At 42.8% G+C, this 121,896-nt stretch overlaps 1 protein-coding gene across 1 annotated transcript; it reads left to right on the forward strand.

Moving 5' to 3' along the window:
* The first annotated feature begins 33,257 nt into the window (after positions 1–33,257).
* Positions 33,258–105,290, forward strand: HIPK3 (homeodomain interacting protein kinase 3). Its single transcript, XM_069965791.1, has 16 exons — positions 33,258–33,595; positions 49,196–50,297; positions 83,267–83,390; positions 86,315–86,434; positions 87,736–87,822; positions 90,953–91,137; positions 92,878–93,031; positions 96,186–96,309; positions 96,786–96,907; positions 98,396–98,523; positions 99,549–99,710; positions 99,821–100,114; positions 100,260–100,400; positions 101,173–101,408; positions 101,978–102,105; positions 103,145–105,290. Exons 1-16 carry the CDS (start codon positions 33,520–33,522, stop codon positions 103,601–103,603), a joined length of 3,642 nt encoding a protein of 1,213 aa, XP_069821892.1. The 5' UTR covers positions 33,258–33,519; the 3' UTR covers positions 103,604–105,290.
* The last annotated feature ends 16,606 nt before the right edge of the window (positions 105,291–121,896 follow it).

Below are 121,896 nucleotides of genomic sequence, written 5' to 3' on the forward strand. Positions count from 1 at the left end.
TCAAGCCTTGTTTGACTGTTCCAGCTGGGCCTGGCAGTTGCTGCGGGGATTATGTTACGGTAAATCTTTAGATGACCATCCCAGGCAGACTGTGTCTTAAGAAACACTTAATCTAGTTTTCTAATCTCTTTCTATGTTTGCTTTACTTCGCCGGTGCACAAATAATTTGAAGTCCTGGGTGAAGGGAAAAAATAAAATCTATGTAAAATTGTCTATGCTGTGGTGTAAATTGTTCAGGGAGGAACAGTTTCTAAGCATTGATAGAGTTAGTACTTCAGATAGATGCATAGGTTATTGAAATATTCAGGAAGAAGTAGTTTCTTAACTAACAAGGTAATTCTTTCCTGTAATAAAGCAATGATAGTGAACTCTATTTATTGCGCTAGCAAGGATTAAAGGGTTTTCTCTGGCTTGGGTATCTTCCGCCATGCCACACTTCATAATGATTGTGAATCAGTGGGGTCCATACACAAAAACATTGTTTTATTAAAATCAGAGAAAATTTAAATTTTCAGGGACTTATTAAAGGAGTAATATATATTGTAGATGTATATATACACTTTAACATATTATAGTGATGCCAGACCACTGCTGGCAATCATACATGCTTCTTTAGGGCTGTATTAGACAGCACTAGATTATTTGTGCAGTCCTATGCTCTATTGTGTTGGCCGCACATCCTCTATTACAAAGGTATATATGCCACCTAAGGTCTATGATTTTAGGCATGTCAGTACATGATATGGAAGGGGTTAACTTACAGAGGATTGTCTACAGGGGGGAGGGGGTGGCTAATTACCAGGGAGATGACTAAATGGGGGGAGGGTAACCACCAAGGGAGATGACTTCATAGGTGGGGGAGGAGCTAACTACCAGAGGAGATACCAATATGGGGGAAGGAAGGCTAACTACCAGGGGAGATGCCCACAGGGGGACTAACTACCATGGGAGATGACAACATAGAGGGAGGAGGCCTAAATACCAGGGGGAATTGCCTACAGGGGCAATGCCTACACGAGGTACACTACATAATGGCAGACTTATTACTAGGGGGGGGGTACTTACAAGGGGAGGCTTGCGCACCAGGGACACTACCTATTACGGAAATAGCTACATGGGGGATACTATCTACTTGGGGGGTTACCTGCACAGGGAGGCCTAACTACTGTAGAGTTGCACAGAGGGGGCCTAACTACTATATAGTGGCACAGAAGAACCTTACTACTATATCAGGGGGCACAGAGGGGCCTAACTACTATATGGGGTGCACAGAGAGGCCTATCTACTATATGGGGGTGCACAGAAGGGACTAACCACTATATGAGGGCACAGATGGGACAATATAGATGTGGAGGATGATGATGGAGCAGTGTGAGGAAAATGTTTGGCAGATTTTACAAGGATGACTCATGGCTCAGAGAAGTCCTCATGATGGCCTGGCTGGATGGAGAAGAAAAGATCTGATACTGGTCATTGTACAGTGGATTTTATTAAGTAGCAGTGATAGCATTAGTCAGTTTGTGTTGTTATTAGTCAGTATGAGCTGATAATATTTGTCCCTGTTTGTATTATTTGTCCTAAAGTGTCACTTTCGTTTCATTTTTTTGCAAAAATCAATAGTCCAGGCGATTTTAAGAAACTTTGTTATTGGGTTTATTAGGCAAATATGCCATTATGAGCATTTAAAAAGACTTTCCTAGGTCCCCCCTCCTCTCCTTTTTGTCATTCACTGCTCATTATCAGGAAATCTCAACTGTTTTATATCAGTCAGATCCTGCCTGAGCTATGGAGGGGGGAGGGGGGAGATTAGTTGGCAGCAGAGAGCAGAGAACAAGGGATTACACAGCAGGGAGCCGCTGAAAGCCCCTATTTAGAGGTCAGAAAGGTCAGTGGTGACTTCAGAGGAGATAGCCCAGTGATGTAGCTGTAAATTGACGCTTTGTTGTCCTGTTTTGGTGCCTCATCAGAGAGAACAATGAAGACAAAGGGGAGAGCTTCAAACTGTTTTTTCATAATAAAAATGCATTTTTCAGCTAATAAACCCAATTACAAAGTTTCTTAAAAGCGCCTGTACTATTGATTTCTGCAAAAAAAAAATTAACGACAGTGACACTTTAACCCCTTAGCGACCCATGACGTATCTGATACGTCATGGTGCCGCGGGGGGTGTTCAGAGCGGGGTCCCGCCGGGACCCCGCTCTGAATGGCGCTGATCCCGGCTGACACGTGCAGCCGGGCAGTGCCTCTGTTAGCCGACGCGGGTCCCGTCGGCTAATTAAGCACTTCAATGCAGCTGTCAAACCTGACAGCTGCATTGAAGTGCTTTATGCACACTATCCCTGGTGTCTAGTGGGTCGGATCTCCCCCCCGCGATGCGATCGCGGGGGGGAGATCCGTTCTTCTGCCCGTGCTGGGCCTCAGCGTCGGAATGACGCTGATCCCGGCTCGGCAATAGATTGCTATGGCCTGCAGCAGGCCATAGCAATCTATGACCAATCTCATGGATCTTTGCTGTGTATATACACAGCATTGATCTCTATGAGAGATCAGTGCTATGTATATACAAGCCCCCCAGGGGGGCTTCTAGTCCATGTAAAAAAAAAAGTAAAAAAGTTTTTTATTAATAAAAAATCCCCTCCCCTAATAAAAGTCCAAATCACCCCCCTTTTCCCATTTTATAAATATAAATGAATAAATAAACAAATAAATAAACATATTTAGTATCGCCGCACACTAATTGCCCGAACTATTAATTAATCACATTCCTGATCTCGCACGGTAAACGGCGTCAGCGCAAAAAAATTCCAAAGTGCAAAATTGCGCATTTTTGGTCGCATCAAATCCAGAAAAAATGTAATAAAAAGTGATCAAAAAGTCGTATATGCGCAATCAAGGTACCGATAGAAAGAACACATCATGGCACAAAAAATGACACCTCACTCAGCCCCATAGACCAAAGGATAAAAGCGATATAAGCCTGGGAATAGAGCGATTTTAAGGAACGTGTATTTGTTAACAATGGTTTGATTTTTTTAAAAGCCATCAGATACAATAAAAGTTATACATGTTATATATCGTTGTAATCGTAACGACTTGAGGAACATGCATAACAAGTCAGTTTTACCATAGGGTGAACGGCGTAAATGCAAAACTCCCCGAAATCAAAACAAATTCGTTTTTGTTTTCAATTTGACAGCGCAAATGATTTTTTTCCGGTTTCGCAGCATATTTTATGGAAAAATAATGCCGGTCATTGCAAAGTACAATTGGTTTCGCAAAAAATAAGCGCTCATATAAGTCTCTCTTTTAAACATAAAATGGAAAAAGCAAAAGCGCAAAAACGAAAATTGGCTTTGACCTTAAGGGGTTAATATCTTAGACATGGTCAATAACAGTATGGTGGTAATGTTAGTGATCATAGTGTGGCGGTAATAGGTGCACCTTGTATACTGGTATTATTGGTAATATCAGTCTTAGTATACAGAATTTGGTCAGTAACAGTGTGACGGCGATATGTATGGTAATATTCTTTGCTCCTTATGTATTCACAAAAATGTAACTTAAAGCGTAACTGTCATATTTTTTTTTTTATTGCAGAAATCAGTAGTATAAGCGAGTTTAAGAAACTCTGTAATAGGTTTTATCAGCCAAAAAAGCCTCCTTTTGTACTCAAGCAATCTCCCAGCCTCCCCCCCCTGACTTCTTATCTGTGCATTATCAGGCAAACACGTCTTCATTACAGAGAAGCCAGTGAAGACGGGCTCTGCTCTCTCCATTGTAAGCCTATGAAGGGGGGAGGGGCTGTGGTAGATGAGGGAGCAGGAAGAGGGGACATGAAGGTCAGCTGTTTGTAGACTCTCTGGGCACCTAAAATGCTAAATTCAGGTGTCAGAAAGGTCAGTGCTTATCTATGAACTTACTGAGAGAAGATTGCAGGGTGTTGTGCTTTGCTATAAGGCTATAAGTAGAGCACATATAGATACATAGTAGGCGTAACATATAGTAAACAGCAGTATATACAATATGTACAATATATACAAGAGTTACAATAATATACGAATAGGCATAACATGTTGTATACAGGCCATATGTAGGACGCATAATGTTTGTATGTTGAGGCAACAGAAGAGACAGAGATCATGTGACCTTTTTCTCAGAAGGGGGAGGAAAGAGGAGCCGAGACAGAGTGGATCAGGAAGTGAGTATTTTCAGCAGCTTCAGAGTATGAATCAGGATGTGTTGCAGACAAAAGCATCAATTCTATTACAAACAAGCTTAGATTATGGATGGGGATAGAACAGGGTGAATTCTTTGTTAACTGGAGTTCCCTTTTAAGTGCACATGTGCATGGTCTTTGCATGCTGTATGCTGTGTGCTGCCGTATTCATTAAGAGTCTATGGCAGAAAAATGTCTGTGCCTCTGTATAAAATCAGAAGGCACTTGGAGATACCATATGAGCCTATAGACTTCTATTCATCATATAGTCATGTATATGACATGTCAGCTGCTGAACCTCTTAAAAGAAAATTATGCTAGAAATGTAAGACCACTTTGTGCAGGACCAGTGAAAGAGACAATCTTTAGGCTTAGTTAACCTATGACTCCCCAGCTGTTGTAGGACTTCATCTTCACCACTTCCTGCCAGCCTTGACAAACTACCCACACACTGTGACCCCCACAGCTGGACTCCTCACAAACATTTCTGTCTCTTCTAGAAGCAATCAACCTACATGTGGTTAATACTTTTACACCACAATTAGATAGGTCATGGTTTGACTTAGGGGGCAATCAGTATTGAGATCCCAGGGAAAAAGACATTGGGACCCTCTGATTTTAGGTTGGTCCCCTCTAAATTTTTTTTAGGTTATAGAGGTTGTCTTGGAAAAATAAAAAAAATTGCTGGACAGCAGGGGTAGAGTAAAAAAAATGCACCCTTATACACAGATAGCTTTCAATCACTAGTAGGACTGTTTACTTGATTATGTAGCCAAAAAATGAAAGAGATTTACATGAATACATGGCAATTTCTTCTTGAACTTTTCCCACTGAACTATATATCAATCTGATCAGCATCTCCTGCCCTATAACGTGATACCTACAGATTGGACTGCAGTTTCAATGTGACAAGCCCCCTTTAAATATAACTCCTAGTCATGTCTTGATGATGGAGATGTATTTTTATATCTTAGTTCTCATACCATGCACAGCAGCTTATGATGTTACTGACCTGTCACACTCACTCATAGTGCAGAAGACAACTAATGGGAGCCAAGGTGGTCCTGGGTATGGGTAGCAAGCTCCCTGCCCCTAACAAAGAGAGAGCGGGAATGAGCCAAGGATAAACTCTCTGATCTGTCTGCTGCTACTTAATGGAACAAAATGCATACTTAATTCCTTGACAGGATTATATTGTAAATCAATTATCTGCTTTAATTCATAACATTCAGTTTTTTGAATCATTTCAATATTAGGAATGATGGAGTCCCCTATAAACCCTTAGGCACCATAGACACCAGGATTATTACCCCGTTTGTCCTCTTTATGATCTGACACACATTTCGTCACAACTTTTGCTGGTAGGAAAGAGTGACATTCAGGGCAATGTGCCACGCCACATAGCCACACACAAAGCCACGCCTACCATAGCTACATCACCTATTACCATTATATAAGAAACAAATATTATCACCACATAGTGACTTATACTCCCATACTATTATTACATAACATCTACTATACAAAGACCAATATTCTCCCTCAGCATTGACCATAAAGCGGTAGATTAGGCTGCACACAGACAGACCTTATATGTGATTATATTGCAACTATTCAGTGACTCACAGGGACATTTCCTCTTGTCGTTCACTTACCTGTTTCTTCTCCATCTTGTCCAGTCATTTTGAAATCTTCTCCAGCCATGACTCATCTCTGCATAATCTACGAGACAAACATTTTATCATCCTCATCTCTATACAAACTCTTGATCTGCTTCACACAGTAACAGTGTTCCCTCTGTGCCCCTGAATAGTAGTCAGGCCACTTTTGTGCTCTCATGTGGTATTAGGCCCCCTGTGTGCTGTGTTCCCATATTAGTCCACTCTTCTATGTTCCCTTATAGAAATTAGGCCCCTCTGTGCTCACATAATTATTCTCTCTAACCGCACATAGTAGTAGCCCCCACCTGTGCCTCCACACAGTGTAGCAATCCCCATATAGTTTAGGCCATATTTGTTTAGCAGTCCCTATATTGTATAGGTACCCCTATGTGGCAGTCCCCATATAGCATAGGTCCCCCTGCGCAGCAGTCCCCATATAGTATAGGCCTCAGTCCTGTGCAGGAGCCCCTAAATAGTACAACCCCCCACGTAGAATATCCCTCCTGTGTAGCTTCCACATAGTATGACCCCCCCCCCCCCCGTGTAGCCCCCTATGTAGTAGCTTCCTTGTGAGGAAAAAAAAAGGAGACTTACCTCTTACATCGCTCCCCCGCAGTCTCTCCTCCTGGAGCTTGGTACCAGTAGCTGCTTACTCCAAGTACAGAGACTTCTGGTACAGGCTTCCTGCCTCAAAAGTTCACTATTCCAGCCCTGCAGCTCCAGCACTGTTCTCTCCTTCTTGGCTCCAGACATGACATTATATCTGGGCCAAGCATAAGAGCAGTGCGGGTGCCACAGGGCTGGTGGAACAGTGAACTGGGGGGGGGGGGGGGGGTGCTGCAGAGACACCAGGCCTGTCTGTCACTTTGAGCGCTCGTCAGCCGTGCTCACAGTGAAAGGACTCCTGTCACCACCTGGCAGTGGCAACTCCCGACACCAGGGTGGGGGTGTTAGACAGGCAGCGGGACACATGGGGCTTTCCCTGGACAACGGAACATAACCCCAAAATCAGGACTGTGTTGCTGGATCTGGGATGGTTGGGAGGTATGCATATGCAATAAGCAGAATTTAATGAGACATGGTTACTATGTATTTTATGTATTTTCTATGCCAAGAGCAAGTTTACAGGCAGGGATGTAGCTAGCTATAGAAGGAATTCATGTAGGCCCAGGTGCCTATAGTGGCCCAAAGACCCTTTGCCATATGAGAAGACACCAGTCTTATAAAAGGCTCATGGTAGGTAGGACCCTGTCACTGATTTTACATTGGGTACAATGAGTTCCTAGTAATGTTTACAAGCCAATTCAGGTCATATGTATTCTTCTTTCTACAAAATGAGCAATGTGAGTTTAGGATACATGCACAAGGGAATTATGGAATCGGGTCAACGTCCTGTCTATTGACAGGACTGAGAGATAAAAGGCTTCTGAACACAGATGCTGCTGTTGATAGATCTTAGCAGAAAAGTAGGTCACACCCAGCTTTTCCTCTTTTTTTCTCCAAGATTTATTTTCAAGGCTGCCTGTATATATGTGTACATTATTCATCAGTATATTTCCTACTTTACATCCTAAAGCCCCTATTACTCAGGGCGATTCAGAGGAGCAAGCCAGCGCGACCTGTCAGGTCTGCCCTCGCTTGCTCCTCCTTCCCTGCCCGTTGCCAGCGCAAATATATGCATCGACAGCGAGCAGGCAAGAGCCGGGGGGGGGGGGCACGGGGACTGTCTGGGTGATCACTAGATCGTCCAGGCAGCCCATAGAAGATACCGGTGGTCTGCTGTTGACGATCCCATTGCACAGAGCAACGGCAACATATTGCTGCTATCATTATTGTTGATTTTTCAACTGATTGTTGTCTTCTGTTACACCAGACGATTATGAGCCATAACGGCAGATATCGGCTGAATACGACTTATAATCACTTCGTGTAATAGGTGCCTTATAGTAAGTTGCCATAAACATAAGATTAACATCAGCTGAACCATCCATTCCACTGGGTTGGCCAACACATATTATGTATATGGTGTCCTTCTGACTTTTCCCTAATGGCAGGTGTTGGTGGGGGGGAGAGAGGTCAAGCATGTTGGATTTAGACATACCCCAACTCCTTTTTTCTTGGGGAGAGCAGACTGAAAGGAGCTAAGACTAGAGATGAGTGAACATGCTCGTCCGAGCTTGGTACTCGTTCGAGTACTAGGGTACTCAATGGTGCTCGTTACTCGGACGAGCATCTTGCGATACTCAAGCCAATGGCATCTTCCTTTTTCTTCAGGCAATCATCAGGCAGGAGAGTCTTTGGGAGCTTGTAGCATCACGTGGGAACCCTACATGTCGATAGATCAGATGACCTGGGCATATAAGAATCAGGTCATGCGATACTCGCTTCAGACGCAGGCTGGATGAGCATAGGGAGAGAGTATTAGGCAGGGAATTAGTGTTCGGTTAGGCAGGAATCCGACACAAAGAACCCAAAAATCCTTCTAAGGGCTTAAAATTTTCAAAACATATATATATTTTTTGCTACTCTTGGCTACTGGCTTGGACTTGTAGTGCAGCCGTCAGTAGTCAATTTGTCCTGTTGCTGGCATTCTCTTGGCTGGCTGGGATCTGTAGTTCAGCTATACCTATCCTCACTGTGCTGTGTCAGCCCCAGAGGCATCCATACATGCTGCCCCTGCTGTTTCCTGTCCATTTCTGTGTTGTTTCCATCATTTTCTGAGGTTTCAAGGTTTTCAGGCAACCTTCCTTGTGCAGGGCTTTGGTCCCCTGCAAAAATGCTCGAGTTTCCCATTGACTTCAACGGGGTTCGTTACTCAAAACGAGCACTTAAGCATCGAGTAATATTCGTCTCAAGTATCAAGCACCCGAGCATTTTAGTACTTACTCATCTCTAGCTAAAACCTAAGACCTCTCAATTCAGAATGCATGCTTGCTCAACAGAGCCAAATGTGCATGTGTGCGAGGGGATTAAAGGACAACTCCGTCCAAAACTATTTTTTAATATGTTATTACTTATGGAAAGTTAGGCAAATTTCTAATGTACATTAATTATGGGAAATGCACATATAGAGCTATTTCCCTTAATTTAGTAGATCAGGGAGACTTCAGATTCTCTAAAAAACCGTCACGTCATGAACCGGGGGTGTAATTACAATGGAGTGTCCAGCAGGGGCGCACTATATATAGAAGTCAATGAGTACCATTGACTTCTATATATAGTGCGCCCCTGCTGGACACTCCATTGGAATTACAATGGATGTGTATTGGAATGTACTATACAGTATGTTTTTGATTGAATACATTCATGGAATACTTTGGGGAGCAAGTGTTCTTGCTCCCCAAAGTAATCCATAAATGTGAACAGAGTGAGAGTTCAGCCGGCACCACTCAAACAGACAAGCTGCAGCTAAGCTCAATAACGGACCAGCTATCATACACTGAAGGCTGCGTAGGGTGCTAACCGTGGAAACAGATAGTTGCAATATAAACGTAGAAAGTTAAACGATAGTCCCGGATAGTACCCGCTGCAGCACCCCCCCCCGTCCTCCCTCCCTAGGCTATATACCGCATATGAGAAATTAAAGACTGCTACCAGTGGTGAGTGCTCCGTCTGTTTCTACGTTTATATAATCCCTAAATGTATTTAATCAGTACGTTTGGAGGGCACCGAGCAGGGAGGGAGAGAAGTGCATCTACCTCCCCCCTCCCTCCCTGCTCGGTGCTGCTGCTGCTGCCACATGTGCACAGTACTACTCCCACATTATCTGTTCATATTATGAACAGGTAATGCGGGAGTAGTACCTGTGCTATTCCGATAACGAACGCCGCCGCCGCACAGCTGCTTGTCCCAGCACTTTAGTATGCCCCCTCCGCCGCTCCCCCTCCTCCACCCAGCTAACAAGTTGTAACTATAGCGCTGCCGGGGACAGGACGGCATGCAGTGCGGACCGGGAAGCGGTATGTGCCAGCAGACAGAGGCGGCGGAGAGAGGCAGTAAGCAGCAGTGGATAGAAGCAGTAAGTGGCGGTGATGAGCGGCGGAGAGAGCATACTGAAGTGCTGTGACAAGCAGCTGTGCGGCGGCAGCGGCGTTCGTTATCGGAATAGCACAGGTACTACTCCCCCATTATCTGTTCATAATATGAACAGATAATGGGGGAGTAGTACTGTGCACATGTGGCAGCAGCAGCAGCACCGAGCAGGGAGGGAGGGGGGAGGTAGATGCACTTCTCTCCCTCCCTGCTCGGTGCCCTCCAAACATACTAATTAAATACATTTATGGATTACTTTGGGGAGCAAGGACACTTGCTCCCCAAAGTATTTCATGAATGTATTCAATCAAAAACATACTGTATAGTACATTCCCATACACATCCATTGTAATTCCAATGGAGTGTCCAGCAGGGACGCACTATATATAGAAGTCAATGGTACTCATTGACTTCTATATATAGTGCGCCCCTGCTGAACACTCCATTGTAATTACACCCCCGGTTCGTGACGTCACGTTTTTTTAGAGAATCTGAAGTCTCCCTGATCTACTAAATTAAGGGAAATAACTCTATATGTGCATTTCCCATAATTAATGTACATTAGAAATTTATCTAACTTTCCATAAGTAATAACATATTAAAAAATAGTTTGGGCCGGACTTCTCCTTTAAGAGAGATAGATGTTGACCAAACAAGTGTTTATCATACCAAAATGTATGGCCAGCTTTAGACCCAACCAAGTAGGCAACATCTGAAGGTATGGCTTTAGAATATTGCAGTATGCCTCTGACAACATCTGCCATGTTTTTGTCACTGGTTGTCAAGCTTTCATTGTGAGTGTGAGATCTAGCACATAAATCCACATAACATACAGTGGTTTGCAATAAATTAGAATATCAACAGAAATTATTTTTTTCAGTATTTCAATTCAAAAAGTGACCTCATATATTCTATAGAGTCATTACATACAGAGTGAACATACAGAGTGAACTTTTTCAAGTGTTTATTTCTGTTTAAATTGATAATTATGGATTACCGCCAGGAAAAAACCCAAAGTCAGTATTTCAGAAAATTAGAATTAACCTAAAATACCTGCAGTGGCTTCCTACGTGTTATAATTAGTCTGGTTCAGTATGCAACACAATCATGGGGAAGACTGCTGACTTGACAGATGTCCAGAAGGCAGTCATTCTTCTAAAGAAGCTGGCTGTTCTTAGAGTGCTGTATCAAAGCATATTAATGGAAAGTTGAGTGGAAGGAAAAAGTGTGGTAGAAAAAGGTGCACAAGCAACCGGGAGAACCGCAGTCTTAACAAGTCTTGTAACGATAATGCCATTCAAAAATTTGGGAGAGATTCACAAAGAGTGGACTGCTGCTGGAGTCAAAGCTTCAAAAGCCACCACATCCAGACGTCTGCAAGACATGGGCTACAAGTGTTGCATTCCATGTGTCAAGCCACTCCTGACCAATAAACAATGCCAGAAGTGTCTTATCTGGGCCAAGGAAAAGAAGAACTGGGCTGTTGATCAGTGGTCCAAGGTGCTGTTTTCAGATGAAAGTAAATTTTGCATTACATTTGGAAATCAAGGTCCCAGAGTCTGGAGGAAGATTGGAGAGGCACACAATCCAAGCTGCTTGAGGTCTAGTATGAAGTTTCCACAATCAGTGATGGTTTGGGGAGCCATGTCATCTGCTGGTGTAGGGTCACTGTTTTTCATCAACACCACGGGACATTTTAGAGCACTTCATGCTTCCCTGTGCTGAAAAGATTTTTGGAGATGGATTTTTCATCTTCCAGCAGGAAGTCCACACTGCCAAAAGTACCAATACCTGGTTTATTAACCACAGCATCACTGTGCTTGATTGGCCAGCAAATTCGCCAGACCTTTACCCCATAGAGAATTTATTTTCAAGAGGAAGATGAAAGACACTAGACCCAACAATGCAGACGAACTGAAGGCCGCTATCAAAGCAACCTGGGCTTCAATAACACCTCTGCAGTGCCATTAGCTGATCGCCTCCATGCCACGCCGCATTGATGCCGTCATTCATGCAAAAGGTGCCCCGACCAAGTATTGAGGGCATTTACTGTAAAGACTTATCATTTGGTCAACACTGTGCTAAAAACATTTGTTTCAGTTGGTTTTATATAATATTCAAATTTTCTGAAATACTGACTTTTTGTTTTTACTGTAATCCATAATCATTAACTTTAACAGAAAAAAAAGCTTGAAAAAGTTCACTCTGTTTGTAATGACTCTAGAATATATGGGGTCACTTTTTGAATTGAATTACTGGGAAAAAAAAATTTTGTTGTTGATATTCTAATTTATTGCAAACCACTGTAGGGCACAGGACCATTTATCAAAAATGGAAACTATAGTCTAGATGTAAAAACTGCAGTTCAATTTTATACGCAGCAAGTCAAGGATATAAACCTAAATCCCTACCCTTCTTCACAGTGAATTAACAAGCGCACAATCTGAGCATGAATGGATGTTGTAGGAACTAATTCGAGTAATAAGCCTGAAAGAGGATTAGACATATGTGCAAGCAAAGCAGCAGTCAATGACCGGTACAATGTCTGCGTCAGCTCATGCCTGATCATCTGGGGCACTGACTGCAATAAATATCACTCCTGATAAACCATATGTAATACATTCTGGTCCCAGCTTTTCCAGGAAAAATATTCAGATGGGAAAGTTAGGTGACAACAGCTTAGAGCTGTATTGGTTTTATTGCTTTTATGTATACAAATATACAGTGTGTATGTATATGTATATATATATATATATATATATATATATATATATTGTAAAAAGGTGAATGGTAAAATACTGGAGGGGGTGTACATCTCACCCAGGCTGCTTGCTGGGATGAGGTGGTAAACTCTGGGAAAGATGTGTAGTTCAGCAGAGATATTCTGCTGAACTGTTGTTTATTATTTCCGGGCCTGGATTTTACTGGAATGGCGGGTAGGTTTGGTAGTGGGACCTGCCATTCCCTCCCCACTCCAGTCCACACCTTGCGCACAGGTGTAAGCAGGTGCTAATCGCTCCAGCTCATAAAAAGCAGCTCAGAGGGCTGAATATGTGTCAGATACGGCTGCTGTTTATTTCTGTTTGGTTGAGTAAGGTGAGACCTCCGTTTAGTTAGAGCCCAGCTGGGCAGGTGTTTATTTTGTATCCTGTTTTGTTGCACAGTGCTGCTATGTTTATTTTTATGCCACAATAAAACCAAGTTGGACTTTTTATGTTAAATTGGCATAAGGACTGCATTATTCTCGCTACCCCTTACTAAAGATGTCCACAATATATATATATATATATATATATATATATAAATAGTGGTATTTTGGTTCTCAAACTGCTCTGAACTCATACATTTCAGTTTTCAAACAATATTTTCAAGGTAAGTTTTCTTCAGTTCTCTAACTCTCGCTCGGCTCTCAAACACTTTTTTTGCACCCAGGCTCAAAGTACAGTGATACCTAGGTGTTCGACTGCATCTGAATTTGAACTTTGCTTGGTAACCGAACGTCTTGTAAGCATGGATGGTGGGTTGTACGTGGTGAGTTTAGCACTGGTGAGGCTTCACATACAGTTCAGTACTGTATAAGACTGCTGGGGTGCATATACAGTACAGTAGTAGTATAGGCAGTGCACCACCATCTCCCATCCTGTACTGTATAAGACTGCTGCAGTGCATATACAGTACAGTAGTAGTACAGTCAGTGCACCACTATCTTCCATCCTTTACAGTGTCGGGGGTGCAGCATACAGTAAAGAATGAGTGAGTAGTTGATGCACTACTGTACTATGTACTGTACAATATAGTACTGTAGTGATGAAACTGGGCACTTTTCAATATAATAGATGATACTGTAGGTAATTATTGTTGGGTGCTGGAAGCAATTAAACACATTTAGATTATTTCCTATGGGAAGACACTGCTCTGTTCTCAGACTGCCTTCATGAACCAGTTTTTTTCATTTCTTCAACTACTTCATTGGTAAAAATGCTCATCTGAAGGAATATCATGTCTATTGTATTTTCTTGTGCCTGTATCAGTTGCCATTAGTTTTCCAATATAAAGAGGCAAATTGGCACAGGATCCAGAGAGTGTGGGTTGACTATGTAAGTTGCACGCATATATAGATATAATTCAGAACACTATGCCAATCTCAGTCCTATTACTATATCCATGGCAACCCGACACGGCCACCTCATAAAACGCTTTCCCAACTCAACAAGCTCCACCTGAGCTCTACTGTGTTTTATGGAATACTGGATATAGAAAGACATAAAACATCTCGATCTGTGATCTGAAGTATAGCTGAGGAGGAGTGGCGTGCAGCTACATCTAGCCCTGATGGACAATACATCTGGCTACATTTCTCTAGATAAAGTGTCAGGATTGTCAAACTAAGGACAAGTGCAGAACTCCCTGAAAAACATAAATGACAAAGGTAACAGTCATGTGTGTCAAACACAGCACGTGTAGCCATATCTGTCTCTGTATATGTCTACTTTATATATGCTCCGTATAGTTTATTCTATGTAATTCTAACTTAATGCAATACTGCACACAATCTGGCCATACACATATGATATCGGTCTAACACTTGTTCAAGCAACTGATATATCTACCAATTGCCCCCCAACACAAGCATATCCGGCTCAGTTGAGTATGCATGTATTCTGAATGAGGATGGGGCAATAAGCAGGTAATGGGGGTGAGCATATTAGGAGCATGATACAAGGCTTATACAGATGACCATACTACAGTAAAAATAAAAAGTACAGTGTCTCATAGGTTTACAGAGGCATAATAACTTAAACGACCGCTATGGCGAACGACCTGAAATCGTTTACCTAATTACACGGAACGATGACATTACATGCGAATGATCAACTATAAAAATAGGTCCAAATAATTGTTCCGTGTAATACCACCCTTAAACTATAGTATATCTATCTCTAGGAGATGCTTTGAGCTAAGAATATCCCTTTTTTCCATTTCAGATGACATGGATTTTGTACACATATAAGTAGTAGGGACACCTATGCTCAGGTCCGAAGAAGGATCAGACCCTGTAAGTATCCCATTCATATGAGTGAGGTTTACAGACTTCCATGTACTAGCTCCTCCCAAACAGCCTTGTTCAGATGATGGGAACTGATTTCCAATTGCAGATATTTTTAGAACAGATCTGCCACATGTGAATATGCTTTAATACAGCGACTGAAACCAGTTTATGGGGAGAAAAAACACTCAAAATGGTCACTGTAAAAAGTCTTCATAGAGGCTTGGACAGAATAAAGAAGAAAAAGATCAAAAGATGTCACCTGTAAGTCACTGGATGTAGCTGCACTCTATTCACAATGTTAGGATTAATATAGGACTCTGAAGGGTGGTTTATATTCAGTAGCAGAAATGGTGGTATTTTTCAGTCACTAAGCAGTGGTAATATGTGGCCAGGATGTGTCAGTTTTTTTTTCTCTTGCGTAATGTTAATATTGATGATAATATTTAGTCAGTATGGGTTTTTCATATGTGGTCATTGCGTGGTGATATTATTTGGCCTTATTATGCTGGTCTCCAGATAGTGGATTAGTAATAGTACAAAGGGAACATATATGGTAATATTTGTTCCTTGTATAGTGGTATTATTTACTTATAATTTTCAGCAGGGGTGGCGGGTGGTATATCCATTTCAGTTTTTACCTTGGACAGCAGACAAGCAAGGAAAACCTGAGACCAGCAAAAATATAGCATATACTAAGAGTGTTAGTGTAATGCTGTGTCCTCATGTGAGTAGAAAATAATAGGGTTAATGCAATGGCGCATTTATCACGGTTTTCCAGCAGATAAGTTAAAAAATGGCATTGAATCCAAGCAACAAATTTAGAAAGCCCCTGCATTACTTTCTCGGGCATAGACAACTGTGTCTTGTATAATGGGCAGGGCCTCAGACTAGACTCATTTATCTTGTGCACACTTGGCATGCCTTCTGTACACACACTGCACTAATGCACTAATCATTTACCCTTTTCTGACAGCTAACAGGTCTATATTGTTCTTATTTTAAAGAGCTGCTACGGTTACTTAGAATAATTGCGCACTGGATTTTTGTGTTTTGTTTTATGTTATTGTTGTTGACAATGGTGTTAATAATGTTGTATTCTAACTGCAAAAACAAAGTGCAACTAAATATAATATAATAAAATTATCTTGACATTCTCCAAGTGGCTCGCCGCCTCTGTATTGCTTTACTAATTATCACCTGCAGTATTTTGCCCACAATTTGGCATTAAGAAATGTTTACAGAATTAAAGAAGAATGCCGCCTACGACTGCTCTTAACAAGAAGAGATTGCACCTGCTCGGAGGACCAAATTGCATTATATAATCTTCAATCCTTTGCTTCTGTTTTTGGATAGTGCAGGTCAAAGCTTACCATGAGCTATCCAAATTGCACAGGAGGTCAGCTATTTATTTTTACTTAATCTCTTGACAGATCCAGGAATATCCAGCCAAGACAGCCCACATATCTCCTATCCTTGAGAACCTGTGAACTGATACGTCAGCTTTTCTTCTTTTTACAACTCTCCAAATCATTATGGAAAGAAATATACAATTTTTTATATGTATATTTATACTCTACACGAACAAAAAAGTATTGGCACACCTTTAAGTTACATCTACATGTGCTTTTAGGGTATCCCTTTCTAAATCCATAGGTATAAAATGGGTATTTCCTTTTTAGTTGTTATGCCCTATCCATGTATCCCCAGAATCGGAACAACATTAGCCCCGGAATGAATCATTTACACCAAGCATGCACAGCCAGTGCCCTATTCATTCTCTCTGGGGCACTGAACACTTACAAGTTTAGTGCCTAGCAATGTTTGCATGCCCCATAGAGAATGAACAGAACTCTGATCATGAATGCGCTGTGTATTCCATTAATACAAGGGACAATTTTGTCCTCATTCACCGTATCAGTTGGGAATAAAATATGGAGGTGATCCCCCCTTTGTAGTTGTAACAGCTTCACTTCAAGATTTTGGAGTGTGTCTGGAGCTAATTTTGCTTCTTAAGTGAATTTGTGAGGCCATACATTGCTCTATTTCTATTCTAGTTCATTATATGGATATTTAATAGGCTTGGAGACAGGCTTTGTGCTTTCAGTCAAGTTCTTTCACACCAAAGTCACCCAACCATGCCTTATTATGGAACTTGCTTTGTGCACTGCGTGCAGGTCATGCCTGTGTTGGGGGAACATATGGCAGATGACCTTGTCCGGGGCTGGTGGCACGCACGTCCCTAGGTTGTTTGGATGCAGAAGAATGAAGGCCTGTAGGCGAACTATGTCCTGCAACACCGAGAAAGGCAGGATAGAGGCACATAGGAACAATTCTAGGATTTTGACAGAATCTTAAAAGCAGAATCATACGGGGGAACAGTTGATCTTCACCACTAGGAAGGCATAGTTCTTGGGGTGCACTAGCTGATTACATTTGGGCCATTAAATTAAGGGAGGCCCATGGCTCTCCAAGCAGGTATGCATCAGCACACAATTTTGACAGGGCCAAAACATAGCGTGAACCCATCTACTTGTGGCCACTCTGGTTCAATCCATACAATCTATTCACTGAGGGGAATATAAAAACTTTAAAAACCAAAACTGTCTGGTTATGCCCATAGCAACCAATCAGAGCTTAGGTTTCATTTTTATTGGTGATTAATGCTTGTTAAAAAAGAGAATTTTCATGGGGAAATTAAGTGATTACTGGTGCGGCCATTCACTTCCATTATTCCTGTTAACATGGGGAGATGTGCTGAAAACTAAACAAAAATTCTGTATAGCTAAATGCTTAGCTGATTGCTGAGCCTTTTTACACAGGGCAATGATCAGAGCATTTGGTAATTGGGTGCAGTCTTATCTTAAAGACAGGGCCGCCGATAGGGCAGTACAAGTGGTACTGCCGTATGGGGCCCGGACCCTAAGAGACACGGTAGGGGGCCCGGCGGGCCCGCCGGCCGCCGCCCCCCGACCGCTACGCTAGGGGGGCCCGCACGGCCCCCCTTGCCAACTGTTTTTGAGCATCCCGAAAAGCTGCGGCCACGCTGCCTGCACAGCGCTGCTGCCTGCACAGCGCGGATTAGGTGAGTAGGATGTTTGTTTTTTTTAGGGGCACCTCTGGGGGCATTATTAGTGTATGGGGGCACCTCTGGGGGCATTATTAGTGTCTGGGGGCACCTCTGGGGGCATTATTAGTGTATGGGGGCACCTCTGGGGGCAGTATTAGTATATGGGGGCACCTCTGGGGGCATTATTGGTCTACGGGGGCACCTCTGGGGGCATTATTAGTGTATGGGGGCACCTCTGGGGGCATTATTGGTGTATGGGGGCACCTCTGGGGGCATTATTGGTCTACGGGGGCACCTCTGGGGGCATTATTAGTGTATTGGGGCACCTCTGGGGGCATTATTGGTGTATGGGGGCACCTCTGGGGGCATTATTGGTGTATGGGGGCACCTCTGGGGGCATTATTAGTATATGGGGGCACCTCTGGGGGCATTATTAGTGTATGGGGGCACCTCTGGGGGCATTATTGGTGTATGGGGGCACCTCTGGGGGCATTATTGGTGTATGGGGGCACCTCTGGGGGCATTATTAGTATATGGGGCCACCTCTGGGGGCATTATTGGTGTATGGGGGCACCTCTGGGGGCATTATTAGTATATGGGGGCACCTCTGGGGGCATTATTGGTATATGGGGGCACCTCTGGGGGCATTATTGGTGTATGGGGGCACCTCTGGGGGCATTATTGGTGTATGGGGGCACCTCTGGGGGCATTATTAGTATATGGGGGCACCTCTGGGGGCATTATTAGTATATGGGGGCACCTCTGGGGGCATTATTAGTGTATGGGCGCACCTCTGGGGGCATTATTAGTGTATGGGCGCACCTCTGGGGGCATTATTAGCTCATGGGGGAACCTCTGGGGGCATTATTAGTATATGGGGGGCACCTCTGGGGGCATTATTAGTTCATGGGGGCACCTCTGGGGGCATTATTAGTTCATGGGGGCACCTTTGGGGGCATTATTAGTATATGGGGGCACCTTTGGGGGCATTATTAGTATATGGGGGCACCTCTGGGGGCATTATTAGTATATGGGGGCACCTCTGGGGGCATTATTAGTATATGGGGGCACCTCTGGGGGCATTATTAGTATATGGGGCCACCTCTGGGGGCATTATTAGTATATGGGGGCACCTCTGGGGGCATTATTAGCTCATGGGGGAACCTCTGGGGGCATTATTAGTATATGGGGGCACCTCTGGGGGCATTATTAACTCATGGGGGCATCTCTGGGGGCATTATTAGTGCATGGGGGTACCTCTGGGGGCATTATTAGTTCATGGGGGCCACCTCTAGGGGCATTATTAGCTCATGGGGGCACAGCTGGGAATCCTACATACAGGGGGCACAGCAGGGGATCCTACATACAGGGGACATCCCACACAGTGCAGTTACTATGGGAGCCTACAGGGGGGAGAAAGGAAAGGAAGTTGCTAGAAATGTGCGGAGCCTAAATTGTTTGTCTCGCAGGTTCTAAGGGGATGAAACGTATCTGGAAGGAATCATCATGGAGGTCTGGGCCGGATGGAGAGGAAAAGGGAAAGTGACGCCTCAGATCAAAGAAGACGTCACCGGTGAGTCACTGTATGACACTTTTCTTATTTTGTAGAACATCATTTAGTAGGGGCGCCCCGAGGTGACAGCTACTACATTATCTGTACTCAGAGATATCACTGTGTTATCTGTTGTGTTACATAGGACTGCAGGTGACTACTACATTATCTGTACTCAGAGATATCACTGTGTTATCTGTGGTGTTACATAGGACTGCAGGTGACATCTACATTATCTGTACTCAGAGGGATATCACTGTGTTATCTGTGCTGTTACATAGGACTGCAGGTGACATCTACTACATGATCTATACTCAGAGGTATCACTGTGTTATCTGTGCTGTTACATAGGACTGCAGGTGAAATCTACTACATTATCTGTACTCAGATATACCACTGTGTTATGTGGTGTTACATAGGACTGCAGGTGATATCAGGTGATTTCTCCAGGTTGCAGAAGTTCAAACTTCATCGTGCCCTGGTGTGCTGGTGTCTGTATGTGTGTATACATGTGTGCTGGTGTCTGTATGTCTGTATACATGTGTGCTGGTGTCTGTATACATGTGTGCTGGTGTCTGTGTGTGAGATCAATTCTAGAGAACTGGCACATATACCCCATTTTCCCCAGTGGCTTAAAATGTAACCTCTGTTATACAGTTATAAAATTGTAGAAATTAAATGTGAACAAGGTGCAATTCAAATAGACACTTACTTGTATAGCTGCCTCTTGTGCTCTGTATGCAGTGCATTATATTCACCCTTGCAACGTACAATTTATAGCGTGTCTACAAGCCCAGCGGGGCTCATTATGATGGAGACTAAAACTTATACAAAGTGGGGTAGGGGTTCCCCTGTATTCAGAATGCTGCTGAGTGCTCGGCAATGCCCCATCTGGGATTATTGAATTTCGAGGGTCTATGCAGAGCAGGATAAAGACACCTCTGCTGCACAAACAGGATCTCCTAGAAAGCGTTCTCACCGCCATGTATTCGCTATCACTGGCTTGGGTGAGCTAAACTAGTCTGCCTGGGGGGGGGGGGGTGATTTGTATATGCTCACTAACATGGAACAGCCTCATTATATTAGCCTTATCAACATATTCTATGTTAGTGAGCATACCGGGGGGGGGGGGGGGATATTGGTGAACATATACAAATCAAACAGCCCCCCCCAGACCCTCGAAATTCAATAACCCCAAACGGGGCATTGCCTAGTACTTAACAGCATTCTGAATACAGGGGAACCCCTACCCCACTCTTGTATAAGTTTTAGTCTCCATCATAATGAGCCCCGCTGGGCTTGTAGACACGCTATAAATTGTACGTTGCAGGGGTGAATATAATGCACTGCATACAGAGCACAAGAGGCAGCTATACAAGTAAGTGTCTATTTGAATTGCACCTTGTTCACATTTAATTTCTACAATTTTATAACTGTATAACAGAGGTTACATTTTAAGCCACTGGGGAAAATGGGGAATATGAGCCAGTTCTCTAGAATTGATCTGAACCAAATTATACCTCCCAGCAAGGCGTGGGGCAAACACACACTTTTTTTTTTTTTTTTTATTAATGTGGGGGGCCCAGACACTTTGGTTGTATGGGGCCCCGAAATTCCTGATGGCGGCCCTGCTTAAAGATAATGTGTCATCAGAAAATTACCTATTGCTTAAATAATCTTTTTATGTTAAACATATTTTTTGAGAATTTTTGGTGACTTTTAAAAATTTTTTTCCCATTTTTCTGTCTATATTTTAAAATAATCCTGAAATTTTGTAGTTCGCATTCTTACCACTGGAACTAAAACTTGAGACATCCTTGAGACAGAGGAGTCTGTTGTAAAGTGATCTGTACAGCATTACAGCAACATGTGACACCAGTAGATAGAGTAGACAGTAGCAGCACCCCGTGGAAAGACCTTTTTAAATGTCACAGAGTGCGCTCAGTAATGTTTCACATTCATCTCAAGGGGACAGTCTATTGCCGTCTATATACATGAGTCTTGCTGTAAAGCATATTACTATATGATGTTAAGAACAGCCCAGTCAATATGGCAGCCCCCTTAACAATGTAAAAAAGTGAAGTCAGAAAATAGAAACAGATTAAAATAAAAGAACAAATTTTAGTATGTTACTCTAATCGGTAAAAGAAAATCTAGGTGACACATCCACTTTAAACATTTATGGCATATCCAAGGGACATTCTTTGAATAAGAAATAGGGAATAACAAGCTCAGGTCAGAATACCCCTTTAATGGGAGTTGTTTTAACAGCGTAGCATCACAAACTATACTCCCTAACTTATTGAGACCTGGACAACGCCTGAGCTTAAGGAATTCCTATTAAGCCGACATTGAAGTCATTTTTGTTGCATGACTAATTACCAAGAATTCCACATCATTGTTCTCTGATGGAAAGGAATTTTATTGTATTACAACTTAGGAATTTCAGTAACTATCCAGAGTTATGGAGTGTCCGAGATCCATAGAGATCTTGGCTTTTACATATCCACACTGCCGAGAAGTTTTAAATGTTTCTCATGACCTCATTGTCATCCAGCCACTGGAATGGGTAAGGATATGTGTGCAATTGGATATGTGACAAGAGTATTATAATTTATTTTGTACAAGACAGGAAGGAAGTTGAGCGTTTCACTTTACTTCCTGCTACACTATTTCATAGGCCGTGGGCAAGAAAATTGGGACCAGGGACAGAACAGAACATAAATACTAAAAATAAAGTGTATGTAGCAAAATAATTAGATGCTGTTTGTTTTATTGTGGTGGATTGTTAATGCAGCTCTGGGTTATAGTATATTCTGTATCTCCAGATTGGTACAGACAAGCTAATGCAAAGTATTTAGAAGATTCATGCAAATTGTATTTCTATATAAACTGTTGATTAAGGACAGAGACAGAACAAGTAACTATAATGGCCAATAGCAAAACCTGCAATAAGGTCTTTCACTCCACCATTACCATGTCCAGCAATATGTTCAGAACATGAAAAAAGCCACATGATTGTTAATGCACAAAGGCAAATTCATGTGTTGTCACAATATAAGAGTATTGTACATAGAAGTGTGTGGGGTAATGTGCTTAGTGATATCACAGCTCAGTTCATACACACAGTGATTTAAGAACATACAGGTAATACAAATAGTAAATGTCATAATAAATCATGCACACCAGAAATTTAAAATGTTGGGATAAACACAGTGATGTAATACAATACATGAATAATGCACATAGTGATGTAACAGCATAGTCATAGTACTGGGTATTATAGCACTGTAGTACAAACAAAGATACCACAGTAAAGTGATTTAAGTTATTCACCTCAGAGTGAAATTTATGTTAGCTAGGAACTTGGATATATATTAGCTATAATTTATATCTGTTTTCAAGTAGTAGTAAATTTGTTTCTCCTTCTTTCTTGTAGTATACCCTGTAGCCTGTTTTCTAGACCTGCCTTTGGATTGTGATTTTGTCTATATGTGACCTCTTGCTTTTTAACCCAGCCTTTCTCTGGTTTAACTGGTCTGAGCACCGCATACTAGCTCTCCCATGCCTTTCCTCAGTAGTTCTTGACATTCATGAGCACCAGCTCCCTCTGACTACCAGACACTGATATGGTATACTATGTATATAAACTGTATGGAAAGACAGCTGTCAATCAGCAGCCAGAGGGTGGAGGTAGTAGTGCAGCACAAAGCCTATTGTCCTGCAAATAAGGAGAACAGCTAAACAGAATGCTGTACATTGTTCTATTCAGTATTTCTGTCATTAGTTTATGCTGCCCTCATTTAAGGCCACATAAACATAGTGACATATTTCCTTTTACATGATTGTTTGTCGCATTTCCCTGATTGTCTGTGCACCTAGAGAGAGAGGGACAGTCGTCCAGTTGAGGACTGCTACTAGAGCAAATTGTCCAAGTAGGCAGGGACAGTGAGCTGGGTTCAGTTCCAGGCTTCGGCCTGGGATATAACTTTTTAACCAAGTACCCTGAGTATTTTTAAAATTGCTCCTTACAAAGACATCCTTCAAGTTTTTACTGCATCTTAAAGAAATAAGTGGATTGGGAGTAGCAACTTCACTAAAATCAGAGTCATTTTTCACTTAGTGCCAATTCTTATAAATGGCAGCTCTTAGTGTGGATGCCAAGGGACTAAATCGGAAGGCAAATGTGACCCTTCTAACTCTTTTATTTTTATTACCGTGCAAGTGATCGTTAAGTCTGAGACTTAAAGCTTTCTGCACTGCCATATCTAACATGTCATTGTAGGTAGACCCTCTGTATAAGATGTGTTTTCACAATGTTTTTGCATGGCACATTGAAATTGTAATACATTTAAACCATGCATAAGCGCTGTACACATAGAGAAAATAACAATAAAGGGGTACTCCAGTAGGGAGGGATTTTTCGCTATGGCTGGGGAGGGGGTGGATGAAGGCAACAACATCCACTTACCGTCCTGGTACCAGCAACGGGTCCCAAATTGTGCTGTTCCGGTCTGTGGTGCTTGGCCGCTTCCTGGTCTGGAGCGCAGCTTGAGACGTGATGTTTCCAGCCCACTCAGCCATTCAATGTCTGTAGCAGGGTCCCGTCTCTGTCGCTGAATGGCTAAGCGATCTGGAAACGTCACGTCTCAAGCCGCGTGACAGACCAGGAAGCGGCCAGGAGCTTCAGACCGCAGCAGCGATATGCAGGAACTGGCGCAGGAACCGGTGAGGTAAGTGGACGTTGTTGCCCTAACCCAACCCCTCCCTGGCCATAGCGAAAAAAGCCCTCCTGCCCTGAGTACCCCTTTAAATCAAGAAAACAGCATGTATAAAGTAAATCACAGACTGGTACATAGGAAGAGAAGACCCTGCCCACGAACAGTACTGAGGCTCTAAACATTTATTGAAGTCAATAAAAAAATTTAAGCTCACTGAAAGATCGGGGGTCCTTTCTCTGAGGCCCCCTCAATCTCGTGAACAAGGACCCAAACATTCAGGTGGTGGGCCTTGTATGTGTGCTGCTGCATCATTCTTCCTCTAGGGAGCCACAGAAAGCAGCCAAAAGCTGCACTGGATGTTCCATAGAGAATTAATGTAGAAGCGGCAAAAATGCATGACCCACCACTGTATCCAGCAGGGATTTTAGGGTCTCTATTCTTGAGATCCTTTAGGCAAGCATGGCTCTCTTTCAAGAGTAGGCATAATAACCAATCTATATATCTAGAAAGTGGTTCAATAATCAAGTCATTTTATGGATCTTTGGTAAGAAATACCAGGATGGTTTCTGTGGGAAAATTTTATAGAGGTTTTCTACCATTTCTTTGAACACAATCCCATTTTCAGCATTCTAAGCCAACAATGTTTGCAATTGTTTTTAGAGTTTACTGGTAGGACCATTGGGGACTGATTCAGACGATGATAGCCTCGTTCACTTGTCACTTGGCTTCTTCTACATAATGCTGCTTATTCATTAATACAATGCTGCTGCCATTTTGTGTTAAAGGGGTACTCCGTTTTTCCCTTTTAAATCAACTAGTGTCATAAACTGATATAGATTTGTAATTTAGTTCTATTTAGAAATCTCAATCCTTCCAGAACTTATCAGCTGCTGTATGCCTTGAAGGAAGTGGTGTTTTCTTTTCAGTCTGATACAGTGTTCACTACTGCCACTTCTGTTCTTGACAGGAACTGTCAAAAGTAGGAGAAGTTTTCAATCGGGATTTGTCACAGACAGAGGTGACAACAGAGGGCACTGTGTCAGACTGGAAAAAATACACCCCAATTCCTGCAGGACATACAGCAGCTAAAAAGTAGCGAAGACTTGAGATTTTTAAATAGAATTACATTACAAATCAGTAAACTTTCTGAGACCAGTTGATTTAAAACACATTTTTTTTCACCAGAGTACCCCTTTAATGAGGCCTTGCAGTAGGAAATGGCAGAGATGCTGAAGCTTTGGCTAGTTTTATGGAACTCAGTATAACATTGTGCGACATGGAGAGAAGGTAGCTACTGCACATCAGTTAGCGACTGCCAACCCTGCAAAGCGTGCACATGCAGGGAAGGGAGGCCATGGATGGCCCTGCAACCCCAATGTCACAGGACCAAACCCAGAGTTAGTGTAGGGACCCGTGTGAACCAGGAGACCTGCACGTGGTACACGGGGCAGTATGGTTTGATCAAATTATATACCAACATCCTGGCGTTGTTTTTTAAAATTAGCCGAGCGGCATTAGTATCAGTCATAGGTGTGATGTGCAGTAGCTCCCTTCTCTCCATGTCGCATTTAGTATAACATTGTGACCTGAGAGAAGGGGACAGGAGAGTTTGGTGGCACAGAGGAGTATATGGAATGACTGCACCGAATGCCGGAGATAGAGTCACAAAGAGAGTTAGAGACCAGGGCCGGCGTCAGCACAAGGCTTACCTGAGCAAGTGCCAGGGCCCACAGCATCTCTAGGGGCCCAGAGAGGGAGAGGGCCCAGTTTTCTGATGTTCAGCCTGCTCACTGTAGCGCAGTGTGAGAACTGAACATCAGAAGAAACAGGAGACGGAGCAGGACCTGCACAGAGAGAGAAAAGGGCCTGATCACATGACCTAAAGGTCCTCAACCTTACAGTGTGGAGAGCACCTAACAGAGAGGAAGAGGGAGAAGACTGAGCTGTAACTGGTGTGTTAGGGTTGGATTGTGTCAGTGTCAGTGAGTCAGTGTCTATGTCAATAATGTATGTTTGTACATGTTAGTGGTATCTCAAGTTATTGTGCATAGCGTGTAAATGAGGGGCCCGCTGGAGCCGGCCCTGTTAGAGACTCTAGGTAAAGCTGAATGGTAAGGGCCAAATAGAGTTTTTATGAGTTGGTAGGCTGATGTCTGAGTTAAAGGGGTTATCCAGCGCTACAAAAACATGGCCACTTTTCCCCCTACTGTTGTCTCCAGTTCAGGTGCGGTTTGCATTTAAGCTCCAATTACTTCAATGGAACTGAGTTTCAAAACCCCACCCAAACTGGAGACAACAGTAGGGGTAAAGTGGCCATGTTTTGGTGTTTTTGTAGCGCTAGATAACCCCTTTAAAGAGACTTGAAGAACCTGGGAAGTGCTGTGCAGCATGGCCTATGCAAAGCCATGGTGAGATAGACCTATAAATTGAGAGACTTTGAAAGGTAAACATGGACAGAAATAAGATACCCATATATCTTATATTAATCACAGCTGAAACTTCTGCCGATGGATTCAACCTAAGGTGTAAGGGAGCCTCTTGAGTGTCTACTGACAGGTAATGCCAGTGGAGAGAAGGGTTGGGTATTTTCTGATACACATCCCTACTGTTTAGGGAAGGTAAGTCAGCAGCTTTGGTTGGGGGAAGTTGGGAGAAATAACTGTCGGCTAATCAAATGTTAGGCTAACAGTTATTGAAAGTGTATGAAGTGCCAATTGGTTAGTCAGAGATAGGTTGCTGTAAGGCCTACTGAATAAGTGGACAGGTGTGGAGAAGTGGGACAGTAATTGTCCAAGTGTGCTTCTGGAAGACCACCTCAAACATAAGCAAATTATCCCTCCTCCTGAGTATAAAATGAACATGAACATGTGTTATGCTGTGCTATTATACTCCCTTTACAAAACTGACTTGGAATAGGACTGTATACCAGTGTTGCGCAAGGTAAACAGTACACATTTGCAACTGAGAGTAGGTGGGATCCATGCAGGGTAGTAGGATGCCAGTCGTAAACTTTGGTGAAAACTTGGGGCTATATCCAGGTTCCCAGTTGGTAGATCCAATCATAAAAAAATTGTGAGACTGTTGTTCTGTGTCATTTAAAGGGGTTTTCCAGGCTCAGGAAAAACAGGTCCGCTTTCTTTCAGAAACAGCACCCCTCTTGTGCTCAGTTTGGGTGAGGGTTTTGCAGCTCAGTTCCATTGAAGTGGAATATGTTGGGGTATATACAGTACCATCTATTGCACCTGTATTGTAAGCCCTCGCGGGCAGGGTCCTCTTTTCCCATGTACCAGTCTGTCTTTTGCCTAAATGCAATGTGTTCTGATCTTGTATTGTTCCTGCTTGTTAGGCCTATCTATTGTATAGTGCTCTGGAATTAAGGGCACTTTATAAATAAATAATGATGATAATAATAATAATAATTTTATTTGCAAAAAAAATACATTGTCTTCATAAAATATTCAGGGAAAATAACAAATCTATTTCAACAGGTAAGCATTACTAGGTTTGATAAGTCATGTAAAAGAAGTGTATATGGGGAATACTGATGTCTTTAAGTGTGCAGGGATCAGGCATGTCAAAGTGCCAAAGTTTGGGAGTGATTGTCACCAGTTACTTCTGAAGAAAGAAGCAAGATAGATAATGAAGATGACTTTATGTCTTAATTGTTTAATTGTCTTTGTGTACTGTTACCATGGCGCTGACATTTTTCATACATAGGATGAGGGTGCTGATGCCATGGTATTATTGGAAGCCTTAAGAAACCTTAGAATGAGTAACTGTGAAATTGATTACCATACCTTTTTCTATTATTTTGAGGGTGGCACAAACCACTTATATGAACATATAACTAAAAATACTGGTATTGAAATCACTAGCTCTAAAGCTATTGGTGATTCATTGTCATGTTATAACTTTCTGCTTGCAGAAAGTAGCGTACTTGGAAGAAGAACTTCAGAATCATGGTTTAAACCTGAGATGTGAATAAAATATAGCTCTATGAGATATCTGTGCACAGACCCTACTTCTTATGGCCACTTTTGAGTCTGAGTAAAAACTAATACATGTGCAGGAAAAGACCCGAAAATAGTCAGCTAGTGAGGAGTAAATTGGGTCAGTGCCCGTCTGTGCACTAATATGTTGGCAATCTATTCTAACAGGGCGCCGACTTATCCATGCACAGAATCGTGGTGGGAATACACCCACAGATGTTCATACTGCTCATACACCATCAATGTTCTGTAAATATTCTCTCCTGAAAGATTGTTTGTGGAATAAAGCTCTTTCTTCAACAATCTTTCATCTGATTATCATCGCTATGGCACTCCATTCTCCCAGTGGAATAAAAAACACTGAAAATATGCTGCGAGACTGGAGTGCCATAGAATTGAATTGCAATCTGATTCACTGTGAGAAACTCGCAGCATGAAATCCGCTGCAATACGGTACATGTGAATGTACCCTTGGCCATGTTTTGGCTAAACCCGCTGATTTTGGTGGGATCGGTCAGCCATCCAGCTTATATGGAGGCCTCTTAGCTCACAGCTGATGTCAGGGGAGAGAAGGGTTGATAAATCTCCCGGCCACCAATAAAAAAAAGGGCTTTGTAGACTAAAATATCTGAACCTTTGATGGAAAGTAAAAATGGTAAATAATGTGAGCAGAGTACTGCAGTCTTTATAAACCATTGAGAAGCTCGGTAAATATGTTTCTTTTATTGTTCCAGTGTTAGAACCCAAATTAGGATATTGTTAAATATGTCATGATGTCGTGAGCACACAGTGTAAACTATTTGTATGGTGGTGAGGAGGTTGCTGGAGTGAATAGCTTAAAATAGTTATTCAGTAGATTCTGTAGAGACAACTGGAAGCAAGGAGAGGTCTTCCTGATGGCCTGGGCCAGATGGGGAAGGAAAGGAAAAGTAAATGAGATGTCACTTGTAAGTCACTGGATATAACAATATGCAATCACTTGTATGGTCTAAAGAGCCTGTGTAGGACTAATATCTACCACTAGAGATGAGTGAATTTACAGTAGGAATAAAGCAAAGTCCTTCCTTCCTATTGGGATTCTGCTCACCAGGCTAAGGGCTTTGAAGTCTGCTCCATGCCGCTCCTTCCCGGGTGCTGGAAAAAAGCTGGATCCAGTCCTGGGAAACTAGGAGAAGTTTCCCAGGACTGGATCCAGCTTTTCCCAGAATCGAGCAGAGCAGACTTCAAAGCCTGCAGCCTGATGAGCAGAATGCAGATAGGAACAAAGTGTTTATCTTTGCTCCTACTGTAAACTCGCTCATCTCTATCTTCCACTATAGGAGTATATATGGGGCAGGGGAGGGATTGGTGTTAGTACTGTGGGTTTTTTATTCAGAAATAATATATTGGTATTATTTAGAAGTCATTATGTGATGGTCATGGTTTGTCAGTATTATTTAGTAACAGTACATTATTAAAGAGTACCTGTCAAAAGTTATTGAGCACAACGGGTCTTACTGCTGACCCCCACTGTGATCAGGTGATACAGCCAAGGAGAGAGTACGGCAGCTGTGCCATCCACTCCTCGGTCGTATCTCCGTTACAGCTAAGTCTCTCAATGAAAGTCTTTGAGACTACCTAGACCAGGGGTGTCAATCTTGTGACCCTACACCTGTTGCATCAACTCCAGTGAGGCTGGAGGCTTTAGCTTTATTTGCCCAGACATGGTGGAAATTGTAGTTTTGTAACAGCAGGAGGGCCACGAGTTTGACATCTGTGACCTAAACAGACAGAGCAGGTGGCTGAGGAGTGGATCGAGCTGCTGCCGTGTCCTCCCCCCTGCTAGATCTCCTGATCCCATCCGGTGTAAGCAGTGAGACCTGGTGAGATCAATAACATTTGACATGTCTGATGACATATCAAAACTTATGTTATGGGACAGGTACTCCTTAAGACGCTGTATGGTGGTAATATATTATTATAGTGTATTATTTGTCTCTTGGTAATATTGGCCTCAACATACTAGATTTGTTTACTATTATAATATTACTTATTCTTTTTTGTTGTTGTTGTTGTTGTTATTATATAACCTATCAGTGTTGCCAACTAAGAGGGGATAGGTTTAACATTTGCTGAGGGCAAATCCTGGTAATATCCTGTGTGTAAAATAAAATCCAGTCATGGGCCCCATAAAATGCACCATGCTAATAATCCTCTGTGTGCCTGTGTGTCCAATGAGAAGCAGTCACGTGCGCCTTTTGATACACCATGGTGATAATCCTCTGTTAGTCTCTGTAAACAATGGGAATCAGTCATTGGCACTGTATATTATACCAAGGTAATAATCCTCTGGTTCATTCTAGGACAATTTCACAGACATTTCTATACTTTTTAGTTCAAGGATGCAGCCACACATACAGGATCTGCTGCAGACTGATGCATTTAGTTACATTGATATCTGCAAATCTGCAGCAGACCCTGTATGTATGGATGCATCTTTAGGTCCCATTCACACATCAGTAACCCTGTCTGTGATTACGGACCCATAACTGTGGACAGTATTACAGGCAGTGGCGGTCTTTGGCACCAAGCACCCCAAGCGATCGCTTGGGGCCCCCAACATCCAGGGGGGCCCCCACGCTTCGCTCTTGTGCTCAAGACCGCTGGACAGGGCCGCTGCCCTGCTCGCTGCTGCCATCTGAACTGTAACTATGAGCACTCGTAATAAGCGCTCATAGTTACATGCAGCAGCAGGGCGGGAGACATTGGCCCCCTCCCTGTCAGTCACTCTTTTGGCCGCAGGAAGGGTTTTCCCTGCGGTCACAAGTGGCAGCTTTGTCCTTGTGGTGCCGGCGCTCCAGTGACATCACTGGAGCATCGGTGCCAGGACAAGGGGAGTGCGGCCTCTTGTGAACGCAGGGAAAACCCTTCCTGCGGCCACAAGAGTGAAGAGAAGAGGAGATGCCCAGACCCAGGTGAGTATAAGTGTTTGTTTTATTGTGTTATATACTATATGGGAGGGGGAGCACACAGGGGTCTGTTTAACTGGGGGAGCGCACGTTGGGGGTCTATATAAATGGGGGGAGCACACAGGGGGGCTATATAACAGGGGGAGCACACAGGGGGGCTATAGACTACTGGGGCTTCACAGTGGGGTCTATATACTACTGGGGGCAGCACACAGGGGGTCTATATACTTCTTGGGGCAGCAGAATGGGGTCTATATATAACTTAGAGAGCACACAGGAGGCCTATATCCAGGTGGGGGAGCACACAGGGGGGCTATATACTACTGGGGGAGCACACAGGGGTCTATATACTACTGGGGGAACATACAGGGGGTCTATATACTACTTGTGAGGCACACAGGTGGTCTATATATAACTGGCGGAGCACACAGGGGTCTGTATACTACTGGGGCAGCACACAAGGGGTCTATATAATACTGGTGGGGCACACAGGTGGTCTATATACTACTGGGGGAACCACACAGGGGGTTTATATACTACTGGAGGAGCACACAGGGGTCTATATCCAAGTGGGGGAGCACACAGGAGGTTTATATCCAAGTGGGGGAGCACACAGGGGGGCTAAATACCCCTGAGGGAGCACACAGGGAGCCTATATACTAGTGGGGGAGCACACAGGGGGTCTTTATACAACTGGGGCAGCACACAGGAGGTCTATATATTTCTGGGGGAGCACACGGGGGGCTATATATAACTGGGGGAACACACAGGGATCTATATACTACTGGGGGAATCAAACAAGGGGTATATACTACTGGGGGCAAGACACAAGGGGTATATACTATTGGGGGCAGCACACAAGGAGTATATATTACTGGCGGTAGCGCACAAGGGGTATATACTACTAGGGGCAACACACAGCGGTCTATTGTTTTGGAACGCGTGTCGAGGGGGGGGCCCAGACATAACTTCGCTTGGGGCCCCAGAAATGCCAAGACCGCCCCTGATTACAGGATTACTGTCTACATTTGCAGGGACCCACTGTCAAATAGGTGATAACACCTACAGATGTGTGTATGGGGCCTTATGAACTGCATGTGTGACATGATGTGTGATAAGGGCCATAATGCCATGTGATACATCTGAATATAACAATTTTTAGGATCCAAATTGCACCACATAATAGAATAATATGCATGTTTGTGTCTATTATACAGTAAGAAACCAGGCACTAGAGCAACAGGTAAAATTTATCAATGTAAATCTAATTCCTAGGGACATGTAAGGAGCAAAGAGGGACAGAGGGACTTGACTCAAACGTACGGACTGTATGCTTCTGTGTGTTTCTGTATACAATGAGAATCATAGGCACTATATAATACACCATGATAATAACCGTCTGTGTGCCTGTGTGTACAGTGACAACCAGTCATGGGCACTATAAATTACACCAAGGTAATAATCCTTTGTGTGCCTGTGTGTACAATGAGAACCAGTCATGGGCACTATATATTACACCAAGGTAATAATCCTCTGTGTGTCTCTGTATACAATGAGAACCAGTCATGGGCACTATATATGACACCAAGGTAATAATCCTCTGTGTGTCTCTGTATACAATGAGAACCAGTCATGGGCACTATATATGACACCAAGGTAATAATCCTCTGTGTGTCTCTGTATACAATAAGAACCAGTCATGGGCACTATATATGACACCAAGGTAATAATCCTCTGTGTGCCTGTGTGTACAGTGAGAACCGGTTATCTAATAGATTTGTAACCACGACTTGATGATACAGCTCGGTGTATGAATGTAAACAGCCATTATAGAAATAAAGATGACGTCATCTCCTGGAAACCCTTCACTCTGTGCGCTTTATTACTGCATTGGCTTCTACGTCCATTGAAAGGGTTACAACTAATGACGTCACCGATGTAAACAACCTTTCCTGGGTTGCCATGGAGACCTTCCTCGCTGCGGACGCCAGGTGGCGTGCCTCTTGTCGGATGCGCTCGGCGCTCGGCTGTTGCTGCCTGTTTCCCTCAGGCTGCCCAAGCGACATGTTAGGAGGGGAGCGGGCGGCGGCGGCGGCTGTGTGTGCGCGGCGGGACCGAGCGAGACGAGGAGCCCGCGCCGGCAGGACTAGTATGGGCTCTTATTGAAGGAGGAAGAAGCCACAACAACGGGCCCTCCCAGGCCGCCGCGGGGCTGCTGGAAAAGGACGGTGACGGAGCTCAGGGCCGGGACAAGATGGCAGCAGTGGCCGCAGCGAGCTGAGCATGCAGAGGGGCCCCGCTTACTGCCTGACATGTCCGGCACAGACCTGCACGCTGCACCTCCTCCTGCTCTATGAAGGTAAGGGGGCTGACCCCACCGTCACACCGTGATCGCTATGGGCCCCGGGGCTGACACCCCACTCCACCCGCTGTGGCTGCCCGGACTCTCCATGCAGAGACCTAACAAGTGCTATCATAGTCAGTCCAGGAACATAGCCCAGCCAGGATCGGGGTCCCCCCACAACCACCCCCTGCTCACACACTGCTGGCTGCCCGGGCATGATGGGAGTTGTAGTTCTGCCACAGCTTGGGGATCACTCCTTCGGGTGATCACAGTTTAATGACATTGTGGAATATGGCAGAGTTATAGCTTATGGTGGAACCCTTAAAAAAACAAACAAAAAAAAGTTAGTTTTTTTTTTAAGGGCTTGTTCACATATGTCCAGCTTCGTTGTGGTGTTTCTGATGGGGGGTTAGCTGCCGGCTGTGGCACTGTGGTGCCGAGCCCTGCTTGGGAGGTGCTGGCCGCAGCCCATACAACGTACTGCAGCCATTGCTCCCATATCTGCCATTGTAAGGCAGAACCGCATGGAAAGACGCCACACAACTTTTTCTGTATGGTTCAACGTCTTCCATTAAGATGAGTGGGAGATGGCGCTCGTAAAGTGAAACTGCTCGGTTTTTGACATGGAAATAGACACGGTGCTGGTGTCAGAAACCACATGGTCTATGTGCGTGTGGACATGTCCTCGGAAAGATCCCTGTCCTCTGTAGTAGGGAGGGCTGAAGATAAGTACGATTGTTGAGAGGAAAAGTTGTATTTTGCTTGGGGGTAATGATAACCCTTATAGGAAGGTATAAAAAACAGGTGGCAATGTACATGGGACACTTACCCTTTGCCATAGGGGCCAGCTATACGGTGTGTATTACAGCCGACCCAAACTGACAGCATTATAAATCCCTATCATGCTGTCAATGGGGCTGGGCTGGGACACTCAGGCGTAATGCACCCGTAATACAACCGGCCAGGGTTGGAGTGTGGATGGACAACTTACCCACTGTGTCAATGTGAGTTTCTTTGGAATGAATGGATAGTGAAGTGAATGGGGGAGGGGGTCAGAAGTCTAGAGATGACGGGTGGGGGCTACAGACATGAGAGTACTGGGGAAGGTGACTGGTAGCTATTTGGAAAGTACAAAAGTAAAAACTAACTTTGGACCAACTGGTTGTAGAAAAACATTAGTGAGCTTGGGGGTCTGCATGGGTCCGTAGGTGGGGGTCTGGCAAAAGGGGGTTGCTTTTAAGTGTTGTTTTAACATGGGACGTGGTGTGTCTTTCTGCGTGCATGTGTTCATGTAACAGCAGAACTGGAATTTGAGGGATGGTCTGAAAAACTGGAAAGAGAAATGGCCAGAAAAAGCAAGAGGTAGAGTATTCTGTGCTTGCATGTATGAAGGAAAAGTTTGCTGAAAGTTTGTGGATTCTTGGCCTCGGAGGTCCCCAGTCTATTGTTGTGGATGAGGTTGGCACAGGACAGGACGCCCTAAACTCCATAAAGTTTTTGCACCGAAAATGCCCTTGTGGCCTGGATGGGAATGAATGATGGCTTCAGAATACTGAATATCCTTGTCCAGCTGAACCCGTAGATTATAGGACTGCGTCACCATGTATGGGCTATGTAATACATAATAGTGCCAGTAGTAAGGGAGCGCCCTATTTGCATTTTGTGCTTCATCGGCCTGTTGCAGAGAGCAGAATGGATTCCTGCGGAAGTAGAAAAGCCTTCACGTCCTACTTCTCTCTCCAGGGATCGGTTCCTGTTTCTGGCTAGAAACACGCAAAAGATCCTGAATGCAGTTGAGGCCATGTTTATGCGTAGGTTAGCTGATGTGGAGGATAAGAGAACTCGCTGTAAGAATACAGTATATGCTCCTTGTTTGTAGATGGAATTTTTATGGCAGCTATAAGTGAAGTGTTCTGATTTCTTTTCTTTGTTTATTCCTACACCCTTTTTATAGGTCACTTTCTTCGGATTTGGTACATATCAAGTTATAGTACACTACACAGATAGGGTTTTGAAAACATCTTACACACTTAATAGGCAAATTGCTATTTTTTTTTTCTACAATTTGTATTGTGTATTTCTCCCCCATTCTGTATATAGCAGTAAAATGCCTAGTGTATCCTCTGCACACACCATATATAATGCTATTAGCGGAGGTATACATTGGGACAGATGTATATCAGTGCCATATGCCTATAAGAAATTAGTGACATCCATCATGCATAGATTCCCATGTTATTGAGGTTTCTTGGAAAACCGGAATGTTAACCCCATACACTAAAACAACAAACTCCTGTATACTCACCTCCCCCACCTTCCCACAGCTGCAGCTATGATATCTTCCAGTTGCTGCTTCCTCCTTTCTATGAAGTCTTGCTTCCCTACTCTGCACTGTGATTGGCTGAGCAGGGTGTGAGACATCATTGGTAGAATAACATAGGAGCCGCAATCGGAAGATCTGACAGATGTAGTGCGGAGAGGTAAGTGTGCGTGCGTGTTACATGGTTTAGCATACGTGGGGGCATGTGTTAAATTTTGAGGTATTGCTTGAAAACCTCTTTAAAGAATTGTATAGTACTCAGTATACATTTTCTTCAGTGGATCCAGAAGTCTGTGCTATTCCACCCATCAGATAAACTGGAACCCCAATGTAAACTTCCTGAGTGAAGGGCCACAATGCCACTCATTGGGCCTCATCAGGTCATGGGGATCTGACATCGAATCCTCCTGACACACAGAGAAAATTAATCATGTGAAATGATCCCAACATAAATCGCTAAAGTGCTCATTTAGTAAACGACACGCAAGGGTATTTTCTTATTAACGATCAGCGTTTAGACGAGAAGATAAATTACTGTGAAAAGTCGTTAATGCGATTGTAATTACAATCGTAAATAATTAACCTAATTGCATTCATATATATTGTGAATGATCGTAGTTGCGTTTGTATCTATATATTGTGACCGATGAGCGCTTACACTCAAAGGCCAGGTTCACACTCTGTAAGACACCAGCTATTCTGTGACCCAGCCGTGTCACAATCAGTGAAGATCATCCCAGCTGGTATTGTGCCCGCATCCCAATTCAGCATAGCACACAATGGAAAGTGAGGCCAGAGCCGCACTTTCCATTGTGTGAGCTGTCAGTTCTTTGCGGCCGCAAAAACATGGTGTAAAGTGAAACTTGCTCAGTTGCCCCTAGCAACCAATCAGATTCCACTTTTCATTCCTCACAGATTCTTAGGGAAATGAAAGGTGGAAACTGATTGGTTGCTAGGGGCAACTGAGCCAGTTTCACTTTACACCAGTTTGATAAACCTTCCCCCATGTGTGTACACTCCGGCCGTAATTCCATTGATTGCAGTGCAACATACGTTTTCTATTAATCACGGCCCCTGATGCAAATCTGCAGCAACGACCATGATTAATAGAAAACTTACTACTTTGTGAACATAGGCAAAGACTGAAAGACTCAAAGAATGATTAATATCGATTTTGAGGTCGGCATATGAATAAATTTCCGTTTGCCCTTCAATCGCTGCCGCAATTACACCAGAAGTTTGTCACTTAACTCTGAACGATTTAACAATTTTTTGCTTTATTATCGGCCTGTGTAAAAGGCTCTTAACACTGTAAAGAAACTACAGAACCAAGAGATGCTGTATAATGTGATCTATTCTCTGTTATCAGCCATGAGGGGCCGGTGGCAGGAGCTTCACATCACTACTTTATCATGATTCTTTCCAGTCCTGAGAAGTCTGAGGCGTCTGAGTGACATCTACCACTGGTGTAAATTGTTGAATTTGGGTTCATGGCTCCTTTTTATGTATCTGAATGAATTTGAGACGTGTCTAGGTGCGGCTGCTCCTCTCTGCACCCCTGAATTACAGATTACTGGGTTCATTGCTCTGGTTGTGATGATGGTGCGCTTTTGTTTCGTGCACATCACTGGAGCTGTGTCAACATGTTGTGGCCGGGTGCGTTCATGGTGGGTGGGGACAGAGAGGGCGTGAATGAGGTGTCAGCACAGGACTGCTGAGCCCATCACATTCCACAAACTTCCAGGGGCTCTATTCACACTCGCTAGCCCAGAGGATAGCAGACCTAGGCGCTGCCCCATATAGACATGCACTCATCAGTTTTTCTTATCCTACAGCCCTCCCCCATTACATCCTGTTCCTCTTCACTTTGTGTATCCCGTCTCTCATTGTGAGTCCTCGCTCTTCCTCCATCATCTAAACACATCCCACAATTTTCCGGTTGCATAGAAAAAAAGTTCTAAGAAATTTTTGGATGCACGGAAACGTTTTATTAGCCTTTTTCCTCCTTTCTTTGCATCTTGCGCACAGATTTTAATTTTCATACCTTTCATGTTAAAGTCTTCCGACCCACACTCCATAAATCCGCCTGACACTTCACGTAAACACATGGACGTATTACAAGCGTTTGTATTATACTTCATGAGATCAGAAGAGAGGATCTAACAGACGCCAAAGGTTTTCCAGCTTGTACGTTGGTCGATTCCTTTTGTGTTTTTTGTGCTCGGGGGGGTTAGTGGTGAGAACACCCTGTATACTCTGGGTTAGGACATCATCGCTTCATGTGTTTTTTTTTTTTTTTTTTTTTTTTGTTTGTTTTTACTTGTGTAATAGTAACTTTTTTGGACTTGGCAATGGATTTTGCGTTCAAGTGATGGCATATGTACCTTTGTGGGATAGGAACACCTTTACCTTTTGACCAGTAGTACTTTATAGAGGGTTTTTCTTCTTAGATTGAAGCCACTGGGAATGCCTGGTCATCAGATGTAGGGAAAAGATGACATTCACCTATGCATATCCTTCGTAATGTTAAGGTGAGACAAGCCATCAAGTCTTTAGGAGAATTTATACATGGTGAATGTGTAATAAATGTATGAATGCCACATGTATGCGTATATGTGGATAGGGCCTGCCTGTTGTGGAGGAAGGAGTGCAGACTGCGGACGGACAGCCGTGCATACGGTCCATAGCATTTGCAGTCAGCGACAGGTGATGGAGTGACGGCAGTAATCCAGGCCCGTCCTTGCTTAGTCTCCGCAGCCTCTCTGGAATGTGCAGCTACAAAGAGGAGGATATTGTGAAAGAAGGATGGGAGTGCCTGGAGTCCTCAATTACTGGCGTAATTACACATACAATGAGCATTGTTTGGGTTGGTGTCAGTTCAAATACATGCAGGGACGAAATGGGGAATGCGATGTTTGGTGTCTGCTGGAAAAATACACATTTTCTCAGAAGCTCTAATAAACTAGGGGACGATGATAGGAACGTCAGGAGCTCCCCACCCGACTCTGTATTTGCTTTGTATACATCACATTACATCCTTTAGACCTCATTCAGAAGGCTGCCCATTTTAGCATCCATTCTACAGCCACAAATCCCAGCCATCTAGTGACCCACATAACTGTATCATAAATCCCTACCATGCTTTTAGTTTGGTTCGTAAGACCGTAATACATATAGTGTCTCCATGTGGAAATATTTTCTAGAAGCAATCCATAGAGCACCTCTATGGCTGCCTTATTATGCCCTTTTGCATATGGTCATATTACAGAGCGACCTCCCAGTAGTCATAATATGGTATCTATAGACTTCTACAGGGCCATATTGCTCTTCTACATCTCTCCCATTGTAAACATATATTTTTTTTTTTACTACAGTGTAGCCCTGTAATATGAGTTTTATATATGGCGTCACACAGAGTGCTCACAGCTCTATAGTATGAGTATTTGTGGTTTTACGTATATTTGTCATTGGATTGTTGGTAGGCCACCATGCACATGATGGTAAAGGTCAGTCCCAGCAGGTTTGGTTGACTCATATCGAATATGTATGGCAAGTTTTAGGAATAAAGTGAAGAGTCTGGAATCTGTTTGCTGTAATGGCGGCAATATTGACTGCTGTGCAAATTTACAGTTCCTTATGTCAGCGATTAGAAACGTGTGGAAAACAACCACCAAGTTCTAACGGTCACTTGTCTCTGCTTTCCTGTCCTCACTGCAGCATTGTGCAAACATGTTTGCACAACCTATTCATTTAATAGAAGAACTAAGAAGCAGCGGAAAGTGTAATGCAGAGCGCATAACATAGCAGATGCGTCATAAATCACACATCCAGGTATTTGTCACAGCTCCAGCATTCTTTACAAGGGACCCGAGACTGTTCTAGAAACAAACATCTTCCACAGTGCGACGCAGGTAACTTTTCTTCAGAAACAGGAAAGCAAACCTTATTTAGAAACCTAAAAATAATTTCGTAATGTCATTTCAGCTTCCTTTTGAGATGACCAGATATGAAACAAATAAGTTGCAAAAAAAAAGTTTGTTTAGCTGCAGTGACTTAGAAAAAAGTCACTTCCAAAACTTCCATAGACAGTTGTGTGTTGTCCATAGGGTGTCTGAGCTGCAGTACCAGGCCCATACCACTGTGGCACCACTGCCAGGAAAAGCTGCTTGTTTCTACAGCTCTCATGCAGCCCCTTTAACATTGAGAGCTCCCCATTATAGAGGAGGGTGTACTGGAGTCACATGACCAGTGCAGCAACTTTGAATGAATAAGCCTCCTGGCCCCTATCCTGTGTAGTTTACAGGTTGGCAACCATCAATCAGGGTTTACTGCACTTCTTTTTCTGCTTAACAAAAGGCCACCTGCAAAGCCAGTATATTGCGTTGGGAGTGGTTATGACATGTTTACTCAGCTTTGTATGTTATAAAGACCTAAAATGGCTGCGGAAGAGGACGAGGGAATCAGTTGTATAAAGTGAAGGCCTGTAAACACCATTGCTGTGTGGCTCATCTTCTGTCTAAAGTCCCTATTACATGGGGCGATTGTCAGGTCAGCGCTCGCTTGCTCCTCGTTCTCTGCTCGCTGGCGGTGCTATTACACCCGTCGTCAGCAAGCAAGTAAGAGTAGGGGGGCGCGGGGAGCGGAGTTGAGGGCTGCCCGGTCAGTCCTTAGAAGTTAGCGGCGGTTGCACACAGGCAGGGCAGCAGATTGTTGCCAATCTGATTGTTTGTGTTTTAGCGCCGACATTGTGCATGATGTTGGCTGATCGCTGTTTTCTATTAGGCGGAGCGATTATCGTCTGTAACGGCCTATATTGGCTGATAATCACTTTGTGTAATAAGGCCTTAAGCCATATCGATCCAATCGATGATCTTATGTTAAAGGGGTTGTCCAGCATTCGAAAAACATGGCTGCTTTGTTTTCTTAATCCTGGATAACCTGTTTAATCACTCCTAAAATGTAACCCCACCTTTGTCTGGAGGTATAGCCTTCTATGACCCCTCCCCAGAAGATATACACTGTTTGAGAAATACTACTCTTTGTAGTCCACATATAAAGGCTGCCCACCCATACACCGTAGAGTATTATCCTCAGGTCTGACACACAGAAGCCTCCCCATTTGCCCTCTGATGGCAGATCTTTGTCAGCTATGTGACTGCAGCGATGAGGCCATATTGCAGCTCTGGATTTCTCTCATATTGTCCAGATGAATGAAATGTAAAAATATCCAAACCTTTTTGAATCTTACTCTGCCTTGTCTATAAAAGTAGTGAGGATTGTGAGAGTTGTAGTTCTGAGCCTGGGCTAGTGAGAATGTTTCAGGTTCCCTTCAGGCTTGGGATTGATTCACACACAGAGATCGGTGGTCCTTCATTTATTTTCTAGTTGCTAGGTTTGCACAGTTTGACGCAAGCTGGCTACACAGCATGGATAGACAATACTGCTCACATCCCCTCCCCTCACATTGCATAGTTTTCTCATCTAGTATCACCCAAGAGTCATTTACATAGGACTCCTGGAACATCTACTTCCTTATGTGTCAGTCAGATGAAGGAAATAAACATTATTATTTACTTCTATGTTAGTGATGATCTGTGATGTCATTTCCCTTTAGTCGGTGGAAAAACACACTGTTGTATCTTTCTGATCACTTGTTTCAGATGTTGGTGTTTTAAAGAACCTGTGTCGCTTTTACATTGAAAGCAATGACTGTTGACGTGAATAATATCTATTGTTTGGTGAGGGGGAGGGATATATTAGGCAGCGAGTTAACTGTTTAATTGTGTACCAATCTCAGTGACCCCGGCTAAAGGGATAAATTGTAGTGGATAGACGACTGGGGCAGAGCATCCCCAAAACGTCTGGTCTTGGGGGTGTTTCCTGTACGCGTTGGTTGGTCTAAGGAAGGACAGCTGGTACCAGTGACAGGATTATGGCATAGGGCATGTTCACACTGAGTAAAATAGGCGGAACTCTGCCTATTTTACTCAGTGTGAACATACCCTTTCGGTGTATTTCCTATACACTAGTGCAGATTCTACATGTGTAAGGGCATTATTAGACAGGGTGATTATTTCCTGATATCGCCCTGTGTAATAGTGCTAGCGATCAGCCCAGGTAGTTTTCACTGTATTACAGATCCCTTTTTTTTTTTTTTATTGCTGCTGAAAAAAAGAAAGACACTTGACTTGGATTGCTTAGTGTCACTGTCATTTCACAAAACTTTTGACATGTAATAGAGACATGTCAAAGATTTTGATTATTCTGGGTCTGAGTGTTCAGACTCCATACTGATCGGGATGTAGAACTGGGAGAAGACCGTGTTAAGTGCAATACTCTCCCGGCTCTGTGTCACATGATCAGTCGGTTTCTATTAAAAGTCCGACTGATCACATGACATAGAGCCGGGAGAGGTTCGCGCTTAGCACGGTCTTCTCCTAGCTCTATCTTCCAACTGGTACAGGTCTGAACACTTAGACTCGGACCGATCAAAACTTTTGACATGTCTCTATGACATGTCAAAAGTTTTGTGACACTTTAAAAGAGGCAATGGGAACTTTGTAGTTTTTCATCATTGTGTACATGTTACAGCACTTTGTGGCTAGGTAATATGTTGGCACAGAGCATTGGCTCACCAGTTGCTGTAAAACTACAAACCCCCCTTTAACATTCTTTGCAGTTGCTGACGAGCCACTAGTTTTAGAGCATGGTGAATTGAGTTAAACTATCCAATACATAGAAGTCATATTGTTTCTTACTTTTCATAATTTCATTATTAAGTCTTTATTATCTTCATGTTGCCTACTTTTGGGCCCCCCTCTAGGTATATATAACATGATAGATCACCACGTACGGCATCTGCACGGCTTATTCATGTGATGGCTTCCATACAAAGAACCTCTGTTGTCCTGCCCTTTGTGAGAACGAGGAGACATGGGAATGTGAAATCTTGACATTGAGATCTCTGGTTGTTCTATATAGATGTTGTATCTGTTTTATGAACTTGGAATAGGACGGTCGTACGTGATATGGTTGGGTGAATGCTTAGTTTATGAGCTCATGAACAAAACAAGTCGCCATGGGATGTCTCTATATGTAGGTCAACATAAATTCTGGAACTTGATAATGCGAGCTTGAGCACAGTCAATTGGTACTTAGAGAAGAATTGTGTCATTGTCCCATGATTACTAAGTCAGGCATGACCGTTTCCATAACAGGCGACTTCAGATTGTTCTCAGCACAAATTATAGTCTTAGCATAGGTATGCATGGCGGAGCAACAGGTCCAGGTAGGCTTTTACTATGAGAGCTGTTGGTGCCTAAGACATCTAGCAAACAGATGGGGGAAATCTTGGCTTGAATGAGAACCATTGCATATTCCGCCTCAAGAAGCTTAGAAATGGGACACCTCTCTATGGCACTCTCATCCCCATGGTGTAATAGGACATATCCATAGAGGATGTCCTGGTGAGGACTAGCACTTACAGTAGTGTTCCCCAACCTGTGGTCTCCTGGAGAGGCACATATGCTTGTCATGTAAAATACATGTGTTGCTAACACAGAACAAACTGCTATATGTGCAGTAGTACACATGCCCCCAGTAGTTACCCTTTAAGAATGTCATCACTTTTATTTACACCTCTATGACTTTCACCTTATTAGCATCTTGACTGTGCGGCAGCCCCCCTGTACAGCTATATTTAGTAGACACATGTAAATTCTCTATCTCCTATGTTGTACGTGCTATTATTGTTGAGCAGACTTGCGTGCATCTTACTGATAAGGTTTTGGCTGCAGTGACATTGATATTCCTATGGAGACTTAGAATGCTTGTTTGTGGTGGGTACATGTCTCTTTTTTTTTTTAAATACAGATTACAGTAACGTTCCAGCCCTCTGCCTAATGTTCAAGTTAAACCTGTACATTAGGAGAAATATTAATATTCCTGTACACCTTCAATATTTTAGAGCCAGTTATTTCTCCTGTTTGGCCCCCTACCTCCCCATTCACAGGAATGTTCAGCATGGCTGAGCAATCCTGTGTTCTTGTCAAAGGGGCATGTCCTTACACACGCTGTGTCACCAGTGATTGGTCAGTGTGAGAGTGTGCAGGGGCACACCCTCAACTGGTGACTCCCAGGTGTCAGTTTAGCAATACATTCCCTGCATAATAGACGGAAAGCAAAATGCAAGGTTGTAAGAAAAGATTTAGCAGGATTGTTATTTCCTGAGGAATATTTGGCAATATAGATATGTCAGGAGAGGGTGTGTGTACTGCTCAGACACTTGTAGCAATAAAAGTGATCGATAGTGAAACAGGCAGGTGAGATAGTGAATGTATACTTGCAGCAATATTACTGTAATAATAATATTTATACAGAGCCAACATGTTCTGCAGCACTTTACAATTGGGTGCTGTCAGTAGTTGCCATCACCAGCCAAAGTGAATATATTTGTCCCCCCCCCCCTTCTGTCCTGAGCATGCCCACAATATTCTGGTTAATGGGACTTGTTGCTCCCAGCTAAATTAGAGAGCTTGTGACATGGACATCAGGCTGAACATCTCTCTGGCGGTCAGCAGAGCTGTGCCCAGGTTGGCACATGAAATCCGTCTGCCTGTACTGTGTCTCATACAAATAATGAAAAATCACTCAGAAGTATTTCCTTTGACAAGGAAAACGAACTATACTAGATATGATATTAGACTTGGAGTGTACAGAAAGACACCCATCACTTTTATGTATTACATCGCATGTACAGCGCTGTAATAAGGCCATATGCTACGTATACATACTGTAGTATCAGTATGAGAAAACTCGTAGGAAGAGCGCGTCTAAGTATAATGTCCAAGCCGCTATGCGTTGCAGTGTTTTTATTGCACTGCTTTGGTTGTCATTGGCGTCATGTAGAAGTCTTCAGACTAGTGCTAATCTGTTATCATGAGAATGCGGTGAACTCACTGTTACGTCAATGAAAGGCTTTATTATTCCACAAGGCCACAAAGCCAGGCAAGTATGCCAGGGGCAGGCAAAGGCATAATACAATTTTATTCTAAAGCAAAACAGTGAGAATAAGAAAATAAACACAACACTCCCAGATGTAGTCTGTTCATAGGGCAGACCTTCTCCGGGTGATGAAAGGTGCCCTTTAATCACCAACAATTAGCTGGTACATCCCGGGGACCTGATGTACTTGCGCGCCATGTGCTCTTAGAAGTCACATGGTTTTGTGCCAACCACAGCCGAGGCTTCCAGGAAAGTCAGAGTTAATTTCACTCCTCATCAGTTCTATGAAGCAGGGTGGAAAATATTCTGCTAGCTAGAGGAAACTCTTGGTTATAGTATAACTTTTAGTGTGCTCGCACATTGTCCTGGCTTGCACAAATCCTGCTGCGCTTGCCATGAAGCTGCCTTTTACTACCAGCCCTGGCCGCAATCAGCCCGGTGTTGACTTTAGAGCTGATAAGCGTCCTGTTTACTTTCAACCGTTTAGCCTTTTGAATTGGGAAACCTTCTGGTAAAGGCTGTTAGTGTCTTGCCTTCCATAGCTGTGACCTTCTGTAGTTTGTAAAGTTGCTTGCTGTGGCTCATGGTACAGCTGCATGAAATTGGGTATTGTTTAGCTGGAAACAAATAAAAATAAACATAATACTTCACCTTGGTGGTTTTCTAGCATGCCATGACTGTCAGGACATGCATAAAGTGGCAGTTTTAGCGACCTGTTCCTTACCTAATTTGTTGCGCAGTTAAATGTTATCTATTTCTTCTTAAGCAATTAAATTTAAAGGGGTTGTCCGGTACTTTAAAGCGACTCTGTACCCACTGCCTGACCCCCCAAACCACTTGTACCTTCTGATAGCTGCTTTTAATCCAAGATCTGTCCTGGGGTCCGTTCGGCAGGGGATGCAGTTATTGTCATATAAAACAACTTTTAATCCGGCAGCGCTGTGTCTAACGGCCGGGGCTTACATTTGTATATGCATTAGGCTGGCACACCCTCTCTGCCCTTCCTCCCCACCCTCCTCATCATTAGGAATGCTCTAGGTAGATTGCTTCCTATTCCCCACCTGTGTGTATAATGAACATGGGCTGGATGGTTAATACACCTGTGCAAAGCTCAAACAGCAGTAAATGTTTCTAGATCATTCCTAATGATGAGGAGGGTGGGGAGGAAGGACGGAGAGGTGGTGCCAGCCTAATGCATATACAAATGTAAGCCCCGGCCGTTAGACACAGCGCTGCAGGATTAAAAGTTGTTTTTAGAACAATAACTGCATCCCCTGCCAAACGGACCCTAGGACAGATCTTGGATTAAAAGCAGCTATCCGAAGGTACAAGTGGTTTGGGGGGGAAAGATTGTGGGTACAGAGTCGCTTTAATTTAGAAGACCGGTCATTAGGTTAGGTAATCTTTACAAGATCATTTAGGGTCTGTCACTGAGCACCCCTATGATTCAGGGCCCCTGCTGTTTTCAGCATCTCAGTGTTTCAGTCTTGAAGATACTTAGGGTGGTATTATCGTTCGAAAAATCAGTAAATCGTTCGGATTTGAACGACAATCGCTTAGTGTAATAGCAGACAACGATTAAACGACCAAGAAAACGTTGTTCGTTTAATAGAATTTGGACCTATTTTTATCGTAAATCGTTTGCATGTAATAGGACGTCGTTGGCAGTAGCGGCGAACGCAGTGGCGATGACAGGACAAACGCAATAACGATCATTATTCCGTGTAATTGGGTGAACGATTTTAGGTCGTTCGCCATAGCGGTCATTTAAGATTGTTTATCGTTAATCGTCAAAAAATTGCTTCGTGTAATAGTACCCTTAGAAATGGAAGCACAAACTATGTTGAAACAATGCTTTACTTTTTGTCATACAGTAACTAAACTTTATTTATAGTCAGGAGTGTGTTACCTGAGACATTATGAAGCTGAATAAAGCTGATTGATGAAAGCTCATTAAAAATGTTTATTCTTTGCTATATACACATACTGTATAGTGCTCATGTCAGTCATTTTTCTGGAATTTACCATGACATACAGATGTTTTTTCTACTTTACATCTACACATTTTTCCCCTTTTTACTGATTCTTTGTATTGTTGCTAAACGCATTATCTGTACATACCAGTCTCTCTCTTGCTGAACTTGTCCCCACATTGTTATAGTAAATCGGCATTTAACCAAGGTTATTAAGGCAGAATGAGAGATGCTGGGACGTAATACATGTGGGGAAAAACCATGAGAGTAAATGGAAAACACATTGTTGCCCAATATGAGCTTGGCTGGTGTGTTATGTATCACGTAGCAACTGACATAATAACCTGTTGGGGAAATAAGGCTTTATGTAAGCATTTCATAGGAGCACAAACCCTGCAGGGAAAGACTATAGCAAATAACCACCATTTATGTAATTGGTATTGGTGCTATACATCAGAGGTAATGTAGGAGGGTGGATGTTTTTTTTTATGGACACACAGTGATCCTCTGCCTATAGTGGCAGGACATATCGTATACAACCCTGCAGAAAAGCTTTTTGGGAGTCAAGACTGTATATGATACAATCATGCAGTTGAAGGCTATAGCTCAGGCTAGGCTCACGGCCCATGATCCAGCTCAAGCCAGAGCAGATTGAAGTAGAAAAGCCGTATATACACTGTATAACACAAGTCTGCTTGGTGAAAGCCTCTAGCATTTGTTAGTTCTAAAGTCAGAATTCTTGGCCTAGCAGTGATGTAGGCTGGCCTACAGCTAGAGCTCTTCTTATAGCTGTGATATATCAGCTATGTGGCTACTATGTGCCTGCCTGTAAGGACAGGGAAGGGGTTAACTAATGACTTCTGTAGTACGTCTGCCATCGGAGGAGTTGCAACAACCGCCAGGTATTGTCTTGCCATGATGCATTACATAGCACCTATTGTATGCAGTGGGCCATCTGTAACCTCTACTCATAGGCCCTATTAGACAATAAAGATACCATAGGAGGGCCCCCTGCTCAGGTTCCCCCTTTATGAGATAGAACAGAGAGCATGTTGTTCTGGCAGACCTGAGCCCTCCATCCTTTGATTACATCTGAATGGCCGGCATGTAATGCTACATATGTGTGGCTGGCTGCTGTATGCCGTGGTGCCAGTAGCAGCGATCAGCGTATTGCTGTGACTGGCTTATGATGCATGTATAAGAGCGGACTCTTGTGAAATGTGCTTTGAAATCTACTAATGATACCTAACTGGGTATGAAATTCTTATTGCTGGCTCCTAAAGGATGCCTTATTGGCTCCTGGAGTGATGTAAGTGTCTCCTCCGCTCTGTATCTATGGTGTGCTTGACTTACCAAACAGCCATAGCCACTGAGGTTTTTTTATACCTATAAATGGCACTATAAATAAACTTGTCGCTTTACTGTTTGCTGCTAAATATAGAGCTTGTCTTCTTACTCACGTAGCTGATAGATCGCTGAGGTGGGAAGAAGAATAATTCAATTATTCTGTGTTGTTATATAAATATTGTTCTCTTCTGTGCGTGGAACTGAAGCGGTTAATGCTGTGAGGCATTAGTGCTGTTGTTTGGCTGACATTTGTCCATTATGCCCCCCCCTTTCCATTAGCATACAGGTTTGGCTGTAACAGGAAAAGTGTGTACCCACCATGGGCAGGTCTAGTTAATGGCTAATCTCCCTCCTACACATCCATTTTACATGTCACTTTACCTTTTCTTTTTCAGCCTGCTCCTGGAGTTAAAGATGTTTTCCAGTTTTTGTAATATTGGTGGCCTATCTTTAGGAAGGGCCCCCAATTTCAGATTGGTGAGGATCCTTACCCCTAGCACCCCCATGTAGCTGACTGAAAGGGCCATGATTCCTGGGTGAGCTCTGTGGTCTCTTTAGTACATGCATAGCTCCAGGCTTTTTGTAGTGGCTGTGCATGGTACTACATGTAGCTCAGGCTTGGCCTCTACAGAATGTGTGCATCTATACTTGGTAATGAAGAGGTTGCAGCACTTGCAACCCATTCAGTCAGTGGGGAGTTGGACCCTCCTTGATATTTATCCTTAGCATAGGCCATCAGTGTACACCCCTTTAAAACTACCTTAGTGATATGAAATGTATACTAATATCCATCTATTCTACCTGGGCACCACCGCTGATCAAAGTGATAGTTATCGCAGTATAATAGATACAGTCTACACCATAGTTTATTGCGTGTGATTTCTAAGTGTTTCTCGTATGTCTACTTGAATAACCCTGTATTTTAATGTCTGCTGACTTACTGATCCTCTCTATTTTGTTGTCTATTTTCAGGTATGGCCTCACAAGTTTTGGTGTACCCACCATATGTTTATCAAACTCAGTCAAGTGCCTTTTGTAGTGTGAAGAAACTGAAAATAGAACCAAGTAGTTGTGTGTACAGCAAGAGAAGCTATCCACGCACCGACCTGAATGCTAGACACCTTGGATTTGCACACCCACCCAACAAGAGTAGGGCTCCTTTCCAGACAAAGAATCCAATTGACAGACCTCGCCAGCCGACTGCCGCATCCCAAACCAGCGCAGTCGCTTTAAAAACCAACACAGGTGCCCCAGGGGACACAGCAGCGCAGGCGCAGCCAGATCCGAAAGAGGCACCTACAGTTGAGACACCGGATTGTGCATCAGATTTGCTGGAAACACATCAGCGATGTGGATTGAAGCGTAAGAGTGAAGAGCTGGAAAACCAAGGTGGCACCATGCAGATCGTTGATGAATTGTCTGTACTGCCTGCCATGCTGCCAGGCAATGCAGCGAACCCAGTAACTGTTGTCGCAACCACTGGTGCTTCTAAGCCAAGTGGGGGTAGTGTGGATGGTGACTATCAGTTGGTACAGCATGAAGTGTTGTGCTCGGTTAAAAATACTTATGAAGTACTGGATTTTTTGGGTCGGGGAACATTTGGACAGGTGGTAAAGTGCTGGAAAAGGGGCACAAATGAGGTTGTGGCAGTGAAAATCCTAAAAAACCATCCTTCATATGCACGTCAAGGGCAGATTGAGGTGGGCATCCTTGCCAGGCTGAGCAGCGAGAATGCAGATGAGTTCAACTTTGTGCGAGCGTATGAATGCTTTCAGCACCGGAACCACACCTGCTTGGTTTTTGAAATGTTGGAACAAAATTTATATGACTTTTTAAAGCAAAACAAATTTAGCCCATTACCCCTAAAAGTTATACGGGCCATCCTTCAGCAGGTGGCTACTGCACTGAAAAAGCTTAAAAGTCTTGGTTTAATTCACGCTGACCTCAAACCGGAGAACATCATGCTGGTGGATCCTGTACGGCAACCATACAGGGTGAAAGTAATAGACTTTGGCTCTGCTAGCCATATATCAAAGACTGTTTGCTCCACCTATTTGCAGTCGCGTTACTACAGGTAAAGCTTGTTGTTTTTTTTTTGTTTTTTTTTTGTAGTTCTGTGTGTGCTAAAACTCACTAGAAATACAGCATTTGCATTTTTCCTGATGGGTTGGGTGTGCGGTGTTTCTTTCCAGACTATGTTTATTTCACACCTCCCCCCAGGATTGGTTTATAATACGGCAGAGTAGGATCCTGACAGTTGTTAGTGTCTTTGCCGTGTCTGGCTCTTCATGTGTGTAGGTTTTTTTTTTTTAGGTTAATGGATTCGCTACGCTGCAGGACTTCGAAAGAAGCTTTCACACAAGCATATTTTGCATACATATTACTCCAGCTTTTTGCTGACTCTAATATGTAACTAATTTTTATCACTTTCATGTTGCTTGAACCATGAGTTGTCAGAGCGTTCCCTGGCAGCTTCTCCCTGCCCTGCTCGCCTTCATTGATGGACGGCTCACTGTTTGGGTATAAGAAGAGGTCTATCAGTCAAGGCTAGCGGAGCAGGAAAAAGCTTCCCAATGACTTGTAATTCAGGCAACATAAAAGTAATGACAGGTTGCGTTTAAAAATGCGGCATATGCTACTTTCATCTGTTTTATAGATAGAAAATCCCTGTTTTAGTCTATGGAGAGGGATTAAAATATGGATGCATCCAGATGTGCTTCGTCATATTTAATCCATATTGCATCAGTATGTTTATCTGTATTACATTCATTTTTCAAGGTGACGTTATCGGCTTTGCCTCAAAGAGACCCTATTAGTATTTACTGTACAGACGTATGGCTGCATTTCATCTATAACACAGCCATATTTGCTATCCATGTTATAAATATATACTAATTCACAAATGTAAGGATCTGTTTTAAACAGTGAATTGGAGTTGTATGTTTGAGTATAGACCTTGGTGGTCATATTGCAAGTCCAAGTCCAAATGGTCTGGCGGTCTGACCCTGCTAAATGGCTGTGGTACCATGTGACTCCCTAAAAGAGGCTTAGAGGAGCCAACAGGGTAAAAAAAGCACCACAGCAGTTTTGTAACAGCAATTGGCTATTCCACCACATATTCCACCTATATCTATGCCTTATAAGCCCCTTGAAGTAACAGTTGCACACATCAGCTGCACAGTGTTCAGCTAATACAACCATATGGTTGGAAGCACTTTTAGTGTTCTTGCGGCAGTCTTCTTAAAGTTATAATGGTAATGCTTCGCTGCTGTCATTTCCCGCTTCCTTTGACGCAGAAACCGCTTTTTCTTGTATATTATAACACAGAATTTGCTATCAGACGAGTATCTAGAATACTCTTCAGTCCTATTAACTTAGCTGCACCCAGTTAGTAACTTCATTCTTTTTTTTCACACAGAGAGGGTAGAAAATTGTATGCGTTGTGCAATATTGCTGGGTCAGCATTCTGCAATTTTCCTCTGTTATTTCCTGTTCGCTTTTACAGTCTTATATGCCATCTCTGTATTTTTCATCAGTATTAAGCCCACGTTTTATGGGCCATTTGTGTATGTTGCAGCAAATACAGAATAACTGGCCACTGTTCTGAATTTGATGACAATTGCTTTCCTGGTCCTCCTCTTCATTTTCATAACTTTATGGTGGGCCACCAGAGCTGTCACTCAGGGCTCACTTATATCTCATTTATATGGAATCTGATACAAGGCATTGCTATGTAAAATGGCATACAACTGTGTGTGCTCTATTGCAGAATCATACAACTGTAAAACTGGTCATGGTCTAACCAAACTTCAAATGTCTGTTCTGCCACCTGACTCTCCTTGGACAGAAGAAATAAATCAGATAGTTGGGTTTTAACAGGCCCAATTCTTTGGGGCTCAGGGTATGTGTATAGGGAAAAAAAGAGATTTTTGTCCTTGCATATATCCCCAGTCATGTTCTAGGACTTCTAGAACATGAAACACTCACTTAAAGAGGAAATCATCTTTTGGTGGTGTCAGGGAGCTACTTTTCTTCCTAGTTGTTTACAATGACTTTATTTCGATGATTAAATTCTGCCTTGAATCCCCAGTATTAAAACAGGTCAGAACATTGGGATTTTACAAGTAGGACTATGATGTAATTTTTCTATTTTGGCACTTTTCTTTATTTTTAGTGCACCACGTCTGTGGTGTAGACACGAGATATCCTCCTATGGCTCAAGTTAAGTCCATTTTAATACAGAGGTGTTCCCATGTTACTCATGTTACAAGTTGGAACATAAAGCACCCTGTGAAAATGGTAATTTTTTTTAAACTAGGTGAATCATCCCTGTAAGCGACTGCAAAACAAGTGTCAGATTTCCACATATAACCACTTCTGTAGCCCATTGCTGAAAATACGTTCTGCCTCTACATCATGACCTCACTTTGCCACTGTAGACTTAGTCACAGCCACTGAATGCTATGTGTCAGTAATACATGAGTCATTGCTGACAGCGACCTCCGTATTCTGAACGCATTTACTTAAGAGAGCAATTTTAAGGGAATTGTGTCACCAGGGGAAGCTTCCTTTTAGAAGTCCTTATCACCCCAGGATATTGTCCAGAGATGTTGGTATCCATTACTATTGGTTACCAGTAACTGTAGGAATTTAGCTCTGTTATATGGGAGTTTACCTAGTCCTTTTATTGCAGACTGAGATGTGGGGGAGGGCTTCAGCTGAAGGCCTGTGTTGAGGTTTAGGGCAAGTTCACACTATGGAATTGCCATGGAGATTCTGCTCGGAACACCCTCCTGCGGACTCTATGCCAATTCTTTGAGCAGAGAGCGGAAGCGCGAGAGACCTCCCTTTGAAAGACATTGCAGACGCACCTATTCCCGCCTGCTGACGGGGGTTCCAGGCGGAATCTCTGCGCCGGTTCCGTAGTGTGAACAGGCCCTTAAAGAGTACTTGTCATTAAAAAAAAAAAAAAAAAAAAAACTTTTAACTTGTCAGACATCTCAAAAGTTTTTATTAATCGGGGTCTCATGCAGCTTGGTTACTGTATATTTGAGGAAGCACATTTTATATAATATTGCATAATAGATTTTTTCACTTTTGAGCTGTAAAACTTTCTGAAGCTGATCTCCAGGCTTGGGTTTTGCTCAAGCATCACACGGACAAATGTTATTCTATCACTTTGAACCACAGATCACTGTAATGTAGCAGCTTTGCTTAAAATAGGCCCCTGAGCCTGGCCAAAGCATGTTGACTACTATAGATGGTGAGGCTGTCTGACTGCAGAGTTGAAAAAAGACAGAAGTACGTTGCTAAGTGGGTTCATTTGCTCAAGGTCAGCATGATCTAAAGTGAGCTGCTTCACTGCTCGGGGGGCCAATCTCCATGTGCCAGATACACTCCTAGAACCTGTGTATATTGTATAGGAATGAATCGATAACTATATGTCAGTGTCAGGCACAACACTACCCTCCTGCAAAAGAACAGCTTCAGTTTGACCCTGCTCCTTCTCCGCTTTCTAGAAGTTTCCCTAAATGTTTTCCTTGTATATTTGTAGACTCTTAAAGGAAACCTGCTACTGCTGCGAGTTCCCTTTTGAGCCCAGCGTCAGTACGATACTAGCTAGTATTATTTTAGTTTATTAAAAGATGAATACCTTGTTAGTTTCTGTTTTATCGGTTTTCCTTGGATTTAGTATGTCTTACCTTTTGTAGTCTTAAAGGGGTATTTCAGCCAACTAATACTTATTATGTATCCAAAAGATGGGGGATAAGTGCCTGATGGTGGTGGTTGTGGTGATGGGTGCATCAGACATTTATCCCCTATCTTATAGAATATACCTATAAGGGGATTATCCTAAGGTTTAAACACATCATCTTTCCACAGTATAGGATGACAAGTGTCTACTGGGACACCCACTGATCATGACCCTGGAGCTCCCTTGTGCCCTGAGTGAATGAAGCAGCAGCAGTCCTACTCCACCTTCGCTCCATTCACCCTCTATAGGAATTTTGAAGCTCACTTTTATGCTGCAGGGACGACTAACTACTGAGGGGGCTGACTACAGGGGAGATGGCTATATAGAGCATTCTATTAAGTGGGCTTAGTAACATTGGGACAGGGGGGGCACATATTGGGCATAACTGCTTATATGGGGGCACAGTTACCAGGAAGTAAACCATTTCTGATTGATTACTTCAGGGTGCTTTACACTTCACATTTTCCAGTTGTAGCGTCATACTTTTTCATACTTCATACTTTAATTATCTGACAACGTTTACTGTACTGTTTCCTTTGCCAGAACATCCGAACATGGCCGTTATAAAAAAACAACAACAACCCCCCCGGTCTGTGTTGCCTAATGTGTCTTGCAATGTGAGTTGCTTGTGTTGTAATAGATGAACTTGAAGCATTTCTGTATATTGGTGTCTGGAGGAATGTCCGGAATGTGTTGTTGCCTGTAAATGGTCTGTACCTAAGATTCTCGCAGCAGTCTCTGATCGGCCAATTAACCTTTTAGCTTCTGGAAACGTTCAAGAACTCTGCCAGCACATTGCTTATTGGAGACATGCCCGCTCGTATGCGTACCCGCATAGTTCACAGTGTAAGGGCGCTGTCAGGCATTCCTTTTTCATACAGGGAGTGGATTCAGAAAAGCAGAAGTAGAATGTTTCATATATACACTACTTTTACTTTTAGCTCCGTCTGTAGTGCAGGCAAAGAGATCAGATCGCTAAAAGAAACATACCAGTCACTGAGGTTTGAGAAGGATCCGGCATAGCTAGTATGGATCTGTTATGAATGGAAGCCATGACACCAGTGTGGACATAGGGGTGCCTCGATTTAGTCTGTCACCCTGCCGAAATCTAAAAGGGTGAGCTGGGATGGTTAGTGATCCAGTTACCTAGGCTACTGTGCAACACCAAAAAGCGTCCCCTGAGAGTGAGATTTGCATGAGAGGCCTCCAGCGTTGCGGTTCCCTAACCAACCAAACTACATGCCCCCCAGCTGTCTCATCTATTTTGATTTTAAGCTTCTAGAGATTCATAGCTGGAAGTGTCCTGTGTCTTCTGATGTATCTCATTTGTAAAGGTTTTTTTTTAAACCTCTTTTCTAGGGGTAGGTTATCTTTACTGGAACCTACTTTATTAGTGATACCTTTAGCATCTAACCATGTTGTGCTGAATTTACAGTTAAGGTCCTTTTCCATGGAACGGTTATCGGCCGTTACAGCCGATAATCGTCCTGTGGAATAGAAGGCAACGATCAGCCGACATCGTTCATGTCGGCTGATCGTTCATGTCGTTTGTCTTTCAATCATGTTGAAAAACAAGCGACTGCAGGGTATTTGGAAAGTTTGTACTTTCTGTACAGTACTGACATGTAAGTGTAAAGTAATGTTGGGTAAAAGTGACGTATACAGCCTGTTTAGCTTCTATATACATTTTAAATGGGTCTAGAAATGAAAGCTATGATTAGATCAGACACTATACTCAGCATCTCTGATTTTTGTAGGACTAGATTTGATACATCCATTTTGGCCCATGCATTTAGTAGCAGATACTGCAGTGCAAGGATATGTTCAGCCATGGTGACTGTCACCTAATGGTGCAGTATTAGGAGTAATAGAAACAACTTGTAAAAGAGGGACAAGTATGGAAAAGCTGGTCATGCCTAGTCCTATGCTGATAGATACGGAGCACATCCGAGTCAGTTGATTTTGTTCTCATGAATTATGTGTAAGTAGGCCGCCTGACACTTCCTTTTTCCTAGTGACCAGCTGGTAATGGTAAACCTCTCGATGTGATCTAATGTATCATTCTATTCTCCACGCGGCGCAGATTAAAAATGCATGATTCCGATGTGATGCATCCCTTGTGCTTCCCGCTGTCACCATTGAAAGTCAAGTCCTCCTCCGAGACCAAACTGGTTTGTTTTGATGTGTGGCCCAGTCACAATCCAGGCTTATTCCTCTCGAAAAAAAAAAAAAAGGTCACGTAACTCAATGTACCGTACCATCCAGCACTTTACAGAGCAGATTAAATGCTTTTGCAGCAGGGATTGCCTCAAGTTCATGGCCCTGTGCAGACTGGTGTTGTTGGCCATATTATTCCCTATACTTCAGCATTTTCATTTAGATATTGGCAGAGATTCTGGCTCCCATGATTCCATTAGCTGAACGAGCCTTTCAGGCATGCATGGCCGCCTGCCAAGGCATTGGTCAGTAAATAATTCAAATGGCAGCTGGGGTGTCTAGCTTCTATTACAGGGGCTGAGGCTGATAACATGGATTATTTTGACAAGGCTTTCATAGAAGCCCTGTAGTTTGGATAATATTCTGCAGAGCAGTGCACTGTATGCCCAGCGCCAGATTGACTTAACCCTAAAAACTATGTTTGGTTAGCGAGAAGACATTTGTTCTTTACATCTAGGAACCCGAGTAGAAGGAAAATTTAATTTTGGTAATAGACTATGGTTTATTTATTGGGATTCTTCAATTTCATTGACGATAAGCCAGCGACTTTTAGGTCATGTTTCAAAACAACGGTTGCCATATGCGTAGTTTTCAAGACCCTCCCTCAGACGTGATAGGTATTGTAGTTTTGGAGCAACAGGTGCTCCACAGGTGTTTTAAAAGGTTTGGTCCAATGTAACAGCCTATAGGCAACCGAGGAGCGGTGGTGAAGTTAAAGGGATCGCCCGGGCAGCCTCCCTGCACACCCTCCGGCCTGTGTTATAGTACCGGCATCGACCTGGGAACGAGGAGCTAGCAAGCACTGACCTGACAGGTTTGCGCTCGCTTGCGTCTTCCGATTGCCCCATGCAATAGGGACTTAAGATCCCTGACCACCTGTACTCAGTCTTACAATTACAATCAGTGGCTCCAGTCTCTCAACAGTCTTACAGGTTTGCTGCCTTTGGGTCACTTTTGATTCTCAACTTTGATTCAACTTAACTATCGGTCCATGATCACCCACTTGGACTACTGCTACAGCCTGCTCTGTGGCCTTCCATTAAACACTCTTGCGCTTCTTCAATTTATTACCTCTGCCAACCAACAAATCTTTAAATCCTCCCGGGAGCCCATAGGAGAAAGTGTCGGCCAGCAAACTATTGTTCCCGTTCAAAAACTTTTCAACATGTTGAAAGACAAAGATCTTTGCCTTTTTAACAGTAGCTATAACATCAAGCGATTTCAGCCGTAGTGGCCAACAATCGGCCCTTATCATACTTGAACCAAGGGAGCCCATAGGGCTTTTATTTGCAGCCACATATAGGTGGTGCCTGCTGCTCTGTTCCCCTTAATTTTTATGGTTCATGAATAAAATGGCAATACTACAATGAGAGGTGCCAGGCAAGGAGAGGGAGCAGGGGTATGTAAGAGTGTACATTTATACTGTATATTTTGTTCTGGGCCTGGATATTGTATTGAATGCTATTAGTGTTTTTCATTCAGTACAGATAGAAAACCAGTTCCATTGTAGTGTAGTGTTAGGTCTTGGGGTCAGAGCCCCTATTTTCATGGCTTTTAATTTCCTAAATGTGTGTATGTAACCAGGTTAGAATTGGATAAGAGCAGAACAGCCTGCAGTAAATGAGATTAGCAGCCCGCTCACAGGAGGACGTATTATTTTGTGACTCTCCTGATTGTCTGCGCTGACACTTGCCGCACTTCCCTCAGCACACATCTAATGGTATAATTCGGCACAGCCTTTTAAATGATAATACAAAGCCAAGGCCATTCCCATTATGATTCAGGTGGTGTCCTAGTGAAAATGCTCTGACCGATCAGTGACAAAAGATGGACTTTCTTGCAAGATAGTCATTTCCCAAAAAGTACCCTGCCAGCCTTAACAGCGTCTTAAAGGGGTTGTCCGGCGATAAAAAATTATTCACAGAATAACACACATTACAAAGTTATACAACTTTGTAATGTATGTTATGTCTGTGAATGGCCCCCTTCCCTGTGTTTCCCCCCACCCACGCTAGACCCGGAAGTGTGGTGCATTATACTCACCGCATCTCGTGTCGCCCACGGTCTCCGATCCTCAGCAGTGACGTCTTCTTCGGGAGGCCGGCGGATCTTCCCGAGTGCCGGCCGCCCTCTGCAGCGTCATCCGAAGCTCAGCCGCGATTGGCTGAGCATAACTGTGCTCAGCCAATCGCGGCTGAGCAGCTGATGACGCGGCCACGTCATCAGCCGCTCAGCCGCGATTGGCTGAGCACAGTTATGCTCAGCCAATCGCGGCTGAGCTTCGGATGACTCTGCAGAGGGCGGCCGGCACTCGGGAAGATCCGCCGGCCTCCCGAAGAAGACGTCACTGCTGAGGATCGGAGACCGTGGTCGGCACGTGACAGGTAATGTATAGCGCACCACACTTCCGGGTACACGGGTGGGGGTGGTGGGACACGGGGAAGGGGGCCATTCACAGACATAACATACATTACAAAGTTGTATAACTTTGTAATGTGTGTTATTCTGTGAATATTTTTTTATTGCCGGACAACCCCTTTAATGGTTGCAGACCCTGTCATTCTTTGTGAGTGTGTCTTCACATGGAGAATAAAATGGTTACCATCTGACTGATCATTCATTGTTACAACAGTGCCACTTTGCCAGTGTACTGTGTCTGGTATGGCAGCTTCTCTTCACTCTCATACAGCTGGTGTGTCTTGGGTCACAGCAGGAGCTGACACATGGCAAATGCATTATATAAGCAGATGTACAATGTGTACCGCTCATTGTGTCTGCAGTGTGTCAGCCAGCAAGAGGTTTTGTTAAATGTAACTTTTTTGTTATCTAACCTCTTGACTGTTGCAAGCCATTGAAGTCAGTGAAAATTGATACAGCTTGGCAGCGTTTGGTTGGGATAAAAGAACTTAGACGCTTGCGCCATCTGCAATCTTAAAGTTTGGAAACAGCAATTTATTGTCTTTTTTTTTTCTTAAGGGATAGATCAACGTGCAGTACATAAATGACATTGTAGTTTCTTTATGGTTATGCAGAATTAGGAAAAAACACAGCTACTTTTCTGCAAAGCAGTAATACCCTACCTAGGGTTGTGTAGGGGTATTACAATTCCGCTCCATTCACTTCAGTTAAACTGGATTGCAATCACATAGAGGACAAGAGTGCCACTGTTTCTGAAAGAAAGAAGTTATGTTTTTCTAATCCTGAATAACCCCTTTAAATAAGGCTTAAATGTTAATAGGTTCTGATCAGCTGTGACACTTACAAACTTTGTCTAGTTCTGTTTACAGAACTTTTACGCAGTTTACGCATCACTATGGTAACAGACAACAAACATCGCTGTGTAGTCTGATCCTGCAGTCACAGGCCCTTATATGTCTCCTGCTTCTTACTAATCTACATTAACAAGTACATTAGCATAGGAGCAGGAGACAAATAAAAGTTTGAGATTGCAGGACTGCATTTGTTTTCTGTCTAATACCATTGAGACATAAATTATATGGAATTTTCTCGTTAAGATACATTGCAACATAGTTTCATTTTTCTTTGGGACATTAGTTTTATTGTATTGGGACAATGGAAATTGGCTGTGAAAGTATTCTTATGATCAGAAGGAATTCACAGGGCAGTGAATAAGCCCTTTGTGTACATCCAGGCATAAAACTTTAGGCTAGCAACATATAGACAGTCCTAGCATATGATCAAAGAGTTGGGTGCCAGGGACTCGCCTGATTTACCCCTTCACATGAGTGATCAAGCTAAGGAGGACCCATTCATTATTTCTTCACACTCCATTGCATAATTTCTGCGTCATTGGCTGATCGCGGCTCTGAAGGGAGCCATTGACTAACCTCTTGTGATCACGTTTCCCTCCTCTGCGTGACATTAGAAAGTTATCAGATTTGGGTATAGACCAGTTGTCATTATCATTTTTCCTCACCCCCATAAGTCACTGGGGCTGGTCTGGGGGATTATGGGCATGTTGCCCCCCATAGAAGCCTGTGAGTGCCAGGTTTCCACATTTCTCTTGTAAACATGTTTCCCAGCACCTTCCATTAGGACCCAGTGTTTACTCCTACGTTCAATGAGCAGTTCTTGCGGTTTGCCAGACTGTAAGTGTATATTTTGGCTGCTTGTATTCAGATGTGCTGCTCTACCAGAAGTTTATACAACGTTTGCCAAATCTTGCTTTGACATTTGGTGCATATTATAGATGTGTTACTGTATGACTTGCTGGATCTACAGTCAGTTATTTATATTTTCGTGGACGTCCAAAAAGCGCTGCATCTGGCCACTTTGCTGGAGAGTGCAGAAACCAGAAAACATGGGGGTGCAGTCCTTAAATACATTGTGCGTATGAGAACTGAAGGAAGGGTCTCTATTTTGGACTAGTTGCTTTTTGAAATATTTAGCATATATATGAACAAAGTTTGGCTGTGAACTGGTATAGCCAATATAATGCAATATTGGGTTATCGTGATAGGAATTTATATTAACCCCATAGAAAGTCCATTGACTGTTGCCAATTGTCAACAACAGTCGTGATAACTACTGAACCTTCATTGTGCTGCAGGCTAAGGGAATCCCGGCCAGGATGACCTTCTCTGACACCGGCTGTTCTGTGACCCGGCTGGGTCACAGAACGGCCGGTGTCTTACGCCATGTGAATATGGCCTTAATCGGCTGCAGTCAGCCTGTGTAATATCACCCATAGTCCCTGTTATTGGCTGCATTTGTCACATGTTAATGCAGCACATAAGAAGGGGGCCAGTAAACTGACACTCCCCGGGGGACCAAGGAAACCTCACCACTGGGGTAGAAGACTGTGAAGGAAGACAGTTTTCCAAACCAGAGGATTTTGCCTCAGAAACATAGACAATCAGCAGATTGTAGAGTCAGAGCAAAAATCGACACCAAATCCTTGCACACAAGACATTGAGATATACTGTGGTCAGTTTTCCACATGGAATGTTTCTGCAACATGTAGATGAGATCCACTCTACTTGGTACTGCTGCAGATCTAAAGGAAAATGTGAACCTAGCCTTAGGGCCCTATTCCACCGGACGATTATCGTACGCATAATCATTAATGTTCTCAAACGACCGCTATTGTGAAAGACCTGAAAACGTTCACTCATTACCATGGAATGATAATCGTTACTTATCGTATTTGCGATTTCGTCGCTATTTGCTATTGCGTTCGTATCTACTGCGAACAACGCCTTATTCAATGCGAACGTTTTGCGAACGAGCAACGATAAAAATAGGTCCAGGTCTTATAAAGTGATCAACGATTAACCGCATTTCAACCGAACGATTATCGTTTAGATTCAAACGATTTAACGATAATCTGAACGATAATCTTCCGGTGGAATAGGGCCCTTACTGTTACATTTTTTTTTTGTGACATTTTCTCTTCTCTACATTCCAGCACGTTATCCCCCAGTATAGTGTGCCTCTGTAACTTGGGAACATAGTTGCTCACGAAGTCCTGGTTTTCCTCCCTGTGTGTAATCCAGCAATTCACTCCATTTGTTGTTGTCGGAGACTAAATGCTGTTGTGTAGCTGGGAAAGTCCACTGCCAGGAACATTTCCTGACTGATGCTGAGGAATTTTCCATGACACAAATTTCTTGTATTTTACATGGAGAGATCTCGCTTTTCACACTGCCTTCAGAATAGATACAGGTTACAGCAGGCTCCTGGTCACATGGGTTACTGGAGAGTAAGGGGTTTGGAGAATTATTAGGGAATTGCTATTTGATCTCTAGCCTTGGTTATGTAACACTTGATTCTTACAAAGTTTATCCAGTATGCATATCTTTTTTCTAATGTCTGAACTACGGACGCGCCTACCACACTCCTGAAAGCGCTCCTTGCTATTGGGGTTGGGGAGCTCTGATGCGGGTTATGTTTCTGAGCTGTAATGAGGATTACTGGGAAATAATCGGGAGGAGATAAAAGGATAAATCGTTTGTATGTTGTTGATCGTTGATTTAGATCTGAACATAAAATTATTGTTAATCGTTTGCTGTAATTAAACATTCGTTCGCTAAAGTTCCCTATTTGTTCACTAATAGTTCATTGTAATTGCACATTGTGCATTGTTTTGCTGGGATCAAAAGGAATAAACAATCATAGTAGTAACGATCGTAACTACTATCGGTCTGTGTAATATGGTGAACGATTTTAGGTTAACCATAAACAATCTCGTTTGCGATCGTTTGTTAGTCGTTAATCGTTAAAAATCGCTCTGTGTAATAGGACTCTTAGCCTAGGCACAAGAACCAAGGCCTATTGTTGTGCACAGTGCACCAATGCTAAACTAGTGTTGGACAAGTAATATAATTTCTTACTCCTTTTACTTCTCAAAGCGGAGGGACACTTAACCCCTTAACGACGCATGACGGGTATACCCGTCATTAGGCCGTTAAGGGTAAACAAAGAGGGCTCCCGGTGTGAGCCCTCTGTGCAGCCCGCGGTCCCTGTTTGCTATGTGCAGCCAGGGACCGAGGGTACTAGCTGCTGCGGCCGGCTAATTAACTATTTAAATGCAGCTGTCAAAGCTGACAGCTGCATTTGAATAGTATATGTGCCCCCTGTCCCTGGTGTCTAGTGGGGGATCTCCCCCCGATGCGATCGCAGAGGGGAGATCCGTTGTAATGAGCCGTCCGGGGCTCAGCGTTGGAATGAGCAATCTATTTAGATGGTTTGCAGTAGACCATTATATTAGAGCAATGATCTGGTGGATCATTGCTCTATTATATAATAATAATAATGTTTTTATTTGTATAGCGCACACAGATTCCACAACGCTTCACCTTCTGTATGTTTTTTTGAATGTTGGAGGAAACCAGAGTACCTGGAGGAAACCCACACAAACACGGAGAGAACATACAAACTCTGTGCAGATGTTGTTCTTTCTGGGATTTGAACCCAGGACTCCAGCGCTGCAAGCACTGAGCCACCGTTAAACGGCGTAAGGGAAAAAAAATCCCAAAGTGCAAAATTGCGCATTTTTGGTCACATCAAATCCAGAAAAATTGTAATAAAAAGCGATCAAAAAGTCGCATATGCGCAATCAAGGTACCGATAGAACACATCATGGCGCAAAAAATGACACCTCAAACAGCCCCATAGACCAAAGAATAAAAGTGCTATAAGCCTGGGAAGGGAGCGATTGTAAAGAGAACGGAAGATTTTTTTTTTTTTATTCCTTAATTCTATTTAAATTACTTTTTTATTAATATTTGTAAATAGAATTAATAAATTTTCTGTCCGCGTTTTTAATTTATTCATGTCTCTCTTCACTGTCACGCGCTGGCTCTTTTCAAAAGAGTCGGCGCATGACAGGAAGCTCCCGGCATGCAGAGCGGCAGGAAGAGCTCCCATGAGCCCTTGGCCGCCGCTCTGTAAATACACAGTGATCTCGCGCTATACAGCGCGAGATCGCTGTGTATATCTGTCCTAATTAAACCTATTAGTTTTCTCATGAAGATACAGACTGCATTTGCAGTCTGTATCTTATACTTTACCTAATCCTATGTAGCAGTGTAGTGAGCCGGGTGCCATCTTGATGACTGGAACGCACTGCTGGAACGCAAATGACATCATCAAGATGGCGCCCGGCATTACTGCACTGCTACAAAGGAGTAGGTATAGTATAAGATACAGACTGCAAAGGCAGTCTGTATCTTTATAAGTAGACCTTATGGAGATACAGATTGCCTTTACAGTCTGTATATTTTACTTTACCTACTCCTTTGTAGCGGTGCAGTAATGCCGGGCGCCATCTTGATGACGTCATTTGCGTTCCAGCAGTGCGTTCCAGTCATCAAGATGGCGCCCGGCTCACTACACTGCTACATAGGATTAGGTAAAGTATAAGATACAGACTGCACAGGCAGTCTGTATCTTTATAAGTAGACTTTATGGAGATACAGACTGCCTTTGCAGTCTGTATTTTATACTTTACCTAATCCTGTATAGCGGTGCAGTATTCTCGGGCACCTCCATCTTCATGACGTCAGTTGCGTTCCACTGCTGGAATGCACTGCTGGAACGCAAGTGACGTCATCAAGATGGCGGCGCCCAGAAATACTTACACCGCTATACAGGATTAGGTAAAGTATAAGATACAGACTGCAAAGGCAGTCTGTATCTTCAGGAATAGGGAGAGAGAAACTTTTATTATAGGGACAGTTAATTTTAGGTGATTGGTTCTCTTTAAGGAACATATATTTGTTACCAATGGTTTGAATTTTTTACAAGCCAGCATATTTTATGAAAAAATTCAGCCTGTCATTGCAAAGTACAATTAGTGACGCAAAAAATAAGGTCTCATGTGGGTCTGTAGGTGTAAAAATGCAAGTGCTATGGCCTTTTAAGCACAAGGAGGAAAAAACAAAAATGAAAATTAGCCTGGTCCTTAAGGGGTTAAATCCAAGTGACTCTTTCTATGATCAAAAAAAGAAATTCCCATGGGAAACTCACTGTGCTAGTAGCAAACTGTCCCTGGGTGTACATGGTCTAAATAGGAACATTCTGATATCTTGTGTGAGATCTTGGCCACATCTGTGTCCACAACCACTGAAACCTTACCCCCCCCTTAGAAGTATATGTATAGAGAGAATAGCCTGTTGCCTGCTGGGACATCCAGACTTATAATATGTTTCTTTTTATAACAAATACAACTTGATGAATTGCATATTCTTTTTACTTTTTAGTCTCTGCTAAGAATAGCTGGTTGTTCCCGGCAATAATCATTTTCTCCTATCGCTTACGGAAAGGATATTTCTGGAGAGGTCCCGCCACTGTTATGGAACTAATGCCAAATTGGCGTCTTTGGATTTACATGCATCCCATTTGTATAATCTTTATGTTTCAAAATATACAAGGATGCAACCTCCTTCTGTGAAGCTGGGGAAGTCACCGGATTGGATATAATCTGTCCTCGCCGCTCTTGTTGTGAAAATAATCCATTCTACCCAAATAGACGACATGTGCTGCTGGGGCGGCCAGTCTGAAAGCTTTATTTACATTGCTCTATTCTTTCCTGATGTCTCCTCCTTTGGCACCAAGAATAACCAAGGCTGCGGAGCAATGGCACCATCAGGAATGTTTAGCAAGTGTCGGGGTAGGACTGCTCCTCTTCTTTTTTTGTATTATGATGGAATGCATGTGGTTCCATGCTACCCCCAAAATATAATGGCTGGATTCCTCCATCCAGGCATTTGCTGTCATATGCCGCATACATATATATCCCTTCCTAAATTCCTCAGATAGTTACAAAGCCATAAAGTGAAATGCTCTGAATGCGGTTTATATTTGGAATCGTCTAACATTACATGTATAAAAAAGCTATTTCTTTTTTTCCTATTATACTGGTACATGTGTTTGGGGAAGATTGACATACTTATAAACATCAGCATTGGATAGATCTGTGTAATATGTTGGGACATCTTAAGGTCTGGGCTATAGGTAGACTTTTTAAAGGACTGTTGATTGATTATAATCACGTGGTGCAGTTTACATGATTTGTATACAGCTTAATGTGTTGCCTTTTAGACTGCAACTGGAGCTTGGTAGTTAAATTTAAGCTTAAAAGTGGTTGGCCTATTCTTAAAACCCTACTACACCATTGTTTATCAGTCATACTTGATAGCTCATATTAAAAAAAGACCATGATCAGCCGACTTGCACAATGACGGCCGATTGTGGTCTTTCAACACGTTGAAAAATCACATTCACAACAGCGACAGTCTGCTGCTCCTTGTTCTGCATAATAGGAGCAGTGGCAGCAGATCGCCACTGTCCTCAGTGGGCAGCCCCTCCCATTCCTCCTGCTCGCTGTCTGTGCATGTAATACCACAGACCGCGAGCAGAAAGTGAGGAAGCTTCCACCTCATTATCAGGCCGTGCAATACAGCTGTACTACACAGTCCGAGCATCAGTATAAACGAGGGCCTATCTGCTTGACTTTCATGCAGCAATGGCTGCACAGACATAGTTATAAAACATATACGTTACCTGTCCACCTTCCCAGGGGCTTCTGCCCACTCCATGGTAATTTTCTGGCTCTTGCCCACAGCTGCCGCGACAACTGCAGAGCCGGTCTCTGAAGTGACACTCTGTTCTTGTGGTGGCTGCGTGCAAAAGCATTGGGGAGCGTGGACATCGTTTGGGCATCGCTAATAAACATAGCCATGTGCAGTCGGCAGACAATGATTTTTTTTTTTTTGTCATGGCCGTGATTCTGCAGAATATTGTTGCATGTAATAGGGCCCTTAGGCCATGGCCTCTTTGAAGAGCTGATCAGTGGGGCGTGCTGAGGGTCTGACCCTAGCCTTTATAATATCTTAAGTGCGTCTAACACTAAACCTAGATATCACCTTTAAAATCTGTCAGTAGCGCCAGAATGTCTCCTTGTAGCCAGGATTAGAAAAGCGTGACTACTTCCAACAGCGCCAAATCTGTCCTGTGTGAATTGCCCCTTTCATCTTATTGCAGTTGAGCTGCACACATGGACAGCAGTAGTGGATTATAATAGGTTCTTTTTGGGCGGTAGCCCGGGGCCGCGAGCTCCTGGGGGTCCCATGGCCACCCAAACAGACTTATACTTTTAGTGGAGTATTGTCTCTGGATACAGTTTTAAAATGATTAGCAAAAAAGTTATGCATTTTTTCTATGACTTTGCACAGATCAGAGTAGCATGACATTATCTATCCTGTACTATGAACACCACGCTAGTGCTGCCATATGTACAGTAGGGTGGGGGGCCCAGGATTGGTAATCAGCCCGGGGCCTATGGTAGAGTTAATCCGCCCCTGATGAACAGGTAGGACACTGTTTTTGGAAGAAAGTAACCATGAGGTCCTAATCGAATATAACAGGATTTTTGAGTCTCCTGTTTAACACCCTAGCTTGTTAGGTAGGTTGGATTGTAGCTACAAAGAGTGTTCAGTCTGAAAGAACAGCATTATATGGCAGCTCATTGATTTCAATGTAGGCTTTGTCGTTGTTTCTTCTGTGAGTGATGCTTCATGGGAATCAGACCCTTTTTGCCAGGTTCTCCCACAGGTGACAGCCGATCACTTTCAAGGGACCTCTCCTCTCCAGGACCCTCTCCTGTCTGTTACACAGGAATCATAATGTATTTACCTACCCAGAATCCCCTTCAGGCTGCATTCCCACAGTTTGGGAACACAGTTGTGGTAAAATGGTGCCCTTTTTGCCAGTTTACCGAAATGCAAGGTACAAAATTGTGAATAGCCACCAGTGCTGTAACCCAGCCTTCCTCACGCCTGTTTGTCATCATCTTCCCACGTGAACCAATATAGGGCAGCTACTGAGATGGCAAGCTTGATGGGCAGCCTGCAGTTAAATCCTGGGATTACTCCGGATTCACAAGAGAAGATCAGTTGCAATCCTTAAAGAAGCTGAAATGGAATTGTTTATTTGATGTAATGTAGTAACTTCTGCCCTTGGATTGACACTATAGTCTTCTCTTTTTGAGCTTCTGAGTAAATTCCTTACATGTAAGAAAGGAGCAGATTGTCATAAATGTGTTTTACTAGTTCATCACTGCAGTCATTAAATAGATATCATATATGAAAGTTCCTTTAGTCTGTCATCGGATGATCCAGAAGACCTGACACGCCAGTGCATTCTTCCAGTGCAGGGGGATCTCACAAGACTGAAAGCAGAAAACTAAGTAGACAGAATGGATTAGGAAATCCCTCTATTAGATTAGAAAATAAAGTTACAGTTTTACAACTTTTAATGTTTTACCATTTTTATTTTGCGCTCTGTATAACTAAAGCTGCCTGTCATGTTGAAAACTGCTTGCTGACAAAGTGTATATGTGGACTAACTGCCCCTCAGTAGATGATGATGATGATAGTGGGAGATTGGGATCAGGCATTTTGAATTTTAACTGCCTGATCCTTAGTTCTTTGAGCGCTCAGATGCTGCCAGGGGAGTCAGGCAGTGTCTTACTTCCTTCTTTACATTCAGAACACATAAACTCTTAAGCCAAGCTGAGCATTCATGTGTATGGAGAAATTGCGTAAGATTGCCGTCGTATCGATATGCCCAGCTTTGGCACGCTGTTATTTAGGCAAGTGGTTGATGTCGCCAGTTATACAGAAATAATTTGTCCATTGTTTGCTGCTTTACTTTAGGCCATCTGAATGATAACGTTTAATATAGCACTAATATAACACATTTTGGATGTTCATTTGCACTTTATTATTCCATGGCTGGTCAAAGACTTAAGAGACATCTCTGGCATTTGCTTATTATCCCTAAAAAGAAGAGTTTTCAGTATGTCAAAATCCAAAATACCTCATTCTTCTTTCCCTTTTGCTGTCATGTGAAAGTTGGGACACCCCCATAAACACGAACCTTAAAAAAAAGTCCAGTGAAATTAAAAAGCGTGAGGGAGGTAGGCTGGTGCAGGGAAAAAATAAACTCGCCCCTCTTCGACTCCAGAGCGCCATTCCGGGTGTCATTTTTATCAGGAATCCGGGTACATCACAGATTCCAGCTGCAACATCACGAGCGATTGGCCAGTCAGCCAGTCAGTGACTGGGGCGGTGTCCCAACCCAGTCACTGATTGGGTGAGCGGGCAATGCACGTAACACTGCAGGTGACTGGTGGCTGTCAACACTGCCACCTCCTTATTTTTTCAATTTCACTTGACCTCTCCTTTAATGTAGATGCCCAGCTTTACAGTGGTGTGTGCATGCTGTAGCTCCTATGCCTCCAGCAGGCGATAAAGGGGCCCCCGGCAGCATGGTACAGCAATTGGGAGGGAAAAGGCTACTACAATTGGATAGAAGGGAGAGGTTGTTTCTTCATCTGGCAGTAAAATCCTCTCATATGTATATGTCATGCACACTGCAGATCTTGTAATTTTTATATAATTGAGTTTGGAGGAAGATGATGTCCTATCTGATTGAATGTTCCATTTTAGGAGGAAAAGTCTTGTGATATGAAGCCATGAGTTATAGACGGCTGGCTTCACACAATGTTCCTGAGCCCAGACCTTGGTGCACATCCACTTCATCCCTTGGTGGGTTTTTAGCATTGAAATTAGATTACGTTTATGTACTGGACTTTATATCTATGGTTCCTTGGTGTATTAGTCAGTATTTTTAAAGGGAAACTATCAATTTCTTGCTGCCTTAACCATGTGTCATTTAGTGGTCTTGTGGCTTCTGCCTGCCATGCTTGCCTTGACTAATAGCTTTCTCACTGCTGAGGTATATGAGGTATATGAAGAAAACTATCAGTCAAGGTTCGTAGGGCAGGAAGCCTTTAGATGCCTAGCAGTTTGGGCCGCATGCAAGAAATGATTGGTTCCTCACATTTTAAAGGGGTTATCCAGCGCTACAAAAACATTGCCACTTTCCCCCTACTGTTGTCTCCAGTTTCTGGGGGGGTTCGGTGGGGGAGAACCCCTTTAAGGTGCATTCAAGAAGGCAATTCTTCCTAAAATAACTTCTCACTAGGATATCACTAGTATCTATGAGAACAATAAAATCAAGTGCTGGTAATGGACTGTTCCTGTCAGACATGAATAACCTATCCATAGAATATGCCAAGAATATGAAGATAGCCAACAGCTGATCTACACTTTCCAGAATTCTGGTTACAGTGTATCACAGTGAGCAACACTGTTTATGAAATTCCTGCGCATGTGAAATAAATGTCTGTGGTGGGGAATACTCCTTTAAGTCCCTCATCACATTCTGATTCTTTTCCTGCACAGCAGTGCTCCTGGTAGGCCCCATTAACTTGAATATGGCACGCTACACAGCTGCTTGGCAGGAAGCAGTGGTTTCTGGAAAAAGTGGCACTGTTTCTAGAAGAAAGCTGCTATATTCACAGCCCGGACAGTTAGGCCCTAATTATATAAACAAAGAACTGCAACAAAACTGCAAATGTATGAACAAAGCCTCAAGCATAGTGCAGGGGCATCCGGCACTCTGAGACCACTAGCTCCTGCTATTGGTCAATAACTGCGCACACGCCTGCGTAATCCAGTGGTTGTGTGACATTGCCGAAATTGATCAGCAACATGATGCTGCAAATGTGGATTTGGCCACATGTGGAATCATCAATATATGATACACAGACCCTCCTCCAATTATAAAATGCACATGGTAGTCATGGCCAGTGGTGTCACATGAACAAGCACTCTCAGGGAGATCATCTTACACATTTTCATCAGATATTTTAAAGGCAAATCCAGGTCTGGATCACAACTAGAGAGGAAGTATGAAAGCCAGACATTACTAATGCTTGATCTCAGCAGGTCTTCATTGGCTGCAAGAACTGCGAAATGAAACGCTTTAGGCATTATACTGAGAGGGACTGATCGCAACAACTCCCTATTACCATCAACTTCTGTGATATTCGTCAGTCTATCAACCCAGTCAAGTTATTATAGATATGAAGCAAAAAATAGTATATACATTATATGACTAGATATAACAAGCTTCATTTTGCAAAGAATTCTGAGACAGCTACAGACGATGGCTCATATTCTCCGTCTGCAATATAGACGGAGACCAGCACCCTGTCTATTTAATGTTCACCATGCACGCTCCATAGCTGCAGTGGCTGTAACTAGTACTGCAGCAGTGTCATATTCATTGCAACAGCAGCGCCAGGCATGGAAACTACCAAAACAAAGTAGTTCACATTGCACTCAACATAGGACCATGGATGGTGACTTCACTATGCCAAGCATGGGCCACCAATATCAAATTCCCAGAAAAGGGGTTATCCAGAGCTACAAAAACATGGCCACTTTCCCTCTACTGTTGTCTACAGATTGGGTGGGTTTTTGAAACTCCGTTCCATTGAAGTAAATGGAGATGAATTGCAAACCACACCTGAACTGTAGACAACAGTAGTGGCCATGTTTTTGTAGCGCTGGATAACCCCTTAAGGGTAGCTTCACACGTACTGTATCGCTGCGTTTTTATCGTTGCGTTTTTTACATGCGCGTTTTGATTTTCACATGATTTTCATGTGAGAAAACTCGCTTGTAAAAATCGCACCAAAAACGCAGCGATAAAATCGCAGCGATACGGTACGTGTGAAGCTACCCTTAAAGTGTCACTGTCGTGAATTTTTTTTTTGCAGGAATCAATAGTCCAGGCGATTTTAAGAAACTTTGTAATTGGGTTTATTATCCGAAAAATGCATTTTTATCATGAAAAAGCAGTTTGAAGCTCTCCCCCCTGTCTTCATTGTTCTCCTATGGAGAGAGCTAAAGAAAAGACCAAAACAGGACAACAAAGAGTTAATCTACAAATCCCTCACGGGATATCTCCTGTGACAGTCACCAGTGACCTGTCTGAGCTCGGATTACAGCTGTCACCCAGCTCCATCCTCTGTTATCTGCTTTCTGCTGCCGGCTAACTCCCTCCTTCCTCCTCCCCCCTCCCCTCTCCCTAGAGCAGACAGGGTACGACTCCTGCAACAAGTCACAATTTTCAGATTTTTCAGAGTGGATGAAAAAGAGGAAGGAGGGGGGGACCTGGGAAAAGGCTTTTTACATGCAGATAATGGCAGATTTGGCTTATAAACCCAATTACAAAGTTTCTTCAAATCGCCTGGACTATTGATTTCTGCAAAAAAAAACAAAAACGACAGTGACTCTTTAAGCAATACTATCTATACTACATGCAGATCTCCTTTCCCATTATGCTGTATTCACATTTCATGTGTGCTACAGCCTTCATGAAGTTTACACCCATGTGGAAAGCTGTAAATGGCAAAAACAAACGCACTGCTCCAGCCACCGCCTACCCAGATCCTATTAAACTGTGATGACATGGGATCTGCGTCACATGGTAGACAAGGCATGTATGACACAGATGGATGGAGAGACCAGGCTGATGTTATCGGTATGCATGCCAGTAATGTTACATTCCAGACACAACTCAACTTTAGCTGCTAAACAAACCCAAGGATTTCAAAGCAAACTAAGTAATAAATGGATAATATATATTTACATTGACCTGGCCCTGAAAAGAAAGTCATTCAGTGAACAGTTACATAAAAGTATATTACAGCAATCGACGCCCAGCAGGAGAGCAGCAATTACAGGAAAAATGAACTTAAAATGACACAAAAATTCCAGAGATTCCAGCCTTGGGCTGTGTTCCCACATATGCAATGAGAACTGCAGGGAAAATGCAAAAAAAGAAAAAAAAGATAACTTAATTTTTTAAAACCACGAGCCCTAGTATGGGCTGTACAAGTGTATGTATGGTAGCGTCCGTGACTATTACCACCTCTTTAACTATCATCTTTACATTTTTTTTTAAATCCGCAAAAAATAAATTACAGAGGCATTATGGCCAATTTTTTTAGCAGATCGTAGACAACGATTGTGGACAATATACGACCCTGAAAAACTATTAACCATGTAATTGATGCCTTTCCTTAAGGTGGCAATAAACCTTCAATAACTGCAGGCCTATCATTCAATCAACAGTTATCTCTCCCGCCCCCCCCCCCCCCCATACACAGGAACATGTGGGGAGGGTTAGGCTGCAGCCAGACTGCTCTGGCGGCAGCTTATCTCTCAGAGAACAAAGATTTTCCATCACGCCCAAACCTTATCTCCACAAACATCAGGGACCTGTACAGGGACCTTTACTATCAACCATCTAACAAGATGGAAAATGCTGATCACATTGCAGAGCCCGGTCAGACAGTTCCAATTATATAAACAACAAAAAGAAGTTGTAATCTTTGGATAGCCCCTTAAATTATTCTCAGCGTAGGATTCCTCTGACACGGTTTACATTAGGGGCTGTAGGAAAAGTTTGTGTAAAGACTTTACATTTGGATTTACTGTTTAACATCATAGCTGACATACTCTTTACAAGGGCCAAAAATGCAAAAAAAAAAAGCTCCACTAAATCACCTTGAATAAGTAAGAGCATTTTTCCCGACATTTTCTAGCTCTTCTAAACAGAGACAAATTATTCTGATAAAGAGAGGTGTAATTTGTCATTTATTTTTGCTATACTATTGCTTGGACTTATCACATTCCCCATCATATCAGCCGAGAAAGAGCTGCTAATGTAGTTTTTGGAACAAACTAATGGCGAGCGCCCCAGACCAGACACGCAGATTGGAAGAGAAATGCTTTCATGGGCTTGTTCTAGAATTTGTGTGATAAACAATAGCCGGTGTTAATGGAATTTAGTTATCAATGGCCGGCCTAATCTAACATGTAAAGAGATGGAGAAGCACAGCCCTGCCTGCCCGACAGGCGCGGTGACAAACACTCAGATGGCTTATTGACACTGACAATCAGTCATTTTTTGATGACACATTCCCTTTAATTTAGGTATCAAGACTGTAAATTTAGGTATCATTGCTGTAATTTAAATTACTTGGCCCTGTAAGGCTGGGTTCACTGCATTTTTTGCAATCCGTTTTTTTATCCGTTTTTTTGCAAAAAAGGGATGAAAAAAACGGATGCATTTGTGTGCATCTGGTTTGATCCGTTTTTCCATTGACTTTTGTGTTCTTTAAAAAAAAAAAAAAAAAATGGATCCGTTTTGATCCACTTTTTTTTACAATGGAAGTCAATGGAAAAACGGATGCACACTAATGCATCCGTTTTTTTCATCAGTTTTTTTTTGCAAAAAAGGATGAAAAAAACTGTTTGCAAAAACGCAGTGTGAACCTAGCCTAATGGAGCCCTCTCATTCAATGAGTTGGATTGGGAACCCATTCATTGAGTGAAGCATGCTGTCATGTTTCACCCAGCTATACCACAAGACTATAAAGGGTCCCTGTACCGATACCCGACGATATACATGTCATGTAATGAACAGTAACACTTTAAGGCTATAGGGAAAAAAAACACCTCTGTCCAGTTCATCTTATTACCCTGAAATGATCATCCGTATGCTGCGTTTACACAGACAGATTTATCTGACAGATTTTTGAAGCCAAAACCAGGGACAGACTATAAAAAGAGAACAGGCCATGAAGGAAAGATTGAGATTTCTCCTCTTTTCAAATCCATTACTGGCTTTGGCTTCCAAAATTGGTCAGATAAATCTCTCTGTGTAAACGCACCATTAGGAAGACAAATACCTCCATGAGGTAGGACATGGGAAGAACTCCTTCATCCACACAATATACTGCTCAGTCTGTCAATAATTACTCAGGAGTTTGTCATAAATCAAAGGGCTAAACAATGGTCATGAAGGCAAACACACGAACATGTTTACAGATGTTCTTTCCCAGTAAGAAGCAATACGTTTGGCAGTCACAGCAGCGGCAGGAAAGTTTCTTCCAAGAGTTCACTCCTTACAATTATAAAACCTCAGGCCTGAGCACATTTTTCCTGTGTGGGGATACATGTTGTACAGTATACTAAGAGGCAGTAACACTGCTTACATACACTGACTTCAGAGACAGATAGGTGCAGCAGCAGCAGACCACACAGGGTGGGTTTGTGTTCTGTCACTGATAAGACACACAGGGCTAGATAAGAGCTTCAGACACAAAACAGGAGGAACCTGCACCAAAGAGTACAGCGATACACCCAGAGCTGCAAAATGGTGGGCACAGCCTTTATACTCAGTGCCAAAGGGGAGTCTGTCAGTAGTTTGGGGCCAACAAAACTGCTCTAAAGGTTGGGAAGTGTCCAGGAGGCGGGCTTGACTTATTAGGTGCATAAAGCTGTATTAATGATGGCCCTAGTGCCAAATTTGGACAAAGGACATAGTCATTAGGAGAAGCCAGGGAAGCTAATAATACAGAGAAGAGCCTGCTTCCTGGTCACCTGCTGTACTGCACATTACTGCAAACTGCACGACTGAGACGCCCAGTATTGCTGCACTTACCTCCCCAACCTCTAATGTGTATGCGCAGTTTTGGGGACACCTAAAACCATCTGGTACAGTTCTGCAACATCCCCAACATGCTTCTGACTGGTGGTCTCTAATTTGTGGCTTACAAGCTGGTGAAAAACTACAACTCCCAGCATGCTCTATCAGCCCTTAGCTTAGAGTTATACTTTTGCAATGATTATACAGCTACATATTAGTGATCACTGCTTTAGGCCATTTAGCCATTAGCACATTTTTGTTTGATAGCTTTTCGAAAGTATTGTTTCTCCTTGAGGAAGGCGCCAGCTGGCGAAAGTAGCCCTTATAAGCAAGGCATCCTGGGAAAAGCTATGCAAATAAGGAGGAAACCTGTCTCTCTAGAGCCACCCAGTAAATCTTGCTTCATACAGCTGATCCAGTTTGGGAGAAAGTTTACAGGACAGATGAACTAGACAGACCTTGCAGCAAAGTTTGCTCTCCTGATATTCCGCGTTTTTGCCACAGATATTCCCTGTAACATTTACATGGAACACAAACCAAACACAAGAAGCGGCTTCTGGTGGTTGCTGCGGAGGATGAGTACATAAAAGGCCTGTGATGGCCGGGGGGCTGCTTATAGAAGAAGACATGCTGGGAAAACGGTACTTGGAGGTTTGGCTGCATCACCATGAAAGGATCTAACCACGAAAAGCCAGCACAATTCTAAACCTGCGCTGTAATGTAGGGAGGAATTAGAACAGAATGTGAAGTAGCTTAAGCTAAATACAAGGTCGACCCAACATTAACCACTCGCTGGCCAGGCCACCGCATGTTTTTGCTGTGTACCTGACGTAAATATGTTTTTGTCCCACGTCAAGGCCTCTGCTCTGTATAAACAGGGGAGTGTTATTTTTCCACTCGGGGCCAGAACACCAGCGCAATAACTAATGTCAGCCAGTTAACCCATGGACGGCCCACTGATAGCTGTGTTTTTTCCTTAAGTGCCATCAGATCCATTCAAGAGATTATTATTATTATTGGCGAGGTAACGTCAGGTCTTAAGGTTGTGACATCATCGATCTGCCCTCTCTAAGGCTTCGTATAAGGGTTCAGGGTAGGTGAGTAAGTGGTTAATTTCCAGAGGAGCCTGGTTCTTCTGGACCAAACATGTTGCAGTCAGTGCAAGGGGGTTCAAGAACAGCAACTAGTTGGGTTGAATTGCTATTCAGTTGGAGGTATTGTGTTACAGTGAGCACCAGGTAGGGGCTGCTCCGCAGCTGTTCAGTCTGGCTTTAATCTCATTTCTTAAAGCTCCTCAGGACGTGTTCAGAAATAAAACGCATTCTTTGCTTTTAAAAGAACAATTACATATCTATACACAAAATGTATCCGAGCATGTACGGATCCCTTTATCAGAGGCTAGTCACTACCAAGCAAGCAGAAATTATATAATATGGACTGCGCCTATAAGAACAGATCTCTGTCTGAACAGGTTTATGCTCCATTTGCCCTATTTAGACTCTGTGACACACAATCCCTATTGTGTAAGTGAGGAGATTCTCTAAACAGTTAATACTACGGCTGGTGAACCTGCCAGACAGGCCCAGTAATCTGCCTTTCCACACAATGCAGTTTATCAATGGAGCCTATGGATTATTTAAAGGGACATGCTAAAGAATAAGACAGTATATTATTGTACTTAAGGCAGTGCCTTCATATTCCTTGATGGATATGATCGTCTAGTAAAGCCCCAGCTAGACAGAACTCCAATGGGTACAACTAGAGCAGGAGTGAGAAGTTCACCATAAGGGGTTCTTCTATGCCTTTAAGGTAAGAGCCACTGCAGCATATGGCCATTCACTATGGGTCTGGCTCCAGAGAAGCAGAAAGATGATTCTGCAGTAGGGTACAAACCCACACACCGTATACACAGCAGATACGCAACAAATACGCAGCAAATACACAGCAGATTTGTTGGTACAGATTTGATGCTGTGTTCAGTTATTTAGATATAATCTGCTGCGTTTTTGCTGCGTATTTGCTGCGTGTTTGCTGCGTATTTGCTGCGTATCGCAGCAGTAAATACGCTGCTTATACGGTGTGTGGGTTTATACCCGTAGAGAGATCTGGCTGGCTATGTAATTCTTTTGCAGAGGCCACTTATAGGTCATTCATACATGAGTTTTCCTGATGAGACCAGGTATTTAAAACTTTAAAAGGGTACGTTCACACTTACCGGATCCACAGCTGATTTTCTAAACACAGCATCAAATCTGCACCAACAAATCTGCTGCAGATCCTGTAGGTGTGAACGCACCTTTAATCAGAATTATTATTTACAAGAAAAACATCTGCAGTGAAGCCTGGTAATGCAAATCACATGGGAAAGCCCAGAAAGTCAAGTTAGCTAATTGCAGAGCCCATATTATCTGGCTCGTAGTGCGTAAACAAAGAAACACAACAAAACTGCGACTATGTGAACACAGCCTAAAGTAGCAAGTCCAGATATGCCTGCAGTCAAAAGGTGCATGCGATAAGAACAGCCTCAAAGGGAGGCAGTAATACAGCAGATTGTTGATCTTGTCATCACCTTTTAACTTCCCAAATCACTCATATCTCTGTGACCGTTATTCCCTAGTCCTGTTTCCACCAAGGCAGAAGGGAATTTGTCAGCTGCAGTTTACATTTGAAACTGCTAGCACTGTTAGGGCAAGAAGACACATTGAATCTATCATATATCTCACAGGACTTTCATAATGTAATAAAATGCTTTAACACTCTTATGCAAAGTGTCAGCTTTCCCAAGCTCCTGAAGAGCTGAGGGCTGGAATGCCTCCTGCTCCTTTCCCTGCCTGATTACGAGCCCGTTCACACTGAGCAAAAGTGGCAGAAGTGGAGCCAGTGCCATGTACCCATCCTGAAATTCCGCCTGTCTTGTTGTTTCAAGAGGATTTCTTGGGCGGAGAGCAGAGGCGTGTGAGAAATCCCATTGAATCAATGGGACAGGTGGAATTTCAAGCCGCGTATGCAGCGCTGGCTCCACTTGAAATTCTGCCTTTTTTTCTTATGGTGGTTTTACACAGAACAATGTATTGTTCGAATTTGCACGATAACGGTCAAATTTGAACGATAATCGTACGTGTAAACGCAGCGAACGATCAAGCGACGAGCGAGAAATCGTTCATTTTGATCTTTCAACAAGTTCTCAAATCGTCGTTAATCGTTCGTAAAAAATTCGCAAATCGTTCAGTGTAAACAGTCCCCTATGTGTGTGAGAGGCTTAAGTGATCGCAAAACGAATATTCCGTACGATGTATCGTTCCGTCTATACGCCGATCGTTATAAAAAAAAAAATCTTTCATTCAAAATCGTTAATCGTGCGATCGGGCGAATTATCGCTCCGTGTAAAACCACTATTAGTGTGGACGGTCCCTAATCAGCCTCCAGCGCTGAGCCCAGCTTCCATGTCTCGCTTCTTTACACAGTTTCTTTGCACAACACAGGAATGAAATTTGGAAGCTGACTGTCAATCAAGCAGAGTTAGGGATGGGAGGGGGAGTGAGGAGGTGTTACAGCCCTCAGCACTGCAGGAGCCTTGGAAAACCTCTTTGACACTTAGCAATGGAGAATAAAAGCACTTTTCTATGTTGTGGAAGCACAGACAGATTTATGGAAGGTACTATGTGTTTCCTTGCCCTAACATCTATCAACATTGTCAACAATTTGGAGCCTGAATTGCAGATAACAGACTGCATTCATGTGTTCAGTGTTCCGCATGAAACGTGGACGTGGAATGCCTGTACCGGAGTCCTCCCCATGCTCGGGCAGCATCTGTGATATGATCCTGGGTGCGGGGGAACTGTATGAATATGCGTCGTGCTGTAATGAGAGTGCCGCTGCTTCATATTCATATAGTCTCCCCACCCCAGCACCGTATCACAGATGCTGCCCTGGCAGGGAGAGGACTCTGTTACAGGCAATTTTTTTGTCTGTGTTCTGTGTGAAACACGGAACGTGTGAATGCAGCCATACATGTGCTGGACCATGTGTATGCGGCATCCTGACTATGTATTGTGTTTTGAGACCCTCCATGACTGCAAATAAGGGGAGAAAGAAGGATCAATTATGTTTTATCTCAATATGCCCTATCCTTTGCCCTAGTAATAGTTAAAAGGGTTTCCCAGCCTTAGAAAAACATGGCCATTTTTTTCTAATGCAACTCTGTTCCATCGAAGTGAATGGAGCTTAATTGCTAACTGCACCTGAACTGGAGACAAAAGTGGTGCTGTCTCTGGGAGAAAGTGGCCATGTTTTTCTAATGATGGATAATCCCATCAAACTTGCCACCGAGGTGGTCTGTCGGCACCCCTTACCTTTATTCATGTGTGTAGAGTGGAGTCAGAACAAATAGTCAATGAACATTCAGGTGACATCTAACACTTGCCATGTGGTCGACTCTCAATTCTATTTTGAAGTAGCCTAGGGGTCTGCAGGAAGGACCAGTTGCCAGTTCAGGGGGGCTAAAACTTGTGTGCAAGTGCAAATGACATGGTGGCAGACTGTCACCAACTTGTGGCACTTATCCTTATACGTTACCTTTTTCATGGAAATGACCAGTGACTTGCCAGGCCCTTGCAAGGTAGAACCATTACTAGAAGCCATATGCTGGGGAAAGTTTTCCCTTCTAACCCTTGTCTGTAGCCCTGACCTTGCTCCTGCACAGGACCCTCCCAGTGTTATCACATTTGCTGATAAACACTTTAACTCATTGCCTGACTTTTGTTTTTTTTAAATTCCTGAACAGATGTATTTTTAGCCGGCAGAGCAGAGACTCCCTTCATCCGACCCAGTTTAGAGGGGAAACATGTAAACAGTCTATTATTAAATCGTGATCTTCCCAGTAAGAATATGGAGCAGCTGCCTGGTAAACAGTGATCAGGTTCTGGGATCAGGGATGGCTGCTTGGCCATGTGCTGCGCTGCACGTAAACACTCAGCCTGGGACATGGCAGACATTTTTTTGCTTCTCCTCCCGTCTATGGCTTATGTATATTTATCAGGTCTGCCGGCAGCCTTGTAGCCTCTGGCTTATATAATCTTCTGCCTGTGTTTTTGTACAGGCTGGACATGGCTGACAAGAACTTGAATATTGCTACAGAGAGTCTCTCAGATGGGAGTTTTGTATGAAAGCCTCTTCAATAAAGGGTTTTGTTTTAACCCTCATATCTCCAGTAAAGCGTAGCTACAATTTTCATCCACATATTCTTCTAGAGGTGAAGTTAGGGGAATTTCAGAGCACAGGGAAGCTGTCCCGCTGCCTGTATGAAAGCTGTGAATCCCCTGTGCAGCACTCCATTGCTCTGGCCTGCCAGTGCCAGCCCTGGACTTTGCACATGTAGGATGACACACCACATCCCGAGAGTTAAATGTGTATATAGAGAAAACACAACCTTTATGCTTGGATAACATTGCAGAACACACAAACCGTGACCGCATGTAACATGTAACCCACACAGAAACGTGCAGTGTTTTGCAACAGCTTGTAATGAGAACAATGACCAAATCCATAGCACATGGTGAGAAATGTCTATAAAAGGACACAAAGTGAAATGCATTGTCCCTGCTTGGTTATCGGAGCATACCCCATCTTTTATTAGAATCTGGCTTACCGGATATCATGACTTAGGACAGTAGACAGGGCTAGCCAATCATTTCTAATGACAAAAAAGAAACGTTTGGGAGCCACTTTAAATTTAGTTTGTGGTAATCTTTACGCCTGGGTACAGTACATTGATAACAGTGCACATGATCAGTTAACGCCTCTATCAACAGGACCAGGTCTCTGCATTTTAGCAGTCAAAACTGTATTTTTTTATTTTTTTTTAGCCCAATTTGGGGATAAATTTAAAGCTGCAGTGTAGTTGCGTAATTTTTCTTCTGTCAAAAATATTGAAAAACATTTTTGTGGGTTAATTTTTCTTGAATTCTTTAATTATGCACCAAATAACCTGTTAATTATTTAGTTTGTTACATACATATGTGATGTTTTTTTTTTAAATTAACATTTTATTACGTTCTATAAAACTTTCTAGCAGGTTTCTAGGTCTCCAGCAATCTTTAATCAGGTCAGACTGTGGACAATTGTGGCAGACTGTGGACCCCTACTTTTACATGACAGATGTTAAAGCTGAGGGGTTTATGTCTGGAGCCAGTCTAATTTAGGGAACCCATTATAGAATGACGTCCTAATGGATTCTGAGTTAAAGGGTTTGTTTAGAATCAGGGCATCATGGATACTTTCATCCAGAAACAGCACCACACTTGTTCACTGGTTGTTTTTGGTATTGCATCTCATCACTATTGAAGCAAGCAGGGCTAAGCAACAATACCGCTTATATTCTCTGCACAGATGTGGCATTTCTTCTGGAAAACCATTACCGTAATGTTTTAATCTATTCCTGAACAGTCCCTTTTAGTGGAATGTGTCCACTTATACCTGTAGTATACATAATTCTTGCACCAGACAGAATATGATCTGTTTTCCCAGCTACAGTAGTGCAAGTCTCTAGTCTCCAGCTGCCTGTGTTCTGCCTCTTGCTTTCACATGCACGTGTGACCTGTAGGCTTGATCCCCATGCTATGGATTACACAGCGACCCTGTGCTACAGTAACGTCAGGTGGCCTGGCTGTTTTCTCAGCCCACAACTGTCACAATACAGCTGTCTACTATGTCACCATTGCTACACTTCAGCTGTCTCTTATGTGGCAGCCCCCCAGTGGACAGTCTACTCCCTGAGGGGATAGCTACCACACATTGTGTACAAAGCTGGGAGAAGAGAAGCTAGTAACAGGTTACTGATATCATTTGCACATGTTTATGTAAGTGTTTGTAGATCTAGAGCTATGTGAGGTTTACAGATGGACAACGCCTTCAAACAATAAATTATATGTTTCTTAGAGGAACACACTGTGTGGTGTAGGAATCAAGGAGGGGAATATAGATGAGACAGTCCCATGCCTCATACGCTAGGTTTACCCACAGTCACAGTGTATCATCTTTTGCTGGAGGGCGGATTTTGTTTGACAATGTAACATTATATGTTTTCTTTTCATTCTACAATAAACTTTACTTTTGTAAAAATAGAAACCCTTTTATAATCAAATAAGACCAGATGTCAACAGAACAAGGAAGGATTTATCAATGTGGTCCACTTCTGGCCCTGGGATGTAAGCCGATCTCAGGAGCAGATGACTTGCATGTTACCAGGTCCAATATCGTGACGAAGGAAGAAACATCTTTGTGTTTTATTAATGATCTGGTTACATTACACAAACAGGGCTGTGTGCTATGGTTACAGCATTAGTCACTCCACGCCCTGCTTTACCTGAAGCCGCTCGCTCCCTGCCCTCAGCCTCTTCTTCTTTACCATGTCGCCGCTTGTACACAGCGCCCTGGTTGGCTGCCTGCAAATTCCTGATACTCAAGTTGTGTGCGAGCGGCTTCCCAGAATTCCTATTGTAGAATGTAAATAATGACTTCCACTTGCAGCCTAGGAACGTGCGTGTTGTGTGCTAATTCAGTGCAGCTCTAATGGGGGCGGCAGGGGTTAAAACTGCAGCATTTTACATCCTTTTCAAGAGCTAGAAATTATATTTATTCCCTTTTTATAGCTTGTTTGTAGACTGTTGTAATGCCTGGATTGTAATGTTGAGACATCTTCATTTTTAGCAGTTTTCCTCCCCATTAAACCAAGCTAAATTAGGCCTGAGCTGTGAGAGGATATTTTTAGAAAGTAGACAGCTTTCTTTCATTTTGAGCATCGCACTGATAAAATACCTTGTTGCCACAAGGCCGCTTGTCTCTCTTGCCATATAGTAAAAAGTTATAGCATGTAGATGTCACAATTGTCCAATGTAGCTAGCTTTCAGGTACATGGCTGCCATGTCACTAGTTAGGAATTATTGGTCCAGTACAAATGGTGATGAAATAGTTCAAAATCCTTCCTATGTGATTAGGGAAATGTATGTAAAAACAATAATCAGAGCAGATACCCCAAATCCAGTATTATTCCTGGGAACCTGTGTGAATTGGTCGTCTTCTTGTATCCTCTTAGGAGATTTCCTGTAGTATGTTGTCATTCGAGTTGGTGGGGTTGCTCTCCCTTTACATATACTTTGAGGTGGTTAACATTTTTCTCTTCATTCTGTCTCTTTCAGAGCTCCTGAGATCATTTTGGGGTTACCGTTTTGTGAAGCCATAGACATGTGGTCACTGGGCTGCGTGATTGCCGAGCTTTTCCTAGGATGGCCGCTGTACCCAGGAGCGCTGGAGTATGACCAGGTAAGAGAAATGTATGCATTGCTGTGCCTTGTACTTGTCAAGCTCTGCAGGTGACCCATGACAGAAACTGCTCCCAAGTGCCATCTTTTTGTGCTTTGCCTTCCCGTTCGGGCAGCTTTGTTTGCTTTGACAATGCGCAGCTTCTTTGTGTCTTTGGTAAAGCATGTCAGGTGATTGCTTATGCATTAATCCCAGAATAATTAGGCAGCGGGGTTTATTTGTATACTTCTAGGTACATGACCTCAGCAGCCCTGTTTGTGCACTACTTTGCATGACCATGTAATAAACAACCTGCAAATAGGATTCTCAAGAGAAGACTTTGCTCCCCCGGAGAGCTGGCAATCTGTATGTGCTAAATAAAGCCATACGCAGCCATTGCTGGTGCATCAGTTACAGCACGTATAAAGTGGAGAGGACAGCTAGGATCGCCAAGGAACTAAACAACATCTAATTTTTTCTAACATATCTGTACACATTTCCTGTGCTTACAGGGTACCTGCGTGCATTGTATCAGCAGATAAAAACCCCAGCACTGCAAAACCACAATAAACATACACATCAGCGCAAAATAGGGATTTTCCACTTTAGTGTATATAAATGTCAAAGAGGGGGCCGCAGGATATAGACAACCCTCTATTATTAGTGTGAAGTTATTTCCGCCCTGGTGGTGCAGCTGTGTATGACATAGTCATTCGTTGGAATTGTAGCTGTGTAATGTAAGGAAAATGTGTGGTTATCTGCCACTTCCCATAGTAATAATAGGTGTACAGCAGGGTGGCTTGAAAGAAGGGGCTTTCCAGTTAGGACAACCCCATTAACTGTGATAAATCAGTCTAATATGGCTGCTTGCCTGGGAACAATACACTTGATCCAACTTTTTAGCTTATTCATCTCTTTGCCCATACATATTACATAAATGTTGGCAGGACTGGCTGGCCAACTGTCTAGTATCTATCAGAGTCTTGAAAATCTTGTGTTCTTTATGGTGAGGAGAGGGTTAAGCAACAGCCAGAAAGCTCTAGCGGTGGCTTATCGCTCCAGGAACAAAATGGTCAGGCTTTGAAACTCCATTGGGTTCGGCTGACATTAGTATACTGTGTATAGGGACCTTTAGACAAGGGCTACATGTGCTTGTGCCAAAGATGACCACGTGGCACTTCCTCATCACAGTGAATGAAAGTGAGTGTGGTCCTGTTGCAACTTAAAAGTTGCTTTGAACAAAAAATTTGCCGAGAAGTTCATCCAGTATGGATTTCAGGTCACCACAACATGTGGGTCTCAGTTCGGACAGCTGCAGTGACGTGGTGATCTTTGGCTGTGACACACATTGTGTAGCATTAGCATTAATTCTAAATAAAATGATATAGGCTAATTGCTGACAGGATTCCACATTAGATTAATATTTAAAGGGGTACTCTGGGGCGATATTTTTTTTTTCTTCATATCAACTGGTGTCAGAAAGTTCTACAGATTTGTAATTTACTTCTCTTTAAAAATCTCAAGTCTTCCAGTACTTCTCAGCTGCTGTATGTCCTGCAGATAGTGGTATATCCATTCCAGTCTGACATAGTGTCCAGAACAGTAGCAAATTCCCATAGAAAACCTTTCCTGTTCTGGACAGTTCCTAACATGGACAGAGGTGGCAGCAGAGAGCACTGTGTCAGACTGGAAAGGATACACCACTTCCTGCAGGACATAAAGCAGCTGATAAATATTGGAAGACTTGGGAATTTTAAATAGAACTATATTACAAATCTGTACAACTTCCTGACACCAGTTGATTTGAAAGAGTACTCTTTTAAGGAAACTGGAAAAGTGATAAATGTGTGTATGACATCACCTAGTAATTTCCAGTCCTTCTAGAAGTGATGGCAGGTATTGGCTCTTCCTGCGTATAGATACTGAATGTCTGGTCATAGTGAGGGATAGCTTTTGTGTTAGTCAGTAGTGGATTCTATAGAAGTCTATTGTTGGTATTGATATTAGTTACCATATTACTTGTTAAGCCAGATGCATTGTAATGTACTAAAACAAAAAAAAAGAAAATTTCCAAAGGAAAGGTAAAGGTCCTACTGATACAGTAATGGGAGATTAATGCGGTCCTCTCCAGTCCTGAGCCTCAGACTATAAAGATGTAACTGTCACCTAGAATAATGGCGCACTGTGTGAAAAGCAGAAGTTGCTAATACATTTCCCCATCACCTATAGCTCAGAAGTACGCCTGACATTCTCACTTCCTTTATCACTGAAGGCTGAAGCCTTACCAACACTGGATGTTTTGTAATAAGTAGAGATGAGCGAACCTGGAGCATGCTCGAGTCCATCCGAACCCGAACTTTCAGCATTTGATTAGCGGTGGCTGCTGAAGTTGGATAAAGCCCTAAGGCTATGTGGATAACATGGATAAAGTCATTGGCTGTATCCATGTTTTCCAGACAACCTTAGAGCTTTATCCAAGTTCAGCAGCCACTGCTAATCAAATGCCGAACGTTCGGGTTCGGATGGACTCTAACCCGAACCCGGTTCGCTTATCTCTAGTAATAAAGCAATATAATGGGCTGTATATTAAACATGGGAGCAGAGGTGCTGACAGCCTAGTGGTAGATGTCAGATAGACGACAGACTGTCCTAATACACTTTGTGTCTGCTGAAAGAGGTCACTGCCAGGGGGAGTTGTTCCTTTCATGGCTTCATAATGGGCATTTATGGCCATTCTGACCCTTCTATATTTCTTTACTACAACATTTTTTCATATCTTTTGAGAACTACACTAGCCTACTTAGCTATAGCAACACAGAAATATTGTGCAGCTTGATGAACAACAGATGAATATTACTGGGGTTTTATTAAAAGCATTGGGACATTGTAATACTCTGGTTTGTAAGGAGAGCCACATGTTACATGACCAATTGTCTTTTGTTTAGATCCGATACATTTCCCAAACTCAAGGGTTGCCGGGAGAACATCTGTTAAATGTGGGTACAAAAACGTCCAGATTCTTCTGCTGTGATTCTGAAACCCAGTACCCCAGTTGGAGGTTAAAAGTAAGTAACATATTCAAGACAGGACTTTGAATGGAGTTGCAGGTTGCAAGCTTGACTGTCATTGTCCGTGTGGTTGCCGAAAATAGCCTAGTACTATTGTTTCTTATTGTCAAGAGTTTCCAAAAAGGAAAGACATTTTAAAGTGTACCTGTTAATTAAAAAAAACCCAAAAACCTTTGAATGTCGTAGAGACAAGTCGAAAGTTTTGATCGGTCACTGTCTGTGTGTTTAGATCAGGTCACTCGACTGCTCACTAGAACAAGCTGGGAAAAAGCGAGTTTGTAGAACTACTTTCCCCGCTTTCTGTGTGCTTTCTAGTTTTTAAAGTGGCAGTGTCCATTCAAGCATAATAGGCCTTCTTTTCCATCTCTTAAAATGTAACTGTCATTTTAAATATATTTTTGCAGAAATCTGTAACATATGCAAATAAAACCGATGGAGAGGGGAGGGGCTAAGAGGGATAAGTGAGCAGGAAGAGGAGACAAGCAGCCCTGCAGTTTGGAGACTCTCCGGACACACAAAACGCTCTATTCACAGTGTTGTGCAGGGCTGCCTTTTCTCCTCTCCGTGCTCACTCGACCCCCTCCCCTCTTCATAGATCGTAATGGACACAGAAATCCTGACTGCAGATGAAAACTCTTTTGCTTAATAAAACCTATTACAGAGTTTCCTAAAATCGCCTGTGCTATTAATACTTAATTATTAATTTTTGAAAAGTGACATTTAAATGACGGTTATGCTTTAAGGTAAAAACTAGTGATCACCAGAATGTGCCGTTTATTTATAATCCGTTAAGGTTTGAGCTCTGGGTCCTCAGCATAAAGAGAAAGAAGGGGCCTATGGCAGATTCACTACTGCAGGTACGTTACATCCTTTCTTTGCACTGCAGTGTCCATCCACCTGTTGTGCAGGGATGTGTAGCTGGTCCCTTTCACTTGAATGGAGCCATGCTGCATTTTCCCTGCATGGTGGTTGGTTGGGCACTGCTATGAAGCCCCTGCACTAGTAAATCTGCATTGATTCCCCTTCTTTCTCTGGGGGGGCCTTCTTTACTGGTTGTGAACATCCCTTTTATTCCGCTAATGTATACATTATGATGAGGTAGAGAGTAGAGTGGCCTAGATATGTTAATATTGGCACATGCAGTGTGCATATTCCAAACACGCGATTAGCTTAAAAGCAAAGCATTGATGTAAGATTAAAGAGACCAGTCAATGTCCCGACTGTTTATCAGAGCGCCGACTGCATAGCGTGACATCTTGTGAACTGTGTTTAATGTTTCTATCCTTTCTCAATAACAGACCTTGGAGGAACATGAAGCTGAAACAGGAATGAAGTCTAAGGAAGCCAGGAAGTATATTTTCAACAGTTTGGATGATATAGTGCATGTAAGTAGCTGGAGAATAAATAACCGGATGCATGGCAGGTGTTCCCAGAATGAGTGGTAGGAGCAGGTCTGCATCTGAACACAGAGGCAAAGAGGAACTAATGTGTTGCATTAGCATTCTCTGAATCTTTGGGTATATTATTTCCCCCCACACATACATGAACCATGCCTACTTGGTGATAGGCTGCGTTTATTCAAAATGTATAAAATAAATTGGTTTGTACGTCTTGGTATTGGTTCCGTACTTTTAAACCTTTTATGAAAAAAACTAGGGTAACAACAGGTGATGATGAATTGTCCCAATATGTTCCTGGCATAGTCACGTAATAAATGAGGTCAGAATCTGTGTCACAAGGAGCCGTCAATTAGTGTCTAAAAGGCCACAGCTTTGTACATATTGTAATGTGACCTACATCGGTTTCTTACACCTAACCAATGATGGTGTGTTTGTACCCACATATTGCAACATGCCGCCTCGTATCTTGCTTTATTACAAGTAGCTGCAGTTGTGTCTTTGCATGTGTCATTTCTCATTCTTTATACCTATAGTGCCGGCATATTAAGCTGTGGTACATTTATTCACGTTGTTTCTGCAGCTTATGGTTGAATGTCTATGTCTGACACATGTCGTGTTTCATGGGAAATCTTCTACCTGCCAGTATGTTTTTGGCCTGAAGGAGGAAACCCACACAAACAATGTACCCGATGTTTCTATTTGTAAACTCTGTGTGACATTTTGTGCAAAGTGTCTTCAAGTGTGTATTAACCTTGTGGTGACTTTTTTGAATCGGCCTGGTTTTCTTTTCTGAGATGCACACAAAGTAGGCGGCCTTTCTCTATTACATTTTATAGCCACATACATATATAGTTTTTTTTTTTTCCCTGTTTCCATCACCGACCGTGTTCTTTGTATATAGAGAGACTAGCTTTGCGCTTGTGCACTGGAGAATAATTTACTATGTGTTTGTGTCTTTCTCCACATCAATCAGCTATAAATGTTACTGTAAATTATTGTGGCGCCAAACAGCCATGCTCTACTTTAACCCTTTGAGGACCAGGCCCAAAATGACCCAGTGGACCGCGCAAATTTTGATCTTAGTGTTTTCGTTTTTACCTCCTCCCCTTCTAAGAGCTCCAGCACTCTCAGTTTTCTATCTACAGGCCATGTAAGTGCTTGTTTTTACAGGAATAGTTGTACTGTCTAATGGCGTCATTCATTCTACCATAACATGTATGATGGAATTCCAAATATATTATTTATGAAGATATAAATAGGTGAAATCGTAAATAAGAATGCAATATGGTAACGTTTGGGGGGTTCCTGTGTCTACGTAATGCACTATATGGTAACAGCGACATGACACTATTATTCTATAGGTCAGCCCGAACACAACCATATGCAGGTTACACAGATTCTCTAATGTTATATATGTATTTTTTTTATGAAATCCTTTTTTTTGGTAATTAAATATTAATAAAATGGGCCTATTATGACGGTTATAACGGTTTTATTTTTTCACCTACGGGGCTGTATGGGGTGTCATTTTTTCCGCCATGATCTCTAGATTTTATTAATACCATATTTGTGAAGATCGGACGTTTTGATCACTTTTTATTGATTTTTTTTAATATATAATGTAACATAAAATCGGTAATCTGCGCACTTTTTCCCCTCTTTTCGTGTACGCCGTTTACCGATCACAATGACGCTTGTTATATTTTAATCGGACAATTACGCACGCTACGGTATATTATATGTTTATCTATTTATTTATTTTTATATGTTTTATATAATGGGAAAGGGGGGTGATTTAGACTTTTATTGGGGGAGGGGTTTTGGGGTAGTGTAATAGTGTTTTGAACTTTTTTTTTTTTTTTACACTTTTGAAGTCCCTTTGGGGGACTTTTACATACAGTACTTTGATTTATACACTGATCATTGCTATGCCATAGGCATAGCATTGATCAGTGTTATCGGCGATCTGCTCATTGAGCCTGCCTGTGCAGGCTCAGTGTAGCAGATCGCCGATCGGACCGCACGGAGGCAGGTGAGAGACCTCCGGCAGTCCGTTTCAACGATCGGGACCCCCGCAGTCACACTGCGGTTGTCCCGATTGGTAAGTGACAATTTAAGGGGTTAATGACACGCGGAAGCGCGATCGCTGCAGCGTGTCATTACCGGTGAGGTCCCGGCTGCTGTTTGCAGCCGGCCCCCACCTGCTATGAAGCGCGCTCCGCTCCGGAGCACGCTTCATAGCGGGAGAAACACCCAGGACGTAAGGTTACGTCATGGGTCGTCTGGGGACAGACTTCCATGACGTAACCCTACGTCCAGGGTCGTCTAGGGGTTAAGATGTTGCAGGGGGCATAACAAACGTGGATAACAGGCCGATTGGTGTCTGCTGCTATCCTCTTTTTGAAAGCTTCCACTGATGGGCCACGTGGACAGGAGATGAGACTGCTTGGTGTAGACAGCATAGATCTGTCTAGATCTATGCCAAGCTGTCATTTCTTGTCCAAATGGTACGTCAGGGGAGATTTGAAGAGATGGTGGCACACACTGGGCAGTCTGGAAACCAGTAGCATTGGCGGGATGGGTAAAGCCCATATTACACGGGCCGATAAGGAGGACCCGTGAGATCATCACTCGCTTGCTTGCCTTCCCCGCCCGGGTTAGGGTGGGGGAGCCGCGGGAGGGGCTTTCTGGACAATCTTTAGCATAGGGGAAAGCGGTCTGCTGCTGCCGCTTTTATGTCACGGAGCGGCGGTTGGCATGTTGAAAGACATGCCTACGGTACGTGTGAAGCTACCCTAAAGATGATTGCCAATAGATAATACTGCTGCGGTGAAGGGGACCTCTCTGTCTGAAGCAAGTTTTAAGTAGATGGTACATGTCAAAGTAATATTACCATTATTCCAAGACCCACAATTTCTCGGTAGAACATTGCCTCAAACTGCCTCCTCATACTGCATCTTGGTGCCCAGATAAATGATGCCCACATACATGTGACCATCCACATGTCAATGGTTTTAATGTTATGCCTGATCATTATGTATGACTATGCATATATATAGAACTGTAATATTAGCAAGATAGGGGTTGTCTGACATTGTCCGCTCTTTGGTAACAGGTGAACATGGTGATGGATCTGGATGGTAGTGACTTAGTGGCGGAGAAAGCAGATCGGAGGGAATTTGTCAGCCTGTTGAAGAAAATGTTGATGATCGATGCTGATGCGAGAATTAGTCCGGCTGATACCCTGAGCCACTCCTTTGTTACCATGAAGCACCTCCTGGAATTTCCCCACAGCAACCAGTAAGTCACTAACCAGCACATCCGGCAGAGTATCTTTAGATTTTTGAGCTGCAGCGTAAATCCCAAAGAGGCCGGTATTGTCATTTATTGCTACACTGGACCCCGTCCAACAAACCATTTACTACTATAGAGGACGCTGAAGCACCGCAGCTGGTGAACAGCATGCTTTGTATAGTGGTAATGAGATTTCTCTCTAAATGTCTAATCTGCTGTCTTATAGAATTAAAATAGCCCTCTCACAGTCATCACACACAATAGGGATTTGTCCCACAGTGTTCAGAGTGTGTCAGAGATTTAGAGGGCAATAGGCTCAGAGGTTTAGGTATTCATCACGATGGTGGATACCTTGAAATGCCCGATCTGTTGCTTCAGCTCTTATACATGTACTTTTACGTTAACTTGTACATTTATTATACATGTATATTAAAGTGGCTACTTAACTTTTTAAATTGATGTCCTATCTTTAGAATAAGCTGCCAATATTAGATCAGTGAGGGTCTGACTTCTGACACCCTGCTGGCGAACTCTTAAAGGGGCCACAGTGTTTCGGCTAGAGAGTTAAGGGCCTGTATACATTGCCGTTCACAGCAACGTTCATTCCTGATAATTGAACCAGTTAAGGCCAGGTATCAGCTGATGAACAGAAAACACTGGCTTGTCAGCTGCAAAAATCATGGCTAATCAGCTGCGCATTGCCTGGTGGGATGATAAAAGTGAAGAGCTGTATGATCCAGCAGTTGTTTGTGCAGCTCTGCCTGCTTGGTGACTGAGCAATACAAGGCTTCCTATACACAAGCGATCTGCTAGATCACTACTAGTTTGTGGCATGCAACTTAATGGGCTCATAGGTGACGGCCATATTGTATCAGGGTGGCACATGGTTACAGCTTTCTATCTATCTGTAGAAACTGCAGCTGAGTGACACATATTGAACTTTGTCACTCGAGTCCTATTGATATCGAGCCATAGAGCCCAGTTTAATAAATGGTGTCATTAATATTGAATTTAGATCCACACCACTGATCTTTTGAGCTTCATATTTTTGCTATCATGGGTGTAGTCATATGATACCACAGAAGAAGAGTGCATGAGAGTAGTAGCTGCAGACTAGAAACAGTCATTGCTGCTTTAGCCAAATCTCCTCTCTTTATTCCATTACAGATCATTCTCCTCTGCTGTGACATAAAGCCAGAATTTCCATAATATGCCAGTTGGAGCATGGACCCCCAGATAGGACATGGAAAATATGACTGCAATGAAATATTTACTAGATTGTTGGCACATTGTAGCATTCTTAAATAGGTCAAAGCTGAACTATAGATAAAACCGGCAAGACAGATGGCAGCATTGAGATTTATTTCTTTTACGGCTATTGAATGTGCTGGAATACTAAAATATTACCTAATTCAGAGCAGTGAACTCCCCACATACTGCTGCTGTTGTCCATGGATGGATAGAACTGCCAATGTCATGTGAATGCATCCAAAAATGGAGAAATCTGCCTACTATGACATAGTTATTGGGTGAAAGGGACATTGCGAAACCCTGTACATAGCAACCATCACCCAGGTAGATTAATTTGTGCAAAGCTTACACATTGCTCTATACAGACACTGAACAAGCAGGGGGTACAGGCAGAACAGAGTGAAAAGCTATATTATGAGGAGCTGGTTGGCGTTTATATATGTCCTATTTATTATGACAACAAAATTAACATTTCAACAATTTTTTTTTTTCCAGCGTAAAATCGTGTTTCCATATCATGGATGTTTGCAAGTCTCGTCCCAACCTGTGTGATGCAGCTAACCGCAATAAAACGTCAGTCATGAGACCAGTTGCCTCAGCCAGTGCAGCTAACCTTTCCTCTGGGTTCACCAAAATTGGCAGGAGTCAGGTAAGTTGTCATTGGCTGCTGCAGTATTGGCACCATTCTTTATCAGCTCTGTGTTCCATATTACATCTATGTGGGTGTATTCTACACAATTTGCTGGCAGTGTTACATTCAGACCTGACCAAGAAATGTATGCCAGAGCTTGTTTCCTTGTAAAGGGGAGGATGTGACAATGCCTTAGTCTAGAGTGGTATCCCACTGACAGATTTCCTTTAGTAAAGTGAAACCATAGCTTGTTTTTCCTTGTTGGGCTCCGATGTCATTAACCATCTTGTAAACAACAGGGTTTTTCTCATGATCCCCACTTTGTCGGATGCATGAGTAGTGCGCCATCTAGTGACTGAATAGCACTTTGCATGTTCCTTTTAATGTGGTACCCAAGCAGAACCTTAGTGACGTCAATGGAGCTAAGCTCCAACACTATACACCAGTGCTTCCCAACCTTTTCCACCTCGGGGCACACTTTGGAAAAAAAAATTTCCTCGGGGCACCCCTACTAAATAATGTTCTACAAAATAAGAAAACAGTCATACAGTGACTCACAGGTGACGTCTTCTTTGATCTGAGGCGTCACTTTCCCTTTTCCTCTCCGTCCGGCCCAGACCTCCATGATGATTTCTTCCAGCTACTTTTCACCTCTGCAGAACCTGCAAGACAAACAATTTAGGCTCCGCACATTTCTAGCAACTTCCTATCCTTTCCCCCTCCTGTAGGCTTCCAAAGTAACTGCGCTGTTTGGTGTTATGTGCAGTAAAGCAAGTAGGAATGTGGCATGCCCCCTGTATGTAGGATCCCCCGCTTTGCCCCCATGAACTAATAATGTCCCCAGAGGTTCCCCCATGAACTAATAATGCCCCCAGAGGTGCCCCCATGAACTAATAATGCCCCCAGAGGTGCCCCCATGAACTAATAATGCCCCCAGAGGTGCCCCCATGAACTAATAATGCCCCCAGAGGTGCCCCCATATGCTAATAATGCCCCAGGGGTGGCCTCCATATACTAATAATGGCCCCAGAGGTGCCCCCATGGACTAATAATGCCCCCAGAGGTGCCCCCATGGACTAATAATGCCCCCAGAGGTGCCCCCATATACTAATAATGCCCCCAGAGGTGCCCCCATGAGCTAATAATGCCCCCAGAGGTGCCCCCATATACTAATAATGCCCCCAGAGGTGCCCCCATATACTAATAATGCCCCCAGAGGTGCCCCCTCTGCACTAATAATGCCCCAAGAGGTGCCCCCATAAGCTAATAATGCCCCCAGAGGTGCCCCCATATACTAAAAATGCCGCCAGAGGTGCCCCCATGAACTAAAAATGCCCCCAGAGGTGCCCCCATGAACTAATAATGCCCCCAGACGTGCCCCCATGAACTAATAATGCCCCCAGACGTGCCCCCATGAACTAATAATGCCCCCAGATGTGCCCCCATGAACTAATAATGCCCCCATGAACTAATAATGCCCCCAGACGTGCCCCCATGAACTAATAATGCCCCCAGACGTGCCCCCATGAACTAATAATGCCCCCAGACGTGCCCCCATGAACTAATAATGCCCCCAGAGGTGTCCCCATGAACTAATAATGCCCCCAGAGGTGTCCCCATGAACTAATAATGCCCCCAGAGGTGTCCCCATGAACTAATAATGCCCCCAGAGGTGCCCCCATGAGCTAATAATGCCCCCAGAGGTGCCCCCATGAGCTAATAATGCCCCCAGAGGTGCCGCCATGAGCTAATAATGCCCCCAGAGGTGCCCCCATGAGCTAATAATGCCCCCAGAGGTGCCGCCATGAGCTAATAATGCCCCCAGAGGTGCCGCCATATACTAATGATGCCCCCAGAGGTGCCGCCATATACTAATGATGCCCCCAGAGGTGCCCCCCTGCACTAATAATGCCCCCAGAGGTGCCCCCCTGCACTAATAATGCCCCCAGAGGTGCCCCCCTGCACTAATAATGCCCCCAGAGGTGCCCCCATATACTAATAATGCCCCCAGAGGTGCCCCCATATACTAATAATGCCCCCAGAGGTGCCCCCATATACTAATAATGCCCCCACAGGTGCCCCCATATACTAATAATGCCCCCACAGGTGCCCCTTAAAAAAAAAAACATCATACTCACCTAATCCGCGCTGTGGCTGCAGGCAGCAGCTCTCCTCCTCCTCTTCTGGCTCCATCTTGCGAGCCGCGGGGTCGGGACGTCCGGCAGGCGTGATGACGTCTCATCATCACGCCTGCCGGAGAGGTCACGTCCCGGCCTCCCATAGGCTGCTGGCATGAAATGCCGGCGGCCTATGGGAGTGAATATAGGAGCAGGATGCCGACACTTCCTGCTCCTATATTCTGCTCACTTTAAAGTGATTCGTGCATCCCGAGAAGCTGTGCGGCCGCAGCTTCTCGGGATGCTTAAAGTGACATCGCACATTTCCCACCGGGATCCCGCGGCACCCCTGGCGGGTTCTCCCGGCACGCCAGTGTGCCGCGGCACCCCGGTTGGGAAGCGCTGCTATACACAACCCATGGACATGTGGGGTGCTGTTTCAGGAAGATAACAATCATGTTTTTCTAATCATGTACAAACCCTTTAAGGAGTTAAGGCCCTATTCCACGGAACGATTACCGGCCGTATTTGACCGATAATCATCCTGTGGAATAAAAGGCAACGATCAGCTGTCATCGTTCATGTCGGTTGATCGTTGCAGTCGTTTGTTTTTCAACATGTCGAAAAACAAGCGACTTATATAGCAGCGATCTGCTGCCCTTGCTCTGTGGAAAAGGAGCAGCGGCAGCAGACGCTGCTATATGCTATGGGCTGCCGGGACGATCTAGTGATCACCCGGGTAGCCTCCCCGCGGCCCATCCCCCCACCTTCGGACTCACCTGCTCATTGCCGATGCGTGGAATAGCTGTGGCAGTGAGCTCCTACAGTCGGCCCGTGGAATAGCTGTGGCAGTGAGCTCCTACAGTCGGCCCGTGGAATAGGGCCTTAAGTTGTATTCTTTGATTACAGGCCTTAAAGAGATTGTCCCGGGTTAGATAATCATTGCTGCCTTCCTGAGCTCTGACCTACAGCTGCGACCCTTGTACTTGTTTACTGCAGACGCTATGTTATGTGCTTTGTATTTTATTGAGTAAAATGTATTTTTTGTATTTTAGGCTTTAACAACTTCGGGACACTCGGTTATACATCATGGGATTCCAGTGCAGGCAGGAACTGCTCCGTTTGGTTGTAATGATGCTTTTCAGCAGACCCTCATACTTTGCCCCCCAACCCTACAAGGTACATTATCAGCCGTTAAGATGTTGTAGTGACACGTAAAGATATATAGTGGTACATCAGAAGTTTGATTTCCTGAGGGTCCAGGTCCTGAGACCCCATCTTGTAGCTAGAAGATAGGGCCAGAAGTGCTCGGATGAGAATGCAGCATACAGATATGTAAAGTCTCATTAACTTTCTACAAATCTCTAGGCCTCTGGCTCTGCCCTACCCTTAAAGCACTTCTGCAATTTTCTTATAGCAAATCATGGGGTTCTCAGCACCTGTACACCAAGCAGTCAGATAGTATGAATTCGTTGACGTGTCAGACATTTTGTAAAAATAATAGATGCTCTACATTGACATAGTTATAGTTTATTAAGTGTATCCTTTGCAAGTTGGTGATTTTTATTTTTATTTGTATTTCATATTTCTTGTACACTTGTTTTATAGTTTAACTGACTTGTGTAATATTGAATAAATGATATTCATTTCCGCAGGAATCCCACCAAGTCATGGCAAACCCACAAGTTATTCCGTGAGAGTAGATAATGCTTTACCCCTAGTTACACAGGCTCCGGCCATGCAGCCCCTACAGATACGACCAGGTGTCCTGTCCCAGGTGAGTTTTTAATTTAAAAAGCATTTTAGATGAGACATAGAGCGTTCAATGTGAGATACCTTATACATACAGCAGACTGGAGATGGCTTTCCTACACACAGATATCTCCTTTCCTAACTCTTAACACTTTCCAGTTCTGCAGATAATCATCTTATGCAACTCAAGACTGAAGGGATCTGTGCAAGGAGTCTGATAAAACCCCCTTGGCAACCTATTTCAGCCTGAGGGTTTTTAGCTTTATGAATTGTATACCTTGTTTTTAGAGGCTGGCTGGTACACCTTATACTAAAGTCGCCCCTGCTGTTCGGCCAATTCCCTAAGGCCTCTTTTACATGTCATTTTATTCAGTTGTGAACAGAATGATAACCAATTCATTTCTATGGCCCCATCCATACACCCGCAGGACACCTCTATGAGTGTGGAAATTAGGCCTAAGGAGAATGGCAGTTTCCTTGACAGATGATGTTGGTGGAGAGAAGGGTCAGGTGTGTTGGAGGGATTAGCCAGCACCAGAGCGGTCTGGCTGCAACTTACCCCTCCCCATAGGGAAACATGAACCTTTGGCTGTGCAGAACATTCACGTGTATATGAGCGTTGGGAGAGGTTCAGCTGACAGTCATTGAAAATGTTTGGTCAGCTTAAGACTTGACACCAACATAAGCTTTTCAGCTTTGGGAAGTAGCAGCCCAGGACCTGAACACTCAAAATATTGGAAAGCTAAAGAATTATAAGAAATAAATGTAAAAACTGAAATGGAGAGGGAAACTGCTTTGACCTAGTGCCAGTCCCTACAAAACCCATCTCTTCACCCTCCATTTTAACACTTATTGAACAATTGTTAACATGTAAATGTAGACGGGATAGCTAGTGAATAACACTAAGGGTACTATTACACAAAGTGAATATCGGCCGTACTTGGCCGACTACCCTCCTTTCCGATAATCGTTTAGTGTAATAAGTCATGTTTTGAAACCTGGACTAAAATCCCAACAATAATAGTGACAGTCTGCTGGCATCCAGGCAGCCCCTCCCGCAGCTCCCTGCAACACCAACTCCCCCCCCCCCCCCTTCCCCCCTGTTACCAACTCGCTGTCTGTGTGTGTTATAGCAGACAGGGAGTGGGGAGCTCCTAATATTAGACTGTGTAATAGGGCCCTAAGATAAGGTAGCAGAAATGTATTTGCTAAATAGAAACTTCTGGCATCTCTCTAGTAATCAGAAGGTACAACTAATAAAAATCATTTTAGCACAGGGAGTAAGTATGGTGTGGAAAACCTCAGAGGCACATTGGGTTAGTGGAAACTATAACAATAAGTTTACAGATCCTTAAGAATCCTATAGGTTACCAGTCCTATTTGTGTTGTACAATATATTTTGTTAAATGTGTTTTATTTTGTATTTTTATTTTGCCTGGGCTCTCTTACTTGACCAGTAATGTTGTCCTTTTTTATGCTGCTTATACTTAAAGTATGTGTGTTACCCTTTCAGCATACATGGTCGAATGGAACACAACCAATTTTGGTACCCACCTGGCAACAGGTGACAACTATGGCGCCAACTACAACAACCCTGGCCTCTGATACCATGGCTGGACCACAGAGACTGGGAGACTGGGGGTGAGTTAAAACATGTACATGACTTTAGCAGTATACTTACTATGAATTAAACTACTAGTTTGTTGCTGGTGTGGTGCTGCCGGTTGTAGATATGTAGATATTTTTTATCATGTCTTCAGTGGATTCATCTACCCTTTTTTTAGGGACTGGTAGTCGATGGCTGGCCTGGTTGTGGAGTGGTTGGCTAACTTAAAAGGAACATTTTACCTGTGTAACATGCCTAGCCCACCATAGGGACAAACTTGTTGTTTCCAGCGGTCTGTCCCTGATGCTGCAGTGTAGTGTAGTTTAAATACGTATTCCAGTTTTGAGTCTGCTGTCACTGGCTCTGCCCACTCTGGGATGATTGACAGGCTTTTTCCTCTGCACAGTGTAAAGAACTTAGTTGATTTCAGCATGCATGTGTATGGGGAGTTTAGGAGGAATCGCTATTGACCGATTAAGCTTTCTAAGGTATAGGTGCCCTTACAACAGCTTAATCAGGGTTTTCTTTTGTTTATTGTTGAGTATCTTCAAGGCACAGTATAGGTGTTATTACACCAAGTGGTTATCAGCCAATAATTGCTTGGTATAATAGCTACTGTTAAAAGGCAACTAACTAGACATGCACAATGTCGCTGATCCTTGTCTTTCAACGTGTTGAAAAAATTGTGAATGATAACAATGATCTGCTTGCTGTCACCTCATTTAATAGGAGCAGCGGCAACATCTCCTATGGGCTCCCCAGACGATCAAAAGATCAGGGAGCCCCTCTCGTGGCTCTCCGCAGTCCCTCCACTCCAACCCGTCCTCTGTTGGCACATGTAATAGTGCTGGCAGCTAGCAGGAACAAGGAGCAAGCGAGCACTGATCTGACAGGTCAGCGGTCGCTTGCTCCTCACCATCATCCCGTGTAAGAGGGCCTTAAGCTGGTGGGGATACTTCAGCAGCTGGAGATTTGAATGATACAGTATCTAGCTGCCTACTACAACATCTAAGTTACAATTTTCAAGTATAATTTTTCTCTATTCCTTTATCTGTTTCAGGAAAGTCATTCAGCATGGAAACCATTACAGCTCCATGATTCTGCAGCCTCTCCTAACCAACCAAATGGCGCTGTCAGCCCCTCAGCCTATCAGTTTAGGCATTGCACATGTGGTGTGGCCTCAGCCTGCTGCTAATAAAAGGAATAAAATTTGTCAAAACAGGTATAGTCTCCATCCATATGAGGACAGCATGTGATCTCTTGTGATCTGTGTACCTTCTAATAACCTGAGCTTTTATTATTTGCTAATAACCTCTTGGTTCTGCTTTCTAGGAGTAACACAATACAGGACGCCAGTGTCCACAGTAAAGCACTTACCTCTCCAAAGATATTAAACAGCGTGAAGACCACAGAGTCTGAAAGTTGTGCATTACCACAGGACAATCAGAACTTGGAGGAGCATGAGGAAGAATCTTGTAAGACATCTGAAGAGCTGGTCCCAGATGTGTCAAGTCAACAAAGGCAAGAGATTGTCATAGCTGATTCCCCAAGCCCCACGGCGAGTGTCATTACCATTAGCAGTGACACGGATGAAGATGATTCAGCACAGACTCACTCACTGAGAAAGTAAGTATTTGTTTTTCAACATTGCTGAAATAAAAGATGCTATGGATTACCATTTTGTTTGTAAAGAACGGGAATACGTTTGCTCATCCCTGTTAGTCTAAGTTTATAGTCTGGTGGATTAAATGCTGCTTGTTTATTCATCTAGATGTAAAGGCAGCCTGGACTGTGAGGCCTGTCAAAGTACTCTGAATATTGATCGCGTCTGTTCCTTGAGTAGTCCAGACAGCACTCTGAGCACCAGCTCTTCAGGGCAATCCAGCCCTTCCCCCTGCAAAAGACCCAACAGGTAATCTTTTAACTCTGTATCCAGTCACATATAAATTACACATTTATATGGTGTTCCCTTAATTGTCAGATAATTCAATTTTTTTTGTGCTGCCATTTAAAGGGGTGTTCTGTGGAATAAATGTAAATAAAAAAAATAAATAATAATATATATATAATTTTACATTTTCTATGTTATTTTTTTTAAATCCTTTTATTAAGAAAAAAACTACATTTTTACATTGACTGGCAGAAGAAAAGGGGCAAAAACTAACCCTCTGCTGCTACCAGTGGATGCATTGGGAACTGCAGGGCTACACAAGCCCTGGTCCTGATACAGTTACATATTTCTAACACTGCTGCATGCAGCGTTTGCTATACTGAGCCTTCCATAATTTCTATTACAACGCATTTAATGGGCACACAAATGAATAATAATAATAATAATAATAATATTTATTTGTATAGCGCCAACAGATTCCGCAGCGCTTATTTAAATATATAAATACATTACAGGTTATATATTAAATTATACAATGAATAAATTACAATAACAAATGAACAGCAATTATTTTTGTAGCTCAGCCGTGCAATGGATTGAGGCTTAACAAATGAGCACCAATTGGCAAGATTGGCACTCCTTGTCTGTCTCCCATCGGTCCTTGGTAAAAGTTCCCTTAGTCTTTATAACAAGACAGTCTCCATAAAACTGAAGGGGAGACAAGTGCGGCATTCTTGACACTTCCTCTTTGTGTCTTGGGTTATTAAACTAACTTATGTCCTCGCTTTTGCAGTATGTCTGATGATGAGCCCGAGAGTGGCTGTGACACTGTGGATGGATCTCCAAGCTCTGATTCATCTGGCCATGACAGCCCATTTGTCAAAAGCAGCTTTGTAACGGATACCAACCAGAATGCAGAAAAACGGGTATCGGAGAAAGCTGAAAGTAAACCAGCAGTGTGCACATTAGTAGTCCCACCTATCAGGATTGAAAACCGCAAGTTCAATTACCATCGGGCTAATAACAAAGGTGAATATCTTCATCATGACCTCATATCAATTTAGTTAAAGATCTAATGTTACTATTAAGTATTGGGTAGAGCTGTGCATGTGGAGTCTGTACTATGGCACACTGTCCTTGTGACCCCGTACTATGGAACCGCTGGTAGTTTGTGTGCAGTATGTTTCTTCTGTACAGCACTTTATTACAGCGGCATTTAGTGTGAAGTACACATTAGAACCATATAAAGTTCTGCAGAGACTTAGGGCCCTCTTAGACTTCCTGTATACAGCTGTGTACGGCCGTAAACAATCGCTGATTGGCAAAGGTTGGTGCTCACTTTTCAGTACTCAAAATAATTGGCCCGTGTAAAAGGTGAATCTCTGTATCTCAGCCCTTAGACTTGGTATCTCTTTTTAAAGTAAGAATGTGTCCTTTCAGACCATAATTCTATTATCAATGGCAATAAAGCCACTGTGTGCCCCCCAGCTTTAGTAGACACATATAAAGAAGCTTTCTCAGCAAAATAATTATGTAAGAATTTGCATAGGCAGAAAACTGTTAGGGATTTGCAGATCTCACTGGCTTGTGTTCTTTAGATGCAGCTTGCCATCCCTTAATAAAAGGACGTTCAGCCCCAGGAAGAAAAAACCATCCCACAGGCCTTGGGAATCGCCAGCAAAAACTTACATCAGCATTCCAACAACAGCCTCTGAGCTTCAGTCAGGTAAGGTGGTCATATCTTATTAGGTATGTATGTTTGTATGTATGTATTGCATTAAAATCTCTTGTCTTACATCTGCAGAATGTTCTCATTATAGCCCATGGGTTAAAATTCATATGTGCTTGTACTCTGTTGTTGTACTTTCTTTGTTGGAAAATCAATAAAAAAATAATTCATAAATGTAGTTGTCAGATGGGTCTGCAGTTCTGTCTCTGGACGCTGCAAAATAACATGTTAAGAAACTAAATTTAAAAAAAAAAAAAAAAAAAAAAAAAGTTTTATTTTTCAATCTCCTATTACTCCACAGGTTTTCTTGGAAAGTAATTGATTCTGTTCATTGGCTGTGTCCAGTTTTGCAAATCGTTATTATTAATGGCCCAAACATAGATTAACAGTAACTACATTGAATTCACTTTGTGCAGATAAAGTCAGTGGACGTGTCTGTGATACATTCAGTATTTGCAGAATTGCTCCATTTTCATTTTGGATTTATTTGGACAATAGAAAAATGATTGTAGGTAAAGTTCAAAGAGAAGTAGAGCACAGCACTCACCATAAAGCTTCAATTCTTTATTGCAGGTTTTAGATAAACCTCACAGGGGAGGGCATACAGCAGCTACTACCAATGCGACAGCCATTTTATGACATAGCACTTCTTCTGTCCTTGGGACATGCCTTAGCCATAAGGCCGGGAAAACATTTATAAGGAGGGGCAAGACTTCTCTAAATTCTTTGTGCGCTATTTTTTTTCTATCTAAAGCCAGATACATGCTGCAGCAGATTTAATTAAAAATCTAGGCCAATTTCTGGCATAAATTATAGTGAAGAAAAGACTGGATTCCTTCAGCTCCCATAAAATCAGTCAAATTTTATTTCAGAAATTCATTAAAAAAACTCTGTCCAATGTAAAATCGGCATAGTTGTAAATTTTTGTACAGGCCTTGATAAATCTCCCCCAAAGCCTTCATTGTTCTTGCTGTCTGTTACCTGTGTGAAATCCTGTGTGAATTACAAATAACAAAATTATAACCCCTTTTGACAGATGCAACATTTTGGAACGGGACATCAAGAATGGAATGGAAACTATGGGCACAGGAGACAGCAGGCATTTATCGCACCTACTGTTGCCAGTCATCCTTTCACCCTTCAGCATGGAAGCCCAAATCACAGTGCTGTGCATGCTCATCTTGGTGGGCAGCCTGCCATCCTTTCTTATCCACCCTCTGCTCCACTGACCACAGCGGCTCCCGTGGCCCACCTCCTTGCGTCACCGTGTACCTCAAGACCGATTTTACAACATCCGGCTTACAATCTGTCTCATCCCAGCGGTATCGTTCATCAGGTTGCGGTGGGCATCAATCCCAGGCTTTTACCTTCACCCACCATCCACCAAACTCAATACAAACCAATATTCCCATCCCACTCATACATCGCTGCCTCCCCAGCCTATACAGGATTTCCGATGAGCCCTACGAAACTCAACCAGTATCCATACATGTGAGAACTCGAGAAACCTGCAAAGGAAGCTCAAAGATTCACTTGGTTTAAAGCGGAAGGAAAATGAAAAAACAAAAAGAAAAAAAACAAACAAACATACATGGCTTTTGATAATGAAAATAATCAGAAATAATTTGGCCATGGCACAAGAAAACAAATATTTTTTGAATCATGTAGACTTGGGTGCAATTTAAAACAATCTTGAGCTTTAAAAAAAAAAAAAGAAAAAGATAAAAATTCACTTTTAATGTGTTTTGCACATTTGGTATAAATTGTCTCTGGTCCTGTTCTCTTCTATAGTAACTCTTAGACAGGTGACTTACAGGAGCTGAAGTTCACTTTCTCTCCTGCTATTTTTTTATACAATTGCCTTCTAACTAGTGCAAGACACGTCTTTGGGAAGCCATTCAGCGTACAGGTTTAGCGCAACAAATGCACATAATGTCAGTAGTACGGTGTAAGTCGTGTACGTTGTTTCCGTTCTTGTATGTCTTGGTGTTTCAGTGTTGGGTCACATGGCTACTGAGTTGATGTTCACACTGCATGTGTCTTTTGCATGGGCAGAAGAAAAAAAAAAGTTGCCTAGACCTTGCTATTCAATGTTGTTGTCCTAATAATCCGCTGCATTGTATACTGTTCCCACACATAGTGCCTTAAATATTGAGGTTGTTAATGTTATTACTTAATATATTAATGTCAATTTCAGCACTTAAACTTCAGATCTGCTGATATATAAATATCTATTTTTTCGAATAACTTGAGTATATGCTCAACCTAGGGGTTTGTTCATTTGTTTTGTTTGGTCGTGTGCTATGATTTTAGGTTTAGGTGTTTTTAGTTACCAACAGAACAGCATGTATTTTTTTTTCTTATTTTTTAATCTGTGTTGCTGTAGATTTTAGTGTCTCTTATTTTTTTTTATTTTTTTTCATTTTGGGATGAAATAGATATTTAGCAAGCATCACATAGCTTGAATCGCTTTTGAAGATTTTTATTTCTTTCCTTCGATTTAACGCTGGCTGCACGTTTTTTCGGTAATCACACAGTCGACGGAAACTGCAATATTGTCTACTAAGTGGGTTTTTCACTTTTTATCGTCACTGCGTTTGTCCAATTTGGCTGGATTTTCTTTTCTAGTATCTATTTACCGGTGTAGTAAGGCATGGTCGAGTTTTACGGGAAAATTTACATTTTTGACCTTTTTCGGTCTTGGCTGAGGCTGCAGCATTTTGCTGGGCAATGTCTTGCAGGCGCTTCCAGCACTGAAGAGGTTAACACTACAGCACGTGATGGCGTTGGACAAACCGCACAGTATTCGATCTATCATATCAAGAAATATTTACTCTAGAAGTTTGATAAGATGTGAGGTTTTAACTTTTTTTTTTTTCGTGTGTGCAATTTTAGCTTTCATTTTATGCATGTGTCCGTTTTAAAGCCTCATTTACATTATATTATATTTTATTTTTTCCGAGTGGTGACTGCTTATTTAATACATTCCGTCAGGGACATGAAATCATGTGCATATTTCAAGATTTTTTTTTTCTTTTTAAATTTTACCAGTTGTTGCATTGTCCATATCAAGTTAATTTATCCAGCACCAAAGACTTTGGAAATCATCCATTTCTTAAGATGAAATGTTAAGAAAAAGAATAAAAAAAAACAGAAAAAAAAGATATATATATGAAATGGTAGCTACATTTTTTGCCTAGACCTAAATTATACTGTAGTATAGTGGTGGGCTTTAAGAAAAATGGTATTAAGACTAATGTTTTTAGCTTTCAGCAAGTAATAATTCTATCATTTATCTTGAATGTATAATAGATAAGCTGCTATATATAACAGACGCCACTTTTGATAGCTGTGAACTTTAGCTTCATATCCCGTTTATACATAGTCGCCTTACTTCTGTTTTTGAGTCTAATTCTATATGAAAGTGTAGTGGGTTTTTCTGATTATTATTATTATTATTTTGTATTACGATTTACTTTCATGTTTGGCGTGTCCTTTGTAACTACTGTATTGTAAATTATGGAATCCTAATGGGATATGTTATTTTTTTGGGGTGTGTGTTTATGCATCAGTATTTTATCTCCATAAATTTTAAGCTCATTACTGCATATAAGTGGGTGTATTAATGTAAGTTAATTTTTTTTTTAATGTTTTCATATTGCTGTTGTGTATACTTTTAAAGAAGAAAAAAAAATGATGTACCTTGCAGGCTCGATTTAACTTTTTATAATAGATTTTTTTTTCTTGAAATCAGATCTATATAAAGATAAATAAGCCAGTGACTGGAATCATGATATGTTATGGGCTGGAGGTAGTTTGGATGTTTTATAGCATTTATGTTGTGTAACACATTAACACCACTATATACAGCACTTGCCCAACTGTCCATAAGCTAGCATTGCTCTCCATCGACTCTGTTAACCCTTGCAGGTGTAACCTGGGAAAAAGGGGGATGTACAGACCTCCTCTAGCACTGGGTGGTGTTGACACAAGCAGTGTTTTATTTAATGAATGTTTCAACAAAAAATGTGCCTATAAGAAAATTTTATAAAACAGAGAAAATTTCTTTAAAAAAACAAACAAAAAAAGCAGTGTTACTGAGAAAATTCTAAAAAGCGGGAATATCCAGTTTTACTTTTTGATACTGGATGAGTTGATTCCTTGCAAAAAAGAAAAAAAAAATCTCACTATGCATAATGTACTTCACTATCAGATTCTGTTATTTCGGTACAGTTATAACCTTGTATGTATTATGACCTTATTGATATGGCTTACAGATGTTGCAAATATTGCGCGTCACGTCTCCCGGCATATCCCATGTTTCCCATAAATGAACAGTGCTGGAGCAAGTTATCTTAGAACCTGCATTGTGTTATTCCTCTGTTATTCTTCCTGGAAATGTATCAATCAAACTAGGGCTACATAGTGATTTTGACCTCGCAACATTAAAATTGCAGTGTCGTGCTGCTAAGTCACAATTAATAGAGAATGTGGTCAGGTTGCATGTTCCTCTGCTATTCCTCCTGGAAATGTATAAATAAAACTGGGGATGGAGCCACGCCGCGCCTTGAAGCATGTGACAATAAAATTGCAATGCTGAATGATAAATCACAGCCAATAATAGCGAATAGGGTAGCACTACAGCCTGCAAGTTAATAATACCATTCCCCTTGTATTGAGCCCCTACTAAGTAAATGCAGGGACTATTACCACCAAGTGGTCAGATTAGTAATATGTTTCCAGGAGGATTTACAGAGGAACTACACAATGCAAAGTTCTAAAAAGAACCACTCCCTTGCTGTTTCATAGGGATTGTGACACTTGGAGAGACCTGTCAGATTCTCTTTATTGCGGTTTTTACTGTTGGTACATCAGAAGACATTGAATCCCAATACCCTGTGGGTTTCTACATAATTTTAAGGGCTCCTGAACTATTCGCCTTAGATGACATAAGGATGCAGATTCTTATGTATATATTTTCATGCCTCCACTGATCTGAGATGCTGCTGCTGCTTTTCAGCATTGTATCTGTGGCACAGCGTCTTTTAGTGGGAGAGTTCCCCCCATAGAGTCTTGGTGAGAGATGGGTGTTCTTTTGTACCTTAGATTCTTGGCTAGCAATATTTTTACTTTGCGTACATGTGGAGTTTATTTTTTATTGAAGGTCTCTTTGGTGAACACCTTCATATTGAGCAAGTAAATAGCTGAGTTGTTGGTCCTCCTGCTCTACAAGATCTGTTGCTACCACTGGGGGACAGCTTGGATGGGCTTACTTTTCTGGTCAGAAAGTAAAGCATGATATTTCTTTCTTTCTTTCTTTCTTTCTTTCTTTCTTTCTTTCTTTCTTTCTTTCTTTCTTTCTTTCTTTCTTTCTTTCTTTCTTTCTTTCTTTCTTTCTTTCTTTCTTTCTTTCTTTCTTTCTTTCTTTCTTTCTTTCTTTCTTTCTTTCTTTCTTTCTTTCTTTCTTTTCATCTTGGCTTAACATGGCACAAGATGGCTAACTTGATGGCTAAAAAAATGAGTTATGAATACTCTGTCGGGAATAGTTTATGCTAAATGTGATCACCCAGTGGTTGTGATGTGAATTGCAGCCAGTTGAAAGTTTTGCTAGCATGTCACAATAATACATTAAATTCATCTTGTGAAAAATTGTGAAAAATTTTGAGAAAGATGTGGGGGGCGCATCTATAGTATCTATTTCTATCAGCAGTAATCCGGAGTGAGAGTCACTCTTGCAGCTGCTGCTGCATATGTTGTCCATTGACCAGCGGTAAGTTTGGGTAGATATATCTTGCTGCTTTACAAGTCAGAGGGAAGACAAGACTAATGTAGTTATTGGCTGTCAGAAATTACAATATTTGCAATATCTGTATTATAAATTATGCTTAAAAATTGAGGGGTTGGGGGGGGGGGGGTTAGGTACCAGGTCAGCTTTTTTACATGCAACACAATGGACAGTGGACCCCTACTTGCCATAGTCTGTAGTAAGGATATGTCAGGTTGCACTGTTGTTGGGAGTCTGCTGTGTTGGTCATCTGGTCGTCGACTACCATGTTTGGTCACAACGTGTTTATCTTGAGTCCACTGAGTGGTTTCATGTAGGTTTTGAAGAAGTATCTCTTGCTTGTAGAAGGACATGGTTTGCAGTTCATCATTGTCTGGTTAGTTAGGATGAGGCTTTTGTGGCGCCGTAAAGTGACTAAATCACATGTTGGGAAGCCTGTCTCAAGCAAATAGGACCGCAGTATCTTGCCTTGCTTTATGAATATCTGATGGGTGAGGTTAGATGTGAGGTTTGTTGGTGCTAATTCTACTTTGCATTTAGGGATTCTGATAATGTAAGAATAGTTGTAAATTTGTTGTCGGATGAGATCAGACCTAACTGTATGTGGTAAAGAGGAGCAGCCACAAAAAAAATTAAAGGGACACTTAACCTTAACTTTATCCCCTATAGATGCTAAATTGAATAGCATCTGCTGTGCCTAGTGTCAACCATTTCTTACTGGAGAGGTAAGCTTAGAATGTTGGTCTCCATCTGTTGCATTCTAGGAGTTGTAGTTTTGCAGCAGCTGGAGTGTCACAGGTTGGAGACCCCTGGCTCTTAGACTCTTAAAATGCATTCAATATTATTATCCTCTTATCCTAAGCTTTGTGTGGTATATGTTTAGTGTCCCTTTAAGACTCTGTGCTGAGTGCTGTAGCCATGTGCTGTATTAACAAAAGTGAATGAACTGCTGTGCTTCTATTTATATAACATGCTTCAACCCTGAGTTACCTGGCAAAAATGTATATATGTATTATGTGTATAATTTGTATAGCTCTGATCGTGTACACAGCACTTTACATGTCTAATGCTAAGCAGTTACAGCTTCTGTTCATACGATTGTCATTAACTAAAGCTGAGCCAAGATGCAGCACATCCTCTGTACCTCTTTGCGGCTGCCTCCTCTTGCTCATACTGTAGGTGTGAAAAACTATAAGGTCCCAGTGATCGGGATGTCATGTTGTACCTGCTCTTTCAGCCTGTTAGTCTATGTTAATGAATGCACGGTGATAATGTCCTGCCAGAGACTTGTAGTGCAGCTGTAAGCTCAGTGGGAATGAACAGGTGGTGCCTCAGCAATGTTTATCGGTGCTGGAGCACATACTCGGCACAGCGCGTCAGGCCTGAGATTCTTAGTGTGTATTTATAGGGATCCAACATGCCTCCTTGTACAGCAAATTGTTCTACCTAAGTCCTCTTCAAGGTCCTTTGCTCTACACATGTTAAACATAAGGCATTACGTTCCTTGATGAGTCTTTTTTTTATTGCATTCTGTTTGGTGACCAGAGAACATGCACATGGGCTGTATCGCACAACAAGGCTCTTTGTAAAGTCTTTAGCTGTTGTGTAACTACAACTCCCTGCATGCCCTGACAGATGCAGGCTGCCATGTGATGATGGGAGCTGTAGTTTCACACCAGGCTGGAAACAACCACTGCTTTCAAATCATACACAGTCATGTATTTACTGCTGAGGATGGTATAGGCATCCAGTGAAAGAAGCCTGTTCTATCTTTGGCTTTATAGAGCCAACAAAGCAGTGGTTTCCGACCTGTTGTAAAACTACAATTCCCGTCAAACAATGGCATTCTGCATCTGCCATGGCATATTGAGAGTCATAGTTTCTCAACAGCTAGAGGGCCACAGGTTGGAGACCAGTGGTCTGTAGAGTGAAGTATACCTGTGCTGTGCGGTATCTCCCAACCACAATAGGGGGTATGCTTCATTTAGAATAATGCGTCCTAACACAAAATATCTTCGAATGGTCCCATGTGTTTTCTGGGTCAAAACAAAGTCCATCTATATTCTGCAGTGTTTCGGTACTGATCAGGATGTGGTCTTGAGCAGTGTAGCAGTGAGTAAAGTTGCTGTCCTGTGTTGCTTTACATGGATGGGTAATTGCTGGTTCAGGTTGTTTTTTTGCAATGTCATTATAACACTCCAAGTTTGCCAACCATGTAAAAAAGGTCAATTCACTGAGGTTCTTGTCCTATACTGGCATGGGTAACTAGGTGGTCCACTGGAGTTTTATCTTTGTTGGATCGTTTCTGTAATTTTTCATTGTTTTAACAGATTTGTGCTACCCCATTTTGGCAATCAAAAGGTTAATTAGGACAACATGGCTGTCTTAATCACTCAAACATGCTGGGCTTCTTGGGTTTAGAGCTGGGGCTGATCACTGGCACTTCTACATGGGCCAATTATTGGATAATTAAGTGTTTCTAGGAACACTCGTTGCTGATAATCGTCCTGTGTAAAAGTGCCTTTATTCTCTTACTAAATTAGTCTCCATCTTTTACAAAGCATAGTTATGCTCTGTTACCAGCAGCTGCCTTCTATAGTCATGTACATGGTTTTTTCTTGTACCTGAAATCATTGTCACATTAAGGGGTCATTCACACATTGCATGCATGAACGGTGTGCTACCGAACAGACTTCAGAACTCCTGACATCAACATTCATTATGATGCCGGGAGCTCTGAAACTGTTCAAATTTTCACACTACTTTACTGTCACAGCATGTACAGGAAATTTTCCATATTAATAATCTCTTTTTACTTTAATCACTTCATTGCCCTATTTTGGTCTAAACAGTGTTAGAACAGCTGCCCTTCCTAAACCTCGCATACATGTGCAAGATTGGCTTGATTGAGCGTGTATGTGTTCTTAGGGCCAGTTCACACAGAGTAAAATCGTTAGAATTCTGAATCCCGTCTACCGTCTGTGTAAATGGGAGGGCTTGCATGCCTCCGCGGCTCTCTGCTCAAAGAATTGACATGTCAATTCTTTGAGCAGAGAGCGGATGAAGCAGAGGCACAAGCCCTCCCATTGAAGCAGGCTGGATTTCGTGGTGGAATTATGACGTTTTTACTCTGTGTGAATTGGCCCATAAAGTGGATAGGGGAGAATACCTCTGCACTACATCTGGTGGTGGCCTTTCTCCCTTTATTAGAAGAAGATCTGGCTTGTTGAAATACAACTGCCCAATCCTTCTCTCTCCAACATCTGCTGACAGTGAAAAGCCCCGTACACATTTGATGGTTGACTGGACCATCTAAAATCTGACCCCACATCTATTAAAGCAAAGAGAGTCTCTCGCTCTGGAGGACCCAACATACACTCAGCCCTTTATCTTATTTAAGAATGTGATTGATGTCTGGATATCACACCTTTTTGGTTGCCATTATGGTGCATACAATCTCAGTCCCCCCTCCCCACCCCTTTTTAAATAAAACACTGCGTGGCCGCAGAGGTGCTTCTTCACAGCCAGTTTCCTATTTATTTTCTACAGGTTCATTGTATTTGGAGGATAACTCATTCAGGGTGTTACTATGTATGCTACTGTACTAACTGATTTGGTTTGGGTTTTGAACTAACGCCGTATTTACTGCTATACCTGTGATTTACTTTGGCTTGCAACAAGTAAAAGTTAACTCATTCTGCAAGTAGTAGGACTGTTTAGAAATCCAGCTTTGTTTTTTCATTTGATTACAGAAGTTTGACTTGTTACTGTTTAACAAATGGTAGTTTTGTGGCTTTAATTTTTTTATTATCATTATTTGTTTTAATTTCCTTTTTATTTTGTTTTTTGGCTTTTTGATTTTTATGCTACACTAGTTTGCCATGTAGCAGTTGCACTGTGCAATATTCTAATATGAGGACTGGGAAACATTTTTATGGATGTATGTCTTGTTACAGTTTGCGATAGTATTTCTCTCTAGTTCTCAGTGATTTTCAATGTGACCAAGGCTTCTGTACTTTGTCACAAAAAGCGGGTTTTCCAGGTAACTATTTTGGTGAGTGTCAAAAATATGAATTTATGGTGTATTATTGTCTAAATTCACTTTGAATTAAAATATATATTGCAGCAATTCCAAACGTTTTCTGTGTCACATTTTTTTCTACACCGTGCTTGGAAATACAATGTTATGGTCAAAGATTATTCATGTTGTGAATACATCTAGACAGAAGTCACTATACTATGAAGCAACATGTTCAAAAATTCCTACTGGAAGACTTCAGGTTCAATGGGTATAGTTGGTGACATGCCATCTCGTCATAGGAGCATGCAGCTTTAGGCCATGTTCACACATGGCACAAACAGCAGCCGTTGTGTGACATGGCCGTGTCACAGAACTGCCACTGTCCGAGATGTTTACCCGGCCGATACTGCAGTATTAGCAAGGTGAACATCACTTCATCTTAATTGGAATACGGGCATATTCAGGTGTGCCTGCACTCCAATTACCCATAAACCACAATGTAAACTACGTCTGGTAGCCGTACTTTACATTGTGTGCACAGTCTATTTTGTGTGGTCGCTGTTTACTGAATAGCGGCTTCACAAAATAGACGTGTCAGTTTTCTAGAATGCATTGAACCCCGGCCATAGTGTATACACTACAGCCATGGTTCCATAGGCTGTAATGTAAACGGCTGTTGTTTAAAGAAAAATACACTGTGTGAATGAGGCCTCAACGAAAAAACTGTTCATAATGGCCAGATGTGCTCATACACCTTCAATAATCATTTGCTGAAAACAGCTACCACTCCCAACCTTTTTATTATCTTACAGGCCTTGCTGAGAGAGCTTTCACACCATGATTTTGCCTACACGTTGGCATCCTGTCCAAATGGGATGCTGTGCACGGACAGAGACAGGCCCTATAGACTTTCACGACCCAAATGTATTCGGCTAGTAATTTCTCTAGCATATACATGTTTAGACTCAACTCCAGTAGCATAGCAGACGGTGCTGTAAGATTCCAGGAAATATTAAAAATCAGGTTGTCAGTCCTGTCTGGCTCTATAATCAGTCTCCTCCTAGCAAGCAGTGATGATACTGTCTACGCCAACTTATGATGCAGTGCTGAGACATCATGGGAGTAGGAGCATAGCACAGAGGAAGAAATGAGATCTAAAAATCATGTTGACGTCTAATCAGAAGTGTATAAAATATCCATGTCCAGAATAGAAAATCAGATTGTGGTGCAAACATAAAAAGTGGTGCCCAGCACAGTGTTTTAGTAGAAACATTAAACCTAAGAAAGACTGGAAAAATAAAGAAAAACTAAAATTTTATGTATATACCCAATACCATAACTGACTATACAAATAAATATCTACAGGTCCCATCTGTTAATTTCTTTCTGATCTATGCAGTTCTCACTGGATAAGGTGGCAGACAACTGTTTTTGCAGTGTTTGCAGGCAAAGCGGGGGGGGGGGGGGGGGGGGGGTTAGAGTGGCTGCAGTGGCCAGATGCTTTACAGATAGAGGGGGTGAATATGTTCTCCTGAAATGTGCATAAAATAATCATTTACCTGTTTATATTTGTCAGTTTTTACTGCTACAAGAAACCAGATAGATGGTAGGGTACATACATGCGCACCGTGGATTTCACACTGCAACTTTCTTGCAGTGCAATCTGTTGCAAATCTGAGTACCATTAAAGGGGGTATCCAGTGCTACAGAAACATGGCCACTTTTGCACCATTCTTCTCCCTAGATTGGGTGGAGTTTGAAACTCAGTTCCATTGAAGTAAATGGAGCTCAACTGCAAACCACAGCGGAACTGGAGACAAGAGTGGGGCAAAAGTGGCCATGTTTTTATAGCGCTGGATAACCCCTTTAAAGTCTATGGCACTCCATTCTAGTAGCACTGCAGCGGCTCCATTGAGTAACAGCCTGCTCAGCCAACCACTGGCTCAGGGGAGAGCCATATGGGATCCTCTTTTTGGGATAGTTTATTATTATTATTTTTTTTTAAATAAAACCCTTCATTCTACTATATAATGTGCGTCAAAGAAAAAAAAATTAGTGTAGAATTGTAGGAAAAGATTCTAACACTTTTGTTTTTGCTTAACCCCTAGACCAGCGTTTCCCAACCGGGGTGCCATGAAAACCTGCCAGGGGTGCCGCGGTGCCGCGGGATCCCGGTGGGAAATGCAACACTGTCCCTTTAATATCCCTAGAAGCTGCGGCCGCGCAGCTTCTAGGGATATGCCGATCAGTTTGATGTTCCGCCCGCTCACACAGTGAGCAGGCGAAATATTCAATCGAGCAGAATGTCAGGGCAGGACCTGTCAGCGTCCTGCTACGACATTCACTCCCATAGGCCGCGGCACTTCATGCCAGCAGCCTATGGGACGCCGGGACGTGACCTCTCCGGCAGGCGTGATGATGTGACGTCATCACGTCTGCCGGAGGTTCAGTCTCCGCGGCTCACAGGATGGAGCCTGAAGAGGAGGGACAGCTGCTGCCTGCAGCCACACAGCGCCGATTAGGTGAGTATGATGGGTTTTTTTTTAAAACTATTGGTGCATATTGGTATACTGCAGGGGGCATTATTATTATATGGGGGCATACTGCAGGGGGCATTATTATTATTATTATATGGGGGCATACTGCAGGGGGCATTATTAATATATGGAGGCATACTGCAGGGGGCATTATTAATATATGGGGGCATACTGCAGGGGGCATTATTATTATATGGGGCATACTGCAGAGGGCATTATTAATATATGGGGGCATACTGCAGGGGGCATTATTATATGGGGGCATACTGCAGGGGGCATTATTAATATATGGCGGCATACTGCAGGTGGCATTATTATTATATGGGGGCATACTGCAGGGGGCATTATATGGGGGCATACTGCAAGTGGCATTATTACTGTGAGGGCAAAGCAGGGGGCATTATTATATGGGGGCATACTGCAGGGGGCATTATTAATATATGGGGGCATACTGCAGGGGGCATTATTAATATATGGGGGCATACTGCAGGGGGCATTATTATTATATGGGGGCATACTGCAGGGGGCATTATTATTATATGGGGGCATACTGCAGGGGGCATTATTATTATATGGGGGCATACTGCAGGGGGCATTATTACTGTAGGAGGGCAAAGCAGGGGGCACTTGTACTCTGACCCTTATGGACATAGTACTTCTCATTGTACCCCTTTATATTGCAGTATATGAGCCACATAATTATCAGCACCATATACTGTGGCGCTATACAGTGCACATCACCACAGTATATGGTGCTGATAATTATGTGCTCATATGCGTGGGACTGTATGTATGAGTTTACATGGGACTGTATGTGTGTGTGTGTGTGTGTGTATATATATATATATATATATATATATATATATATATATATATATGGGAATACATGGGATTGTATATATGAGGGGGTTATCCTTTTTAATTTCACTTTTTTAAAATAAATAATTTATTGAAAGGACCTCTGCCAGGCATATTTCACTCTTGAGGTTTTAAAAAGCAGCTCCTGTGGTGATAAGAAGCTGATTTAAAACCCCCAAGAGTGAACTATATGTATAATATGTACTGTTTTAGTGTCATTTTGTGCCATTTTGGTTGGTGGTGTGCCCCGGGATTTTTTAAGTATAAAAAGTGTGCCGCGGCTCAAAAAAGGTTGAAAATCACTGCCCTAGACAACCTAGGACATATCAGTACGCCACAGCCGTCTGTCACCAGACAACCTTTGGCATACCAGTACGTCCAGACTGCACATACCATTTTGGAGCGAGCTCAGGAGCTTCATAGCAAGTGAGGGCTGTCTGCTATCAGCAGCCGGGCCCTTATTAACCCCTAGACGACCCTGGACGTAGGGTTACGTCATGGAAGTCTGTCCCCAGACGACCCATGACGTAACCTTACGTCACGGGTGTTATTCCCGCTATGAAGCGCGCTCCGGAGCGGAGCGCGCTTCATAGGAGGTGGGGGCCGGCTGCAGTGAGCAGCCGGGACCTCACCGGCAATGACACGCTGCAGCGATCGCGCTGCCGCGTGTCATTAACCCCTTAAACGCCGCGATCACGGCGCGACCGCGGCGTTTAAGTGTAAGTGACAGGGGGAGTCCCCTGTCACTTACCGATCGGGACCCCCGCAGTGTGATTGCGGGGGTCCCGATCGGTAAAACGGACTGCCGGAGGTCTCTCACCTGCCTCCGTGCGGTCCGATCGGCGCTCTGCTACTCTAAGCCTGCACAGGCAGGCTCAATGAGCAGAGCGCCGATAACACTGATCAATGCTGTGCCTATGGCATAGCATTCATCAGTGTAAAAATCAAACTAATCTATGTACAAGTCCCCCAAAGGGACTTCAAATGTGTAAAAAAAAAAAAGTTAAAAACACTAATACACTACCCCAAAACCCCTCCCCCAATAAAAGTTGAAATCACCCCCCTTTCCCATTATATAAATAAAACATATAAAAATAAATAAATAGATAAACATATAATATACCGTAGCGTGCGTAATTGTCCGATCTATTAAAATATAACAAGTGTCATTGTGACCGGTAAACGGCGTACACGAAAAGAGGGGAAAAAGTGCGCAGATTACCGATTTTATGTTACATTATATATATAAAAAAATTAATAAAAAGTGATCAAAACGTCCGATCTTCACAAATATGGTATTAATAAAAACTAGAGATCATGGCGGAAAAAATGACGCCCCATACAGCCCCGTAGGTGAAAAAATAAAACCGTTATAAGCGTCACAATAGTCCCATTTTATTTATAATTAATTGCCAAAAAAAAGGATTTCATTTAAAAAAAATATATAACATTAGAGAATCTGTGTAAACCTGCATATGGTTGTGTTCGGACTGACCTATAGAATAATAGTGTCATGTCGCTGTTACCATATAGTGCATAACGTAGACACAGGAACCCCCCAAACGTTACCATATTGCATTCTTTTTTGCGATTTCATCAATTTATATCTTCATAAATAATATATTTGGAATTCCATCATACATGTTATGGGAAAATGAATGACGCCATTACAAAGTACAACTATTCCTGTAACAAATAAGCCCTTACATGGCCTGTAGATAAAAAACTGAGAGTGCTGGAGCTCTTAGAAGGGGAGGAGGGAAAAACGGAAACACTAAGATCAAAATTTGCGCGGTCCACTGGGTCATTTTGGGCCTGGTCCTCAAAGGGTTAATAATGACAGGCTGCTGAGATCACGGCATTTAAGTGTAAGTGTCAGGAGCAGCTTCTGTCACTTTATTGATCAGGACTGCCACAGTGTGATTGTGGGGGTCCTGATTAATTTCCTGGACGACCGGAGTTCTCCTTACCTCACTGCGGTCCAGCCGGTCTTCTGCTTATTGAGTCTGCCACAGGCAGGCTCTATGTGTAGAACGCTGATAACAACACTGATCAATGCTATGCTATGGGATAGCAATGATCAGTGTGTGCAATCTAAATATTGCATGTAAACGTCCCCCAGGGAGACTTAAAAAGTATCAAAAATAAAAGGTTAAAATGTTTCTAAAAATACACCAAAGCCCCTCCCCAATAAAAATTAAAATCGCCCCTTATCGAATTATATTAAAAAAATTAAAAAATAATTGAATAAACATATTATATACCGCAGCGTGCATAATTGTCCAACCTATTAAAATATAACAGGAGTCTTCCTGTATGGCAGGAATGGAAAGAGGCAAAAAAACCCACTGCCAGGATGGCAGGTGTTTTGTTACATTATATAAAAAAAATTACAAAGTACACTTGTTACTAAAAAACAAGCCCTTACATGGCCCTGTAGACAGAAAAATTAAAGTGCTATAGCTCTTAGAAGGCGAGAAAGAAACAACAGAAATGCAAAAATGAAAACTGGCGGAGTAATTTATGCCATTTTGGGCTGGCTCATGAAAGGGTTAAAGGACTTTGTAATGTGTGTTGATTTGTTTTTTGCCCCCATTTTATCACGAGCAGAGGTCTGCCCTGGTCTTCCTCCTCTTTGTTAGGCCAGCCCCCTCTCTTCAGCGTCTTCTCATGGAACTTAATTGGAGAGAAAGGCACCCGTAGCCTTTTAATTGGCTGCAGTGCAACACATGGCTTCCAGCTTGCTTAGTGCCAATTACCTGAGCAAGCTGGAAGCCATGTCATGCAAGCCAGCCAATGCAAAAGGTGCCGCTGCACATACGCGTCAGTAGCCTTTTCTCTCCCATTCAATACAGAAGAACCAGAAAGTGAGGGACAACTGACGATGCCGACCAGAGGTGATGGGGACCACGGCTGGTGGCAAATTTGAAGAAATTTTAACTCTGGAGGGATGGTAAGCATGCAATATATGTTTTTTCAATTTTTATTTTTTTTGGGACTGTCGGAGTTGTCCTTTTACTGTATCCTCCAGGTCCATATGATGACAGTAGGTAAGGCTTTTTGATCACTTACTGTTTATTTTTTTTGGGGATGTAAGGTGACCATAAAACCCAGTAGTGGTATTGGGTAATTTTTCTTTCATTTACAATGTTTACTGTGTAGGATTTATAACGCGGCTGTGTCAGTACAGTAGCGCAAATGTTTAAACAGCTTAGGAGCTCCCGGCATCATTATGAAAGATGATGTCCGGAGTTACGAAGTCCATTCCATAGCACATCGTCCTTAATTGCAGATCGTGCATGGAAATGTGTGACTGGCCCCTAAATCCCCTATTCCACGGGCCGACTGACAGGAGCAAACGAACGCTATTACCACTGGTTTGCTCCCCATTTCCCACTCGCAGCCACCGCTATTCCACGTGGCAGCAGCGAGCAGGTGAGTGCGGGAGGGGCCGCGGGGAGCTGCCCGGGTGATCGCTAGATCGTCCGGGCAGTCCATAGCATACAGCAGCGGTCTGCTGCCTCCGCTCCTATTCCACAGAGCGACGGCAGCAGATCGTTGCTGTATTGAGTCATTTGTCTTTCAACATGTTTGAAAGACAAACAACGCAACGATCAGCTGACATGAACAATGTCGGCTGATCATTGCCTTCTATTCCATGGGACGATTATTGGAATCGGGACGATTATCGGCCTTAATGGAAGGTAGGTGACATATAGAAGAGTGTGAATGCAGGAGCAGAATGCAGAGGGTTTTTTGTGTTCTGTTACCATGGAGAACATAGATCTGCATAAAAGCTTAGAAACAAAAACAGTGGATTCTCTTCATACAGTTTATTGAAATGTTCAGCATCACATTAAAATACATGATACAAGGTAGGAGATGAAGACTCTGTAAAATGGCTTTTTATATTAGATTCATTGGAGCAATAGAAATAATTGGTTGTGAGAGATGTACATATCAGAAAGCTAAGGACCATTATTGTGCCGGATATCACCAAAATGCAATGTGACGGGAGCTGGACCTCTGCCATGGAACTAAACGAGCCTGATGCTGCATGTAAAAAAGAGTTTTTATTTATTTAAAAAAAATAATAAAATCTAAGGCTCGGCTCACACAGGCGTTTAACCCTCCGGTGTCTCTTTTCCATTTTGATCACAGAGAAGTGGAACATAGCGGATCCATCAAAGTCTCCATAAATTTTAATGGGTTTTTATTGGGCTCAGTTTGGATCTAAACGTCCATTTGCAAGTTATCAGTCATCATCATTTTTTTTAACCAAGCATGCGCAGAATTATTGAAACTAGGAAGGAATATAAAGTGATATTCAAACAGATGCCTATTGAAGCAAACGGATGTTAATGGTCCAGCATGCAAACGGACAATTAAAGATAATAGATAATTTTGCAATTGATTTGTGCTTATCTATTTATTTAATATGGACTGATCCGTTCATGAATGAGACAGGTGTGAAACCACCCTCACTTAACACATATTGTATGTATTTCACCTACCCACGTTATCACATGGCAACCATGAGAGTAGTGGCTCAATGACGTCCTTTTGTCGTGTATGCAGAAATAAGCACAGTAGCTTTAAGGAACAGTAAACCTAAAAATGGTAAGAAGACATGAAATACAATTGCAGGAAACGGGAAGTGATGCCTGGATTTTTGTGTTGCTAATAAAATGTGGTCTGATATCTGAGTCACAAGAGTAGCAAAATCTAACTAAACAATTCAAATTAAAACTAATATATTTGTACTGTTCATGTCTTTAAGTGAGCACATTAGGGGTACACACTGTGTGTATCTAAGAACCCCCCGCCGGCTGGAGCATACATTACCTGCTCTGCGCTCCGGCTTGCTTTGGGGGTTCTTGGTTGGACGTCTCGCTCCCTGGCTGGACATCCCTGCGGTGGGGCAGCACACTGATTAACTAAGTAGGACAAGCAGACGTCAGGAACCCCCGTAGCAGGCCGGGATGAAAAGGGCACCGGATCCGCAGTGGATTTCGATGCAAATTCGCAACGTGAAATCCGCTGCGGATCTGGTGTGGGTGAAGGCACCCTAAGGGTGGCTTTACACGTACTGGATTCGCAGCGGATTTCAAAACGCGAGTTTGCAGTATGTAACCCAAGTATGTAACCTGATCAATTTAACCACTGCAGCAATCGCCCCCTTATACATAACCTGCTAGGCGCCGCGACTGCATGTGAGGATCCCGACTCCCGTCGGTCTCCATCGGCCAATCAGTGCTGCCGTGCACTGATTGGCTGATGGGGACTGACAGGAGGCAGGAGCCTCACATGCAGCCGTGGCGCCGAGCAGGTAATGTATGCTCGGGGCTGTGGGGTGTTAAAGGGGCCGGGTTACATACTCGCAGCAGAATGAAACTTCTGCTGCAGGTATATATCCCCATTTAACTTCACACTACATGGATTCTCTGCGGCTGTCGCTGCAATCTTGCAGCGTGAAATCCGCTGCAAATCCGGTACATGTGAAGATACCCTAAGGGTATAAACCCACACACCGTATATGCAGCATATTTACTACTGCGATACGCAGCAAATACGCCGCAGATTAGATGTAAATAACTGAACTCAGCATCAAATCTTCATCACCATCACATCTGCTGCGTATTTGCTGCGTATACGGTGTGTGGGTTTATACCCTAAAGGGGTTTTCCAGTCTTAGTAAACATGACTGTATTCCAGAAACAGCGCTTCTTCCGTCCTTCCTTTGGGTGTGGTTTTGCAGCTAATTTTTTTAAAGGGGAACTATTAGCAGGTTAGACTAACCTGCTGATATCTCCCTATTGCGCACAGGGTGCTAAGGATGAAGGTATGTCTCTTACCCTTATCCCCAGCGCTGTTCCAGTGCAGTTTTTAATGTAATCCTGTGTACGGTAGGGCCATTTGGAGCACTGCCCAGCCCCCAGAGAGCTGTTCCGTCCTTATAATGATTATCAGTAGAGCTGGGGGTGGGACGGATTTCTGTTCTGGGGGCAGGGCAATGCTCCAACCGGCCTTACCAGACAGAGAACTTAACATTTTCATCTATGGCTAATTGGAGTGCGGGCACACCCGAATGTGCTCATATTCCAATTCAAATAAAGTGATGTATGGGTGACACATATAAGACGACGGATGTTGTCTTACCCTGTGTGAACATGGCCTAAGAGTGTATTTTGCTTTTCTGGTCAGTATGGGCTAGTCTACATTTTAGCTGAATATGGAATAAAGAAAACAAAGAGGACAGTGGAACACCTTTGTCACATTGCCAACATACAGCCAGAGGTATAACTTTAACGCGAATCTGACATCACTTTCATGTTTTCTGAAGGACCAGACATCTGGGCGATCCCTGACAACTTGTGCCCGACCCACTGGCCTTGACTGATAGATCTCTTCTGTTTTAGGTGTAGGGAAAGTTCTATCAATCAAAGCTGGTGGGTTGGGGAGAATCCACTGGGGACCGCATAGATCACTTGTGACTCAGGTAACATCAACGTAATGACAGGTTCCCTTTAAGCTCCTGCACTTTAGTTCAAAATCTGTGCCATGACCCCCCTCTTACTATACACCTT

The sequence above is a fragment of the Dendropsophus ebraccatus genome, chromosome 4, assembly GCF_027789765.1.
Source record: "Dendropsophus ebraccatus isolate aDenEbr1 chromosome 4, aDenEbr1.pat, whole genome shotgun sequence".
NCBI lineage: Eukaryota > Metazoa > Chordata > Amphibia > Anura > Hylidae > Dendropsophus > Dendropsophus ebraccatus.

What these genes read in the sequence shown, in the direction of transcription:
- HIPK3 (XM_069965791.1), top strand. Translation starts at nt 33,520, where the DNA reads ATGCAGAGGGGCCCCGCTTACTGCCTGACATGTCCGGCACAGACCTGC. An exon ending in TTGCAGTCGCGTTACTACAG is followed by an intron (nt 50,298 to 83,266) that starts GTAAAGCTTGTT and finishes TGTCTCTTTCAG; the next exon opens with AGCTCCTGAGATCATTTTGG. An exon ending in AATAAAATTTGTCAAAACAG is followed by an intron (nt 99,711 to 99,820) that starts GTATAGTCTCCA and finishes TCTGCTTTCTAG; the next exon opens with GAGTAACACAATACAGGACG.